The sequence below is a fragment of the Ochotona curzoniae genome, unplaced genomic scaffold, assembly GCF_017591425.1.
Source record: "Ochotona curzoniae isolate NIBS_2020 unplaced genomic scaffold, NIBS_Ocur_1.0 scaffold_4701, whole genome shotgun sequence".
Taxonomy (NCBI): Eukaryota; Metazoa; Chordata; class Mammalia; order Lagomorpha; family Ochotonidae; genus Ochotona; species Ochotona curzoniae.
Genome location: NW_024467122.1, coordinates 15,685,756 through 15,828,965, shown reverse-complemented (window position 1 = coordinate 15,828,965; position 143,210 = coordinate 15,685,756). Strand labels below are relative to the sequence as shown.

The 143,210-nt window shown below is 48.3% G+C and overlaps 1 protein-coding gene across 1 annotated transcript; it reads left to right on the top strand.

The window, feature by feature from the left end:
* Positions 1 to 31,406: 31,406 nt before the first annotated feature.
* Positions 31,407 to 132,509, top strand: PELI2 (pellino E3 ubiquitin protein ligase family member 2). Its single transcript, XM_040968488.1, has 6 exons — positions 31,407 to 31,787; positions 67,880 to 68,009; positions 117,128 to 117,229; positions 125,062 to 125,259; positions 125,746 to 125,934; positions 127,894 to 132,509. Exons 1-6 carry the CDS (start codon positions 31,711 to 31,713, stop codon positions 128,461 to 128,463), a joined length of 1,266 nt encoding a protein of 421 aa, XP_040824422.1. The 5' UTR covers positions 31,407 to 31,710; the 3' UTR covers positions 128,464 to 132,509.
* The last annotated feature ends 10,701 nt before the right edge of the window (positions 132,510 to 143,210 follow it).

Genomic DNA, 143,210 nt, shown 5'->3' with positions numbered 1-143,210 from the left:
ACTCTGAAATAAGATCCAGAGTCCAGGCCTTAGGCTAACACCCCTAGTTTAAACACCCCTAAAACTGGTTTTCAAGTTTTGGGTTTTTTTTGTTTGGATGATTGATTTTGCTTTTTTCATGCAACAATCCTGTATGGCTTGCAGTTGTCAATCATTTCTCGGCTAACAAAGTTCTGTGAGTTTGTTGCCTCAAGGGGGATTCGGCCAGCACATCCAGACACTCAGTAATCCAGGGATATGAGAGGTCTGCAGGGACTCTGCTGATGGGTCCACCTGTGAGTTTACGGAAGCAAAACGACTTTAGACTGGACTCTTCAGGCCACCAGGAATGCATGGATCATAGGAAGTTTCGAAAGAGAACCTGCAAATGCGTAATGGGAAGGGTGTGTGTCCCTGGCAGTGTGCAGCCCAAACTGATGTTGATCTATGGGGATGTTGTGGAATTCGGCAGGTTGAGTTCCTATTTCTGCACTTGGCCAGCCTAGACATGAAATCTACAGACAGATCTAGACCCGTGACACTTTCGACTCCTGAATGAATAAAGCAGTAACAGGATATGATTACACTGATATCCTACTGGCAGGCGATAAAAGGAAGTTTGAAAGAAGAAGGAAGTAGCCGAGGCATTGTTACGCTTCTGTTGAAGTAGTAACCAGTATTGAATGGGATATTGTGATCTTCTCCATCCTAAAAGCACAACTTGAGAGACCAAATCACTTGCCTGGCTTACTCAGCTATCACATACTGCCTGAGGGCTGACTGTCCTCCCCATTTTATGGGGAAAACACTTGGTCACCCCCCGTTTTACTGCCTTGCCATAGGTGCAGCTGTTCTTGTTGACAGGCGTATAGGACTGGCACGCAGGAGTCAGCCTGGCACCACCGCCCAGGCTTCTGTCTCCTTGGTGTCCTACATGATAGCTGCTTCTGCTCTTCTTGGCTCCACCACCAGGCCCCATGGCTCACACTGCCGTTCCAGATTCCTAGCGGCCACTTCCTCCTGCACAATTAGATGTCCTGTCAATATGATCCTCTCTTTCTTTTCCCAAAGGACATAGAAGCAAATGGTTACAGTCCCTACATCTGCTTTACAACCATTGCTGGGCTGCAGCAAGCTCCCAGTGAGTGTCTTTACATTGTCAGAGGGACACCTTCCCAGCCTGGGTAGATCACCTACAGATCAGGGAAGCCTGGGCCCATGAACCATGCGACTTTGCAGGCTAATATGCAAACGGTTAATACGAGGTGGCCTCTAAAAGTTCACAGAAAAATAGAACATGGAGAGAAAGTCAAGGCTGGGGCAAGGTGTAGCAACCTTAGCTACTGCCCACAGAGCCACATCCCATAGAGGCACTGATTCGAGTCCTGGAGACTCCACTTCCATAATCCAGGTTCCTGCTAGTAGCCTTGGAAGGCAATGGAGGATGGCTCAAGTCCTTTAGTCCTTGTCTTCATGTGGGAGGCCTGGAAAAAGGTCTTGCTTTGGATTAACCCTGCTTAAAAGCAATATAGCTATTTGGGGAGTGAACAAGCAATTCACTTGTCTCTCCATCTCTCTTTGTAATTCTGCCTTTCAAACAAAAATTTAAAAAAAAAGATATTTTAAAAGATGAACTTATTTTGGTGCAAAAAGCATAATATTTTCATAATACCCATTTCCATAAACTTTCTGAAAATCCCTCACGTGTGTAAGTCCTGCCTCATTGTGTTCATGTAAATCAATTTCCTCTTCAACTGCTCCAACATGACACTTGAATTCAACCACAGAAAAAATGTAGTCAAGTGTTTTCTCAAGTGCAGGCTGTTCTTGTTGTCAGAGGTGGAAGGGAAAACGCCATTGCATAGATTCATTGTTGAGATCTGAATTTTTCTGTGTTCTCTGGGTCTCTCTTTTTCTCTCTCCTTCCCATCCTGCTTGGTCTTCATTCCTCAAGGGCTTTATTCTCAGCAGCACTTAAAACAAGATTTCTTCAATTTTTATTTGAAATGCAAAGTTACACAGAAAATAGGAGAAAGAAACCTTTCATCCGCTGGTTCACTCCCCAAATGGCCACAATGGCTGGAGCTGAGCCAATTAGAAGCCAGGAGCTTCTTCTGGATCTCTCGTGTGGGCCCAAGACCTTAGGCCATCCTCTGCTGCTTTGCCATGTTGTAAACAGGGAAAGCGGATGGGAAGTGGCGCAGCCAGGATGCAAACTGGCTTCCGTATGAGATGCCAGTGCCACAGATGGACGCTTAGTCTACTACACCCACGGTACCGGCCCTTGTAGCACCACTTTTAACTTAAAGATGAGTTTCTCATCAACCAAAGCTCACAAGTAGCATGTGTCCTGGACTGCTTTTCAATTTCTCTTCAAGAAAAAACTGAGATGGCTTGGTTTAAAATGAAGTTTAAAACTGAGTTTCTGATTGTTTCCTCTCAAGACTCTATGCTATGTGGTTTTGGTTTGGTTTTGGTTTTTTTCTGAGTCTTAGTACACATTTTGGACTAACTTCACCTGGAATATACTCTGGGTTTCCCAGTCTCCAAGTGAATTCCACTCATGTGATACACTAACAGAACAGCAAAAGGGGTTGTTATCCTAAACACTAGAAAGACGTGCCTTGTCACTCCACTTCTGCAGTCCCTTCTCTTCCATCTTTTCCCTCATTCCATTAAGTTGCAGGGCAACAATAATTACCAGGACTAAGATTCTACTCTAAATGGAGCTTGTTCAAGTCCAGGGCCAACAAAAGGGAGCCGACAGGACCTCTTGAGTCTTCCTGCGATTGCTTTAGCGATTCAATGAACTCAAAGGGAGGGGTGGGTTTGCATTTCTCTCTCTTAGAAGATAGCATAAGTTCTGGTTGTCATTGCTATGTCATGGTTCATCTAAATTTGAAAATGTGAGACATAAGAATCCAGACTTAGGCTCTTTGGCTTATTTCTATAGCAACTGGAGTACAGTGCTATCTTCAGGGAAGCCGCTTGATAAATGCGCGCCAAATTTTGCACCTCTCAGCCTGACGAAGGAAGATTCCGCAACACTGGAGCATTTCCAGAGGAAAAGAATGACAAGTGCAAAAAAATAATAATAATAAAAGGAAGGATAGGTTGCAGCTGATATCCTAGCTCCCCGGGGCCTCCATCCATGAGGACGGTGTGGGCTGACGTCAGCTAGTGATTTCTAAGGAAAATCCAAGGGGGAGGATTATGATTCTGCCCCCAGAAAGAATGTGAAGCGTATTGATATGTATAACCAGAAACATGCTTGTTATTGAAAATCAGAGGCTGAGGAACTGTGACCCACATTTGGTAATATCATTTAATCAAACAGCTGCCTAAGCTGGCCAGGATGCAATGAGCAGCTGAAGGGTTTGTTCACAGAGGAGAGAAGGGCTAGGCCTGCCATGGATTGAGCCCAAGCCAGGGAGCATGAAGACAAAAGCAGCAAGACTGCAGAATGGGATGAGCACCAATCTGATAAGACCCTGTGCAGCTTTTCGCCTTTGCTCTTTTTTGCTGAAGTCAGCAATGATGTACAAGCCTGGACCACATGCTTCCAGGCTTTGCCGACCCTTGGGCAGCATGAGGGAAAGGAAAGGGAAGCGGGAAATGCTTGTTCCAGCTTAGAAAGCACTTGGGACTATATGATTCTCTTGAAAAAGAAAAATCAATGGTAATTCCCAAAGGAAGCAGGTGGATCAATAGGGAAGCGAACTGACTCTTTGAGTCTTAGCTCTGTGGTGGGGGCAAATCACTACACTTTTCTGAACCTGAGGGTCTTCCACGGTCAAGGTGAGGTCAGGTGTTCACCCCTTAGATAGATCCACTGAACTAATGCACGGAAAATCTGTGCATGCGATTGTGGCGGTTGGAGCTGCTGGGCGAATTCATGTCCCAGGGATGTTATGACAAATGATCACAAATTGGGTGCCCAGAAGGAGCAGAAACTGATTCTCTCGCAGCACTGGGAAGTCCAGAATCAAGGTTCTGGCAAGCCCTTACTCCCTTGGCAAGCTCCTGGGGAGAATTCGTTCTTGCCTCTGGCGAGTGCCTTCGCTTGTGGCAGCATCACTCCAATCGCCACCTATGTTTACATGTTCATCTCTCCTCCAAGCTCCTGTCTTCTCTCCTTAGGAGGACATTTGTCAGGTGCTAATCTCAAAGTCCTTCTCTTAACTGTATCTACAAGACTCTTCCAAGAAGATCACATGCAAAGGTAATGGAGTTAAGACCTTGGCATATATATATACATATATATATATATATATATATATTTTTTTTTTTTAATTGGAAAGGCAGATATACAGAAAGGAGAGACAGAGAGGAAGATCTTCCGTCTGATGATTCACTCCCCAAGTGAGCGCAATGGTCGATGCTATGCCGATCCGAAGCAAGGAGCCTCTTCCGAGTCTCCCACGCAGGTGCAGGGTCCCAAAGTTTTCCTGGGCCACAGGCAGAGAGCTGGATGGGAAGCAGGGCTGCAGGGATTATAACCGGCACCCATATGGGATCCCGGGCATGCAAGGTGAGGACCTTAACCACTGCGCCATCGCGCCGGGCCCTTTGCATATATTTTGAACTAGTCTAACCTGATAGTAAATTTGTGTAAAGAGTGATTATAGTGATATCCTGCTGAGAACCGAAGGAGAGCTTAAGATACACTTGAGGGGATGAACTGGCTGGATTGGCTAATCCTCCCCCCTTCAAGTGCTGGGATCCCATACAGATGCTGGTTCATGTCCCAGCTGTTGCACTTCCCATCCAGCTCCCTGCTTGTGACCTGGGAAAGCAGAGGAGGATGGCCCAAAGCCTTGGGACCCTGCAGTTGCATGGGAGACCTAGAAGAAGCTTTCAGCTCCTGGCTTTGGATCAGCTTGGCTCCAGCTGTTGAAGCCACCTGGAGAGCAAACCAGCAGATGAAAGATCTTTCTCTTTGTCTCTCGTTTCTGTGGATCAGTCTTTCCAATAGGAAATACATAAATCTTAAAAAAAAAATTAAAAATTCACACTGGAGGAGGCAGAGTGGAGAGAGGACCACTGATGAGAGCCTTAGCAACAAGGATGCTTATAGAAGATGGGACACTGTCCTAGCATTAGAGGCAAAGGTGAAAGTGGAGAAAAGAAGTTCAAAACACACTTTCTTCCTAAGCTGCTTTCCCAGGGCCCTAAAGGTTACAGCTGTTAGAGCACAGACAACCAAGTGAGTGGCGAATGTATCTTGCGTTTGACCTGCTACATAAAGATGAAATGAGACTCACTGGTCTCCCCTGAAGAACACATGCATGTCTGAATTGGGTAGCTTGCCCCTGTGGTGGGTAGAAATGCATCTTTACAGATTTTACATCCTGCCAGGGCAGTGCTTCCCTAACATAAAAAGAAAGTCAGGGCGTACCTGGATTCTTGAGCCTGTAGGATGCTCTACCTCAGTGCACCTGCTCTCACACTCCAGTATTGCTGCTAGATACTATCAGCACAGTCTGGCTTGCTTTAACCAATAACTCATGACCCTCATTAAGGACATGACCTCTGCAAACAGAGCCTTAGGTGACCTCTGGGAATAACTTTTCCAGCGTTACCACCCCATACCTATTCCTGCAACAACTTTGCAATGTAAAGGGCATTTTAGGGAAAGGATCCAAACCCTGAAGCTTGGGCCAACCCTGGTCTCTCTGCCATGCAGTCATTTATACTGAGTATCAGCAAATACACAGTACATGCATGATTTGTGTGTGCACTACCCTGGGTATTAATGATGTGTTCTTTCTTTCATAGGATGTATCTGCCGCCACATTGAAGGTTAAGAAATTGATGATCAGAGAATTTCAGTTGCTTGCCTAAAGTCCCGCTGCTCATTGGTCAAGGGTGCAGGGTTCCAAACTAGGTATTGCTGGCTGGAAGACACAGCTCTGTGAGTGAGTGATGCAAGCTGTTTGCATAGGAGCATGGTGCGGGGGTGGGGCGGCGAGGCTTCTTCCAAAGGAGCAGAGACCCAGAGAGGTAAGCGACGAGAACCAGGAAGTCACAGCAAGCATCAGTGATTGCTCAGTCCCCTAGCTCCTGCGACAATGTCCACCTGCTCGGTCCCTCTCAAATGCTGCTCCAGCACAATGGGTCTGTCCACCTGGAGAGGGTGGTGGAAGCTGCCATCTGTGAACTATTTCAGGTCAGCTTTACTAGGACCTCTGATTTAAAACCAGGTAACCTGGAAACACACAGACACCCCACATGGTTCTTCCCAGGGAAATCTTGGAGAAGCACCAGTCTGTGTCCTTATGTGACACTGAGAAAAGAAAAAGAAAAAGAAAGAAAGAAAGGAAGGAAGGAAGGAAGGAAGGAAGGAAGGAGGAAAGAAAGAAAAAGAAAGAAAGAAAGAAAGGAAGAAAGAAAGAAAGAAAGAAAGAAAGAAAGAAAGAAAGAAAGAAAGGAAGGAAGGAAGGAAGGAAGGAAAGAAAGAAGGAAGAAAGAAAGAAAAGAAAAGAAAAGAAAAGAAAAAGAGAAAAGAAAAGAAAAGAAAAGAAAAGAAAAAGAGGAAAGAAAGAAACAGAAAGACAGACTTTCTTCGGGTATGTTGCCCACCTAGTCATAAGTCTTCCCATTTTCAAAGCCTAGGCCTGACCTCTCCCCTGTGGCCCAGTTTGCCAGCAGTGACCAGTTATCAGGAGAGACCTCCCCACACCCACTCCACACACACACTGCCACGTTGGGAAATTGCTGGGGACACTGTGACTCTGAGCTCCCAGGCTGTTGCCAAGCCTCAGCACTAATTGAATACAGCTGGGAAGCTTTTCTAAAGGATGTCTCTTTCAGAGCTAGCAAACACCAGAGAGACTTTGGTTGCTCCAGTTACCAAAGAGGCATTTTTTTCTTGGGAAACTCTATTTCTAGAAAATTAACTATACATGTATCAGAGGAGAGAAAACACGTACAAGCAGGCTTGACATGCAACGAATAAACACCCCTTTCCAGGCTCTGCTTTCCACTCGTGTGAGATAAGTATAATTTAAAACATCAAATGTTCAAGTGAGTCCTATGAATAATTAGGAAGTGGGCCATATTTCCTGTTTATCAAAAAGATAATATTTTTCATATGTGCAGTCCACTGACATTAAAAAAAAAAAAAAAGAATGAGCCTCTTTCCTGGAAAGATTCCAATTACTATTGCTGCAAAACAAACTAGTTCAGACTCTATCAGTTTAAGTAATCAGTTGACTATCTCCCCAGTTCCCTGTGGGTGGAGAATTAAGATAGGGCACAGCAAGGATTGTATTGGATCTGCTCCTGGAAGTCTGTGACATCTGGAACCCCCTGGAGGCTGCCCCACCCTCCTGCCTGGCACCTGGGCTAAGGTGTCCTGCAGAGCAGAACCACTGACCAAGCACCTGCAGGTGGGTTCTCTCAGAGTCGGACTTCTTCCCAGGTCTAGTGACCCTGGGGATTCAAATGCAGGTGTTCCAGGAGACAGAGCAAAAAGTGTATTACCTGTCATGGCCTGCAGTGCCACTTCTACCATGCTGTCTGCATTGGTCATCACAGCCAAAAGCCCACCCAGACTGGAAGCAAAGGGGCTGCCACCTGCAGAGGGGAAGTGACAGGTCACCTAGTGGAGGGGCTCATGAGATGGGAGCTTGAGTGGCAGCCATCTTTAAGAAACTTCACTCTGCCATAAGAAGAGTAAGAATATAGAGAGCTGGAAGGATAAACAGTTAGTTGGAGGGAGCCCTGTGATGATGGAGACAACACACTTGGAGAAAAATAATGAACTCCCAGAGTGCTCACTTCATGCTGGAGCCTGACCAGGTGGCTTACCCAGGTAGACTTAGCAGCAGGGACGGACACAAAGAGCCCCGCGTTACCCTGTAGATCACAGGAAAACCAGACTGCCAATGCTGGCAGTTTGGCTCCATTTGCTGTGTGCTTCACTGCACTATGCAAGCCCTGCCTCTCTAGTCACATGGAAGAAACAGGCAAAGGCTAATACTGTGAAGTGACATTTCTAGGCCATGCTGGGGAAGAGGCATTGATCTTTGCTGAATGTCTTTCCATGCCAGGTACTCTGCTGCCCATGTGACCTCCCTTCACTCTCATTATGACCCCACAAGGTAGCTGAACGCTGCCATTTTACACCAGACAGGACTGTGGGTCTCAAGGGCCTAACTCCTTGCCCCAAGGCATAGAGCTGCCCAATATGGTCGTACAATTTGGAGCCAGACCCAACCAGCTTCGATTTAACTGTGTTTTCCATCTTGCTACTGCTCCAGGCTACCTGCTCTGGAAGGTTAGGGATGGTGGTTCCTTTGGATCCTGGCTGAAGGAATTTGCTATGCAGTCTTTGATTTTGATAGCATGGTGTTTTTGGAGATAACTGCTCAATGACTCTGAGTAGCTAAAACCCCTTAGTTTGATTATGGGACTTTGAGACTCATAAGGTTGCTTTTATGTTTGCCTTTGTCAATTCCTGCTGGATGTAAACTTTGACTTTCATCTGGTATTAAGCGTGAATTCTGGAAGGAATTTTTTCAATCCTCTTTCTAAGAATATGCCTTATTGAATACCTGACATTTCTAAGAATTTATCCTTTGCCCTATTGGGCCATTAAGTAAGCATTAACTGCTCTAGAAAGGTCTGTGTTGTCTTGGTCTTCAGCTATAATTTAACAGGCACTCAACCATAACATTATGATTATGAAGCACTTAGATAGAACTCTGCAAGATGCTTTCTAAATATATATGTATATATATTTTTGATCTTGTGCTTCTCCCTGTAAATCTCCTATCTGATTCTGAGAATATTCCTTGAACTGCCTTTACAGAAAGAGGCTGTCGGGTTTGGGAAAACAAAGATATTTGTATTTTCTCCATTGATGTTATGGACAGCTCCTGCTCTTACACCACAAAGTTATAGCAGAAGGAAGATAGGAAAGAAGGAAGGAAGGAACGAAGGAAGGTAAGAAGGAAGGAAGGAATGGAGGGAGAGAAGGAATGAAAGATAAATGTACTCACCTGATTGAGGAAAGGGGAATTTATTGCAAAGATCTGGAGACATTCGAGGAATCTAAAGATAGAACCAGCATCTCCTGGAATTCACAAATCTTTGGGTAGATGACTTCTCTTGGTATGGCCCAGAGTGTGGCCTCCTGTCAGAGAAGAAATGTGCATTCCCCTGGAGAAATAAGCATCTCCTTTGGATCTTTTCAAGTCTGCAACGTGAGCAGCATTCAACTCCAGGATGGTCTAAAGCCTTTTCTAAATTAGATGAAGCATCCCTTATCCAAAATGCTTGGGACCAGATTTTTTTTTTTTTTTTAGATTTTGAAATATCTGCATAAATATGAGATGGATTGATTTTTTTAAAAAGAAATTTATTTATTTTGAAAAGGCAGATTTTACAATGAGAAGGAGAGACAGAGAGAAAGATCTTCCATCTGCTGGTTCACTCCCCAAGTGGCTGCAACAGCCAAGGGTGAACTGATTCAAAGCCAGGAGCCAGGAGCGTCTTCTGGATCTCCCTCGTGGGTGCAGGGTCCTACGGCTTTGGGCCATCCTCTACTGCTTTCCCAGGCCATAAAAAGGGAGCTGGGTGGGAAGTGGAGCAGCAGGGACACTAACTGGTTTCCATATGATCTTGCAAATGGAGGATTAGCCAGTTGAGCTATTGTGCTGAGCCCTGGGATGGCTTGATTTTTAAACACAAAATTAACTTATGTTTCATATACACCTTACATACATAGCCTAGGGGTAATTCTAGACAACATTTTTAAGTACTTTTGTGCATGATGAGCCAAAGTTGGATGGTGCAGAATTTTCCACTTGTAGACTACTCCAGCATTCTGAAGGTTTCTGATTTTACAGCACTTTAGATTTGGGATTTTTAGATTAGAGGTGTTCAATTTGTACTAATTCTATTTAACTTTATGTCTCCTAAGCCTACGCTATTAACTAATTTGGTCCTTATTTAGACAATTTCTGGGAGAAGGAAGGATTTGAGAGGCCCAGCTGGTGTCACATGGCCACTCTTGGTTCAGTCACTAAGGGACTGAATCATCTCCCCTCAGGGTTCTTAGCAGCAAAAGTTCTCAAGAAGTGGGCATGCGCCAGAAGAAACAATGGACACTGGTAGCCGAAGGATCTTCACAAATCACCATGGAAATCTGCCTGTGGAAGAATGCAATACTTTGGACTGGAGTGCCATGAGGACATTTAAAATGGCAATGATAAAAATTAAATTTCAAGGCACTACTACTCCACTTTTCATTGCTAAAATGCACCTTTGTCCCAGAAAATACTCTTTCTCTGTGAGCAACTTCCTGGAAAGGAAAATTTTGTAACCTATGACCTTGCAAGCCCCATGTTAGAAATTAAAATAGGAAAGAATATTCTTTGAAATATGTCTTATTGCTTCTGATAATATCATTTGTAATGAATATTTGGCCTAAATATAAACAATATTGGAAGAAATAGAAATCAAATTCCAGGAAAAAAATTAAGTTGGGGACATTTTCAGAACTTACAAAAACGCAAGAAAAGATAAGCAGTATCTAAAATTTCTTTGAGAATTTATTCTCAAAGTTGGCATGGTAGACTAATGGCTAAGGTCTTCGTCTTGCATGCACCAGGATCCCATATGGGCACTTCCCATCTAGCTCCCTGCTGTGGATTGGGAAAGCTGTTGAGGATGGCCCAAAGTGGTGGGACCCTGTACCCACTTGGGAGACCCAGCAGAGGCTCCTGGCTCCGGGCTTCATGTTAGTTCAACTCTGGCCATTTGGGGAGTAAACTGGCTAATGAAAGATCTTTCTCTCTGCCTCTCCTTCTCACTGTAAATCTGAACTGTCTTTCCAACAAAAATTTTTGAAATCCTTTTTTAATGATGTGTAAATTTATTGAAAAAATTGACTCGGGAAAATATGAGTACTCATATCCTAATTAAATAAAGATTAGCTAAATATAACTATAAATTTGGTATTAAAGATCCCATTTTATTATTATTTTTATTTAATCTTGAAAGGTAGATAGAAACACAGAGATCTTTCACCTTCTGGTTCATTTCTCAAATGCCTACAGTAGTTAAGGTTGGGCCAAGTTGAAGCCAAAATTCAATCTGGGGTATCCCACATGGGTGACGTGGGTACTGGGCTATCCCCAAGTACTTGAGCCACAGCTACTGTTCCCAAGGGTATGCATCAGGAGGGAGCTGGAATTTGGAGCAGAGCTAGAATTTGAACCCAGGAACTCTGCTATGCCAACACTGGCATCCCAACTACACCCTAAGCATGGTGCTTAATGTCCAACTCCTCCACCAGTTTAATTACACAAAATTGATAATGTCAATATCCTGTTATCAAGATCTGGCTTCAATTGTGCTCCAAATACCACACCTAGATTGCATGGATTTATGGAGTGTTCCAATCCATAGTAGCATCTAGGGAGGTCATTGCTACTTGACACCAAGAGGACACCTATCTATCACATGACTCTTCCTCTCCACCACAGCTGATTGGGCAGGGAGGAACAGCCCAGAATGAGACTGGCCTATAACCTTTGTTCTTTATGTTTAAAAAAAAATTAGTGTAGAGCCAATCAGCTTCCTTCTCTCAGGAATGTGAACTAGGAAATGTCAAGAAAAGGAATTCAGACATGAGTACCTGGAACAGAAGTTGGATCCTTACAGAAAAACGTGTTTTCCAATATGTTCTGTAGAAGCCAGGCAGGAAAGCAACTACAAGTCAACAGAGAAAGCCCATCCATGGAGACAAAAAGAGAAAATTGACTATTTAAAAAGCAAACCTCTTCTGAGACCCAGCCGGCCTGTTGGTCCATAGGACTGCCCGGGGTTCCTTGCTCATCCAGTTAAAGATTGCTCTCAAAATCTACATCTTCTCTTTGAGCACCATGCCTGATGTTCTGCTTCTCAGAATTCAAAGATCTAAATTCAACATCCTCTTAACTAGGGTCCATGTGGAAGCTCAGGACTGGAAGCAGCATTTGCCGCAGTGGTCCAGCTCTCACTTCATACTCCTGCATCCTGTATCAGTGAGCCTGGGTGCAAGGCCTGGCTCCATGCCAGTCTCAGCTACGGCGTACCCTTGGAGGAACACGTGATTGCTCAAGCTGCTGGGTCCCTGTCACTCATGGCGGAGACTCAGATGAAGTTCTTAGCTTCTGGATTTAACTTGACATATCCCTGGCTATTGTGGCCGTTTGGGGAGTAACTCAGAAGATGGGAGGAGATACATTTTTCCTTCTGTCTCTCTCCCCACTCCCTTCATCCCTCCCTTCCTGCTTTGCTGTCTCTTTGCTTTTCACATAAATAATATAAGAAAGACTAAGGACTGCCAACTTACATTTTGGCCATGGAAACTTGATAATTCAATGTTCAGGATACTGACACTGACTTTTTTCAATAATGAAATTTGAGCAGATTTAGAGTTAGCAGAGATGCAAGGCATTTGCACGCTGGCTTACTTTCCGGTAGCCACAACTTCTAGTCTTTCCCTCACATATCTTGAGGAAGGCAAACTTAGCAGCTGGCTAGGGACTCCGTGGCCACACCCAGCAGTAGAAGAATGACAAACCTACACTGGAGGTAACTAGGCCATTCCAGTCGAGGTTGAGTGTAAACAGGTTGAATGTTGACTGAGATACCCCTTCAGTCTCTGAACAAGCAAGGGGGATGCTTAGCAAGACCATGAGCTCTTGTCCTCAGTGTAAGGAAGTGGAAGGGCGCTGGGGTTGAAGGAAGATTGTAGTCACCCTAGTGGAGCAGAACCACTGCGGTAGTTAAAGTGATCGGTGGAGAGGGCGGGATGGGGAGAGGAAGAGGAACTGGATGTGCTAGGGCTCTCTGACCTTGAAGAGACAGGTGCTTCTTGCACTCTGAGCAGAGGGTGTGCCTCCCTCCCTGGCTTCCGCCAGAGGAGAAACAGCTCTTGCACACTCAGCGACACTGCTATGTGCCTTGCCTGGCTGCAGAATCTTCATGTTTTTCCTGGAGGCCTCAATGCCCCTCCCAGCACCTTGTGACTCAACCTCTCTGGTTCCATGCTTATAGTCACTCTGGGGCAGGAAGGCCTATCCTGATAGATCGTCATCCATGCTCTAGTGATTGATGACAAAGACTGCTGACCACTTGGATGGCATTGCCACTAGGCATAAAGTAGAATTTTTAAAAAGTAGTCAAGAGGCACTATAGCATGTTGTTATATAGCATGGGCTCTAGAGCCAAACATTTTCAGTCTAAAGTCCAGTTCTATCTGTTACCTACTAGCTATAACATGTTAAATAGAGTCCTTAGGCTTTCTTCTCTCTCTCTCTCTCTCTCTCTCTCTCTCTCTCTATATATATATATATATATATATATATATATATATTGGAAAGACAGATCTATAGAGAGGAGAGAGAGAAAGATCTTCCATCTGCTGGTTCACTCCCCAAATGACCACAAAGGCCAGAGCTGAACCAATCCACAGCTAGAAATCAGGAGTTTCTTCCGGGTCTCCCACATTTCAGGGTCCCATGTTTTTGGGCCATCCTCAACTGCTTTCCCAGGCCACAAGTAGGGAGCTGGATGGGAAGTGGAGCAGCCAAGACACAAACTGGCACCTACATGGGATCCTGGTGATTGCAAGGGGAGCATTTAACCAATTGAGTCATCTTGCCAGGCCCAAGTCCTTAAGCTTTCTACGCCTCTATTTATTTTTTTTCCTATTTGTACAATTGGAATGACAATAATATCATCTACCCCATTCAGTTACTGTGAGGGTTCAATGTGGTGCTTTGGTAAAGTTTGTTCAATAGTGCCTGGATCAAAGCACACACCTTGTGTTATTGATGTTGTCACTGTTGTTACCTCTTCCTCTTTAAGAACAGCACAGAGAAGTAGAAGCTTGGTGCAGGCCAGATCGTGATCAGCACCAAACCAAGAGGATCACTTGTTCCTGCTCAATTCTGGCTGCTAGTTAACACTTTGCAATAAAAGCAAGTGGGAATCTAACATCACTCGCATTTTATCCTCCACTAGATGGGAAAAAACTAAGAATGAAAAGGAAAATTTGGGGCCAGTGTCTTGCGTGGTGGCTCAAATTTGTTTGAGATGCCCACATACCAGAGCATGGTGTATGAGTCAAGTCCTAGTTCCACTGCCGGGAGTCCAGCTTCCTGTCACTGGGGATTCTGGGAGGCAGCAGGTGATGGCTCTGGTCTTGGGTCCCCAATGTGCATGTGGGAGTCCCAGACTGTATTCCTGGCTCTTAGCTTCAGTTTGATCAAAGCCCAGCTATTGCAGGCATTTGGTGAGTGAAAAAGCAGTAAATTCAATCGACAGAAAATTCTAGAGTGGAATTTTGCGCTAAATGCGATGTCCTTCTCCAATTTGCCTCTTAAAGCAATTTGTGTGGGTCGTTGAGCAACTATTTGTCCTTCTCTCTGAATGGCACAGCAGCACAGTTCCCCAGGTGGCCCTGCAGCCAGCAGGTGCCTTTCAGATGCTCTGGAACACAGAATTAACATCATCGCAGGGCTCAGCTCAGGGCCTGGCACAAGGCAGGTGCTCATGGAGACTGGGTTGTCAGCGAATGTCAGTTTTGCTCTTGCCTTTTTGACCTCAGCTTCTTCTTGCCTCCTGTAGATGAGCATTTTCAGTGCCCAACCCTTCACTTCCACCCCACACAGCGGTACTAACTATAGCTCTATGACATTTTGTTTACACGCAAATTGCCCTACTCTCCTGCCATAGGAATTATACTTGGCAGGAGGACCGTTTGAAGATTTACACAGCCCACATCATGTCTTCTCTAAAATTTACTCCCCTGGGAGCTGGGATTGAACTTCCTGAGCCTGACCCACATCCCCGTTGATGGAACCTAGAAGAGTCACTTGGCTCAAAACAAACCAATTTGATCCTTGCAGAAGTTGGACTTAGGATTGCGATAAAAGGCTAAAGGTATCTAACCTGGAGAGATACCCAGCCGCCAGCCTGTAACAGGTGGGTAGGGAAACAGACAGATAGTTGCAGACAGAGAACAATGTGAGAGTGGCTGCAGGCAGTGGACACTCAGCAGAAAGGTTCATTTGCTGCTTATGATGCCCCTATCACACATCACACTGCCCGGGCTCAATGCTGGCTAAGATGTCATTTAAGGGGCTGGCATTTGGCACAGTGAATGTTGCTTAGGATGCCCACATTCCATATAAATCTGGGGTTTGAGCTTTGGCTGTGTCCTAGGAAGGCAGCCGGTGATAACTCAAGTGCTCAGGATCCTGCCACTAATGTGGCAGACCTGCAATAAGCATTGGGTTCCTGGCTTGAGGCCGGCCCAGCTCTGGCTGTTCCAGGCATTTGGGGAGTGAATCAACAGTTGAGAGATTTATTTTGCCTCTATCTCTCTACCTTTCAAAGAAAAGAAATAACTTTAAAATTTTATTTAAATTTCACTCACTTGGGGCCCGGCGGCGTGGCTCAGCAGCTAAAGTCCTCGCCTTGAGCGCCCCCGGATCCCATATGGGCATCGGTTCTATCCCAGCAGCCTCACTTCCCATCCAGCTCCCTGCCTGTGGCCCGAGAAAGCAGTCGAGGACGGCCCAAAGCTTTGGGGCCCTGCACCTGCGTGGGAGACCCGGAAGAGGTTCCTGGATCCTGCTTTGGATCGGCATAGCATCGACCATTGCGCTCACTTGGGGAGTGAATCATCAGACGGAAGATCTTCCTCTCTGTCTCTCCTCCTCTCTGTATATCTGACTTTCCAATAAATAAATAAATCTTTAAAAAAAAATTTCACTCACTTAAAGTAACACCTAGTAACAGTGACAACTATGTTAGACAGCTAAATAGCTGTATTAAAAGGTGGAGATTGACAAACCGATGTAAAAACAAGACATATACATATAAAAGAGAGACATTTTAGTATAAATAGACACAGGCTGATAGTGTATAAAAACCTAAACTGGGCAAAAGAGAACCATAAAAAGGCTGGAGTGAGTAATTTAACATCAGACAAGATGAACTTCAAAACGAAGAGTACAGCTTAGTTCTCCTATGGGACAACAGAAGAAGACATCGGAAAATGATTATGTGGACATATCCCCAGATATCATAGTCATCAGTAAAGAAAATTTTTGAAAAATAAACTAGAAATAAGTAATCCTACAATTATAATGTGTTTTGTTTTTTTAAATTTTTAAAATTTTTTAAAAAGATTTATTTTTATTATTTTTTCATTGGAAAGGCGGATATACAGAGAGGAGAGACAGAGAGGAAGATCTTCCGTCCGATGATTCACTCCCCAAGTGAGCACAACGGGCCGATACTATGCCCATCCTGAAGCAAGGAGCCTCTTCCGGGTCTCCCACATGGGTGCAGGGTCCCAAAGCTTTGGGCCGTCCTCGACTGCTTTCCCAGGCCACAGGCAGGGAGCTGGAAGGGAAGCGGGGCTGCTGGGATAGAACCGGCGTCCCTATGGGATCCCAGGCATGCAAGGCGAGGACCTTAACCACTGCGCCATCGCGCCGGGCCCTTATAATGTGTTTTCAACATCACTCTTGGGGGGGGGGGGAAGCTAGACCAACAAAAGCAGTCAACTCAAACTGACGTTTTTAGAACATTATACTCACTAATTTCAGAATGCAGATTCTTTACAAGTGCACAGGATACATTCTCCAAGATAGAACATACGCAGGCTACAAACAATCTCAAAATATTTAAAAAGAACCAAACAATACAAAGTATTTTCTCGATCTATGAATGAATTAGCTCTCTGTAAGAAAATCATCAAATATTGAAGAAAGTAAAAACAGTTTCTAAATAATAAGTCAAAAATAAAATCTCAAGGGAAATTAGACCAACTAAAGTCTAAAATACTGGATGTCAGAATTTCACTGACACAGTTATACCTGGGGAAGGAAACATTCTAAGTGTTTATATTAGAAGACATGATAGAAAATCAATGTCCTAAAGTTCTGCTCTAAACCATTAGAAAAAGCAGAGCAAACATCAAGTGAAAGGGAGATGTCACATAGATGAGAACATTAGTCAATGAATGAAAAGCCAATAGACAATAGGGAAAATGGGCAGAGCCAAAAGTAAATTCACTGCAAAGGTCAACAAAAATGGATGATTCCCTATCAAGACTGCTCAAGAAAAAAAAATAATAATAGCAGTCATCTGTATCAGAGATGGGAAGGGGTTGTTACTGCAACCATTATAGACATCAAAAAGATACAGGCGACTACAGCTAACAGCATGCCAGCAACTTGGATAATGTAGTGTTTAAAATATAGCTTACAGAGTCGGTGTGATGGCTCAGTTGACTAACCCACCTGCAAGCACTGGCATCCCTTGTGGGTACCAGTTCATGTCCCGGTTGCTTCACTTCCCATCCAGTTTCCTGCTTGTGGCCTGGGAAAGCAAAAAGGATGGTTCAATAAGCTGGGGATCTTGTACCCATGTGGGAGATGCAGAAGAAGATCCTGGTTCTTGGCTTCTGACTTCGGATAGACTCAGCTCTTAGCCACTTGGGAGTGAACCAATGGACAGACGATCTTTCTTCTTCTCTCTCCTTCTGTCTGTAAATGTGACTTTCCAATAAAAACAAATAAATATTTAAAATGCAGCTTACTATAAGTGACATTAAAAGAAAGAAAATCTGACTCTATCAAACAAAAAACAAAGAGTTTATCTAAACTTCTTCCAGCAAAGACAAGTTAGTACCCGGATGGTTTTACTAGTCAATCCCACCAGATATTTAAGGAAGAAATAGCGCCTATTTTTTTACATTATTGTTCTTGAAAAGTGGAAGTGAGATCACTGCCCAGTCTATTTCATGAAACTAGCAATATCTAATAAGCAGCCTGATAGAGATGGCCCCGAAATAAAATTATAGACCACCATATCTTATAAATATGATGGGGGAAAAAATCCCTAACAAAGGACTTACAAGTTACAGTGAATAATATATAAAGGCAACAACACATTATGACCAAATAGAATTTATCCCAAGCACACAAGGCTGATTTAACATTTGAAAAAAATCAACCAACATAAGTATATATTAATACATAAAGGAAAAAGACTCAATCATCTCAGTAGATACAGGAAGACGCAACTCATAATGTCATATCCATTAGTTACTTAAAACAATAAAAATAAAGCCAAGCAGGGATAGTAGGAACTTCATCAAACTGAGAAAGGGAGTCTACAAAGATCTTTAGCTGTAGGGGGAGCATTGTGCCAGTGAGGACTTCTGCTACCTCTGGGTACACCTGCCTGATTTGGGTCCTGGCTATTCTGCACTTCCGATCCAGCTTCCTGCCATTGCACCTGGAAGCAGGAGACAATGGCCAAAGTGCCTGAGTTCCTGCCACCTGTGAGGGGGACTCTGATAGTTTTGGCTCCCAGCTTTTGCCTGCTCTTTCTATCACTCTGCTTTCCAAATATACAAAAGAAAAAAAAACCTAAACACCTTCCCCTAATATCACAGTTCATGGTGAAAGACTCCATTGTTTCCCCTTGAATTTGGCACCTAGACAAGGAGGCCTTGTTTCCTCACTTCTATTTTACATTTTTCTGGAGGTTATCGTCATTCCCACATGGTAAAGTAAAAAAAACAAACAAACAAAAACAAACAACAAACTAAAAAGCCTAAATATCAGAAAAGGAAGAAGTATAATTGTTCCAGTGGCAGACAACGGAGTTGACACAGAGAATTTGTGAAAACAACCAGTAGAACTGATAAATCGGTGTAGCAAGTACACAGGCTACAATGTAATATGATAAACTTAGACCATAACAGAGGAAGGAAGGCCGAACCAGTTGGTCAGTTACCTCAGCCAAGTGTTAGCAGCAAATATCTGGGTGAATGGAGACTCTAAAGTGGACTATGTCAGCCAATGGACCTTGGAAGGACTTCTTCATCCTTGGATAGGCAAGCTAAACAACATTTCAGAACCATCAAACTATTGAAACCACTGGAGCAGAGCCATCAAAGCATGCTCCACACCAGAGATCCTAGGACAATGTCAGGTGGTGGTTCCCCATTCTGGGATACAGAGGCAGTGGGGAGGCTGGGTGCAGCTTCTCCCCTTATCTCTCTCCTCCCCCCAGATACAGGAAGAAGAAAATGTGGAAACAATGGTCTCCGGCGCCTTCTCCTCACCCTTGACCCTTTCCACCCTAATCAACTATGTAAACATTACATATAAAAAAATCAAACCTAGGGGCAGGTTTGGGAGCACAGTGTTTAAGTTGATTTGGCACATTGGTATCCCATAGCTGAGTGCCTGGCTAGAGTTCTGGCTACTTTGTTTCCTGCAAATGTGTACTCCTGGGGAATCAGCACATGATGGTTCAAATATTTGAGTCCCTGCCATCGGCGTGGGAGACCTGCTTGGAGCTTCAGGCTCCTGGCTTTGGCCTGTCCTAGCCTTGACCGCTACAGACATTTAGAGAACAAATCATTGTTTGGAAGATACCAGTCCTTCCCACTCTCTCATGGTCTTTCTGGTTTTCAAATAAAATGGGGAAGAGGGGAATCAATTCCGAGCTTATTTATTATCCCATGTTTAAAAAAGCTCAACAACAGTTGGGCCTAACAGGATTCAACCAATTCCTAGGAACACATTAAAAAAAAAAATTCAAGAAACTGAAAACTACCCAACACACCACTGACAGAAATAGAACTTAATAAATTGAAAAAATTATATCCCTAGAGTCAACAGCAAAATTTGTTTTCCAAAATTGAAGTGTAGATTCAATGCAATTACAATCAACATGTTGGTAAGATATTTTACAGAAGTTATCACACAGATTCTCAATGTTATACAGAAATAGAAAGGTTGTAATAAAAGAATTTTTAAAAAGGATACAAAAACTTGTAGGATTTATTCCATTTGTTTTTAAGACTAGCTAGGTTGGCATTACCAAATATGTAAGACATAAAAATCAATGAAAGTATGAAGAGTTTAAACTCGCACACATATGCAGTTGACTTGTTTGCATACATGTTAATTAGATGGGAAAAGTCTTCCCAATAAAAGATGCTGTATCAGCTGACTTTCTGAATGAGAGGAGTAAATATAAACTCTAACTTCAGATCATATTTAAAAATTAAATTAAAATGAATTATAGACACACATGCAAAACATAAATTTACAAAACTGGAGGAAGAAACCAAGAAACTACTTGTGACCTTTAGATGTACAATTATTGGACCAGGCACAATGGGTCAATTGGCTAAAGCCACCCCTTGAAAGCACCAGGATCCCATATGGGTGCTGGTTCGTGTCCTGGCTGCTCCACTTCCTACCCAGGTCCCTCCTTATGGTCTGGGAAAGGAGGATGGCCCAAAGCCTTGGGACCCTGCCCCATGCGGGAGACCCAGAAGAAGCTCCTGGCTCCTGGCTTCAGATAGATTCAGCTCCAGCTGTTCTTGCCACTTGGGGAGTAAACTAATGGATAGTAGATCCTTCTCTCTCTGTCTCTCCTTCCCTCAGTAAAATCTGCCTTTCCAATAAAAATAAGTAAAAAAGTAGATATACAATTATTTCTTATAATACAAAAAAAGCAATGGAACAAAGTATGGATAAATCACATTTCAACAAAATATAAAACACTTGCTTTTTGAGAAACCACTGTAAGAAAATGAAAATATAAGCCACAAACCAGGAGGAAATACTCACTAAGTATATATTCAATAGAGGACTTATATCCATCCAGACTATTTAAAGAATTCTTGGAACTCAAAAATGAAGACATAGAAATGGGCAAACAATTTGAGAGGATGGTTCTCCCAGAAATAGAATGAAAAGATGTTCCATGTCATTAGTCATCAAAAAAAAATGCTGATTAAAACTTGAAATTTATCTTCAAAAACCACCCACTCATCGGGATGGTCAGAATTTCTTAAAAATTCCTGATGCTATCGAGTGCTGCTGGCAGTAAGAAACAACTGGAAATTTTAACCACTGTAAGTAAAAATTTACTTCAATACTTCAATAAAATTCTTCAAAAACGTTGTGGTCTTCAGGTGCACCATATTCAGAGATCACTCCACGCTCCCAAAGACATATTTAATTCTTTGCCGGGATCGGTTCTCTTCTTTGAGGTAAGAGTGGCTGGAGTGGGGCTAGACCTTCAGTCTCTTACGTTCCTTCCTTCAAGCAGGGATCTCTCCCCAGGTGGCACCACGAATCTTTTGGAGTTCATACTCAAAGAGTCTCGCAGTCACGCTGTTAATCTGACCTTGATTTTGTAATTTCTTACTTCGAGAACTGTTTGCTAACTGGAGAGACTAAGGACAAGAAACAGCTTCATTTTCTAACCCAGTATATACAGTCATTTTCTTAAAACTTTGCTTAAAAATCAAAAAACCCTCTTTACCTTTCTTCCTGCAATTGATCATACATAGCTACACGAAGCCAAGTGACACATTCAATAAACCACCTAGAAATTTCCTTGGCTGGATCTGCACGTCCATTAGGAACGAAGTGAGCTTCATCAGCAGTTTTGCAAACTGCTGCTGCAACCACATCACTCTGTCTGTCCTTTCCCTCACCCTCCAAGAGCAGTGTCCCCACTGCTGTTCCGGCCTCCATGAACACCCTCCTCTGGCCTTCTGGCCTCTGCCTACTGCCCAGTCCCAAAGCAGAGGGCCTGAGTTTCACACTCTTCTCTAGGCAGCACCTTGTTTATTGGTACCCATGCATCAACGAACCCTTGAGCTTGCGGCTTCATGTCTCATTCTTAGAAAGTTCCTGCCTTAACATAAAGCTCTACCCGCTCCCTTGAGTTGAAACTTCACACAGAAAAAGAGAGACCATGTGGGGGAAGAGAAAAAGAGAAGTTCCAGCTAGTCCAGCTGAGGAACTGGATGTGTGAGGGCTTCATCTGGGACCACATAGCTTCCAGTTGACCACCTAATGGACTTCCAACACAGCATGAGTGAGCCAGCCAAGCCTTGTGAAGCAGAAGAACCGTGTAACAGAGCCTAGCTCTCAGTTGCCAACCCATAGCCTCACAAAAAATGCTTTTTAAGTTACTGATTTGGGGGGAAAAAGTAAACTTGGTTCTTTCTTCCCAGCAATGGATCTCTCCTTACATGTTAAGTCTTGGACAGTTTAGCCACTTTACCTCCCTGTTGTGTGTATGTGGCTTGCTTTTGGTCCACATCAGCTTTTCATGGTGTGCTGACTCCAGCCAATTGTAACCCAGAACTAAGCACAGTAAAAGGAGAGAGAGCTCGCCTCATGTAACGGATCAGTCACCAAGCAAAGAGAATGATTAATGAGAAGTTTAGTGGGCAGGTGAACAGTTTGTGAATTAACAGTTTTGATTGTGTGGGTCTTACTGTATTTAATCCTCTCATTGGATTGTTGTTGAACTATAACCTTGGCTTAAGTCCTTTCCAAAGGGATGAAACATGTTACTTTTGTTTTGGTATTTCTCTTAGAGGGGCAGTAGTGACTGCTGGTATCTGGTGCTTGCTCCTCTAACTGCTGACTGGGAGGGTCAGTTCCATCTGTGCAGAGCTGGTCAATGTGCCCTTGGATTTTTGTTGCGTGAAAGGGTACACAGTACTGGAGATCAGCTCATGCTGCTTCATGTGTTGTAAATGTCACAGCTAAAAGCACTGATCACTTGGCAGGTATGGTTTTAATGACTGAACTCAAAAGGTTATGAAAAGGCAAGGATACAATGAGTGCATCTGGGACATTCATTGACCCATTGGGTGGGGGGGTGAGGCATTGGGTTCAATTGAGATCAAGGCCTCTTGTAAGCTGATCTACTTTCTTATGATCATGAAGACCCTTCTCATCTGGCTTCATGGCTTGTTCTGATTCTGAGGTTCCTGCATTTGCCTTTCATAACTAATAGGAACTATGGAGCGTGCTCATGCCGCCAGCTGAGGCCCCACAACCACCCCACCCTCTGCCACCGAATAGATTTGAACTGTCCCCCGTCCTGGGGACAGGGTTGCAAATGTCCTCCAAAGTAGGAGTGCTTGAGAATCTGAATTCCTGCTGTCTTAACTGCAGCTGTACCACTTGCTCCATCTATCCCTGTGATTTCGACATTATAGACACTAATGTAAATATTTATCAAATTGGCTCATTATCACAGGGCTACACACAAGGCTACACACAGGGCTACAAGTTCAGGAAGCTTTCAGCACATACTTACTGATGAATTATCATCTAGTATTTCCACATCCTTTCCCCCACGGTCTTGTCCCCGGGATTTGGCTAACAAAGGATAATAATATACTTGTTTGAATACTTTTAGTGTACCATTTATCATCATGTGTGTTCTGATTTGTCCCAAAAACCTGGAGCAGAAAATTGTATCTATTTCACAGGTGGGGTAACTGAGGCAGGCATAATAAGATGAAGTGATGTAGGGGCTGGTGTGATGGCTCAACTTGCTAATTCTCTGCCTATAAATGCCAGCATCCCATGGGGGTGCTGTTTCATGTTTTAACTGCTCTGTTTTCTATCCAGTTCCCTCCTTATGACCTGGGAAAAGAGTGGAGGATGGCCCAAAGCCTTGGGACCCGGCATCTGTGTGGGAGACCAGGAAGAGGCTCCTGGCTTCAGACTGGCTCAGTTTTAATCACTGTGGCCATTTGGGAAGTGAATCAATGGATGAAAGATCTTTGCCGTTCTCTTTCCTTTTCTTTGTAAATCTGCTTTTCCAATTAGAAAAAAAAAAAATGAAGCAATGTAGATAGATTTGGCTCCTAAACTAGTCCATCTTCCACTCTGTTACGATGCCCTTCTCTTGTCTGTTTAGTACCCTTCCTTGGGGACCTGTCTCACTGGTAGATGGCGTAGGGAAGGTCCTTCCAGTACATTCTCGCTCTTACAGATTTGCTTTCTCGGTCTCAGTAATTCTGACCTTGCATTTGGGATATCAAAAGCAAATCTTCGGTTTAAAAAACCACTTATTACGTATTTTCTAAAGTGGATACCTTGATTTCATCAAAACCTTATATGGTATCTTGTACTATCTCTGCAGGCAAAATCGTTAGATGATTTCATTTTTTAAAATTGTTTTCACAATCATTTCCAACTCTTGGGTAGTTCCCCATAGGAGAGAGAAGCAAATCCAATTTCCATGCCATTATCCTAAAGGGTACATTGATCAGTGTTCTCACTATGGCTCCAACTTTATCCCATACCCCTTTCCTGCTCACTCAGGAAGCTCCAGCTACATGGATTTCTTCCTTTTTCCATCTATGCCAAGGTCATTCTGGCCTAGGGCATTGGCATCCGTCCTCTGTGTGAAATGCATCATGCCCTCAGATCTTGCACAGGTGACTCTGTCTTAGTCAACCACTAGCTTACATGAAGATGTTTTGTCTGGTGAAAAAAAATATATATGTATATATATAGTTACAGACTATTGTGTATAGTTTGTTGCTGTTCCAATGTATTTACAATTATCAATATAAACACACACACACACACACATATACATACATACACAAAGAGGACAGTGCTGTAAAAATACACAATTGTGAACAGCATTTTCCACCAGGGAGGAAAACTCCAGGATAAACATGAGACCAAGACTTATTTCACTCATGGATTATGTGTGTGGGTTACCAACTTAAATAAAGCTTTTAAAAAAAAATGAACAAAAAGAGAGAAAAAAAAGACCTAAACCAGATTCATTGGGTTGTCTGAAGCTAACACATTGGAAGTAGAATAGAAATAAATATTTAACATTTCCCTTGAATTCAATGATTCAATTGCATGGGTCCCAGCAATATGGATCCTGCTCAGAAGAACTTAAACATGAGCTCAGATGTAACCAACCACCTGGCCAAGCAAAGTGCATGTTCCCAGCAGTGGCAGACATTCCCAGGATCACCTGTCTGCCGGATTCCAGCTCCAGCTGAGTTCGGAACTCGAGAAGGGTGCGTGGATGAGGCGTAAAGAGGAAAGAAAGAGACGGACCACTAGGACTTCATGATCATAATGGACACGCACAAAAGCTGTCCGCTTTATTTATACAAAATCAGTCAAACTCTGGCTCAGACTTTTTACGTCATGGTCAAGTGGGTGTTTCTAAAGATAACTCTTGCCATAGTATTACCTAGAAGTTCCTGCTGCCAGTACCTAGAAGTTCCTGCTACAATTCTTATCCTACAATTCAATCTTGTATCACAAAGAAAAGGAGAACTTAAAGATCAAGGAAAGAATGAAAGCATAAATACAGGTCCCTTGATTAGCATAGGTTCAATGGGGACAGCCAAGACAGTAGGAAGGATAAAGGGCCCTTTTTGCAAGATATTGACCTCCAAGCTCAGGCTGAGCAAAAGGTTAACCTCGCAGTAGCAAATGCCAGGATGGATTAGAATTCTTCCGCATGGTGGTCTGGTGTCCATGCAAAAGAAGGTGGAGCTGCATTCAGGTGGTTGTAGAGACATCCGCGGGAAATTCCTTGCGGCCCTGCCTGCAATGGAACACTCACCCACTCATGTCCCCCACATATACTGCACGGACCCCAACACCTGTCAGGGGACAAAAAGTCCTAACTTTTTTTTTTTTAATGATGGATAAAACTAGAAAGCAGTAACAGATGGAAAATGGGAAAATTCACAAATAGATGGCAATTAAAAAAAAAACATCCTAAACAACTTATTGTTTGACAAGAAATCAAAAGGGAAATTGGCAAAATTCTTTTTCAAGAAAAGCAAAAAGGAAACACAAGATATGAAAAGTTACTGGATACAGTAAAAGTTGTACTCAGAGCAAAGTTCAGGCTGATAACCCCCCACATTACAACAGAAAGAACTGGGATAAACAATCCCACTTTATATGTCACGGAATTAGAAAAAGAGTAACAAACCAAGCCTGACATTCCTAAGAGAGAGGAAATAATGAAATTAAAATGGAAAAAAATAGAAATAGAAAGAAATCAGCAAAACAGATTTTTTTTTCCAGAAAAGATTGGCAGAACTGATTGACTTGGAATAACTTAGAAAAAGGGATGATTCAAATCGTGAAATGAAAGGGGAATCATTCTGATTAGCACCATAGAAATGAAAAGGGTGATAAAAAGAATTACTAGGGATGATTATATACCAACAAGTTGGAAAACTCAAAAAGAAACAAGGTCCTAGAAACCAAGATTGAATCATGAAAAAAAAATTAAATAAATAAAACAGAAAATACAAACATACCTGTAACTGACAAGGAGACTGAATCAGTAACTCCAAAGCCTCTCATTTTGAGAAAGGAGATCAAAGAAGATACAGAACATACTTGAAGCTACGCTAATCAAAACAGTGTGGTACATTCTTAAAGACAGATATGCCAAGCCATGGAGCAAAACAGAGCCTAGAAACAAACCTATGTACCTGTGGTAAACTAACCTTCAAAAAAGTGCTAAAACCCCACAACAGGAAAGGATAGTTTCTTCAACAAATGATGCTCAGAAAATTGTATGTCTGTATGTGGAAGAATAATACTGCTAGAACCTGTCGTACAATGTATACAAGAATTAGCTAAAAGGAAATTGAAGACTAGAAAGAATTAAAACTGTAAAACTCTGGAAAAGACATAGGACAGGCTTTCTGACACTGTCTTGGAATTGAAGTACAAGCAACAAAGGCAAGGGGGGCCACATCAAACTGAAAACCTCTGGGAGAAAATACTTGTAAACCAATAATCTGAGAAGGGGCTACTCTCCAAAACATTTAAGGAACTACTGCAGTTCATTAATTAAACAAGCAAAAACCAACCAAGTAGCCTGACTTTAAAAACTGGCAAAGGGCTCAAATGTAAATTTGTCCAGAGAGGATGAACAAACCACAGACACATCGATCAAAAGATGTTCCCCACTGCTAACCACCAGGGAAGTGCAAATCAATACATAGCGCCTACCACCTCACACCTGTCAGGGTGTCCACGAGAAAAAAAAAAATACAAACCCAAACAGAAAATAACCAATGTGACGTGAGCCTGTGGAGAAACGGGAAAAGCAAAGGAAGTCTCTATGGATGTTCCTGAAAGAATGACAGGACCAGTGTAGGTTCTAGCCGCCCCACTTCTAGATGTTTATCTCAACAAATTAAAATCAGGATATGTGTCCTCCTGTTTTTGGTGTGGCTTTACTTCTAATGCCAGCCTAAACGTCCTTAGTACATGGATGGAGACAGGAAAAGCAGTGCATACATATGATGGACTATTATGCAGGAAATCGTGCCACGTGCTATAGGAGGGATGGATCTTGGGCCTCCTGTGGCAAAGGCAAGGACTGCGTGACCCGATTCAGGGGGAGAGTGTCTGATCACATTCATCAGAGCCAGAAGTTGAATGGCCTGTGCTGAGGTCTGAGGGGAGGGAGAAGGGGTGCAGAGACACATTCAAGCAGGTCATCCCCTGCTTGAGGTTGCCCCTGGAACAGGTGAGGTACCCAGACATACCCACACTGTGCTGCACAAAGAGGGTGGAGCAACCATTCTGAGGTCCTACCAACCACGAGGAAGAGGGAATGCCAGCCCAGGAACAGAAGCGCACTGACAAACTTGTCTTCTGTCAAATTGGGAAGGGTTCATCCAGTCACGGCCACTGTGTAAGCTGGCAGGCACACCCGATTTTTTTTTTAAACACTTTGGAAATGACATCAAAGGGTCTTACACATGTTTATACTTTTTGATGTAATGATTTCGCTCATGGAAATCTAGTTCTGTGATATTATAGCAGCTAGATAATTGTTTATTACTTATAACAGTAAAAAAGGATTCTTCCAACTGTTGCATGAGGGCAGAGTGGCTAATAAATGCCAGATCTCTTGATGAAATGACAAAAGTGTTTGCCAAGTTTAACTGACAAGAGGAAATGGCTCATAAAAAGGCAAGGTAAGTGTTGAAAAGGGTAATTGTATCCAGTCTTTCAACTCTGTCAAAGTTAAAACTTAAAGAAAAAAATGAAAGAAACATGCAAAAACAATAAAAACATTACTTCTGGATAAGAAGAGAATGGGTGATTTAAACAAGATTTTGAAAAAGTCCCTTCCCTTTCATGTTTTCCAAACTTTTGATGAAATGTTCATATTACTCCCTGAATCAGAAAACAAAATGATACCATTTCCAAAATAAAATATGATCCCAGTTTCCATGAAACGACGTGCCTTGATCATCTTGTCCAAATACACATTTTCAAAGTTTTTATTCTTTGTAAACACAGATGCGTGAAATAAAAAAATGTTGTTACTGGACTGGTGCCGAGGGATAGTATGCCAAGCTTTTACCTGCAGCACTGGCATCTCATATGGGAGCAGGTCCAAGTCCTGGCCACCCTGCTTCCGGCCCAGCTCACCGTTTATGGGCTGGGAAAGCAGTGGAGAATGGCCCAAAGTTCTTGGGCCTCTCCACCCATGTGGGAGACCTGGAGGAAATTTCTGGCTCTTGTTTCTGATGGGCCTTTCAGCTATTTGAGGAGTGGTGAACTGGTGGATGAAAGATCTCTTTCTCTCCTTCTCTTCGTAAATTTGCCTTTCAACAAACAACAACAAAAAAATCTTTTTAACATTAAAAAAAGTTGAGTTACTAAAATGTAGATTCTTCATACAAAAATATGGCAAGTTCAGCCAATTTTATGGAAGTGTGATTAAGAAAAATGTTAAATTTCCCACTAAATCTTGTACTTCTCATACAAAAGAGCAGGACAGAATGAGGAGATAAATCAAAATAATGCCTCACCTTATTTACTTGTGAACCCATGCCTTCTGGCAGCCTAAGGAAGAGCCTCTCCCAGGGAGGATGTGCCCAGGGAGGGGGCAAACGTGTGATGCCAACAGGGGTGTCAGGGCCACCAGGACACCCAAACCCACCCTGGCCTTCAGTGAGGCTGGCAGATGGCATAGCCAGATTGTCCCACCGGCCTGGAGCTACAAACTAAAGCAATTACAACAAGGGGACAGATCCCTGCTACAGACAGATTCGGAGTATCACCTGGGGAGGGGGGTGTCGGATTCTAATTTTTGTTCAACTTGGGAGCTAGCTGATAGTTGATGAGGGAAAGGGTAGAGACCCCTGCAAAGACTTACATCACCAATTCTCCAAGTCCCCCAGTCCACCCCGCCGAGCCAAGCTCCCAGCCTTGCCATCTGATCCCGTCTGAGCACTCACTGTGTTTCCTTGAAACCTAACACAACCCAAGAGTGCGGATCGTGATGCCACCTCAAAATTAGCCTTGCGTTTGGGGATGTGGGGGGCATGCCGTGTTTAAAAGGGAAAGCAAAACATATACAAACAAGAAAGAAAACAGAAAGCTGACAGTGAATTGGTAACAAAGAACAGGGGAGTGTTTGCAAAATCACGGAGTTAAAAGCACACACCTAAATCATATGGTGACAGACGGAGAGGAGGGGCACGTGCTCCCTTGAGATGGCACTGGCCAGCAACCACGCCCATCCCCCTTTCCAGCTGCAAGCCGGCCTCTCCTATTCCTGCATCAGATCAATAGAATTTCCCTTCCCAGTGGGAAGCTTTCAGGGCACTGAGTGGTTCACAGAACTGATGGGCTTGTTAGCCCTGAGCCGCGCTGGATAAAAAGCCTCCGTTGATGCCACTGATAGAAACACTCCCTGTAAGCCGCACCTCCTGCAAGTCACTCTGGTAAACACTGCTCAACTGCGCGCAGAGACGCGGAGGGAGAGGAGAAAAGAGTTGTCCCTCTGAAAGTCAGGGGCTTCCCGGGGGTGGGGGGCTGTAGCGAGAACCCAGGGTCTTTCCACTCTGGGATGTCCCCTATGGGAAACTCTCAGCCTAGCATCTGGAACTGACTAGGAGGTTAATAAATATTTGTTTCCATCTCCCTAAGAGCAGATGCAGAGCACAGCGAGGAGGAAATGGAGCCAGAACTGTGTAATGCAATGCACAAAAGCACAGCATGCCGGGGAGGAGAGGGAGGAGGGGTTGGGGAAGGGACGTTGTGGTAGGAAGAGAGCCAGCCTGGAGAAGTCCCCCGACCCCAGAACTGTGCTCCTGCAGAGCGGTTCTGAGGGGGTCACACACCTGTGCGGCTGATCAGCACAGAGTCCGCTGGCATCCATTCATTAGGCAGAAATTCACACATTCACAGGGAGATCAGGAAAGAGAAAGAATTCAGGGCTTTAGCAAGGGATTGTTGGTTTAAACTACCGCAGATGTTAAAAACTCACAGAAAATGACAGAATATGCGAGGCATGCAACATGGCTATATTCGGGTTAAGTAAGGAATTTCTATGATTAGCTGATAATCAACTAACTGATCGAATCTACTCCTGACTTGCCAAGGATGTGGCTTTTGGGGGAGGAGGAGAATTTATTTCTAAAGCCATAATTAAAAACATCAGTTAGTAACCAAAGCAAAAAAAACTTGATGCGCCGTGACGCGTCGCGACAGCACAGTTGGCTCCTGGTGGGTAGCGTGTCACACAGAGTTCTCCAAAGTCCAACAGCAGGTTCCCACTGCAAGTATTATCATGAATTATCATCCTGTCTTATTCCTTAGGGTCATAGGCTGTTGGTTGTTTACACCTAGGGCAGCATGTATTTCTTTAAATACTTAACAGCCTTGAAAAGGAGAGACTGGCACAATAATAGGTAAGAGTTTCTACCCGGAGCTCAAAAGTTGAAACAATTTATGTTGTATGATGGAGAACAGCCGTCGGTAAACTCAGTTTTCAATAATTTAAAGCCACAGTAGTGACTACTTGAAAACATACTGCATTGATAACTCCTGGTGGTGCTAAAAGAACCCTTCCATTCACTGAAACATCCGGCCAGGTAGTTTCCTCTCAAATTCCTCAGGGGCCTCGAGCAGGGCACAGCTTAGATGGATCAGAGGTGAGTTGGAAAAAAAATTTTTTTTCCCTTTCCTTCCCCTCCAGCCCTGCAGCGCGCTGCTGAGGACACCCGGGGTGGCTCCGTCGTGCGCCTTGGCCGGGTGAGCCTAACACCTCCAGGGCGCTTCCAGGGACTTCGCACCCACGAACTAAACCCTGCGCTTTCCCAGAAACCGTGCAGCTGCGGGAAGAGGGGAATGCCCAGGTATGTAGGTGCGCGGACTCGGTGATAGCACGCAGGAACACACCCACCTCTTCCACCCTCACCCCGATTTCCAGTCGGGGAAGCCCGGCCGACGCGCTTCCGCGAGCTGCGCCCGAGAAAGAGCGGCTGGCCTCAGGACCCCACACTCCAAATTTAGGGAAGAGAGCGAGCAGAGGAAAAAAAAAAAAAAAAAAACAGAGCTGCTCCTTTAAGAACTTCCTTTTCCCTTTTACTCTATGTTTACATAACACGGGGGCCGGCGGCCGGGGGGCGGGGAGTGGGCGCGGGCGGACCCCGCGCCGGGGAGGGGCGCCCCGCGGGCCGAGGGGCGGGGCGGCTCCCACCTGCCCGCCCCGCGCGCGGCCCCCGCCCCTCCCGCGCTCGCTCTTCGGCTCGTTCTCTCGCTCGCTCCCTCCCGCGGGGCTTCGGCGACGGCGTCGGCGGCACGGGCAGGTCCGCCCGGGCCCCGGTCCCATTTGTTGCTCGGAGCGGCCGCTGCGTGCGGAAGCTCCGGAGAGCCCGGCGGGGCAGCCGCGCAGCCACGAAGCAGCAGCCGTGGGACCGGCAGCCCCGCGCCCCCTTTGGCACCGTGCCCTTCCCCGGGGCGCCCCCCTTTCTCGGGATGGGATTGTAGCGGCGGCACGGACTCGGCGGGGATCGCGGTGGAGACGGTGGCGGCGGCCGAGCGGGACTCCATGTTTTCCCCCGACCCGGAGGAACCGTGCGCCCCCAATAAGGAGGCGGTGAAATACGGGGAGCTGGTGGTCCTGGGGTGAGTTTGGAGGCAGTGGGGGGAACCTTGGCCCGGGGCCGCGGGTCGGGCGGCGCGACGGTTGGGAGAACTCGGGGGCGGGGGCACGGAGGACCGTTGGGGAGCTCTCGAGGGGAGGTGGAGGGAACCGGGCTCCGGGCGCGGGATGCCCTCCATCGGGCGCGCGGGGCGCTGCGGAGGGCGCCGGGATGTGCCGGGCGCGCGGAGGAAGTGAAAGCCGCGGCGGGAGCGGGCGTGGGGGGGGGTGGTGTTCGGCCGCTTGGCAAGGGCAGGAGGCCTGACTTCCCACGCGCTGCGTGCAGCAAGCAACCCCGGGTGCAGGCGCAGCCCACGCGGACACCTTGCGGGAGGGATCCCGTGTGTGTGTGTGTGTGTGTGTGTGTCGGGGGGTGCTCTGCAGACCCTGGGCCTCGGCTCCGCTCCCAGCCTCCCAACTCGGCGCGCGGTGTTCTGTGGGCTCGAGCCGCGAGGACCACGGGACTGCGGCCCGTGTGCGCATTGTTATGGTGATCGCCGCCACGGGCAGCCACGGGCAGCCCAGGGCAGTGTGAACTGCCTGTGACCCGGGCGGGCCCTGCGCTTTCCCCCACGCACCCAGAGGTGGAGCGGGGGAGTCCGCATCCCCCGCGGGGCTGCTCCCGCAGCGTCCGGTGCAGGGAGAGGGGGGGTCCCCGGGCTCGGTCTCTCCATGCCCCAGGCCGGCGGGAAGCGGCGCCAGCCTTGCCACCCGGGCTCAGGGGGGCTCCCGCTCCGCTGGTGAAAATCCACTTTTAAAAGATGGTAATTATCTACCAAGGCGAAGCGGCAGCAATTAGAGACTTCATCTACTTCCTGAGTTTTCCTTGTGACATGTCTATTGTTTACCCCGCGGTGAGCCAGGAGAGAGGCTTCCCGGGATTAAAGCTCTGGCAAAGTGGGCAGCGAACACGCCAAGCCGAGCCGGGGCGGGGGCGGGGTGCGCGCGTGAAAACTAGCAGACGGCGGCGACACGGGTTCAGTGCTGCAGAGATGGGGTTCCCTTCCAGTCTCCTCTCCCCCCTCCACCTCCCACTTTGGGCACGTGGCCCCTGGGGACCTGCGCTTTTTGTCCTCCTCTTTTTCAAGACCTGGGAGCCTCCTGGGCGCCCAGAGGTGCGTGCCACACAATGACCAGTTTCACGGAAAAAAAAAAACCAACCAAAAAAACAAAACAAAACAAAACAAAAAAAACTAGCTCAGGAAACTTCGATAAGCTATTCTGGACAACTAAGTACCCGTACCTGATATAAGTGTTGACTTAAAGAATCATTGTAAAGGGAGGAGGTTTTTAAGAAAAGTTTCTAGACTCAGTTTGCTTCCCGGGCTCGGTCACTCTGCTGTGCTGGTGGTGGTCAGTGGGCACGGAACCAGAAGTGTCACTACCTTGCTGACGACGCTATCTGCTCACCTGCCTCTTAATGGCACTTTGTTGCAAGGACCAATGTCAAGGTTGGGTGGCAGGAGGCATTTGGGTGGGTGTAGGGATGGGAAGAGACACCGATTTCCTCTGCCTTAAGGTGTAGCAACAGCGTTTGTTTTTTCTTTTTAATGTGAAGTGTGTGTGTGTGTGTGTGTGTGTGTGTGTGTGTGTGTGTGTGTGTGTCTGGCTCCAAGGTACCTTTTACTCTGGATCTTGACCCAGAGGCTTACCTTAGGCCAGGACGTGGATGCCCTGATTGGCTTAAGGTTGTGATGCTGCCACCACACACTGTGATGGGGAGAAGCAGTGAAGAGTGCGGGCTGGGAGAGGTTTTGTCTTCCAGGCTGGATGCACAAGGGGGCCAGGAGCCACAGAAGGGGTTTCTGGCCCATTCGGCCATCACTGCAGGCTTGCTTGGAAGTCTGTAGGTAGTATGCACACGCCCCGCACAGGCTTGGCAATGTGCTAGTGTCTTCCAGGAAACAAGTACAACACTGTGGGTCCCTGGGCAGTGCTTCAGACCCCGCCCATGGGGGTTCCTGGAGCACTTGCAGTACAGCAGTGCCCTTGAGGCCTTGGTGACCCAAGGGTGAACCTGGACAGCAGGCACAGAGCAGGGGATGTGGGTGAGCCGAAGAGCGAGAGACAAGGTGTGCTGTTGCCAGATTGGAACCACAAGGTCATTAACAGAGAGGGAACTGTCTTCAGGCATGCAGGAAGTCAGTGTACGCACAGCCCTCTTTTTCAACCATATTCGTGGGGAACCCGAGGCTCCCAGAAGGAAAGGGGTTTTGCTCAAGTTCATGGTTGTCGCAGGGTGTTGGAGATGAGTTCGTTTTGCTGCCTCTTGCTTGGCGACCAGGAAGGGTCTGCGACGAAGGATGCTGAGAGAGGATTATTTCTCTTGAGCGTGTGGAGCACCTGCATGAGAGTGGGTAAAGTGCTGAGCAAGCAGGTGGATTGTGAGAGGTCCTTGTTAGGTCACACCCTACCTCCAGGACTTGGGGCACCCGCTCCCCTCTTGCAGCGGCATACCCCTTCCGTTACAGGCTCAGGCTGAAATCTTTCCTGAAGTTGAAAGAATGGCCGATGTTGATAGAAGTTTTTGCTTGTCAAAAGGCCTTTATTAAACAAACAAACAAAAAGAGGTGAGTGACTGTTCTCTCTCTGTCTCTCTCTCTCTCTGCTTTGTTCTGTGGGCTGACCTCAGAGCTGTCTGTGTGAGGGCCACCAACGGCTTTCTGGAAGCACTGGTGGCGTGCAATTGTCTCCTGCCTCCAGCCTCTTGGTGTCATAGCGCAGTGGCCACCCTGTGGTGCATGTGGGCTAGCAGGGAATGCAGAAACGAACCAAATGTCTGTCTAACCCTCAAACCTTTTTTTTTTTCTTGCTCTAAGTTTAAAACTTGGCTGAAGGTTTTAATTTGGGGAAGTGGCTCAGGATTAGAGAGACAGAGAAAGGAGGGAGAGGACAGATTGCCCTATGGGATGGGAAAAGTCTGAATTGAAGTCCTGCCCTCTTGGCTTTGGCCTTGTCGTTCGCCTTGGTTCCTAGCTCCCTCCGTCTGTGTGATCAGCAGTAACAGAGTCGCACTGGACTAGGCCATCCTCAGGGACTCTTGCCCCGTGCACTCATTTTGTTGGTTGATTCTAATGTAGAAAATGTCCCTATGTTAGATACTGTGATGTTAGTGTGTGTGTGTCTGTGTGTATTCTTTTTTTAAAATTAATTAATTAATTTGGTTACATGCAGAGAGGAGTTACAGAAAGAAAGAGCTTCTGTGCGCTGCTACACTCCCCAAGGAGCTGCAACCTGTGTGTATTCTTGAAGTGATGGTGCAGATGAGAGCAGATCCTGAGCTTTAATAAGAGACAAGACCGCTGCTTGTGATTCTTGTGATGTGTCCCAGTCAGGCTTTGTAAGAAAGTTGGGCTCACTGGTGTTAGAGTACACGCAAGGGTGTTCCAACTTGGTCAAACTTGTGCTGTTTGCAGTTTAGAGAAGATGGTGATATTCTGAAACCAGGCTGAGTGGGCTGAACCAGCCTAATGATGTGTAGGCCCTCAGGCCATCCTGGCTGGGTCCCTGTGTCCAGGGCCCATGGTTCCTAGCCTGGCACAGGGCTCCGTTCCTCAGGCTGCCCTGGCTGGGTTCAGTGGGCAGCATGACACTCCGTGGTAACTGATGGCCTGTGGTATTGACTGGAGATACCTGGCTTGCTCTCGGTTCCCGGTTCCCATCACTCCACAGTTTGAGTAGGTGGCAGGTGTTCCGAGGCTTTGTGTTTTTAGGTGATGCTTCGCCATGAGTTTCTGCTGTGTGTCTCAGCCAAGGGCTGGTAACCCAGGATCCGCAGGAGGAATTCCAGCACCCCTTCGACCAGGACCAGTATGGGAGAAAAGTGCATTATTTATTCTTACAGCGCTCAAGCTGAGGACCCAGCATCCTGCACCCTGAGGCTAAGCAGCAAAAAGTCTTGCTGCGAGATGGGCCATCCAGTGTCTTAGTCCAGATGTGCACATATGGTCTTACTGGCATTGACAACTGCTGTGGTGGCTAAATGGATCCGATGTCATTGGCAGTAATCCTTTATATGTTGGCTTAAGTCATTTAAAAACATGGCTCTGAGAAGGGCCTGGTGGGCTTCGCCCGCCCGACTGCCAACAAGCCCTTGGCCCTGGAGGTGGTTTGGAGCTGAGTGTGGATAATGAGCTGTGGATGGGTCCTGGAGAGGGGGCGGGTCCTGGCTTTGTTGCTTTGGGAGATTGGGCATTCCCTCAGATAACAACGAAATGGTGCTTGTGGAGCTTGGGGACGTGAGTGTCCCCAGCTGGTGTGTGCTGTTGCCTGTCATTCCTTAGCACCCTAGGCCTCTGCCCAGCCCAGGGCCCACCCATCGGAGGTCCCCAGAAAGCCTTCAAATTCAGCCCCATTGCTTTTCTTTCTTTCACCCTTCACTCTGTTTTAGACCCAGACACTTCTAACACTAGTATGTTTTCAAGACTGAGAGCCCTTTGATATTTTTTTTCTCCCCTGTTAAATAAAACAAGATCTTAGCGTCACTCAGCTTGTGGGGTGATGTGCAGGGCTGGGCCCTGAGGGTGTGGGCTCAGGCTGCCACTGCAGGCTGCCAAGGCCAGGGATGTGGCTGGCTTTGGGTTGCTATATTTGCCTTTGCTAACTTTAGCCTTGTTTGGGGTGTGTGGCTGTCTGCGCTGCCCCGCGGTTTCTGGTCTGGCTTTTCCCAGTCTCGTTTGCCGTCCCTGCAATGCATGGGCCGAGACCGAAGCCCACACCAGCACTTTGCACTCCTGGGTGTATTTCCCCACATGCTGACAGTGTGGGTGCTGCTCTCCACCAGATAACCTAACACCAGCTTGACATGGCTCCCAGCAGTTTTTACCAGATGTGTCTTATTCAGAGGAGGACATGTGTGCGGGAAGGCCGCAGTAGCATCGCATGACAGGTGCTGCGGTCACAGGAGCCCAGCGCTGTCCCACAGGGACTAGTGGCTTTGCCTCTGCTGTGTGTGTGGCAGGTAGGAGTGTGACCTCGCTGAAGTTGGGGTTAGCTTTTGAGTGCCAACAGTGGACCTCATTGGTATGGGAGGGTAAGCCGTCCTCCTGTTTGATTTACAGAGGGTTTTTTTTTTTTTTTTGAATGTGTGGCAATCTGTTTTATCGAAAGGAAAGCGAGAGTTAGAAAGATTCAGGTCTTTGGCTCTTTCCAAGTTTATTGCCACCATCTTGGGGAAAGTACAGAGTCGAAAATGCTTCTTCTTAGCTTTGTCCAGGTCAGCCATTTCCAGCTGCCGTCTTAGCCGCTTATGTGTGTCCATCTGTCCTAAGTTGCATGGCCAGAAATTTGTGATACACAATGAACTGACTCGGGGATGCCCCTTGAATACTGTTTTCATCCTTACGCATCCCATAGAGGAGGATGAGGCCAGCAATTGATTCATTCGATGAGTAGCTATTTGGAGACCCAGCTCTAGGCTCTGGGATGAGGCAGGCATGTTCCGCACCCCCGATAAATCACTCTTCCAGTGCCTGTGACAGCTGCCTAGATGGGTACTTACTCCCCCCAAACGTTTGCATTTCTGTGAGATACTGTGCTGTGTTCTAAAGGACGCAGGTGGTGGTTCCTGCTGCCCGAGTGGAAGGCCGCGACAGGCAGGTATGTGAGCGGGGACCTCCAGCCCCGTGCCAGCGTGAGATGGAGACAGCTGGGATGCGTGTGAGAGGGGAAGAGTACAGAGTGTTCTTAGAGCTGGAGTGTGCTGGACTGTTGTCGGGAGTAGGGAAGGCTCCCTTGGATCCCAAGAGGAGGGTGGGAGGTGGTTGAGCAAAGTGACCTGAGAGATAGGGATGGGGCCGGTGGGTTCTTGGGAGGAGCCCCGCCTTTCTCTCAGGGCAGGGGAGAGGGGAGCAGGGTTTTCAGGAGCCAGAGGGGAGTGGAGAGGGCACTTACAGAGATGGAGGCCGAGAAGAAGGGCTGTGAGCCCCATGGCAGGTGGCTGGCTGCACCTTACTCGTTCCTGTTGTCTGGGAAACTGACATGTACACCTTGGGGCCCATCCCAGGTGACCCCAGCATTTCAGCCTGTGAGTTAGGAAGAACTGGCTGAAGATCAGCGCTACTCCGCTCCACGCCCCACCGCGACCTCCCTGACTGCCCCTGAGGTGCTTACCCTGAGAGGTGAGCAGGCCAACAGGTAAATGAAATGTGCCACCTGGAAGACTTGGCATATAAGCAGGAAATATGTGAGCAGATGAGCAGGCCAGGATGGGGAGGTGGGAGAACGCTGGGTGGGGGTACCAGGTGGTGGGGCCTTTAAGAGATTAATCAGGATTCACCAAGGGTCCCATGAACTTCCAGAGTCCCCAGCTTTCTCCCAGATTTCTGTAGACAGGGGGTTCTGTTCTTAGAGCCCGAAGTTGCTGAGGAGGCTGTCTGTGAACAGCTCCCCCAAGGATAGAAATGTGTGTGAAAATAGGAGGCTGAATAGTCAGGGTCCCTGGGCATACCTGCTTGGGTCCCCTGTGCCATGTGCTGAGTGGCATGGCCACCCTGTGGTTCTCCATCCAGGGTCGTGGGCACCCCAGAACCCTGCTCCTCCTGGAGGCCTGGCTGGGTTCTCCACCAGCCTGTTTGTTGCACTGTTGCGGCTTTGGAAGCCAGGTGAGCAGCCCTTGGGGCCCAAGCCAGTGGCTCTCCAAAAAGCCGAACTTGCACTTCCTCAGGTCAGCTCTTCTGTTTGCAAATCATCTCACTGTCACTTTGTCACCTGCGGGACAGCTCTGCCTGGAAGGGAAGCTGGCCATCCATTGTGATGCCTCTGGCTGCTCCGAGCCGTGCCACCACAGCACTGAGGGCCTATACTCAGGAATGCCTGGTGACCTGGGAGTGCCTGGAATGGCAAGTCTGGTCTGTCTGCGTGCAGGGCGGTCTGAGCTGGAGAGGGGAGCCCACTGTGGGCCCCAGAGGTAGTGGAGGCGCCACTCCACCTCCCCAACATCCACTGGCCCCACACGTCTCACTCTCCAACACTGTTGTTTTGCTCATGTAGAATGTATCACTGGGATTAGAAATCAGTATTTGAAGCTTTGTGCTTCTGTTTGAATTATCCCCAGCATCACTGGTCAGAGCGGCCCTGGGTGAAGAGGCTTTTGGCTGTCCCTAAGCTCTGCCTGCTGTCCCCTGCACCCAGAAACCCCTGATTGCAATGAGCAGCGGCCTCAGCTGATCGCTCTTCTGCCGCCGGGACCACAGGCACGGAGGAGGAGTGTGCTTGCCCGTCAGGGCCCGTTCTTGCTGTGGCACACGGCCCGCGGCGTGGCCCTGCTTGGCTGTCCTCCTGTCCACGCAGCATTGATCAGCAGCTCCAGCACCTTCAGGGAGGTTTGCACACCCTCAGCTCCCGGGTTTCTGTCCCTGCCTGCTGTCCAGGAGACCCGGCTTGGCGGCTGTGTTGCCGAGTGGGGGTGGGATCAGATGAGAAGCAAGTGGGTGTAGCCTTTCCTGGCGGGTTAGCAGGAGACTCCCTGCTGCCCTCTGCCCAGGTGTGGGATGATGTTGGGATCCACCGTGGCTGGGCCCTGTGGTGGAAGCGGGGCTTGCTGGCGCTGTGCCCTCACAGGCACTGGGTGGCTAAGGCAGCAGAAATATGTTTTCTTTCAGTGCCAGGGGTAGAAGTGCAGGGTGAAGGTGCTGGCAGGTTCTCTGTGCAGGCCTCTCTCCTGGCATGCAGGTGGCTTTCTCCTGGTGTCTTGTTTCTTGCTGTGTGCTCTTGGTATTTTCACCTCTGCTTGTAAGGAGACCAGGCAGCATGGGTCAGGGTCCACTGAGTGGCCTGCTTTCACCCCTGCTGCTTCAAAGAGTGCTGCTCCAGATGGCGCCTGGAACTCCTAAGGAGCTAGGGCCTCGAGCTGTGGATGCCGTGGGGCCTGTGGCTCCACTGCAACACCTCCTTCCGAGGCAGCTGACTGCCCGTACGAAGAAGGCTGAGCCCCGTGCCCAAGCCGGGGGCCCTCGAGGGCAAGTACGCAGACAGCCCTGCCGTCCCAGCTGCCTGGCTGAGGCAGGCCCAGGAAGTCAGCTTGGAACCTGCGGCCCCTGGCTGCCCCAGGCCACCAGCCAGTAGAGTGAGGTGAATCCTGTCTGGCAGGTGCAGCCCCTGAGTGGACACTGAGCACGTGGCCCGTGGTGCCGTGCTAAGCCAGGGTTCGGGGTGTTTAGCTGCACAGCACCATCTGCTCAGCTGTGGTCCACCTTGATTGTATGTCTTGACAAAGGAGGAAATTGAGTTTTTGCTTAGTTGCCTTTTTTTTTTTTTAATTTCTATTAAGTTACTGGTTATTCTGACAGGCACAGGTGTGTGGCCTTTTGAATGCGTGCTTCCAGACATTAAGTCCTGTGTGGTCTGAGGTCCTAGCTACTGAAGGCGTCCGGGCAATAGTGTCATCATCGCTGTGTCAGCCGCATGTCTGTCTGCATTCGTCCGTCTCCACGATCAGTGTTATTCTTTCCTGAAATTCATGGCGGGCCAGCTTACCAGGATCCTGTGGATTGGGATGTTAAGCGGCTTTCATCCATGACAGCTGATGTGCCACAAGATTGCTGGGCTCTTCAAGGTCAGCTGGTGTGAAATAAGAGAGCTGAGGTTCGAGTGACGAAAGTGATTCAACCCGGCATGCTGTGGGTCCTGGGTCATGTGGGGACCAGAGAGTTTTGTTTTCGAAAGGTTTGTTTATTGTACCTGAAAGCCAGAGTTACTGAGAAAGAACGGGGTGAGGAGACAGAGAGAGAACTTTCATCTGCAGATTCCCTTCCCAAATTATGGCTGTTGCCAGAACTGGGTGGATCTGAAGCCAGGAGCTAAGAGCAGCTTCTGTGTCTCCCACATGGTTACAGAGGTCCAGGGACTTGAGCCATACTCTGCTTCTTTCTCAGGCCATAATCAGGGAGCTGGATGGGGAGTAGAGCAGCCAGGGCATAAACAGGAGCCCACATGGGATGCCAGCACTGCAGGCCGAGGATTAAGGTACTATACCACCACGCTGTTATACTTGTCTGCAAGCATCGGCACCAAGAAGGAGTAGTTTCTGAAAGGCTTTCCATAAAGTCCAGTTCAGCTTGCAAGATAATCCTGTGTCTGGTGCAGAGCGAGTGATGGCAGAGCTGGCTCGTGCATGGTACATTCTGGGCTGGACCAGTGCTATCTCTATAGAAAGAGGTGGTGGTGACCATGGCACTGCTACTGACCACCTGCTTTGTCCCCAGGGTGGAGGGGCTCATCATAAAGTGCCATCCTAGAGAGAGGGGAAAAAGAGTCTCCTAATAACCAAAGTGTCCACATTTTCTATTTGGGGAATTTCAATGTTTTCCACCTTTTAATTGTATATTTTTAGAACTTTTGTGTTTTTATTAGAAAGAAAGATGCCTTACCTATTAGCTCACACAGCAAATACCACACTGGCTAGTGCTGGAAGCTCAGAGCTCAGTCTGAGTGTCCCACGTGGGTGACAGGACCCACCTGTTTGAGCTATTATCTGCTACCTGCCTGTCTCATGCCAAGTTGCACATCAGCGGGAGGCTGGCACTGGGAGCAGAGCAGGGCCTGGAGTCCAGACACTGTTGTCCAGCGTGGGGGTGTCCCAAGTGGTGTTATTGCTGTGCCAGTCACCCAGCCCTGAAGGGCTAGAAAGTATAAAGGGCATTTGCATTCGAAATGTATCCACTAAGGATAGAAGAAGCTTACATTTCCAAAGGAGGAGTTTGGTTTAGTGTGTAGCTTTTCTAATTTGGTAGTTTCTGAAACCTAAGGCCACAGTAAGACTGCTGGGATGCTTCCTGTATTTCTTTGTTACATGCATAAGAAATATTGTGTGTGACTGTCTTTAAAGATGGGATCCAGCATACATACTAGAAGTCAGCTATAATGAAGCATGGGTGCAGAGCCTCCGCCATGGGTGATGCTGTCACTGTGGCTGTTTGATGTTTACTGCCCAGGGGCGGAAATGCCCTCGGAGTGTGGACAGTGCAGAGGCCAGGCAGGAGACGCAGCAGTACAGTGTGCATGAGTATGGGGGTGTGCCAGGCAGAGTCCGCTGGATGCCTCATATTACTCATTCCCAGAATGTGATTTCGTTATTGGGGCCTTGAGATTCCTGCATGGTGACCTGTACAAACCCACACGTCTGGTGGGAGAATGCAGCCTGATTGGAGGTGGGAGGCATGCATACTGCCAGGAGATGAGGCTGGGTTTCTGGGGATGTGTCATCCCCCCAGAGCAGAGTTTGGAGGGGGACCTGGATTTTCCCAAGGCACAAGCCATGGAAGCCTTGGGGATTGGGAACTCGAAGGGATGTGTGTGCATCAGGTGACATGGTAGGCAGTTAGTGGGAGTGGGGAGCGTGCTGTCAGGGCTGGGACAGCCTGAGTAGCGCCTGAGTGGCTCCTGCCCTCGTGGAACATACAGGTTTCCAGGAAATCAGAACTTGAAACAGGTTAAACCTGGCCAGGGTGGATGACGAGGTGTCCAGGACTGAGTGGGGGTGTGTGTCATGGGGAGCAAGCTTCTGCTGAAGCTATGACACAAGGGGTAGGCCGTGTGCACGGAGGGCGGGGGTCCCTTTGAGGGCTGACTGAGCTGGTGTGGAAGGTGTGGGATTTGAGGGCTGTGTGATGAGTGCCAGCTAAAAGGAAGGACCTCATGTCTGTTTTCATGTGTTTGAAAAACAGATCTCTCTCTCTCTTTCTCTGTTACTCTCTTTCTCTCTCTCTCTCTCTCTCTCTCTCTCTCTCTCTCACACACACACACACACACACACACACACACACACACACTCACACAGCAGTTGTGGTGGGGAGATTACCATTCCACTGATTCCCTTCCCAAATGCACCAAGAGCCAGGGCTGGGCCTGAGCTCCATCACGGTCTCCCCTGTGGTGACAGAGGTAGAAGCACTTGGACCATTTGCTGCACAGGTGGGATGCAGTAGTGGGTAGCTGGGTAGGACATGGAGGAGCTGGGACTCAGCCTGGTGCTCTGGTAGGGGATGCCCACATTGTGCCACATGGTGACCTCCGAGAGGGGTTTAGGTGTTGACTGCCAGCAGCTCGATAGCCTGCAGTTGGAGGCTCCATGGGCTCTGTGTTCTCCAGGGCTGGCTGCTGGGCCAGCAGGGCCGGCTCTGCCCCTGACCCGGGGCCGTGTACCAGGGTGGGCTTGTCCATGTGCTCTGGAGCAGCGACCCTCCTGCTGAGCTGTGCTAGTGGCAGTAGCTTGGCACAGCTGGCACTGCTCTTTCCCTGATGGTATCACTGAGCAGACTTCTCTCATGAGGTTGGCAGAGGGCACACAGATCCCTGTCTACCTACAGGCCCCTATAGGGCCTGGCCCATTGCTTCCCTCCCCATCTCTGCTGTGTCTTCCAGGGCACTCCACACATCAGGATCTGAGTCCCGTTCTGCCCCACCACCCCTGCGGAGAGGAGGAAATCCCTGCCAGTGCCTCAGTGGTTTGCTGGGCAGGAGCCCTGGGGTTGGCTAAGGTGGCAGTGGCCATGTGGGGTGTTCTCTCTGAGCTGGGCCCTGCAGGCGTTGTGTTTGTGCCTGGCCTCGCTGCTGTGGCCCAGGGAGGGACTGTTACTCAGTTTTATGCAGGAGAGGACACGAAGTCATGGTGCTGGAGACCCTGGTCCAGGCGCCACACTGATGCATGACAGTGGATTTGAACCCTGGTGTGTCGGATGCCAGCGGAGCAGTTTTGTGCTGCTGTTATTGAATAGGTTTGGAAGCGGTTTTGCACCATGTTTGTTGTTTTTTAAGCCAAGCCCTTGCCATGCTGGGAGGTCTCCTTTAAGTACAGTGATGCAGAATGTTCCTTATTTAATGAATAAGTCAGTAGGATTAGATTTTTCTTGTTAGGTTCACAACTTGGATGAGCGTTTTTGGAAACCTTCCTGGGTTAGCTCTTGGGCCGTTAATTTAGGAAATGCGATGGAGTCCTCACCCACCTGCCTTCATGTCACCATTGACCTTGTACTTGAGGAATGGCCTCCTGGCACCATCCAGAACAATCCAGAGCTCAGGCCTTGGTATTCAATGCTGAGCTACTCTTGCTGCTTGCAGGGAAGTTTTGTCACCTGGTCAGTTGGGCAATCCTGGGCAAGCCTTGTGGCCTTGGCATCTATGGCTTCTTTGGTGCCTTCCTTGGCAACACTCTAGGTGCTCATGCATGCTTTGCTTGTTGCTCAGAAAAGGTGCTTTAAGTACTTTTTTTCCTTGGTTTTAATTTTATTTTTGATGATGTTTACATAGTTGATTGGGGGGGAAGGATCAAGGGTAAGGGAAAAGTGAGTGAGACCATTGTTTCCACATTTTTTTTCTTATTCTTGTAATTAGGGACAAGCGGGGAGGGGGGAGATAAAGGGAGAAGCTGCACCAGGCTTCCAACAGTACCCGGGGATGGGGAAGGGCCACCCCAGGATCCCTGGTGTGGAGCATGCTCTGATGGTTCTGCTCAAGTGGTTTCTATAGTTCAATGGTTCTGAAATGCTACTTTACCGCACCAATCCAAGGATGAAGAATTCCTTCCAAGATCCATCGGCTGACACAGTCTACCTTAGATTCTCCATCCGCCCGGATGTTTGCTGCCTGGTATCACAGCAGAGGAGAGAAGGCAGAACAACTTGGTCAGCACTTTTTCCTCTGGTGTCTTTGCTGGGATACTAATGCCCTGGCGCGTTCACGTTTTCTGCCCTGTCTCATGGTCTTCCTGTTAGCATTGAGGAAGAGGAGGACCTTGTGCATCTGTTTCCTCACTGGCAATACCCGGTGCCTGTCACAGCAGTGTAACCGCAGCTCCCTGGAAGAACGCAGGCCACCAGCAGCGGCACAGGGCACCGCTTCCTCACTTGGCGGAGTGTTCCCGGGGAGTGGATGCTACCTCTGAGGCTCGGGGTGGAGGCAGGAGCTTCCAGGGGCTGGTGCCCCACTTCGCTGCATAGGGGTGACCTTCTATGGGTGCAGACCTACGGCAAGGGTCATGGGGGCCCAGGTTTCTGAAGAGCATTTTTGACCTGCAGTTGTCCGAGGGCCAAGAGGCCAGCTTGTTGCGCGGTCTGAGATGGGTTCTGGGACAAGGGACAGCAAGCTGGCAGCATCGCAGGGAAGCAGAGCAGTCAGCAGATCGTGATCACTGCTCAATAAACAGCACACGGGGGAGACACGAGACATGAGTGGTCAGCCGGCGGCAGTGCAGCCTTCAGCGCGCCTGCCCTTCTGCATGCTGTTGCTGTAGACGTTAGATCCTACAGTCCCCTCCTCCCGCAGATGGCTGGGGGAACCAAGGCCAGGCTCCATTAGTGTGTGATTTGTATGCCACCCTGCTCCTCATTCTTACCCTCCCACCTCAGTGGTGCCTGTCACAGCTCACCTCTGAGCCACCTGGCAGGCGTTGTATCATGGAGGTCCTGGAGGTGATGTCACCTACACTGAACCAGGGAAACAGCTGTGATGCCCCGAGGTGAGGAACCCAGTCCATGCTTGAGGGTGGGACTTGAGCTGGAGCTCTGGGCTCTTGTTTTCTCAGAGCCTGTATAAGATGAGGGTATGGGCCCATAGTGGTAACCTCGTAGCTGAAGTCCTGACCTTGCACATTCCAGTATCCCATATGGACTACAGTTTGCATTCTGGCTGCTCCACTTCCCATCCAGCTCCCTGCCTGTGGTCTGGGAAATCAGCGGAGGATGGCCCAAAGCCTTGGGACCCTGCACCTGTCGGGGAGAACCAGAAGAAACTGCGGGCTTTGGATTGGCTCAGCTCTGACCATTGTGGCCACTTCGGGAGTGAACCAGTAGATGGAAGATCTTTGTCTCTGTCTCTCCTTCTCTGTAAATTTTAAAAAGAGACGAGGGTGCTTCAGAAAGTTGATGGAAAAGGGGCACTTACAGATAGGCTTATTTTGGCACACACAAAAACATCGAAATCTAAATTCATGGATTTATTTTCATTAAAAAAATACATGGGATTTACATATCAGAAAAAAAGATGCCTGAATTTTAGCTTGTTTGTTTTTGCACCAGAAGATAAACCATCTCGTCCATGTCCCAGGCAGGGCTTTGCTGTGCCCAGGCATATCGTCTCTGTGTGATACCTGATGAGGGGGATCGAGAGAGATCTGACACCACCTGCTGTGGTCCTCACAGTAGGCACGGGTCCCTGCAGGAGCTGCCGGGCCTGCTGCTGGTCCTCGGAGCTGCGGAAGGGTCAAGGGACACTGCCCCTGTTTTTCCTGTAGCTGTCTTTCAGGCCAGATCTGGATGATAGAGCTGCGCTGCCTCTGTAACCCTGCCGGCCCAGACTCGGCTCAGCTTTCTTCGGCCAAACTAGGCTCGTACACTGAATACGTTAATTGCCCTAACTTACCGACACCTCTGGTTTTGCCTGTTACAGGTCACGGCTTCCTTAACTCATGGATGTGGGCCCCAGTCATTAATACTTATTGTTTAACCTAGAGAATTTGGAGAATGGCCTGGCCCTTCTGTGGTGCCTGTTATTCAGGAATGTCCCTCCCTGCTGCTATGCCAGGACTGGTAACCTTTGAAGTAACCTTTGAAGTGGACAGATTCCTGTTACATGTTCGGCTATTGGACAAGGGCTTTTCCTGGGAGCCGAAAGTCAAGCTGGAGACCATGCCGTGGTAGGTCCCTCTCCAGGGCTGTTCACAGAGCAAGGGGTACCCTTTGCTTTATGTAAGGACCGAAAGAATATTTGACCATCGTGACCCACTGGCATTGGCCACTGTTAGGCTCGCTGATGTCGGCTGTTAGTGTAATTTGCTGAGTGCCAAGGTTTGAGTTGATGTTTGAGTGGGACTGCATGTGGCCTCACACTAAGCTGACTGTGTGTGTGTGTGTGTGTGTGTGTGTGTGTGTGTGTGTGTGTGTTCGTTCCTCCTCTTCCCATCCTGTCCCTGTTCCTATCTCCCTTCTACCTCCTCTTCCTCTCTTTTCCTCTCTCCCTCCTCCTCCCACCTTCCTCTCGCCACAGGAGGCTTCTGTGGGGGAAAACCCACTAACACAGAGTATCTTAGCTGTGTCCCAGCCAAATGCAAGTGGAACCCTGCTGCCCACACCTGAGACGGGTGCAGGGCAGAGCTGCGCGTCCCAGGAGTGCGCTCTGCCTTCCTGCAACCACCTGCAGCCTTTATGGAGAAGTCTGGGGCAGCACAGACCAGCCAGGCAGCACCCCAGCACACGCCGCCATGACTCACCTAGCATTCATTCAGGATGCCGTCAGTGGTAGCTCTGCATGAAGCCTGTTTGAATAGATTTTATGGTGGATGCAAAAGCATCTAAGTTTTCTTTTCTGTCTTTATGTTTATTGGAAAGACAGATTTACAGAGGAGGAGAGAAGACAAAGATTTTCCATCCACTGGTTCACTCCCCCATGTGACTGCAACGGCTTGAGCTGAGTGATCTGAAGCCCAGAGCTTCTTCCTGGTCTCCCACAGAGTGTAGCATCCTAAGACTTTGAGCCATCCTCTACCGCTTTCCCAGGCCACAAGCCAAGAGCTGGATGGGAAGTGGAGCAGCCAGGACATGAACTGGTATCCATGGTGGGATCCTGGTGCTTGTAGGGAGAGGGCTAGTCAATTGGACCACAGCACTGGGCCCTTACCTTCTGAAACATAGTAAAAACAATAGCAACGCAGACAAGAATGTATCTTTAAGTTAATTTGACTTCACAATGAGGTATAAAAAAGAAAAAGTCATGGAGCAGATCTTTGAAAAATGGTTCCTGCTTTAAAGAGAAGGTGCTCATGGGGGAGTTTCGGCTTTCACAGGTGGAGGGGTCGGGGGGATGGGTAGAGTGGGGCTGCAGGTGCATCACAGCCTTCGATGGGATGACTAGCGTCCAGAAGGGTCTTCGTTGGCCCCTGCGTATGGGCAGCCACAGGGAAGTGGAGTGTTGTGAGCCTCAAGTGAGCTTCATGTCCAGGACTCAAGAGCGTTTTCACTGTATGTTTCTGGTTCAGCCACAAGACACAGGAAGACCTGATGCTGCAGGAACCAGCGTGGATGGAGGTCATGGACAGGTAGCAGGGTGTGGTCTGATAGCCCAGGAGGAAGGGTCAAGAGGACAGTGGCCTCAAGCTGGCAGGTTTGCCGGCCACAGTGTGGAGTCGCTGACACAGCTGCTGACCCTCTCCTCTGGCATCTTGACTGCTGAGCTGTCCGGTCAGCTGGCGAGAGCATCGCTAGTGAAGGCAGTACAAGTGGCCATTGTGTCCAGCTTCACTGGAGCCCTGGGTTTGTGGCAGAGCTGGGCTCAGTGGTCAGAATGGCCGATGTGTGGCACTAAGCCATTTCCCAGTAAGTCTGGGTCTCCCTTTGGGTGAGAGAGAGTTGTAGCATGTTTAAATGGACATGAGACAAAGGGGCTGGCTTGACTCAGGGTGAAAATGTGTATTATTTTGCTTGCAATATTCTGTTTGCTTTGTCTGTGACTGAAGACAATGAAATGGAAGAGAAGGCATTGTCAGACCAGAATCAGGTGTGTGTGTGTGTTCACGTGTTTCTGGAGCTTCTGTTTTGGAGGCCTGGTCAGAGGATTGGCGAGGCTGGGCTGGCTGATGTGAGGGCACCCAGGTAGCGAGGTAGCCTGCTCCTCTTTGGTCCGTCAGGACTTTGCTGAGGTGGAATTTGCCTGGCAGGTCTAAGGACACGGCTTGTTTCATAGACTGACTGATCTGGGGACTTGGGTTACAGGGAGAATGCCCATGTGGTGTTGTGCAAAGGCATTGGCGAAAGTTGAGCAGATGCAAGGTGTGTGGCTGCCCAGTAGGCACCGGGAACCTTCGCGTGTGGAGTGAGCCCTACTTCCTGTGAGCTAACCTGATTCATTAAGTGATCTCCAGCTGCCTCTATTTTGTTGCAAAAGAGGATTTCATTCTTGTTCTATGGCTGAGTGGGGCAGCAGTGGGCCAAGCCGCCTGTGAATGCACCCCTGTCTGGTGGGTGCCTGGTCTTAACCTGCTGCCTACGCCATCTGCAGGTGGGGGCTGATCCCAGGAAGCTTCTCATTCGCTGGTCACTTTTAGCCACAATGTGAAGTTCAGCACCAAGATCATGATGTTTCTCCCTACAGTCCTGCCTCTTTCCCCTCCACTTCCTCTCTGGGCTGTTGGCCCCACAGTCCTGTGACCCTGACCACAGAGGTCAGCCCGGATGCTTCCTTCATCTCCTGCCTTGTAGGGAACTTGTGTTTCCTGTCCCAGCCAGAGATGTAGCCTCCTGACTCGTGTGTATGGTGGTGGCAGTTGGGGGAGACTGGGATGCAATGGTGGTGTCCCCTGATGGGCCAGGGCCTTCACAGCACTGGGCCTGCCTGCACATCCTCCCAGGTCCTCCTGTGGGATGCTCAGGGCATCTCACAGGTCCCTGACTCTTGCTTCCAGACTTGGGCAGGTGCTATGGTGGTCTCCTGGGAGGCGTGTCCTCGGCTGCTGTGTCTACTCTCACATGTGAGCTTGTCCTTCTGGACCTAGTGCAGGTGCCTCTACTACGCACACCTGTTTCCTGCCTGGCCCCTATCTTCATCTGCTTCCCTTAACACTCCCACAAACCTTGACCTTGTCTTTACAAACTGTAGCACAGACAGGGGGAAGTCATTTGGTTTATAATTGTTCAGCCTGTCCCTTACTGGCCAGGCTCACAATTTGGCTTTTGCTAGTCCTCACTAGGTAGGATGTAGAGTTGTTCAGTTATTTCTCACTTGCTAATTTTGGGGGATTTCTGAGGACACTGGATCTGCTTCGGTTGCAAAGGCAGCATGTTACAGGGACCAGCTGGTGCTGCCTTTGATCACAGTGTCAGGTGCACAGACACCTGCAACCAGGAGTCAGCCCTGCTGTCTCTGCCCTTTTGTAACTACAAACCAGGTCCAGCTCGGCATGAAGCACATGAATGCAAAGTCATTAAAATCCAAATTTACAGCATTGCTTTACGTGGCAGGTGATGCTCTTTTGTGCAAACAGGCGCAGTTGTGGTTATTCAGATCACTGTGTTGTCCCATCCAGGCCAACTTGTCTGGGTTTGGGTTTGTCTCCTGCCTGTGAAGATTGCCAGGGTCCTGGGTCTTGCCTCATGCTGTGTGGTTTCTTTCGGCCTGCTGCTGCCCCCTGCCTCCTCTCCTATGCATCCCGTGTGCAGCGGCCCTGCCTCCATTGGTTTCTTGGTAGATCCACACAGCAGGGATCCTCATGTGTGCCCCAGTCTAACTCTTGGTGGAGTACAGCTGCACTCCAAGAAAAGGGGATCAGCAGTGCTCCTGGACATATCATGGAGCCAAGAGTGTGTCCCAGATGCCCTTGGGAAAGCATAGCGTCAGTAAAGAGAGACACAGAGGTACCATTCCTGGGGAGCTCACTCCCTCACTGGTGCACTGGGGGCTCGAGCAGGTGCACTGTGATGCCAAGAGGAGTTCAGCAGTTAGCTTGAAACCCCAAAGAGGAGCAGAGATTGGCCAGAGGGTGTGTGTGTGTGTGTGTGTGTATGTGTGTGTGTATGTATGTGTTGGGGGGGGTATTTCAGAGCTGCACCTCGGAAGGCGATGACATTTGCACCTAGATACACCGAGGAAAACCTTGGCCTTTTCCCAGCTATGTGGAGGTGTGGCTGTCTGCTGTCTCATTGGACTGTTTCTGGGTGTAATCCAATGGGTTAGTAAGCTTATGTGACTTGGTCACCACGGGGCAGCCACGCACAGTGCTGCTCTCACCATGAGCCTGCTCCTGCTCACCACTGTGAACCATGTGCACATCTTGGTAACCCCTCTTCTGTTTCTGGATGTTCCCGGCTCACCATCCCTGGGGCCAGTGGACAGGCCCGTGGCTTGTGTCCACTGCTTGTCTCTCAGCAGGGTCACTCTTGAGGGACACCTGCCCACATGAGATGTTTAGTAGCAGGATCACCATATCTTAGGATCTGGCTAGGATTAGAAAAAGCTGCCAAGCCATGTTCTGAAGAAACTGTGCCGTCTCACTGGGTGCCGTCTCACTGGGTGTGGTGCCCAGGCTGTCATAGTTGGTTGCAGGGACAGTGGTGTCTGTGTCTGGGCAGAGGGAGGTTGCTGCAATAGAAAGAGGTGCCTTCATCTCTCTCCACATCTGTATTGCACCTCGGCACCATGCAGACAGCCCTGCGAAATTCTACTTCTTTTCTTCTTCCTAAGTTCTGGATTTTTTTCCCCCAAGATTTATTTATTTATCTGAGAAAGTTACACACAGAGAGACACACATAGAGCAAGAGCTCTTCCACTCTGTGGTTCATGCCACAAATGACCAACTGCAGTGGGCAGTGCTGGGCCACGCTTAAGGCAGGAGCTTCATTTGGGTCTCCCACGTGGTGGCAGGGACCCAAGCACTTGAGCCATCCTCTGCTGTTTTTTGTTTTTTGTTTTTTTTTTCCCTAGGCCATTAGCAAGGAGCTGGAATGAAGTGGAACCGCTGGGACTGGAACTGGTGCCCATATGGGATGCTGGTGTCCCCCCACTGCGATGCAGCACTGGTCCCACGAGCTCTGGTTTTATGTGAACTGTGTGTTAGGTCCTGGAGCCTGGGGGAAGCATGCCCACTGTGATCCCTTCCTGGGCTGCAGCAGAAACCCTGTAACCTACCAACTCTGCTTGGACCCTTGGCTTGAGCCGCTGGGACCTGACAGAAGAGCTGACCATGATTTGGCAGAACAGGCGACTTGAAGCGTGTGGTTTGGGTGTGTGCTGAGTGTCACTGGCCTGTTGGGGTTTTGAGCACATCGTTACTGTGACCGGTTGTCCGTGTGTGTGTGTGTGTGTGTGTGTGTGTGTGTGTGTGTGTGTGTGTGTGTGTAACGTGGGAGCAGGCAGCTTGGTTTGGTATTTTAATAGCATTCAGTGGGAAGTGTAGACTGCCTTGTGGCTTCTAGTCACAATGTCAAGTTCAGCACCAAGATCATGATGTTTCTCCAGTTCTGCCTCTTTTCCCCTTCACTTCCTCTCTGGGCTGTTGGCCCCACAGTCCTGTGACCCTGACCACAGAGGTCAGTCCAGATCCTTCTTTCATCTCCTGCCTTGTAGGGAACTTGTGTTTCCTGTCCCAGCCAGAGATGTAGCCTCCTGACTCGTGTGTATGGTGGTGGCAGTTGGGGGAGACTGGGATGCAATGGTGGTGTCCCCTGATGGGCCAGGGCCTTCACAGCACTGGGCCTGCCTGCACATCCTCCCAGGTCCTCCTGTGGGATGCTCAGGGCATCTCACAGGTCCCTGACTTTGTCTTTACAAACCTTGACCTTGTCTTTTTTTTTTTAAAGATTTATTTTTATTATTTTTTTATTGGAAAGGCAGATATACAGAGAGGAGAGACAGAGAGGAAGATCTTCTGTCCGATGATTCACTCCCCAAGTGAGCGCTACAGCCAATGCTATGCCGATCCGAAGCCAGGAGCCTCTTCTGGGTCTCCCACGTGGGTGCAGGGTCCCAAAGCTTTGGGCCGTCCTCGACTGCTTTCCCAGGCCATAGGCAGGGAGCTGGAAGGGAAGCGGGGCTGCTGGGATAGAACCGGTGCCCACATGGGATCCCGGGCGTGCAAGGCGAGGACCCCAACCACTTGCGCCACTGTGCCGGGGCTGACCTTGTCTTTTAAAAACTGCAGCAGACTCTTTGCTTCTGCTTGCTACCCCTCCCACCCCCCGCTTGGGACTGTGATCTCCTTTGTAATGATGGAGATTCAAGGTCCTGGTGGTGGTTCTTTAGAAGTCTCTGACACTGGCGCCTGGCCCCGTGCCCTGCCTCAGGGGTGCACTCCACAGAGAGAAGAGAAATCAGGGCTTTGGGCTGGGATGGCAGGTGCCTGTGCGAAGTGAGACATGAGCAGATATGCAGAGGCCTGCGGGCCATCCCCCGTGTTAACATGGGCACCAGCTTAGGCTGAGCCTCCCAAGCCCACTGAAGGAGCTTCACCGAAACTATTGCCTCCTGCAATTTGTATGTTGGTGATGAAAAGCTCTTGTGCTCCGACAGTGTGACTGCTGCGTCCTTTGCACAATCCCATGCTGCTGATGGAGCCTCCCAAGGAGGCAAACACAGTCCTGGAATGGTGACATAGCTGAAACAAGAGGTGTGATGTGAGATGCCCAAAGTGTAGGCCTTCGTGATGAGTCTTAAAACACCTACCTGTGGCCATTGGGAAGCGAGGCCTTCGCCTCCAGAGCACCAACCTGTTCCGACTCCCCCCGGCCCTGTGTGGGGTTCTGCCTTACTGCACTGGGGTCCTGGGCACTGTGTGCCGCTCTCCCCTCTGCTCTTTTTGCTTGTGCAACTTGGCAAGTTCAGGGACCCAGGGGACCGGGCGTTGCATGGGAAGAATGCCTGTCCGTGGCAGCAGGAAGGGAGGGAACTTGCAGGTCCCTCCCCTCACAGCCTGGTCTTCCAGTCTCCGCAGCATGTGTTGTCTTGCTTTTTTTAAATGCCATTCTGCTAGCCTAGTTTTCCCACTACTGTCAGGAGTCCTGTTTCTCTGTGTGCTTCCTGGTGGCCTTGCCTGGCTATGTGTGGGCGTTAAAACACTGAGATCTCTGTTGAAGAGACTGGCCACTCTGCAGTTTCATGCTTGGCCTGCAGCTCAGATGCTTTTCAGGGTGTAAGGTGAGCATCCTGTGTCTGTCTGCTGAGAGTTTTGAAGGCCACTTCTCCGCCTTGCCTGTGTGCACACAGCGTGTCTTTTCACTGCCTTCTCCCTCTTTGCGTGATGGTGGCAGCTGGCACACGCCCTGTCCCACGAGCCTGCGTGCTGGAACCAAGGACACGGTGGACGTGGTCAGGGCCTTGCTGGACCCAGTCTGCCACCTGGGGCTGTTGTTTTGACCTCCCAGCTTGTTGTTTTGCTTCTTCCCTCACCTCTTGCATGTGGTTGTTGTACCAAGGTAATGACATTCTCTGCGTATTGTCACAGTTACCTAATTGTTATAATGTTGATGCTTTTATTGGATATGTTTTTAAAAGATGGCTGGAAAACAAAGTTTCCACCCTGAAATTTCTTCCGATTGATGTCAGCGAGTGATGTGCTGGGCCCTGGGCTGTGCGCACATGTACTTGGCAGGTGTGTGCCTGTACTGCTGGTGGGGCAGTAGGTCATGTTCATGTGGGAAATACTACTGGAACACTCATATGACTCTTACTGTCATATATAAAAGCTATGGGAGTAAGCTTTCATTGGAGTAAGCAGGGGAAAGGCCCGTTTCATTTTGTGCAGTCCACAGACTCATGGAATTGAACTTGGTTGGCTCATCAATTTGTCTGCACTGAGCGCCCTGCTAGAATGTGGAAAAACAACTCTGTGTACCACATGTAAAGCAATGTGGGAAGCCCAGCTCCACCTCCAAGTGTGCTGTGTATGAATCTGCGGTGTGTCTGAGCTGCCCTCACGGTCAAGGGCAAATCCACATGCAGCCCCATGCACAGCCGGAGCACAGGAAGGCGCTCTCGGGCCAGAGCAGATCAAGTTTGTCCTCCCCTGACTGGTGGTGTTGAGAAGGCTCTTCTCTTTAGGATTGATCCAGAAACAAACTTCACAGATTGGAAGGTTTTAGAGTGTGTTGCTAGTCCCCCGGTCATCAAGTTTGCCCTACTTTGATGAATGACACGAGCTGAAATGTTGAATGAAATCGTACCAGAATGAAAACGTCCATGTCAGGAGTGTCTGTGGAAGAAGCAGAGGAAGCAGGGGTGTGCGGGAGTGGTGGGTGTGTAGCAAGCGTGTGTGTGGTGTCTGAGCCCTTCCTTCTGCCCTGTATCACATGGTGCCCAGCTCCACCTCGGGGAGCCCCCAGCTCAGCCATGTGCCACCCAGCAGCCGGGGCCTGTGCAGGGAGTGTGTGGTTAGGGGCTTAGCAGTTTGGACATTTTGTCACCTCTGCTGAATCCACCTGTGGATCCTCTCCTACTTAAAATCTGGAGTGGTAACTGTCGCTAGCAATGCTAGCGGTGAGGACAACTTCGTTAACAGAATTTGTACTTCAAACGTGTTAATACATTTAGAAGATACAGAAAATATAAAAACCAAGTCCCGTAACTTGAGTTCTACAACCTTTGAACATATTTTGGTGTACTTGTTAATTATTCTCAGTGATTTATGGTTGGAAGGTTTTGTATTCTTTGGTTCTCACAATCCTCTTTCATTGCTATAAACATGATCTCATCATGTAGGATTACATGATTTGTTTACGTGATCCATTATTATTGGTCTTTGATGTTATAGTTTCTTGCCATTATAATGACATAATTGACATCTTTGTGCTAGGAAATGAACTTCAGTTCAAAGTTACATGTTTAGGATTGATTCGAATTTGAATTGTTGGGGTAGAACTCAGGAATATTTCTCTGAGGGTGTTGATGCTTGTGGCTGCTAAGCCATTTGGTAATTATTGTGTCACGTTTCTCACCGATAGTGTGTTTCGTGTCACTCACTTGAATATCATTTGGTTACTTCATTGATAAGTATTGAAATCTTGCTTTAATTTTCAAATGAAAGCAATTTTTAATTTAAAACATTTTAAAACTGATGAGTGAATATTTTAGGTTTATTGATGAGGCTCATTAGATGTTTTATTTTCTGTGAATTGCCTATTCCTGTTCTCTGACCATCTTACTGAATTAGATATCTGTGGATATGTTTGTTTTTCTCTTTCTAAAAATATATTCCTATTAAAAATACTAAGCTTCTGGTGCATATAGCCATTATTTTTCTAGTTTATTAGATGTATAATTTTATGATTTTTTTTATTAGGTGGAAGTTTTGGATTTTTAATGCTTGAGTATATCATTTTTCTTGTTGCTTTCATGTTTAGGACACTAGAATTCCTAGTTCGGGGTAACAAGTGATCTTCTTAAAATTATGACTGTATGCATTTATTTTAAGCTTTGTTGTGGATTGTAAGAAGCCACTGCAAGCACTTCTTTCCCCCCTTTTCCAGTGGCTCCCATTTCCCAGTACAATGGATTGGACACTCCGGTTTCATCCTCATTTCCTGCTTGCGCCTTCCTAGTCCTCTGTTCCTGTGAAGTGATGGGTCTGTTTCCAAAGCCTCTGCTGCTCCCTGGGCTGGTGCTGTTTCCTCCTTGTGGGCAGCACTGCTTGTGTCCCAGCATTTAGCACCCTGTCTGTGTCAGTGTTGCTTTCTCTCTGATTGGTAACTGCTTCTCCTGCTTTAGGAAATGCTCTTATTCTTTGCCTGTTAAAAACCTGGATGTAGGATGCTCAAGACTTGGCGAGACGCCTTTCCCCCTCTGTCAGAGCTCTGAGTGTGGGAGTTGTTCATGTGGCGAGTTGTGCTTTCATAGTGGCCCTCTGCAGCTTCTGAAGGGCATTGCCGGGAAGATGGGTCAGCCCAGGGAGAGGAGCCCTGGCCTCAGAAGGCGCTGTGCCCAGGGAGATGGGTCAGCCCAGGGGTGAGTGGGCCCTTCCCTGAGAAGGCGCTGTGCCCGGGGAGATGGGTCAGCCCAGGGGTGAGTGGGCCCTTCCCTGAGAAGGCGCTGTGCCCGGGGAGATGGGTCAGCCCAGGGGTGAGTGGGCCCTTCCCTGAGAAGGCACTATGCCCAGGGAGATGGGTCAGCCCAGGGAGAGGAGCACTCCCCTGAGAAGGCGCTGTGCCCAGGGAGATGGGTCAGCCCAGGGGGAGTGGGCCCTTCCCTCACCCTGAGGAGCAGTGAGAGTAATGTCTACTTCAGGGAGAGACAGAGCACTCAAGTGTGTCTTCCTGCCCCGCCAGTAATTCCTAGGAGCTCTTCTAGACATTTTTGAGAACAAATTTTGTCAAGATCTGGAAACTTGAGGATAGAATTGAGGCAGGATTCAGGAGCCATCTACCAAGTGCCTGGGTGTGCATCTCTTGTGTGAAAGTCTGTGCCAGTAGCACCTCCCAGAACCTTCTGTGCTGAAGGGAGTGTCACCCACTTCAGCCCTCCAGTGCGGTAACCACTGGTCACATGTGGCTGTGGAGCACATGCAGTGTGGCCAGTGTGAAGAGATGTGTTTTAAGGTGTAGTTCATTTAGAGTTGAAGAGCAGTGCATGGACAGTCCAGGCCTGTTGAATGATGCTGATCTGTGCAGCGAATCAGTGTCATCTCCAAGGCATCGGCCATCTCAAGTCACAGCTCTCACATTGTGTTGGGGTATTTCCTAAGAATTTGGTGCTTCGAAATTTTGCAGTTGGAATATTTAGGGTGTCTTCTAACCCTTAAATCCTTCATCATGCCCTCCCTATGTTCAGTTAGGGGCATGGTTCTGATTGACCAGTGTGTCCATGTAATAGCATGTTACCTGTGATCCCTGGCCAGTTAATGTGTTGTCGTGGTGAGCATGATGGTTCCACTAGCACCTGGCGGGAGTGGGGGGCTGTGAGTGCTGCACACCAATGTGAACCTCGGGCATCATGCTTCTGTGCCATTGGACTTGGCTGTGGCACACATGATTTGCTGCCAAGAATCTCAGACACCTTTATGTAATGGACCTGATTCATCTAGCACTTTGGCATTTTAAAATGCAGCAGTGGAGCATCTTGCATTCCTCAGAGTAGCTGGGTTTTATATGCGCTTGCATTTCTGGTGCTTGCTGAGCTTATGGAGCTGGGATCTGACATCCACACGTTCTCCAATAGAAAAGTCCCGTAGAAGGAAGTGGGTCTGCCTGCGGTCCGTGTGCTCACGGGAAGCCACAAGTGGTCATGCGCTTTCAAGGTTGTTGAAGTGTTTATAACGTGAATTTGTTTTAAAGTCACTTGCTTTGAGAAGTTGAACAAACTAGGATATTTTTCATCAGATGTCTTAGTATTTTTGTTGCTTACATAGCGAAGAAGTGTCTTGTTCATAAGTAGTTGTTACAGCATTGCCCAGTCAAGTTTCAAGGTAGAGTTGCTTGTCTGGATTGTCTATTTTTAGGAATTTCTAAAAATTACAAATGAAAACTCCAAAATTTAAAAACCTACGTAAGTGTGATTATTTAGGAGTGGTAAAGAGGTAGGTATATCATGAGATTTATACAAACAGGAAGAGAGATTGGGAGTAATAGGAGCAGTTATGATACAATGTGTATTCCGTGTGTATTTCTTTAAACTGGCCCTTCAGCTCCGGACCCTGAGGCCCCATCGGATTTCTTTACTTGAAACACTGATGGCTTGACACATGTTAGACTGTTAGATGCTGCTGGGCCAGGGGTGGTTTCAGAAACTTCCCTTCCCAGGCAGCCTGTATCAGAGCCTTCTTCCTGTAGTAAAAGTTGCACAGAAAAAGATGTGAAAGAGGCTTTCCTTCACCTAATGATTCACAATTCTGTCCTAATGTCTAAATTTGATTATGCAGAAAATAGGACTCTTGCAATCAAACGTTATTTAGTTTATTTGAGGGATCACAGATTTTAACAGATATAATGCCTTACTAAGAAAGAAAATATGAGTGGTAGAATTTAGTATTACCATCTTCCCTTTATTAATAAGTATTCATTTTGTGAAAAAAAATTGTATCTTATAATCAACCTGAGAGAGATACCTGTGAGATGATCTCTACACTTCTCCCTTCTGAAAAGTAGTATTCTTAATACGGAAGACTAACAAAGGGTATATTTTTGATATTTGATGCATATTTAGCCCCAAGGCTATAGGTGTTATTTTGCCTTTGAAATGCAGAGTGTTGGTTAATTAGCAGCAGATGAGTCATTTGTTCTCTGGTCCGGTCCTGAGACCCTGCCTAGGCTGTGCTGGAGCAGCTTGGCTCCACGCTGCGTTTCTGTGGTGTGAGTCTGTCTGCTCCAGGCACCTCTCCTCTGTGACACGAAAGGCTAGCTGGACGTGCTCCCCTGTGGCAGTGGCAGCGATGCCGGAGGATCAGCCCGTGCCCAAGCACACTCCCCAGTCCTGGCTGGCCATTAAGTTTGTTGGTGTCCAATCCGTTGTCCACAGCAACTCACATGGCCTCAGCCAGAGCCCTGGCCAGGGGTTGAGAGGCAAAGGGTATCTCTGGAGGGGTGCACCTGCAGTTCATACTCCTGACCATGGTAGTTCTGGAGAGAAGAGGCTCAAGTAGGAAAAGGCCAGAGTGATGAAAGAGGAATAGGTAAGGTTTCATGGTTTCCAGCGTTGCTGCCTGTGAAATAGGTTAAGAAGTATGGAGAATAAATAGCACTTTCTCTAATAAGATGTAATGGTAAGTGTTTACATACTGGTCTTCAGTTGTGTAAATCCATGTACTATATCAAAATCACTTCTTATAACATTCAGATCTTTTTAAATATGATTTTATTTTGATAATCTTTACATAGTTGATAAGGCACAAAGGGTCAAGGGCTGCAAGAAAATGGGTAAGACTGTTGTTTCCACATTGTTTTTTATTTCTGTATCTGGGGTAAGGGAGGAGATAAAGGGAGAAGCCCCACCCAACCTCCCACTCCATCCCAGGGTCCTCCGTCCTCTGTTGTGGCACCAGGTGTCCTCTGCAGGTTCCGATGGACTGCCATATCCTTCATGTGCACCTGGATATGCTGTCCACTGTTCCATCTGAGTCTCTGAGGAAGCTCAGCTTTGACACTTGCACTCCATGGTTAGACCATGGAACCTGCACTTCTCTTCGTGGTTGGGGTTCTGAGATCAACAGTTCAGTTGGAGGGATCCCCAGAGAAACTTCATCTGAGGTGATCCTAGGCCTGATTCTTGTGTGTGCATGCCAGTACAACACCCAGCATAGTCCCTCGCCCTAGTCAGCTTATGCACATGCTGGTGGTTGTAATTGCTGAGTCAGTTCTGTTTTCAGCCCTCTTCATGTATGATATTTTCCAGTCCATTTGGGAGTAAAAAATTACTACAGAGCCATGCCTGAAACATTCTTCTTATGCATTGTGTACAAGCAGTTTATTTGCCACAAGGCCTGACGGTGTATGGCTGGTGCTCGCCTGGTGGTTGGAGCCAATGATGAGTAAAAGAAGCAGTGCTAGGGAGGCGGTGTTGGAGAGGAAGGCTGGTGCCTGCACCTGCCCACCTCAGGTGTTCACGGAGGTTGCTCTGTTCCTGGCCCTGCAGTGGCGTTCAACAAGCAAAGGTCAGTTCTGCAACAAAGAGCAAGCTTCTTGGATGATTCACTGGCAGTCCCTATTTGAAAATTAGAGAAGAAAGACTGAGTAAAGCAAAGAGCTTTGATATTAGATAACAAAGCAGTTGTTCTATTTTGTAGATAGGCTGGGTTTGCTTTGCCTGCTGTTTTGCATAGCCTATTTGGAGGGAGAAATTGGAGAGACTGACCTCCAAGACCTAACAGGGGTTGAATCAAAGCCTGGAAGAGCAGGGTACTAGTGGGGTTGAGGCCTGGGGTCGAGGCCCTTCAGGAACTGGCTAGCTGGTACCTTGTATCCTCATTTCACACAGCTGGATCCCTGTATCAGAATCCAAAACACAGGAAGGAAAGACTGGGAGTCCCTGGGGCCTGCGGACTTGGCAGAGTCACCTGGGGCATAGGGAGTACAGGCAAGACTTGGTCCTCTGCGGCCCTTCCTACTGGACTGCTGCCCCCTGGGAGGATGGGGATAAAGACGTGAAGAGGAGCAGGTGCAGATCTGCTGGGCGTGGTCCCACGTTCCTGAGGTCAAGCCTTCCTGACCTAGGCACCTTGGGGAAGCAGCAGAAAGTGGTGGCACTGAACAGCTGGAATACCTATAGGACAGCTTCCTGAAAGTCAAGCCGCCACATCTGAATGGTGAGAGGGCCAAGGCGACAATTGTACTGGGATGCTAGGGCATGGCTTGCATAAATGCTTCCTGGGTCTGTGTGGAATGGCAATGTCTAGGAGTTGGTGGCAAGGGAGGGTCTCTCTGTAAACCTGAGTGTGAAGCTTTGTGTTGCCATATTTATAGATGGCTGAAGTCCATGCCAGTCCATGCCAATCCGGGTATGTAGATTCAATCCATAGCACCAGCTAGGGAGAGGGCTGAATGGGGTTTCTGTCTCAGGAGCCGTAGGCCTTGCCTCATAATTTACTTGCTGATATGGTCATTGTTTTGTCAAATGGCTTCTTTGTTATACAGTATTACCAGGAGCCCCAGGAAGGTTCTCTGAGTGAGTGGGTGCTATTATGTGCATGGGGAACAGACTGGGTTGCTATCAAGAGTGAGGGAGTCGAGACCAGTTCTGTGAACCCATGGTCGGGCCCAGTGCAGTGACTGTGTGTTCGCCTGGGGAGTTGGGTGAGCCACTTCAAGCCCGAGGCCACTTGGTATCGATGTGCCAACCTCTGCCTCTGGTCCAGTCAGTGCCCTCTGGATGGGAGTGACAACAGCGCTGGCTCTCCAGGTGGGTGGACCTTCCCATGTGGGGTGGAAAGCCAGGCTTCCCTCTGTTGTGCAGCCATGTGGAGCCTGCAGCCCACGTCCATGCCCCTGGACGCTGCTGTAGGGCCTCGGACCATTGAGATCAAATGTGAGATCTGCAAAGCGCCACAAGACCAGAAGCCCCCGACTTGCCCCTGGTTTCTGTGTGGAATCCTAGTTGATGAGCGCGTTGGGAATGGCAAGCTACCCTCTGTTGTATGATGAGAGATGCTTGAAGTGAGAAGTTGTCTGTGTTGTGTCGGAGGCAGACGAGATGGGGGTGGCTTTGGGCTTGGCGCCACGCCACCTTCCCTGGCCGTGGCCGTGTATGCCTCTCAGCCCTTTGGGGCCTCCAGGAGTGAGAGCACCCCCTTCATCAGGATTCTTGGTGCGTCAGCAGAACACAGCTTGTACAGCCACTTTGCATTAACATGTGAGCTCAAAATTATAAATCGAGAAAAACAGCCCATCGCTTGAAAGACTTATGCACTGTGTATGTTAACTGATGCTTTGCTGCTTCAAGCTGTCTTTTTTGTTAAGGTCAACTACTTGTGTATGAAGAGTGAGATTTTTCACTGTGTGTTTACTAAAGAAGTGGATACACTCAAATCCCCAGAATTTAAGCTTTAAGTCAGGTGAAGCTTGAAGGCGTCAGTGAGCTGTTGTGTCTCTGCACACATGTGGTGTCAGAGCCCATTTGACTTTGCCCATTTACAACCTCCGAGCAGAGGTTCTGCTTTCACACAGAGGGGCCTCCCTCCCCAGCACCTGCTGCCCATCCCTGGTGCTGCGTTTCCTGTGCCAGAGGTTTGGGAAGCACCTCCAGCTGTTGAGAATTCTTCCCTGCTGGCGGAGGCAGGAGGTGGGGACCACGTGGTGGTATTTGCTAGGTGGTGGTGTGCGACCTGAAGCAGAGCAGTTGCCTACACAGGTAGAGAAGGAGAGAAAGACTGTACTGAAGGCTCTTGGACTTGTCATCCAGGAATCTGCTAGTGGGTACAAAGTGACCTCTAAATTTACCCTCCCCCCAACTACCACAAAGCTCTGGCAGTCTCAGAACATCACCTCCTGCGTATCCTGTTGGCAAGCAAATCACCAAGACCAGGCCACGCTTGGCAAGAGGAGAATGGGCCTCGGGCTGTCTGGAAGAAGTGAAGAGGCGGTTGTGACCCCCTTGGTCCTGCCTCCCATGCGGCAGGACCCTTTGAGTAGGGATTCTGAGGGAGGGACAGGTGAGGTTAGCTGTACAGCACAGTCGCACACACCTGTAGGTTTGGAACAAAGATGAAACGACCACAGCCCGTGAATCAGCATGTGCTAGCCGTGAGAAGTTGGCAGTGAGCCTTGCAGGAGTCCTGGGGCTGGCAGCATTTGGAGGTTGGGGTTCTGTGTGATGGTGGCTGAGGCCATCAGTGCCCTCCATTTTCCAACCATGACTGTCTCCACCAACTGCCACCACCGGCTGCCAGCTTTGCCTGCCTTGAGCAGCTCCCAGGCTCCAGATCTTGGTCCCTAACCTTACCCCAATCCCTTAGCTTGGCTTTCCTGCCTACCTGCCCTTTCCCTTCTTTCCCACTCTTTCCTGTCTTCTTCAAGTTGGAGTTCATCTCTGATGGTTTTAGTTCCCAGCTCTGGCCCAGCCCTCCTTGCTTCATTGTTCTGCCCCTTTTAAAGGGAGCAAGCCCATTGATTTTCATGATTTGGACAGCTGCCCCGTGGCTGGAGCTCCTGATGCCTCTCCAGCTGCCTCCTCCCTGGCCGTCCCTGGAGATCACAAACCCTGCCCTGCGGCTCTGTAATTCTGCCGTCAGTCCAGCCAGCCAAGCAGCCTGTATGGTTTCATTCGTCCCTCACCCTGTGTCCGAGCAGCCGCCAGGGGCCCTTGACCACTTGCCTGTAGAGCCAGGATGTCTGCTAGGGCTGTAGAAGTGCATGCCTGGAGCCCACCTCAGGCTGCCTGAATTAGGACTCCTTGGGGCTCCTGTGTCTGTATGGATGAAGTATTCTGGGCTGCGGTGATGGCATTGCGCATTAAGAATCAGCTGAAGTCTCTCTCTGTCCTCCTCCACCATGCTCCCGCAGCTGCTGCTCCTGGTTAGGCTCTTGAAGCGGCCTGTGGTGGCCACCGCATGTTCCCCCCAGCTCAGCCTTCTGCAACTTGTGGCTGTGGAGGCCACAGATCTGACAGCAAGGTGTTGACAGGGCCCTTCTGCCTGCACTTCCCCTGGCTGTCCCTTCTCTGTCCCTGTGGTGTCCTTCGAGGACACTTGCCATTGCATTTTGGGCTGCCAGGGATCCGGGAGGGCGTTGACTGGAGACAGCTTGCTGATCCCTTCTGCAGACTTGGAGGGCCACAAGTAGAAGTGGCCCTTTAAGGGGCTGCTGGTCCCCCCAGCTGCGGGCCCTTTCTGTCTCACAGTTCTGCCTGCCTTCTGGATCTGCCATCCGATCCACCCCATGTCACCGTGCTCCCCAAGTAGCTGTGTGTGTCCTGTCACGTTGCCCTTCTGTTTAACCTCACCAGCCTACCCCTCCACTATGGGTACAAGGCCTTGCCCCTTCCCTTGGAGTTTGGGGCTGCAGCAGGCAGCTCCCTGCCCACCCTTCCCCTCTGCTCTGGCCTTGATGAATGAACTTGAGGCATTCCCAGCCGAGCTCCCGTGACCCTCCCTGCCCTGGGCATGCAGTTGCCCTCAGGCTCCCGCTGAGTCATGCTGCTCAGTGTTCCAGACACATCAAGCAGCGTCTCCTCCAGGAAGCCTCTCCTCCTGCCACTTGTTATGTGCTTGTGTCCGTGCCTTTCTCTCCCCGCTGAGCGGGAGCTCTGCCAGGGCTGAGCAGCTCATGGCTGTGCCTGCAGTGCTGGCGCCTGGCGTTATCCATGTTAACCGCACGGCCGCGCAGCTTAGCCCAATCAGAAACGTGTCTCATCTCGATGCCCGCTTTCCCCGCCACACCACCTTCGTTATTTCCAGTAGGATTTTCACTGGACTTTGTCATCCAGGTGTTAGGAAAGCAGACAGCCTGTAGCTAGACCAGCTTCTGTGTGCTTACCTTGCAATATCTGTGCTCAACCTCACACCCTTCGTGTAAAGTACAGCTTTTGAGAGTGTAAGTACAGAAACCAACCTGAGTCCATTAAAACTAAGAATAACTTTGTGAGCCAGGGTCAAGTGCACCTGTCAGTAGGCCCACCGGAGCCTTGTTGCCCCTCCTCTGTGCAGCGAGTCTGCTCCATTCCTCACTGTGCCTGCCTCTTCTGCCCCATCAGGGACTGTGACATGAGCCCAGCACGCAGGCCTGCATGTCTCAGCTCCAGCCACCCTCGAGACAGCATGGTTGTCTCATCCTCATCTTCAGGGTGCGAGTGTCAAGAGCCAGCCTGGGTCAGATGTCCACCTCCAGCCGTTGTCCCAGCATGCAGGACAATGCTTGCAGGGCTGTTCTGTTTGGATGTGGAGCTGGGGCACCTTTGGGAGTCCCAGGGATGGACCAGAGGAGGGGAGTATGTGTGGTTGTGAGCAGATGGTCCGAGGAGCACTGGCCACACCTAGAGGGCTAGGTCCTGATGACCAGAAGTGCTGATTGTGGAGGGAGAGATGCTGCACGGGGCAGAGAACCCCTGGCCTGGAATGGCCCTCATCCTGTGTGGGCCACGGTGGTGAGAACCATCTCTGCTTTCAATGGTTCGCATCTGCTTGCCTTCATATAGAGCGTGCAACTTGAGGAAGAGGCATGAAATTGATGTCGGGTTTATCGTGGTTGGTTGCTCATGGGTGCTTTGTAGGAGTGATCAGAAATAACGTTTCAGAAAAATTGTGTGTTTCTTTTTGATCTTGCCTGAAGAAAAAGGAGAGGAAGGTGTGAATTCTCTTTGTTCCGTCTTGTATAACTGACACTCCATTGTCCTGGAATAGGAAACGGGAAGGGCCACAGTAGGGAGACCTTCCAGGGATGCTGGTCATGACTGCAGCACCCACCCTGTGTATAACACACACACACAGCTGCCCCCTCCCCGCACCTGCTGCCCCCTCCCCGCACCTGCTGCCCTCACCCTGCACCTGTTGCCCTCGCCTCGCACCTGCTGCCCCCGCCCCGCACCTGTTGCCCTCGCCTCGCACCTGCTGCCCTCACCCTGCACCTGTTGCCCTCGCCTCGCACCTGCTGCCCCCACCCTGCACCTGTTGCCCTCCCCCGCACCGCTGCCCCGCCCGCACCTGCTGCCCTCACCCTGCACCTGCTGCCCCCACCCCGCACCTGCTGCCCCCGCCCCGCACCTGCTGCCCCCACCCTGCACCTGCTGTCCTCACCCTGCACCTGCTGCCCCCACCCCGCACCTGCTACTCTTGCCCCGCACCAGCTGCCCCCGCCCCGCACCTGCTGCCCTCACCCTGCACCTGCTGCCCCCATCCCGCACCTGCTGCCCTTGCCCCGCACCTGCTGCCCTCGCCCCGCACCAGCTGCCCCCGCCCCGCACCTGCTGCCCTCACCCTGCACCTGCTGCCCCCATCCCGCACCTGCTGCCCTTGCCCTGCACCTGCTGTCCTCACCCTGCACCTGCTGCCCTCGCCCCGCACCTGCTGCCCCCACCCTGCACCTGCTGTCCTCCCCCTGCACCTGCTGCTCCCGTGTAGTTCTCACCCCTTCCCCCAGCCCCTGGCCTGCTGTGTTTCCCACACCTGATGCTCCTGTGTCCCTGTGCCCCACTCCAGGGAGTAAGGACCCTCAAGACAGGAACAAGTCCCTAGGCCAGCATTTCCCTGTCATGTCCTGGAAAGGGTGTGTTAATTTGTTCTTTTTTTGTTTGTTAAATTTTTATTTTGCATTTTTGAATTTTATTGCACAATTTCATACTCCCCAAACTCCTACCCACCTGCAGATTTTCCCCATGTTGCCACAACAGTATAGTCCTTCATAAGGAGTCATGATTCCATCAGTCTGTTACTTAAGTGTGCCCTGACATTGCTGGTACAGACAATGTCAGACAGTCCAGCATCCCATTGTCTACACATTTCCAGCAGTTTCACTGGGAGTCCATCTCTGATTTGGAAGCAGGGATGCATATTGCATTGTATCCCCGCATCTGGATACGATAGTTTCTATTACTCCATCTCTATACATTCCCTTAGTGTGTTAATTTGAAGTCTTCCTTTAGCTTCTTTTTCTTGAAAAGCACTTTTTTTTTGCCCAGGTGGAGGCAGTGAATAGCTGTACTAGTGTGCCAGGGTGGGCCAGGGGGCAAGACTCCCGGGGACTGCTAGTCTGGAGCTGGGAGCGCCGACAGCAGCTCTGCCTTTCCCTTAAAGCCCTGACCCTGCAGCCTGGCTGTCCTTATTTTATTTTTCTCTGACCATGTTGAGGACCTGCTGATGGGAATCCAGGAGAGAGAAGATGTTCATTGAGCTCACGGTTTCGGAGGTTGAAAGTCCAAACAGCTTGATGAGAGCCTTGTGGGGAGATGGTATGTGCCAGGGGAGAGACCCCGTGGTGATACAGGAAGGCGACAGGCTTACCAATTGACTCGGATCTGCCTTGCCAGAACTAACAGTCTCATGAGAAATGTGAGGGTTGTGCCCGTAGGGGTCCAGGCACCTTGCATGGGGCCCCACCACTCCCGAACACAGCCACCCTGAGGCCCAGGCATGTCCTGTAGGAGCTGGGGTGGCACACTCAGACCGGAGCCGACCGGAGCATGGACGTTAGATGTCCCATGTCATCTGGATGACTTTTTAGGCTTTTTGACAGGTGCTGGATTAAAACCTGAGTGTGTGTGTGTGTGTACATATACATTTCAAGCTACTTTTGGCTAACAGTATATACTTTCAAGTGAAATGGGATTGAATGTAGGAAATTTGGAACATGTAAGAAAGCAAGTAATTTAATTTGGTCTTCTTGCAAATAAAGATCCTGCAGACAACGTGAACACGACTTGCGAGTAAGGGATGAGGTTTAATTAGTGTGCCATTTTCTAACTAGTTCATTTAAAAATATTTCCCAAGTGTTTCTCGGGAGTCCGTTGGAAGGATGCTAGCAGAATTGAACAAGTGCTCATATAGGCTCTGCAGAATGCTCACTGTGCTGATTGAAACTCTTTGCAAAAAGATTCAGAGTCTGGTTTTGTGTAATAGGAAACCTGAAATTACTTGCACGTCACTCATACATTGAGTTTGTGGAAAGTGATTGGAATTACATTGCAGCTGAAGTGCAGGACGCATAGTAGGCAGTTTTTTAAACCTCTCCTTGCTTGCCCTTGTTTCCTTTTAGGCTTAGAGCTTTTTAAAAATAATTAATTAATTAATTTGTATTGGAAAGGCAGCATTACAGAGAGGAGAGACAGAAAGATCGTCCGTCTCCTGGTTGGTTCACTCCCCAAATGGCCACAGTGGCTGGAGCTAGCTAAGTGTAAGTGGGAGGAGATCAGAGTCTCTGTTCTGTTTACTAGATGTTATGTCAACATTTATGACGATTTTTGTGTGAGTTACATTCTTTGGTGTTTAATATGCCACTAGTTTCCTTTCCTAAAAAATAATTATGTTTACCTGAAGTGTTTCACTGGGGCCTTACTACAGGAGCCTGGAGCTTGTTCTGGGTCTCCCATTCGCAAGTCTGTGGGCCGCCCTCCTGGCTTCCCCAGGTCATGAGTAGCCAGGACATGAAGCAGTGCCCAGATAGGATGCTGGGGCTTGCAGGTGGAGGATTAGGCATACCCCAGGCTTAGAGCTTTTAAAATCCACAGGTGAATGAGCTCTGTCATCTCTCTCCAGGTACAATGGTGCTTTACCTAACGGAGACAGGGGGCGCCGGAAGAGCAGATTCGCCCTCTACAAGCGGCCCAAGGCGAATGGTGTCAAGCCCAGCACGGTGCACGTAATATCCACACCCCAGGCGTCCAAGGTAGGAGGCCCGCGCTGCGTGGCTCATGGCCGTTGCCTGTTGCCTGCCCTCTTCCCTTGAGTCTTGTTTTCTCATGAGACAGAGCTGCTCAGCCAGGTGTGCCCGGCTGACACTGTTGTACCCTCGGCTTCCCCCGGGGTGCCAGCCTGCTGACCCCCCTCTCCCCCCCGCCCGGCTCCCATGGCTGTTGACCACTAAAAATGTCTCTGGATGTTTCTGGATTGCACTCTTGGGAATCGTTGTTCTAGAACACAAAGCAGCCAGCGCTTGTTAATTTTGAATAGTTGGTGGTTGGAAGGTACCTGATGTTCTTGTACTTTTGTGTTTGATCTTGGTACCATGGATCTCATGAAGATTTGTTGGCCTTGCGTTGAGTGTAACAGGTGTTTCCGCTTAGTGCACCTGGATGTGGAATTGGAGTCACGTGGCAGTTGGAACTATGCAAAGGAAACAGCTGAGTGACATGAGTCAGCTGTGGTCAACCAACATGTTTCTTCTCATTAGTTTGAAATGAATAAGATGCTGAATTTTCTCTTTAACATTTACCTCATTGCTTTTCTAAAATAAAAGTGGGAGGAGACAGAGTGTCTGTTCTGGTTGATAGATTTGATGTCATCAAGTCACGACAGTTTTTCTTTCAGTTAAGTTCTTTGGTATGTAATGCCAGTAGTTTCCTTTTTTAAAAAATAATTATATTCATCTGGGACTTTACATGTTCATCATCATGGGTTTTGTACCACTTGGAATAAATAAAATTTCTGCTTCTCATTTTTGTTAAAAACTTGTGTTTTTAAAAAATTTTACCTTTTCTTTCTTTTTTTTTGGCTATGAGTTAATTGAGGCCAGAGTTGTGGCACAGTAGATAAAATTGCCACTTGCAGTGCTGACATCCTATAGTGGCTCCACTTATGATCCACCTCCCTGTTACTGGCTTGGGAAAAGCGGTAGAAGGTGACCCAAGTGCTTGGGTCCTTGTCATCCATGTGAGAGACAGATAAAGCTACTGGCTATTGGCCTGTATCATGGCCTGTCCCAGCCCTTGAACATTACTAGCTGTTGTAGCCATCTGGAGAGGGAACCAGCAGGTGGAAGCTCGCTCTCTGTCTCTCTCTCTCACTGCTTTGAGTCTTCCTGTTCCTCTATAACTCAGACTTTTGAAGTAAGTAAATAAAAAAATATAGAGGGGGAGAGAGAAAGACACAATTCTTTTACTCCCTGCATGGTTGCAATGGCCAGAGCTGGCCCAGACCCAGCCCGGGAGCCAAGAGCATCATCTGTTTCTCTCTCCTGGATGGCAGTGGCCCAAACGTTTGGGCTATTTCTGCTGCTTTTCCAGGCACATTAGCAGGGAGGTGGATCAGAAGTGGAGCAGCTGGGACACAAACAGGCAGCCTTACTAGATGCCCGTGTCAAAGGCCCTGAAAGCCAGGTTTCAAAGAGAAGCGGTGACTCAGCACACATGGTGTTTACACACTGTTAACTGTGCAGGTTACTTTGTGCATGCTTTTATTTTTAAGCAACTCGTTAAGGTTGGTTCTCAAGTGGCGCCATGGACAGGGCCACTTGAGATGCATGTGCTGGTGCAGACTGTCCTGTGTCGGTAGGGAAACAGGTGGGAAAGAAAATATCAAGCCCCAGGGGCAGGGGGAGAGGGAGATTGCAGTTGAGTGGACAAGTTTTTGGCTGGAGAAGGAGAAATAAACAAAATCTTAGGGAAGTAGAGACATTCTGTAAGAAAAGCAAAGCAGCTGCAGCTTGTGAGGAAAGAGTAAAATAAAACCGCGGTTCTGAAGGGCCGAGGAGGCAGGAGCGGCATTCCGGAAGCCTGGGGCACACGGGTGTTGGGGCGTGTGCTGCGCTCCATGGGGGTTCTGATCATGCGTGTGCAGGTTGTCTCCATGGTTTTGCCTGTCGCCAGAAGCAGCGTGTCTTGGGTTTCTTTCCCTCCGCCTTGGTCTTACCACAAGCGCTGATGTTTTCCTGAGTGCATGGAAAGGTTCCTGCGATGATGAAAGTTCTGTGTTGGGAAGGAAAAGAAATGGGACAGGGATAGAGCGACTGGGCCTCGCGGTGGGCACGTGGTGGGAGCCAGCGTGGCCCTTCCTGGACCTGCGCTGCTGCGCATCGGGGGCTGGAGTGCTGTGGGAAGCCCTCCGGAGCGGGGGTCCTCGCCTTCTCTGTGGTTCCTCCACCTTCCCGGCTCCTCGTGCCGCCTCCGCCTCCGCCTTCGATCCCAGTTGGTGGCCTCAGGAGCTGGCGCCTGGACACAAAGCTTCTCCTAGATCAGCTGGTCTTGCTTGTGGAACATCTCCTGGAACTGAAGACCCTGAGCCCGCAGACCCTGCAGAGCCTCCAGAGGACCTGTTGCCTCCAGGAGCAGGACGCTGAGGTTGGTCATCGCTGTTGTGAGCTCGAGGTGAAGTACAGGCACAACAGGGCATACTGGCAGGTGGAGTCATTGCTTCAGGAGGACCAGGCCATGGGCGTCTACCTGTACGGGGAGCTGATGGTGAGCTCACTCGCAGGTGCTTCCAGCTGGCCCAGGGACAGAAGGACAAGTTGTCAGCCAAGGTGGTGGCTGAGATGCTGTTCTGAAAAGGGAAGACAGCAGCCAGGCTCCCTTTGCTGCGGAGTCCACTGACCCCTGGATGGCACAGCCAAGGGGGATGTGGCAACAATAGCCAAGCCCCTGCCTACCTTGGGCCATACCTGCCTTACAGGGTGGCAGGTGGAGCAGAGGCCAGCAGCTGTGTTAGCGCACCTGTCGGCACCTGGAGACACCAGAGCCGCCTGCACGCGTATCCACAACCTTGCGTCCTGGGACCCATGGACTCCCTTTAATGTCATTGCAATGCGTTTTCATACAATTCTGCTGAACTATTTTGACCGATATGTCCAACGTTTGGATTTCAAGTTTTTAAAGTCTTTTAAATTATTTTTTAAAGGAACTAAACTGTATTACTAATAAAAGTGTAATAGATTTGAGGAAAGAAATGGGATACATGGTGCTCTTCCCTGCCCTCTAACTCCTTCTGTCTTACTCTTTGGCGCCTTAGCTTTCTGCCTAGATTTTTTACATCAACTTCTTTAGGTGAGAAATCTCCGGGAGTTGTCTCAGTCTGTGCTTGCAGTTATTACCCACGGGACCAGGCGTGAGGCAAACTGAGTGTGGGCCTTGACCCTGTTGTTTCACTTACTTATATATTTCTTTGACCTGGTTCACTCCCCAAATGCCTTGCAACAGCCAAGCCTGGGCCAGGTGGAAGCCGGGAACCCTGAACTCTACCCAGGTCTCCCCATGTGGGTTTCTAGGGCCCAAGCGCTGGAGCCATCCTTGCCTTCCTCTTCAGCAGGAAGCTGGATCAGAAGCTGGGGAGCTGAGACTTGATGCTTTCCACCATGGACTGCGAGCATCCCAAATGGCAGCTTTACTGGGCCGTAATGGCTGCCCCATCCCTCCTAGTGTAACCTGAGAGAGAAGTATGTTCTCTAGGCCTCACTTTAGGTTTTGATGTGCTGGGGTAAAGTGACTGCCAGCAGGAACGGTTTTCACTCTGATAAGATACTTTGGATGTCAGCAACAGAAACAAAAAGTGAGGCAGAAATGAAGATTATTATAGAGTAAGGTAAGAGTAGCTGAGTCAACAGGCTTAATGGAAAAGGAGGACTGGAGGTTAACACAGGTTGTTAACCTGAGTTAACACAGAATGTTAACCTGAGTTTTCATCCAGGGCTGTGAAAGTGATTCGACTCCAGCCACTGGCTCCCCTTCAGAAGAGAGGATCTGATGGCCTGGACCCCTCCTCCGTGACCGTGGAGACAGGTGACATGGAGAGCAGGGATGCTTAGCAGAAGCCAGGCAGTCACCCCAGGCTGCCATTGCCTTGTTTGTCTTCCTTATCTTGGCTGCTCGGCCTCTAGGACAGGAAGTGCTGGATCCTGGTTTATAGGTCCGGTGAGCTCTGGACACCTGCCTCTTGCCCTGTGTGATGCTGGGACCCTGGCTTGCTTCAGTGCCACTGTGGCTGGGGTGCTGCTGCTGGCCAGCGGGACTTGGGAACCTTGTTCCTGTGCGTGTCCAGCCCCATCCATTGTCCACCTGCCTTTTGGCTGCTGCTTTGCTGCACTGGGTCTTAAATGAATGGCTTGCTTGCTTGCTTTTTTTCTTTCTTTCTCTTTTTCTTTTTTTTCTCTCTTGCGTCCCTCCCAGGTCATACAACTAGAAATAATTTCATTCTCTTCCCACTAGAGTCTTTTCCACCTCTTCCATAGGTTCTCCTGGCCACCACACCTGCACAAATCTCAGGGCCTCGCCTGCCCCTTCCTTACCCCTGGAGCACCCAAGCTTCGTGATTAGGGTCAGAACTCTTTCTTCCATTCCATTTTTGCAAGGACGCAGTGACCACAGCCCCCACTCCATGCCTCTCTTGTGTATCAGGGAGCCAGCCCTTGAGCCAGTGTTTGTGGCCATGGCGGCTAGCCCCACTGGCTCTCTATGTCCTGACCCCCACCTGATCCCCACACTGTTTGCTCTGACACCCCTTCCTCCTGAGCCCCTGGTTTTTGACTTGTCCAGAGCATGCCAGCCTGACTTCCTCATTACTCACCCACACCCCTTCAGAATGCCGGTAGATGTGGTGGTGCCTGGCAAAACCCTGGGACCTGAGTTGACATTGTCCCTGAACTTGACAATTCTGCAGCCTTGGTATGGTGAGGCTCACCCGAGAGCCGGTGGACTGGCTGGGTGGTTGAGGTTGAGGCACTGTGCTGGTGGGCTGTGTCGCTTCTTCCCTTCGCCATCATTGCCCTGCTCTGGCCCAGCGTCTGGGAGCAGAGCAGGACTAGGCCTTTGCAGCTGGGAGGTGTGGGACCTGTCCTTGTCTCCCCCCACCCAGTCTGATGGGTGTGACAAGCTTGTGCTGCTGTTGTATAATCTGTATTTGCATAATCTTTATTTGGGTTCATGTTTGCTCTTGAAATAACCCAGGCATTTCTCTAATTGTTTAATATGTATGTGTGTGTGTGTGTGTGTGTGTGTGTGTATGTGTGTGTGTGTGTGGTTTTAATTTTTAGGCCCTGTTTTATTTTTGGATATTCTGTTACATAAGCATAGGGCCTTTTGTGATGTGTTTAGCCCTCTGTTTATTCAACAAATATTTATCCAGCACCTTCCAGACATCACTCCAGGCATTGATTTTTTTTTTTAAAGATTTTTTTTGTTGGAAAGTCAGATTCACAGAAAGAAGGAGAAACAGAGAGAAAGATCTTCATCTGCTGGTTCACTCCCCAAGTGGCTGCAACAGCTCCCTGGGGTGTGCGAGGTGAGAACCCCAGCCACTAGGCCATGCCCTCCAGGTATTTGCAATGAACAAAACACTTGCACCTGGAGCTAAGCATTTGGTGAGGAGGTGGGCAGTAAAGAGTGATGGGAATACATGTGGACCCACAGTGCGAGGAGCCAGGAGAAAGGGTGGTACTGAGTGCAGGTGGTGCTGGGATGGGAAGCATCTCATAAAGTGGTGCATGAGCCTCTTACCAGGGGAGACAGGTGCTGGCTAAGAAAGCAGAGGGATCTCCCTTTGGGGGCAGACCTTGCAGTAAAGGGCGTGGTGTGACGTGGCATCGTGAGAATTCAGTGTGTGTGTGTGTCTTCACTTTGCTGTGGTATCAGGCAGCTGTCCAGCTGTTAAAATGGTGTGGTGCTGATGTTGGAACCTGAGAAGGGACTGTTTTTAAAGGTACGTGGTTTACATTTAGCAACAAGGCTCTGGAAAAACTCTCCCTCATGGCTTCCCTGCCTGGACAATGCTTTTGTCAGAATCTAATTTTTTGGACATTTCTTACATTAAAAAAAAAAATCATCAACAATTGGAAATAACCTTGTGTTCAGTTGGCCTATCTCCGAGTGGAAAATCTGGGTGGTATTTGAGTGAAAGTATTTGAGTGGAAAATGTGGGTGGTATTGAGTGAAAGTTGGGAGAACAATGACTTACCTGCTTTATATCCCTCCAGCAAAATACCCCAGGCCATGTCCTCTCTAAAGAGGCCTGTTTGGCTCCGGAATCTGCTGAACTGGAGGCATGGGAGCTTGAAGGGCCTGTTCATCAGCTTTAATCCCCCTCTGCAGGGCTGGCTCCCCAGTGTGACCTAATTCCCCTCTCCCTCCCGGTCCTGGAGAACCCCCCTCCCAGCTCCGGGTGTGGGAGGGAGCCAGGATCAGTGGGAAGCAGTTTGCCTGGCCAGGCAGCTCCTGGTGGTGGTGGTGTAAAAGGTGGCTTTCTCTGCGGAGCTGGAACTTTCCTGACTTGGGAGAACCTTGAGTTTTTATTCCTCTGATGTTCCACCGACTGCCTCTGTCTTCAAATAGTTTTCATTTTGGTTTTCTCTGTGGTTATTGTGTTAGGAATCTTGGGTTGGCAGTAAGTAAATGAATGGTGATATTAGACATATTGATGTAAGTTGAAGAATCAGTTGAATGAAATAATTTTTTTGTTAATCTGTCAACATCTTATTATAAAAGAAGCAGCAAATATTGGATAATTCTATTTGTTTAGGTATCATAAAAAAATATTCGGGATCTGTGAGAGAAGAAAAAAATAAACAGTAATAATGAACTACAACCCAGAATATCTTTTGATACGACAAGGTCCAGAAAAAGAACAACTGGAAGTCCCAGACCCTATGAGATTATATCATAAAATTCAAAATTTAAAAAAAGAGAATAAAAAAGTTGTATTTTAGGCCAATAGTAAACAAAGCTGGATTTTAAAATAATAATAAAAGAGCAATTTGACTGTGTCAACAAAAAATGTAGGCGTGACTCACTCTGGTTTTGACTTGTACCCTTCCCAGCATGGACTTTGGGCGCTCTTGTGGAAATCCTAAAGTCAGCTGAGGGAACTGCTGATGTGCCGCTGCCCTGTCTGGGCCAGGCTGCGTGCGTCCCGTGTGCCAGCTGCCCTGTCTGGGCCAGGCTGCGTGCGTCCCGTGTGCCGGCTGCCCTGTCTGGGCCAGGCTGCGTGCGTCCCGTGTGCCGGCTGGTTGGAGGTGTGAAGTCGAATTCCTTGGTACCATTCCTAAAGACACATTTGTGTGAGAGTCTTGAAGATAAAACTTTGAGATATTTTACATGGTGCTCAGAATTGAAATTTGAGGTATGGCTTCCGGGCCCACCAGGAAGAGTGACGGGGAGCTGAGCAAGCGAGCCAGAAAGTCCGGCGTCCTTTGCTCTGGCATTTGGATGGTTTGACTTTAACGCTTCTTTTCTCTGATTTCCCGGCACACACGGCGTGTGTGTTTCCGACACCAACAGCTGACCTGTGTGCGCACTGGTGCTTAGCCCTGTGTTCAGTCTCTGCTTTGTTGTGGGCAGAATAATTATTCACCATCTTCTAGAGTGGGCTCTCAAATAGACCTGGATCTCTTCTCTGTGTTCATTATGTAATCACAGGCAAGAGCCCACCGTCTTAACCCACCCCCGTAACCTACCCCCGAAGGTGGCCACGCCTTGCTTGGGCAAAGATGCAGCAGCAGCAGCAGCAGCAGCTGTGTGCACACCACTCTATGCAATAGCAGATGTCAAGCACCTGCATGGACCTAACTGAGCAGTCCTGAACCACGTGCAGGAGGAAAGGAAAGGACCAGAGGGGGATTAGGAATGGAGGGGCAGGAGAGAGGATGTTGTCTTGTTTTTCAATTTTGGATCTGGAGCACTAGAGCAGGACAGCTTGCCACGGGCCCCCAGAAACTGAATGACCAGGGTCCTTGTCTGCACTGCTCGTCCCCAGGAAGCACGGCCTTGAGTTGGTGTATCTGTCATTGGGGAAACAGTCATCTCACTTGTATTATCCTTAGAGCACTGTTTTGTTGAACAGGTGCTTTTCACCTGTCAGTGTGGGAAAATGCTTGTATTTATAATTATGCTATAATTTATAATTATGCTTTTATTCAGCCTTATGTGAATTGTGACCCTGACTCGTGTACTTGCACCTGTCCTTTGCACATGGCACATTTAAGCGGAAGGAACTTGGTTCAGACTGCTTCCAAGGTCATTCAGTCAGGCACATGCTGCCCAGGGCTCAGGAGTGTTACCCCATAGCCACGGTTAGCAGGTAGCACACGCCCTGCAGGATGGGGCCAAAGCTGGCACCTGCTCTCAGGAGTAGCATAGCCTGGGATATGCAGTTGTTTGAATGGACGCCAGTTTCCACCCACAAGATTTTACTGGTTGGTAGCACTGTTGAGCTGAGCTGTTAGCTGAAATCTGACACTGTGTAGGAAGTGTTCTACACAGGGACTCTGGAGGAGGCTCTGTGGGTCTGGAGGCACGACCCAGGCTGTGCGGTTGGGTCAGGGGCTTCACTGGCTCTGGCAGGAGCAGCTGCTTGTTTTGCCCTGTCTGCCTTACACAGAACCGTTTCTTTGGCTTTTGTAAGGAAGTCTTTGCGCCTGTGCCTTCTCAAGTCCTGCCTTGACTGATGGGTGGACGGTGCCGAAGTGCAAGCCATTTTTATTCATCACACCATAATCTAGATTAGCATAGATGAGTGGCTTCCACCCTGGCTTGTTCAGGCAGCCCCTTGAAGGCAGGGCCGGGCTGTCCCTTGCTTCTGTACCCCCACCGTTAGTCCTTCTTGCAGCTAAGCTCTCTTCCAGATGGTTTGCCGCAAAAGCCAAAAGCACTAGACACAGCGGGGCATGTACGAGGTGTTTTATTCCAGCAGGGTAGGGATGGGAACAGAGGAAAAGAAAGGAAAGTGGACAGTCACCTGCCTTGGTGGCAAGAGAGGGCCTCAAGGGAAGGTAGGGTGGGGGGGAAGACGGAAGAGGATGGGGAAAGGGCCGGGTAGGGGAAGGGACAGCACACGAAGGGTAAACAGAGGCACACAGGCCAGAGTGTGCTATTTTTGTGGCTGGGATGGGACGTCACAGGTCCATGAGGGATTCGTGGATAGGACTGTCAGAGCTGGCTGGGTGTTCATCAAGTAGAAATTCTCCACGCATCTGCACCTGGTAGGGCTATAGACCTGCCTCCAGCTGCTGGCAGTCAGCTGATTGCCTGGCTAACAGTGTGCTTACAGAACCTAAACTGAAGACCCCGACCTCTACAAATGTTGATAGTCTTTATAATTGTTCTCCAAATACCTGTGGTTATTGACATTGAAGAAAACAGAAGCTGTTTCTGTTGGCTTTGCTTTGCAGTAGAAACAGAGGTCGCATACAGGGTGGCCAGCAGCAAGCGGGCCAAGACCTTTTCACAAATCCTCTCACTTTTCACAGCAGTTTCACGAGGTGGAGCTCACAGCATTTCCACTTTACAGCCACACATTCGGAGGTACAGCATGATTCCGTAACCCCGAGTCACACAGTGGAGACTCGCCGCTGGGCTCCGTGATGGCCCCGGCCCGCGTCCCTCACTGCTGCTGTCTCTTACTGCCTAGAACATGCTCGGGAGCGACAAGCAAGCACTCCGACGGACAGAAGGCTTACTTACACGTTGCTGGGGTAGTGGATAGGATCACTGTGCAAGCACAGATCCACACCCACGTGCTGGCCCAGTGGGTTTCCAACACCTGGATGCACGTGATCCCGAGGGAGCAGCCGCCTTTCCGCCTGCGGTGTCCCCTGCTGAACTGGTTCCCGGTAACGCTAACCGGCTCCAGCAAGTGCTGGCACTTTGATGGAGTGTCTTTCCTTTGCGTTTCAAGCACACCTCCTTGGTGTCTGGCTCATTGCTTCTGCCGGCGTAAAGACCATTAGTGATCATTATTCATTGAGACTGTCCAAAAAGACTTCATACCGTATGTTTGGATTTCTTACTTTCTTTTTAAACATTCAAAAGGCACACACAGTCATTTTTAATATTAAAATACATCTGACCTAGGCATAGAGCAACATAAAGCTTTGGTCTTGATACTTGACCTAGAGGCAGAGCGCTGGCCGATGGGTTTGGAGGCTGGGTCTGGCTCCCACTCCCAGAGCCTCTGTGAAGACACCCATAGGACCCAGGGTCAGGGCCATATTCTACCATAGGATGGCTCCAGATTGGCTGCTTGCTTTTTCCTCTGGGGCCGAGGAGAAACGGGAAGGTTGAGAAAAACCAGAACCCGTGGCTTGACTTTGTTTACCTTGCAATAGGCGCATGGGCTAACTTGCACCCTATGTGCGGTGGAGGCTGGGACAGGAACACGGCCCCTGGTGACAGGGCTCCAGGAAGTGTGTGGCAGCCATTTCAAAGGGCAGCAGGAGTATTGTACTCCTGAGTTTATGTTGTCCTCAGCTAAGGATCTTAAGGGCTTCCCGTAGGGGCGGTGATAGTGAAGAAAGACCCGTTGCTCCTCCCTGCCTAGCGTGGCTGAGCTGTGCGCAGAGCCTCTCATGCCCCCAGTGGGATGTGCGGCAGAGCGATGCATCTGAATCGCGGCTTGTCTTTCGTGCCGAGCTGCCTAGCAGCTTAGCCGCTCCGTGCTGTGGCTTGCTTAGATATGGCAAGCCATGTTTAACCATGCGTGTGGCTGGCTGACTCTCCAGGAACCCCACCCATGGGCACGTGGTCCTTATTCTTCGAAGGCTGAGTCCCCCTGGCTCTGGTCATTTCCAGGAAAAGGAGGCCAGTTTGCTGCAAGCTTACAGTCCTGTTGACTCACCATGGTTTCAGAAATGCATGAAGTCTCTGTGTGTGCTGGACAGTGTTCTGATACTTGGCACATCTGGCCTCTCGGTCTAGCAAGGTGAGCTCCGTGGGCCCAGTGTGAGAGGTGAGCTCCGTGGGCCCAGCGTGAGAGGTGAGCTCCGTGGGCCCAGCGTGTGAGGTGAGCTCCGTGGGCCCAGCGTGCGAGGTGAGGTGAGGAGACGGAGACACAATGATGAAGGATGTACTCTGCTAGTGGCGTATAACTGTGACTCACCCGGGTAGTCCCACTCTCCCACCCAACCTGGACACATCACCTGCGGCCATATGAGGTTTTCTCTTATTATTTTTTGAAAGAAATGCCCTTATTATTGTCAAATAGCAGTGAGGATGATTATATCATCATTGCGATAATGAAGGGGAAGAGTAGATAGGACATCATTCTTTTAGTTAAAAAAAGAAACTATTTAAACTATATATAGTTTAAATTCTTCCTTGAAAGGAGATATATATATATATATATTTGAGATTTATTTTTATTGGAAAGGCAGATTTACAGAAAAGCAGAGACAGAAAACTCTTGTACTGGTTCACTCCCCAAATCGCTGGAGCTGAGAAACAAGAAGCCAGGAGCTTCCTTTGGGTCTCCCACTTGGGTTCAGGATCCCAAGGCTTTGGGCCATCCTTTACTGGTGTCCCAGGTGGCAAGAATGGGTCTCTTACCTTGCAGTGGGCACAGTCTGCCTTGCAATGCTTTATTCTAATGTGAACAATACACTACTTCAAATTCTACTGCGTCACTTATCTCACGCGCACTGTTCACTCACATTCACATTCAGTATGAAGTCTCCGATCCCTCTACCCATAAACCTCTTAGTCCCAGAGTGGCAGGCACATCCCAAGGGCATGTCCTGAGGCTTGACACTTACTGAGTTACTTCAGGTCCCTGGGGGGAGAAGGAGAGGCGTTTGCCTCCCAGGCCAGGGTGGCATTAGAGCGGCGCCAGGCTCTCTCTTCAGCCGGGAGTGCTTGAGCCAGAGCCTCATTCGTCATCAAGCTAGTTGAGAGCAGTTTGCGTGTTCAGCTGGGCCCCTTTTTGTACCCATTGGATCTCCATCTCCGGCTTCTCTTGTATCTTCTTATTGACTGCTGGGTTGGGGGGTGAACGTTATCTTGTCTTACACACCCCATGAGCAAGGCGTAGTTTTGACATGCTTCTTAATATTGCTGCTTATTCTGAGTTACAGTGACTTTTCATTAACATGTTTCACACATTTTACATACAGGTTAAACATTATGCCAGTTAGTACCAGTTAATATGCCGGACATTTCACATTTTGAGGGGATGCCTGTCCACAAAGCTGTTTTTAAACAAGTTTTATTATTCTCATCATACCAGGCCACAAGCAAGGAGCTTGATGGGAAGTGGAATAGCTAGGACATGAACTGGCGCCCGGATGGGATCCTGGCACTCGTAAGGGGCAGACTGGCCAGTTGAACTTTGAAAGCTCTGTTTGTTGGGTGGCCATGCCTCTTCCAACTGTCCCTAGCTGACAAGGAACTGCCTCGCCAGGTGGCCTGGACTGCCCAGTCCTTTTCAGGGCCTCCTTCCCAGTTAACATCCCCGTCTGGATGGCACCCAGGGCTTGGAGAAGTGGCTGTCTGAGGCCAGCAACTGCCTGCTTTGAAAAGCCAGGCTGTGTGTGACATCTGTATTTGCAGGATTGCATCTCCGAGCCACTTTGTTTTTCTGAAGGTTGTGCATTCCTAGAAGACACACTAAGAGTGGTTTCCTGGCTGGCCACCCAGGTTGTAAAGCAGCTTAACAGCCCTGGACTTGATGCCCTGCCTGCAGTGTGGTCTTCATGGGTCCTCTTTGCCCCTAAGCAGCCCTTTTGTTCCCTCCACCCATGCTGTGTGTAGGAGGTGGTATTTATCCATATAATTCTGATTTCCCCTTCCATCTGCAGCACCCGGGCACTGCCTCTTAACCTTTGGGAGGGAACTCTGTTGAGAGGGCTTTCTGCACTCCAAGATAGCTGTTGCCCCTTTTAATAAACCTGTCCGTACTAGCCTCAGTGGGCCAGGCACTGGAGTAGTTCCTAAGGCTGTAATATCCACCAACCTGAAGCAGGAAAGTCACCTGAGTGTGTTAGGAACAGGCCATTTTCTAGAAGTCTTCTCTCGCGGCAGTAGATTGTGTTTGCATGAAAGTGCAGGCTCCCATGAGAAAGCGCATTGAACCTTACCGTTACGTGGTGCAGAGGAAAAGGAGATGAGGATTGCCAACCAAAGAGAGCTGGAAAAACAACAGGGTCCCCTCCCTCCAGCTAAGGGTTGGAAAGGCCGTGAGCTATCAAGACACCAGAGAACTTGCTTGGCAGGCCATGTCATGTGTGGGTAGGTCCAGGAGCACAGAGCAGCAGTATGTGCCAAAAGTGGACCCCCTGTACTTTGAATTGTCCATAACAGCCGGTCCTTTGACCCAGTGACTTGAGGCTGGAATGATAACGAAGGCCAGCTCCCAGCTCTGAGCCTTTCCAGATGCGGGACAACAGCCAGATGCTTCCTGTGTGTCAGACAGGGCATTAATGCATAGGTCCAGTCTGGAGGGCTCTGTTCTCAAGGGCACACCAGCCAGCCTCATACTCAGACCCTCAACTAGGCGTCTACGTGGTGAGCTAAGTGGTCAGCTTTGAGTGCCAGGCAGGATGGAGGCTGCAGCAGTGGGAAAGGGAGTGGCTCAGGAGCCCTGCTGGAGGTCACTCATCCTGGCAGAGTGTGCAGATGCCATGGGCTGTGCCAGGAAGGCACTTTGTCCAAGACATGAAGAAACGCACACACACATATATAGGGGTGGACGGGTGGGCTAGGACAAGAGGAGGAGTGACTGATGAGATGGCACAGTGGAGTGTACACCCTGAATGAGTATTATTTTTACTGGCAGGGGCGGGAGCTGGGAGCCACCTATTGCATTTGCCTTTCCCCCCTGCCATTTGCACTGATGATGCAGAAGCAATGGAGGGTGCAGCCACTGGCACTGGAATGGTCGCTCTGGCTGGCCTGGTACTTGCATTGACACAAAGCACACGCAGTCCTTAAAAGCTGCAGCTGTATTTGTTGAAATGTCCCTTTCTGTCAGACCTCTGCCTTGAACACATATGTCTCGGTTGTGATGAGACAGAAAGTGTGGTTGGAAGTGTGGGTCACCTCCCACAGGGTCATGGCTGCTGCAGAGAGAGTGTTTATGATGCAGGGTCTTTCAGCTGAGCTGGTACTTTCCTAAAGGAAAGGATTTTACCCAAAATGTGACATGTAACTAAGGTTATTCAGGGCTAGACATTTGAAAGAAAACTACAGAGAGCTTTTGTTTGACATCATTAAAAATGCAAGCTTGCAAGCAAAAACTAGGATTTTGGAAAACATAACATCTGCTACTAAGACTTGGCAATTGCTAATACTTAAGACTTTCCTAGTAAGCTTGGGGATGAATATTAGTAAATATGATTTTTCTGATTGGTTTAAGAAATGTGTCAATGCCTGGATGGTCTAATCAATCAGTGAGTGGAGATTTCCAGTGTGACTGATACATAATGTTACAAAGTCATGTGTTGTTAAAAGATGCACCCAGAGTATAAACCAGGCTGGTGGATGTTATTTTGATGGAGAAAGAGAAGCTCATTAATTCACGTTCAGATTCCACACTGCAGCTAACCCTACAGAACCCCCGAGCTGTCAACCTTCAAGGCACCGTCTCAGAAATGTCTGCAGTTCCCTGGAAAAGATACTAGGTGCCAACAACATGTCTGATGGTAAAGGGGAGAATTGGGTGTTGGTGCTTTTAGGGTACAGGGAGTAAAATGGAGATAGGGGGTGAGCTTGATGAGCCCCAGTGGTGTTAAGTGTACCTTGGAGGCACAGTGTTAACTTTGCTTTTTTTATCCAGCAGATCTTGTTAGAGGTCTGGTGATTTTTCTGATCAACAAATAAGTGTCTGGCCTGGCACAGTAGCCAAATGGCTAAAATCCTCACTTTGTGTGTGCCAAGATCCCATATAGACACTGGTTTGTATCTTGGCTGCTCTACTTCCCTTCTAGCTCCCTGCCCGTGGCCTGGGAAAGCAATAGAGGATTGCCCAAGGCCTTGGGATCCTGCACCTGTGTGGGAGAACCGGAAGCTTCTACCTCCTGGCTTTGGATTGGCCTACCAATAGCCATTGTGGCCACTTGGGGAGTGAACCAGCCAGCAGAAGGAAGATCTTTTTCTCTGTCTCTCCTCCCCAACATTAAAAAATTTTTTTTTTAATTTAGATAACTGAGGGGCTTCAATAATGTGGGCAGTCATTGGAGAGGAGGAGGCTTCCACATCTTGCTCAGGGATCATGCACTAGGGATTATGTGTGTGACGGTGCCAGTTGGAAATAGAGAAGATGGCATGGGAGAGCTGTGTACTCCAGTTGTATTCGAGGTGCAGTGACTATGGCCTCTGTAGACTTCAGTGTGTCCCACGTGAGGAACCCATGGAGCATGCTGGCATTTGCTGCTGCTGTGGCTAAACACAGTGCTGGACAGCCCTTTGAGGGAGCTAGTTGCTGCTCACCTTGAAGGTGGAGGTGCGTGGTTGTTCAGTTCACGTGACTGTGGGTTCCCCCAGGAGGCAGGTGGAACGAGATAGTACCATGATACTCCAACAGTGTGTTTAAGACAGTTCTGTTTCTGATCACTTCTCCCAGTCTTGCTCCATGAACTACTGGCATTTCATTTAAAAGCTATGTGCTGTGGTTGCTTGCTGCCTCTCGCAAGGCTGAGGTACCTGCCAGGTTGCTGACCCCCGTCACGCTTTGAGAACTTAATCATTTCCAAGCAGCCACTCCATCGTCCAGTCCCTGTCCAGTGACTGTGTGTATGGAATGCCTGAGTGTCCAAGTGGCTCACAGTGGCAGTCCTTCCATTTGTTTGCTGTGACAGTTCCACACGCGTCTCCTTTATGGGGGTCCCAGAAACAGCCCTGTGAGTAGCAACATCGATGCTCCCATCCACCTGCTCCTTTTTCATGCTGGAGGAAACTCAGGCCTTGAACGAGGGAGGAGCTTGCTCCCTTTCCAGGCTGTGTTGCAAGGATCTTCCTTCTCTAGCCCCTCTTGCTCCCTGGCAGACCTGAGGGGCTTTCTGCATCTCACCGGAGGCGGGGAGAGGTCAGTTCAGCAAGCGGTTAGAAAGCAGGGCAGGGTCAGAATGGCCACAGGTGTCTGCATTTCATGAGAGAGATGTCAGCCTGGCAAGCAGCTTTCAGGGGGCAGAGTCAGCATCCACAGGTGTCACAGGGCAGCACAGCCAGCCACGCTGCCCACTGCTGGTGAGTGCACAGCACCATGGGACCAGCCCCTTCCACATTCGCTGTTTCAGAACTCCCATCACTTAACTCTCTGAATTTCTGTGAACCTGAGCATGTTTTATAGGTTTCAGACCACAAAACTCTCTTGCTTTGTATAGCTTCATTTGCAAAAGCCTGAGCACAGTGGCTCCTCTCTCTTGCCCAGTGTCCTATCTTACTTGACTCTGTATACCTGTACACACACTCACACACACACTCACACACACACGCACACTCTAACGTCTCCAATTTCATCTCTTAAAAAAAAAAAACAAAGGAAAACATTCGGGACATGTGAGACTAAGCAGCAGGAGAGTAACGTCACAATTTTGCACGAAGCATGATCCAGCATGCTCTGTACTCGGCAGCCGCACACCAGGTCCCTGGAAGAATCCAGACCAGCCACACGCAGACAACAGTGCCACTCTCAACACCAGTTATCCCAGACCTGCCCAGCTACCTCCCTGTGGGAGGCCCAGAAAGGCACACATGAGCAGACACAAGAGTCAGCTCACATGTGTGCTTTCTAAATATTTGTTTTCATTTGAAAGGGAGATCTACAGGGAGAAGGAGAGACAGAAAGATCTTCCATCCACTGGTTCACTCCCCAAATGGTTCCAACAGCCAGAACTGAGCTGATCCAGAATCAGGAGCTTTTCTGGGTCTCCTACATGGGTGCAGGGTCCCAAGGCTTTGGGCCATCCTCAGCTGCTTCCCCAGGCCAAAAGTGGAGCAGTTCGGATACAAACTAGTGCCCATATGGGGTCCTGATGCTGGCAAAGTGGAGGATTAACCAGTTGAGCCTTTGCACTCGGCTCAGGGGTTTCTTCTTTGAAGATTTATATTTATTTTATTTTTATTGGAAAGTTAAATATATAGAGGAGGAGAGACAGAGAGGAAGATCTGTCCATGGATTCATTACCCAAGCAGCGGCAGTGGTTGGAGCTGAGCCAGTGAAAGCCAGGAGCCCAGAGCCTCTTCCGGGTCTCCCACACAGGTTTAGGGTCCCAAAGCCGTCCTTGACTGCACTCCCAAGCCACAAGCAGGGAGCTGGATGAGAAGTAGGGCCACCGGGATTAGAACTGGCACCCATATGGGATCTTGGTGTGTGCAAGGCAAGGACTCCAGCCATTAGGCTACCACACCAGGTCCCATGGGTTACTTTTTAATCTGTGTTTACTTGCCTGCAGTGAAGAACTCTTCTCAACTTGTGACCATCACAGCCTTTTTCACTCCTGGGGCCCTACCTCTGTCTCGTCCTCTCCCCTCCTTAGCACTGGGCTCTCCAAGCCACCTCTCGCCCTCTCGGCAGCTTGGAGGCAGCCCCAGCTGTCAGTATTAGCGAGTTGGTCAGGTGCAGATCCCTGAGCTTTCCCACAGCCTGGTGAGGCCACTTAAAGCCAGCTCCCAGACTTGATGATTTTGCTCTTGGATTCTTCACTGACCTAGACCTCCACTTCCATTTTTGTGTAGCCAATTTATAAGCACAAAATCAACACCGGTGAACCAAAAAATGGCTTGTGACACAAGTCTGCCTTATTCTGTCTGAACCCTGTGTCTGACAGTTCCACTGGCTGTCCTGTTTGTAGAGGACGTCCGGCTGCTGGCATCCTCATGGGAAGAGGCACTTGTCTTCGATGGACACGGACTCTGTAAAGTGATTCAGGACTGCAGAGTGAGCTGGTGGTCAGTGGTCGAAGCAGTACACCAACACTGCACATCAGGTGCCTGGGAACACAGTCATTGGTGGCCCTGGAAAACAGTTAGCAGCAGACATGGCGGATGGCCCTGTTGCACAGCCCCAGGCTTTAACTGCGGTCTGCAGGTGGTCAGCACTAGCGTGTGCCTTGCTCCCCTCTGCTCCTGAGGCTTGCGAGGAGAGACTTAGAGCAGTAGCCGATAGCTGATGGCAGACCCATCAATAGCACTGGAGGCTGCGCCGGCCACACCACAGGAATCACACTGTTGATTCCTGCTCTGCCATCAGATTCAGTTCACATGGGCAGAGGTGCAGCAGCAGGGTGCATTGCTATTGGGCACGCAGATGACAGTCTGGCTGGAACCTGGTATTTGGGGACGAAAAGAACTGAGCAGAAAATGATGGTTTTGAACAAACAGAGTTATATATACATCCAGGGTCTACATTTTCCTTCTGAAAAACATCCACATTTTCACCCTGGAAAAACACGCAGAAAACTAGGTGGCAGCACCCCTGTGTTTTGCCATTTCTCTAATAGTTTATATAAAAACACAGCACTGTTGAGAGCCAGTCCGCCACCGAGGGCTGAATTTGCTCAGACTGTCAGTGTGCTAGTTGGCACTTTTTTTTCCCAAAAGTATGACGACACATAGGACAAAGGAAGGGAGGGAGAAATCCAGCTTACCATGAAGAGGACAGGATGGGAGCATAGCTCGAACATGAGTCCTTGGCAGGACTGCTGTGGACAGAGCCAGCACTAAGGTGAGGAGCGGACAGAGGACCAGTACGTGAGCAGGGGAGGACTCACCGCATGGCACCGGAGCAAGCCGGCCACTTTCTTGCCCAAAATCCAGAATCCGATTTCCAGAAAATAGAAACAATTGCATAAAGTTACAAATGAGGGGACTTCAGAAAGTTCCCAGAGAAGTGGAATGGAGAGATATGTTTACTTTGGTGCAAAAAACAAATCGAAATCCATGCACGATTTTTCTATGATAACATGTTTTCCATGAATTTTATGAAGGCCCCAGGCATATAGCATCCATTGCATGTTTGCAGGGCCCTCCCGATGCTGTCCCTGTTGCATGACAGCAGTGAGACACACACACTCGGCATCACAGCCAGCCAGGCCCCTGGGAGACTCCATGACAGTGTGGAGCCATTACACACTGGAAACGAAGCCCGCACCTCTTCCCTCAGAGCTGGCCCTGCCTCCCAGGCAGCTGAACTTGGATGTCACAGGCTGCACCTGAACCTGGTGAGACCTGTTCTTGGGAGGAACAGGCACCATGCACACACCTGTTGCAGACACCTGAGAAAGGAGAGGAGCTTCCTTTTTGACAATCTTTACGTAGTTGATTAGGGCACAGAGGGTCAAGAGCCACAGGAAAGTGGGTAATAACATTGTTTCCACATTATTATTATTATTTTCTGTATCAGGGGAAAACGGGTGGGGGATGCGGGGATAAAGGGAGAAGCCCTACCTAGTCTCCCACCCATCCCAGGTTCCCGATGTGGGGCATGCTCCAAGGGTCCTGCTCAAGTGGTTTTGAAAATTTGACAGTTCTGAATTGCTGCCAATCTTGCATTTCCAAGCATGGTGAAATCTCTCCAGAATCCACTGACTGACATAGTCCACCTTAGAGTCTCCGTTTGCCCAGATTTTCACTGCCAACACATGCCTAGGGGAGTTGATTGACTTGTTCTGTTCTCCGTCCTCTGTTGTGGCACCAGGTGCCCTCTGCAGGTTTCAACAGACTGCCATATCCTCCATGTGCACCTGGGTATGCTGTCCACTGCTCCGTCTGAGCCTCTGAGGGGGCTCAGCTTTGACACTTGCATCCATGTTCAGATCACAGAGCCTGCACTTCTCTTCAGGTTCTGAGTCTAGATCCCAAAAGAAACTTTGTCTGAGGTGATGCCAGACCTGGTTCTTGTGTGTGCATGCCAGTACGCGGATCAGCACAGTCCGTTGCCCTAATCAGCTGGTGGTTGCAATTGCTGGGTCAGTTCTGTTTCTAGCCCCATCTTGCACACAAACTAATTGGGTTTGTGGTCCAGCCTAATTCTGCCCACCACACACTCGGCTGTCACGCAAACCAGTGGAAGCTGCAGCCTAGTTGGGGTGACTCCCAGTAACCCCCACCAGGCCCATCCCCTTGCCCTGGTTCCCATGCTTGCCGGTATGTATAGCAGATTGGTCCAGTCTGTCCCACATCCCACTCGGCTCTTCTACATGTCAATGGGCATTGAAGCCTAGTTCAACCCAACCAGGCCCAGTGTCCAAGCCCACGTGCATGCTGGTGGGTGCTGTTCTATACAGCCACATCTGCCCCAGTCCTGGTTTTCATGCTCTCCAGTGGTAGTGATAACCCAAGAGAGAGGTGCCCACTATTTCCCTCCTGGGCCCACTCCCAGATCATGCAATTTCCATATGGTTCTGCAGTTTAACCTAACAGAATTCGGCTCCAGTGCCAGCATCTGCCAGCTGATGCTGCGGCAAAGCCCAACCAACCCTCACCTACTCTGATTTATGCTTGCACCAATAGGGAGAGTCAACCAAGCCTGGCTTTTCCCTGGTCTAGCTTACATGAGGCCCATAGGTGTTACAGTCCTGTCTGGTCTGGCCTGCCCCCAACCCCGCTCATGCTCTCCAGTGGGGAAGTAGTGTTCCAGCAGGGAGACCCTCTACATTCTCCCTACCAGCTTTACCCCTCCCTCCCTGGTTCCTATGTGTGCTAGTTGGGTGCTGCAGCCCAGTCTGGCATGGCCTGCCTTTCCTCGGCATTTGCCTGTGGGTGCTATAGCCTGGCCCAGCCAGGGCCACCCCCAATTCCAGCTGACACTGGTGAGGGTTACAGTCTAGTCCCACTCAACATGCGCCCAATGTGCACCCATTCCCAGCTGTAATGTGTACTTGTATGTGTTGCAACCAAACCTGGCCTGACCCACACTGTTCTGGTGCTTGGGTTTACCAGCGAATGATGTGAACTGGTTCATTCTGGTCTACCCCCGACCTATGCCAAATTGCTCTCCATTGTGGTTCTTGCACTCACCTGCATGGATTGTGTCCTGACAGAGGAGTTGCCCAGGCTGCTCCATCAGAACCTCTCCCATTGCCAGATTTTGTACATACCAGTGAGTCCAGGAGCCAGTCCTACTTAGTCTTCCTCCTGTTCTGGCAGTAACAGTGGCGTTTCCTGACTGGCCTTCAACCTATTCTGGTTCTTACTGTTGGATGTTTCAGCCCAGCCAAGGCTCGTCCATACCCAGAATCAGTTTACACATGGCTCAGTAGGGGCAGAAACCTAACCTAGTCCATCCTATATGTACCCTGGTACTCCAGATGGTGCTGGAGTCTAGCCTGTCTTGGTGCACTCTGTCCCAGTCCATACTTGTACCAAGGGAGACTGCAGCCATACCCAGACCAGAACACAGCCCTCACTCCAGCGCCCATCAGTGGAAACCCCAACCCAGCTAGGGTGTCCTCTTAGCTCCCCAGCTGGGCCTGTTCCCAGCTATAGATCGTGCGCATGCCAGTGGTTGCTCTGGCCCAGCTTGCAAAGCCCCTCACTTGTGTTGGCCTTTGCCTTAGATGCTGTGTCCTAGCATTCCTGGCTCATGCTAGACCAATCGGTGTAAGAGCCTAGCTCAGCGTGACCTGAGGCACATGCCTTTCAACCCCCCAGTCCCTACCTACCCACAGTGCTCAGGAATAATGACTTGAAAAAAGAAAAAGTGCTGAAGACTTCTGCATGCCAGATCCCACACTAGGTGTGGGCACTTCTCTAAGATACCTTTGTTGATAGCTGAGATGGCAGGAATTTGTGCAACTGGAGGTGGAGGATGAGGCTAAAACAAACTCTTGGGTGCCGTAGGTGCTGGTTCTGGGAGTCCTTCCTCCTTCCTGTGTGGATGTGCCAGGAGCTTTTTAGAGTTGGACACCTTCAAGCGACTGTGTGGGGGGTGAACTGTGTTAACAGTTCATGGTTTTAGCATTCCAATTTGATTTTGGGGTGGTCACATCCTCTTTGGAGAAGAATTTTTCAACTCCTTTTGTGTAAAAGAGGTCCAGGCACCTTCAGTGAAAAGCATCCTGGTGAGCTTAATCCACCTGGTGCCAGCACTGCAGCCCTGGAAGGAGTTGAAATTGCAGAGGCAAAAGAAACCACTTGGGAAGGGTTTCCATCTGTTTCTTATTTAGATCATCACTTTCCGTTTGTTAAAATCCTGGAGGTTTAATTTGCAGTTTGAATGATTCAGTAACCACCCCACCCTCGTGGGAAGCAGTAAATGTAAAGGATGGCACGGATCAGTGCACGCTCCAGGTCGGGTCACCAGGGGCAGGTGATGTCATAGACTGCAGAATAATGGGCATGTAAATCGATCGCATGTGGACATGCAGATGAGCATAGCTTTCGACGTAGCAAAAGAAAGGGCCCTGGTGAGCGTGCCCGGGGACTCTTTAGAGTTTTAGTTTAGAATCAAGACAGGTTCAGAAGTGTCCGGAATATTCCTGGATGGCTTCACTATTCACTTGGAACCAGCAGATCTCATCCAGAAGGCTCGATCTTCAGTTACAGGGTTCTGTCCTTCACTACAATGCAGGGCTTCGTCATTTAGATGCAGGAAGCAGCAGGTGCCGAAATCTGTCTGTCGGCCCTGGGTCTCATCCTTTCTCCCTGGTGACTGAGACCTGGTGTGGTCTCTGCAGTGAATGAGCTAGAAGCTCCTAAGTTGGAAAGTCCACCAAGGTTTTTGCCCTCTGGCATTTTGTTTGTTTGCTTTGTTTTGTTTTAAAGTCTCCTTCATGGCTTCCTCTAGCTGGAGAATTGTTGCCCTTGAGAGAAGTCATCTGTTCAAAGATCATTGGGGTAGAATTCCTACGCGTAGGATAATGTGCACTCACTCACGCACCAGTTCTACCCAATGTAATTTGTCGGAAACTTTGTTTACATTATTAAATCACAAGAACAATTCAGAAAGTAAATAACATGCAGGCACAGTTCTTTTAGCAGCACAGGGCCAGAGGACCACCCAGCCAAGGCTGCCAGGGGAGGGTCCAGGGTTGATAAAGGGCTGCCCTCGGTCCAGTCACAGTCACAACAGCTGGCTTGACTGTTGATGGGGACCCCGGCTGCACCCGTCCACTCTGCTCATGCACTGTTGATGTGACCCCCTTGTCCTGTCCTGCCAGCACCCCGTGCCCTGGCGATAACAGAGCTGCTGGCTCCTGTGTGTGTGCCCCCTGCCTTTCAACCACGGCTGCCGCCATCCAACTCTTCTCTGCCCTCCCTGGGGTGAAAAATGCCCCGTCCTTCTGTGACAGGTGCATGATGTAAAGGCCAGTGCGTCCTTTCTCAGCCACCTGCAAGAGTTTCAGACCACATTTCCACATGAATGTCCAGGGGACAGGTGTGTTGATTGGCTTGTGTTTGCCCCTCAGGCCGCTGTGTGAGTTTTTGGTTTAATGCCATGATGCTGGCAGCTCCTGAATGTGCCCTGTAACTCACTGTTATGAAAAGGCAGTTAGGTTCCATAGCTGCTACGTTGCTCCACAGGGCAGTGTTTTCTCTGCTCAGCTACGAGATTTGGGAGTGCATGGCTGGCTTGTGGTAAACTCCACGTCAGCACCTTCTGAAATCCTGCTTGGTGAACATCCCATTCCGCAGATGGGATCCCCGGGGCCCCAGTGGCTCACTGCAGTGGGCGACTTTGTGCTTCCAGCAATCCGCTTTCCCACCCTGGCATTTCTTAGGCAGCGGAACCCGCCCCCCCCGCCATGGCTCTCTAATCCCTGAGGTCTGGCCCATGCCCAGGTGGATGTGGAAGGCATTGCTGGAGGACCCCAGAGCGGGGGAGTGATGTGCAGTGTATGTGGTGAGTGGGGCTGTACTCGGCGTTAGGCGTTAGGTGCAGAGGGCATTGAGGCGGGAGGTGTGAGAGGAGAGTGTTGGGGGCCAGGAGGGGGTTACAGGGGAGGCTGCAACCTGATGCTGGGCATGGTGAAAGCTGAGCTGAGGGAGTCATGTGTTCCTCTGGGACTGGGACTCCGGAGCCATGATGGACAATTGATGCCACGCAGGAGGACTGGCTGGAAGCAGATGTATCATCATGGTAACGGGTGTCACATTTCTCACTTCAGAGGCCAGAAATGCAGTGTGGAATGGGGAAGAAGGAAATGACCGCCTCCGAGGTCCTTGGCATCAGGGTGCTCAGTAGGAACTCATGAACGTGAGTGTGTGTGAAATAGAGACGAGACTTGGGGAATGTAGTTCAGGAGGAATGGAATCATCTCTCCCTCCAAGGTTAAGAGCAAATATTGCTTTAATCATCACTTCCTAAAGAAGGGTGATACTGAGCAAATGAGACTTTAGCCTTTCCAGAACAGATGATTATACAAAGACCCTAGGAAACAAATATTGGTAAAACCTGCATCGTTTGTACAGGGAGCTGAGGCCGCTGCTGGGCCCTCTCGTGTCCTGCCTTTTGCGTGGGTCTCTCTCTCCCTTTGTGGTGGTGCAGTGTGCCCCAGGCTGCTGTCTGAAGCCCTTACTTGGCCACCTAGTGTTTTTTCAAGGTCCTTTCTGGCACTGGATTCTCCTGTGTTGATGGGAGAGAGCGGTTTTTGGTTTTGTTTTCATCCACGTACTTGATGACTTCTCTGTCTGAGTGGGCTCTTAGTGAGTCCTTACCTGGTGTTTACTTTGATCCTCTCCTCCCTGGAAAAGAATATTCCGTGTGTTCCTGGCCTGCCCACTGCAGGCAGTGGTGTGATCTGAACTGTCCTTGATTACAAAGCTTCACCAAGTTCAAGGCAGTTCCTAATCTCTGAACTACATAGCAGGGTACAAGAAGGGTATTTTCATTCTTTTGCTGCATTTCTAATTTGTAGGCACCTGCCTTGCAGCAGAGCTGTCTGACTGGGTTTCTGCTTGGCTCATTCCACACATGCATAGGAACCATGGGACTGATGGTGGAGGAATTTGTATATACTCTCAAGTCGGGGAAAATCCCGTTTCTACATGGTAGGGTCAGGACTGCTGTTTTGTCCAGTTACTGGCTGGCTGGCTTATTTGCATGCCTTTTTTATTTAGTTTCATTAACTGCAGTTAACTATAAGGACTCAAATTCAGAAAACACTTTGACTCTTGGGTCCTTGTGTCTTGCTGGTTATTCAGTGGAGTATTGGAAGAGGTTGCTTTGGGAGCTCTAAGTGAAAAACCTCTTCACCTGAACACTTTGTAAAAATTTGAAGCTCTAGCTTAACTTTTCTTCCCATGTGCATTCCAGCAAGCAGATGTTCTTACAGGCTGGCATTGTTTTCAGCTCTCTGATTCGTCACTAGTAAGGTTGGGACAATTGGTATTGGGAGTGTTTGGACCACGCGAAACCATCATGGGGCAGCCATGACAGGGTCCCAAATTTGCTGCAGAACCACAGCATCTGTTGAGTTACTGGAACTGGTACAGTGAAAGTGATGCTGTCTGTGGGTGATATTACCTGGTTCCTGCTGTATGTGTGTATATTAGCACTCAAGCATAAGGAGATAAAGGGAGACTTTTTTTAAGATGTATGTTAAGTCAGATTTTACAGAAAGAAGTAGAGACAGAGAGAAAGATCTTCCAATCACTGGTTCATTCTCGCAAATGGCCGCAATGGCCAGAGCCAAGCCTATCTGAAACCGGGAACTTCTGGATCCGCACGCAGGTGCATGGGCCGTCCTCAACTGTTTTCCCAGGCCACAAGCAGGGAGCTAGATGGGAAGTGGAGCAGCTGGGATATGAACCAGAGCCCATATGGAATCCAGGCTCATTCAAGGTGAAGACTTTAGCCACTAGGCTACTGTTAAAGGATGGGGAACCACCAAAAAGCAGGAGCCAGCATTGTGGCACAGCACTTGAGATGCCAGCTTCTCAGAGCACAGATTCCAGTCACAGATGCTCCACTTCCTGTCCAGCTTCCTGCTAATGCCCCTGAGAGGGCAGAATGCAATGGCCCAGGTACTTGGGCCCCACCATGCATGTGGCAGATTCGAATGGGTTTCCTAAGTCCTGGCTTCAGCCCAACCCAGTCCTGGCTGTTACGGCCATTTGGGAAGCAAACTAGGAGATGGAAGATTTTCTCTCTTTCCTTGTCTCCCTCCCCTCTCTCTGTCTCACTGTGCTTTTTAAACAAATAACCAAATCTTCAAATAAATACAGATACTAGTTAATTAGTAACTTCTTCACTGTGCAGTGAAACGTCCCGATACTGAATTTCATTATGTTTTTCATTCAGTTAGTTGAAGATTCTCCAACTCGAGTCCCAACCAGGACTGTCAGTTTTCAGTGGTGCATGGGTCAGAGGTCCAGCTTAGAAATGATCCCTGGGAATAGAGGTCCTTGCTTCTGGTATTTGAATCCTTATCTCTCCAGCCTGGCTACTTCTCACCTTGGGCTGGAGCAACTGGAGCAGGAGCTAGGGCTGAATTGAGGCTGCGCTTGACTGGGGCTGTGCTGTGCTATGTTGTGCTGTGCTGGGCTGGGCTGTGCTGGGCTATGCTGTGCTGGACCGGGCTAGGCTGGGGCTGTGCTGTGCTGTGCTGTGCTGGGCTGGGCTGGGCTGGGCTGGGCTGGGCTGGGGATGGGGATGGGGATGGGGCTGTGTTGTGCCGGGCCAGGCTGGGCTGGGCTGTGCTGTGCTGTAGGCTTGGGGATGAGGCTGTTGGGCTGGGCTGGGCTGGACTGCGGCTGTGCTGTGCTGTGCTGTGTTAGACTGGACTGGGGCTGTGCTGGGCTGGGGATGGGTCAGGCTGTGTTGTGCTATGCTGTGCTGGACTGTGATGGGTCAGGCTGTGCTATGCTAGGGCTGGAGCAGATTCTAGGGCTGGGCCTGGAGCTGTGGCTGAGTCTAACGCTGGCCCTTTGCTGTAAACTGGAAGCATCTTAATATAGGCCCAGCACCCACCCACTGTGTTGACATGTCCTCTTTATCTTTACTTAAGCATCATTTCTTGAATAGAAGGTGATAGAGAATCTCAAAAGCTCCCAAGTTGTTTAAAAACCTATCACTTTGATTTTCCACATATTGTCCATCATTTCTGTCTATACAAGTTGTCTATTATAAACTATTATATAGTTTATTATAATGAGTAATAACCAAAGCTGCATCACTGTGCCTCTGACCATACACACGATCGTATTTTACAGAGGAGTTTCATTCTCCACCTCTAAGGGAAGAAGTTAAATTTCTGAAAATCTCATGCAGCATGTTATGTCAATTGCTGTTTCATGTTGACTGCATTCATTAGCTGTCCTGCTAATTGTGGTCTTGTACATATCTGCACCCCCCCCCCCCAAAAAAAAAACCCTTTCAGTTGTCATTTGGATTTTTGCCATCAGTGTTTTTAAAAGGCTGTCCTGCAGCAAAAATGCCAGTTGTAAGTGTTTACCGTTCTTAATTCCTCAACACAGTTAAACCCAGATCCATCTGTGCTTCCCAGTGACCGGCCTGCTGTGTCTCCTCCCTTTGGACTCTCCAGGTGCCAGGCTGTACAGGTGTGCCAGGTTATTTTCATTCACGTGGGTTGTGGTAAGAATCGCTCTAAATTGTGGACAGTGAATTTGATATCTAATTAATGCATTACCATGAGTATTAATGAAACTAATAGAGCAGGGACCTGGAGTGTGTGTGTCCAAGAGCCAGGGGAGGGCCGCGTTCCACTCCTGTGAACATAGGTGACAAAGACATCGAACCAGGAGGAGTCGTGAGTTGAAAATTATGAATTGCGAATTGAAAGGTATGTTAAAGTTCACATGAAAGGGTGTGTTCTGTTCGGTTTTTGTGAAACATCTTTTCTAGGGATAAAACAGAAGGGCCCAGAGCTTCCTAGATGTGATTAAACCAACTCAAGCAGTAAATTAAACATGTTTTATTGTTAATGGTGAAAAATGTTTCTTTCATTGATTTTGATTAGGACCATGAATTACTCCGTGTCCTATCCCATATTTTTCAGAGAGGGCTCTTTATGCTAATATTTGCCAGCGAGCTGAAGATAGTGCTTTTAGGCATGAATTCATCTTCATAAAAGGGCTAGCATAATGGAAGACAGGAGCTATTCCACCAGCAGTGGAGTCGATGGCCTGCCTTGCTTGGTGCATTTCCTGACAGCACTAGCTGGTCTAGAAAGCAGGAATGCCCTTGTATTCTTTCTTGGAAACACAGTAACGAAATTGTCCTCAAGAAAAGTGAGCCAGTGAGCCACCACTTTTTCAAATTCTCCATGCACCACTGCCTAGCCAGGTTCCGGTGCCCTGGCCTGGCTGTGGTGCAGGATGGGAGCTGACTGCCTAGAAAGCACATCTCGGGAGGCCCACTCCGGGTCCTGGCCTGGACGTCTTCCTAATCAGTACTGCTCAAGGAGCAATCTCCACCCAGTGCTTTCCTGCCTCACTCCCCATCGAACTTCCACAGCTGGCTCCTTCCACAAAACAGTCCCTGGACCCTCGATGACCCAGTGTTAGTCCCTGTCCCCTGCCCCAGCAAACAAGATCCCCTCAAAACATCCAGCTTTGGATAAAGACTGGAGTTCAGGAACTCAGACCTGACTGATGGGTTCCAGATGTGGGCAGGGACACCTAAGAGGAGACTGGGGGTGGCCTGGGTACCCCGTCACCTGCACGGGCTCAGCAGGAACAGGCCTGTCTAGCTCTTTATTCTTCCTGGAGTCACTGGGTGTGTACTCTCCCAGGCACTGTTAAATAGTCAGGGTTCAGAAGTAAGGGAAAAAAGACAAAGATCTTTCACCCTGTGGCTCACATCCTGCTGGAAAGATATAAGAACGTTGGGAAAATGACTCATGCCAAGGCAGTTCATTGTGAAATTTCAAAACATCAGGGATAAAGAGATTAGAATTTAAAAAAAAATTTTTTTTTGAGAAGAGGAGAAAATGGGTCCCGTTTAAGTGGTTGGGATTCAAAGAGTGTTGACCTTCTCAAGGATGAAGTTGTAGGCTGCTTTTTAGGGGAAACGCTTTCTAAGCCATAGTGCCATACCTGAACCGACACACTCAAGTGTGTGAGAGTAAAGCCAGCACCTGTAGATACTTAAGAGCCAGAAGGTTTAACTCCTGGGGACTCACTGCCCCAAACTAAGGGAGTGAAGCAAGAGGAAGTGGTGGGATACAGGAAACAGGAAGATAAAGGGAGACATGGAACCCACCCTGGTGGATAGAAGGACAGGGGTTCTGGAAGGAACAAGGGTTGTGCAGGGGTACGGAGCCCGGAAGGAACCTCGGCTGACCTACCTCTTGGGCTTCTGCACGGGGGAGTTTACAGCTGTATCAGAAGGGTTACAGATGGATTCATGATGAGAGAGAAAGCTTGAGTGACTGTGAGCAACACTGTGCGAGTTCCAGGGGGCGCGGGTGTGAAGATTGGCTTACAGAGTCACGGCACTGCAGCCTCAGCTGTGAATACAGTGAGTTCCAGCTGGAGAGAGCGTTCCTTTCTATCAGGAGGATGGGCTATGAGTCTGTGAGAGGACACTGAGGCCTCAGTAAAACATAACTGAAAAGTCGCGAGAGTCTGGCTTTGTCAGGGTGTGTTGTTTTTAGCTTCCTTACCCTTTGTACTTTTTCTCTCCCACTGTTGTGCTTTCTATACTAGTTAGAAAATTAACTAGTTAATTAATTAATTAAAAGCATAGCTCTGTAATTCTTGAGTAGTTCTTTGACATGTAAAGGCATGACAAAAATAAAAATGGAACCCACGGCTTAGAATGCCACCATAAACATGAACAGCAGACAGAAACCCAGCCTAATTACAGATGTGACTCGGTGTCCAGCAGTCAGTGAGTGTGCCCAGATGTGACTCGGTGTCCAGCAGTCAGTGAGTGTGCCCAGCTCACGCTCTCGGGTCATGGACAAGCACTTGCACACGCGGAGTACCGCAAGCTGGCCTTGCCTGGAGGTGATCCATCTGTCCTGCCCCCAACCCTCTCTGTGTTGGGGAAACTTGGCCACTGGGTGGCATAGCCCTTCCTCCACCCCTCCACCTCGCATGCTTGTGGGTCCGTTTCAGGCAAAATACGCTGGCTGCTGCGGTGAACCCTGGAGTCCTGGAGATCAAGGGCAGGGTGGCAATGCCCACAGTGGAGCTGAGGGATCATTGTCCCCAGGACTGAAACAGAGCAGACCCCGGAGCAGCGTCCGCTGTAGCAGAAGCAGGTGTGGGGGTATGGCCACAGCCACAGCCTCCACACCACCAGCACCTTTCTCCCAGAGGAGTTAGCTTGCTACAGAACCAAACCTACTGGCCTTTGCCCCACATCACACAGTGCCCGTGGCCACAGCACAGAAGGGCGAGTGTCACTCCCATTTACTGAATGTGGGATCCGCCCTTACAGGTGCCTGACAGCATGCGTGAGAAAGGGCAGTGTTGTTGGTTTCCTTGCTTGATTTGTGGGCCCTGATGGCCACGAGAAGGTTCTGGGCGAGACTGCCAGCCAGCACTTGGAGGCAGGAAGGTGCCCTCTGCCCGTACTGCTCTCCCGTTTACATCTTGAGTCCCACCCCTGGATACACCCTTTCCACTAGGCTGGGAGAAGAAAGGCTCTGCTGGAATTTCACTGGCTTGAGAGGCTTTTGAAACAAGGTGTGAAATCAAGTGATTTCCTCCACACTCCGGTGTCTGCGGTGCCCGTTGATTTAGTGCAGTGGCATATGGCGTACATCATTTTATCTTCTCTAGCTGAATTGCTTTTCCTGGTCAGTGGCAGAGATAAGACACTACAATTGTTAAAACTGGGTACTGATACAACTGACTGGATTGTTGGAGATACAACTGTGGGCTAGCCTGTGCTGATTTTCACCCAGAAAACATCAGTAGATGGGCCTCAGCAGAAACCAAGGTAAATGAACACAGTGAGTGGATGAAAAACCTCATCCCTTTCTCTGAGATGGAAATCTGTGCCTCCCGGCTCCTAGGAATAACTTAGGATGCCGAGATAAGCCTTTGATGCATGTTTAGGTTGGGGTGAAGGGTAAGGGGTTAGGGTTAGGTTTAGGGTTAAGGTGATGGTTAGGTACAGGGTTAGGGTTAAAATTTAGGATCAGGGTTAGGGTTAGGGTTAGAGCGCCTGAATCTTCCATGGAGCAGATTTTTGCAGTCCCTCCTAGAACTAAGCAAAGCAGGAGGTTCCCCTCCCCCCAATTCCCTTCCCCCAGTCTCTGCAATACAATGTGCAAGCTAAAAGAGGTCAGATGAGCCAGCTTAGATATGGACTCAAGCTGTTGTGCTGTTAAAAGTGTCATTGAAAAAGTGTTCTTACACTGAAGCTAAGACATGGTGAACACCTGTGAGCCTTCTGCGGGTGGTTTCTTTGTTCTAGATATTTGAAACATAGAAAATTATTGATTGCAGCAACTCCTCAGCATGTGTATCACAGGCTTATTGAATTCGTAGTTGGCCAAAGTGTGGGACACCTGTCTTAGAGGTGGGAGAGATGGGGCGTTATTCCTTGTCAAGTGTGGTAGGCAGGCAGCACGTTTTCTTTGAGGACCTGTTTGCTCATCTGTGAGGATGAGAGTAGGCAGGAAGTTTCATTCTTCAGCATCCCAGTCCTTTCACTAAACAACTAGGCATTTTCACCTGAAGCGCTCCCATGATTTCTGGTCGTCAAACAGATCTTCATGATGGAGCCATGAGGAAGGAACGTGTTTACTCTCAACAGGTGGAAATGGCCTCTCCGCCCCACACCTGCTGGCTGTATGACTCGGGGATCGAGTGCGACCTGGGGCCTGCTATACCTTGTCCTGTGGTTGACACCACGGCATCATTGTCAACACCTATAACCCTTCTACAGGTGGTTTCTTTGGACCCAAGTTGGATTTCTCTTCTTGTGAAACTGGTCCCCATCAGTACCCACAAACGAGCAGTGAGCAGTTTGGGACAGGACTCTGCAGCTGCCCCTGGGGGCTCCTGTGGGGTTGAACCCCATCTTCCAGTGGTTGCCAGGTACCCAGGTGTCAGTCTCCTGCAGTAGTGCTCTCCTGACTGTGTTCTTGTAGCACCATGTCAGGACAGACATTGTCACAGGCCTTCATGGAGTCTTGTAAAGAAACTAGCCATCTCGGGGGTTGTCTCCATTGCCCAGTCTGGTAGGACGGCACACCACTGTGTATTTGGGGAAATTTGCAGTATAAATGGCAGATGTCCATACTATGGGACATATCTGAAAACCATCTGAGAGTGCCTTCCGTTTCATGGCCAAGGAGGAAAGAACGGAGAAGTGTGAGCACTATTTTGATTCCATTAGGCTGGCTTCCATGTAACTGGCACCAACACTGACACTCTACTTGGCAGTTCCTTAGCAAGATTGCACTGAACGTAATGAATTAACATGTTTTTCAGAGTGTTGGGCTGATCTAAACAACCAAAAGTCGCTGCATGCATGTGAAATAGAGTACAAAAATGATGTTCAGTGTCTATTCTGCTAGCTTTTCTTTTGCAGTGAGCATGTCGTGTGAACCAACCAGATACCTAGCTTCCTCGAGCATAGTAAATAATGAGAATTTTGCATTTGGTGCACATTTATATTTATTCTTTGAGTTTTCAGATTAGAGCAACCACATCCATTACCTCACTTGAACTTTGTGAGAACTCTGAGTGCAGGTCTTCACCATAAGCCCGTGTTGCTGTTGCAGTGGGGAGAGCTGGAGCACAGGGAAATGTTCAGACCGCCCAGAAAGGAGAAGGGGTGATTGCGACCTTCGGGACAGTCCTGGAAAGCTGCCCACATGAGGTGGCCTCAGTGAGGGCCAAGCTTTTTGTTGAGGGCAGATGTGACAAGGGCTATCCAGGCAGAGCAGTGAGGCAAGGCTGAGAGACCCAAGGGGCAGGAGACAAGCACATAGCCATGCTGGGGGTTGAGACCAGTGTGGGGCACCAGGAGAGGTGAGTGCCAGGCATGGGAGTGTAGGCTTCCATCTGTACCATGGGCCCGAGAAAGGGGAATGACTCTAACCAAGTCCCAAACCCATGTTGTGGCACCTGCAGTGTTTGGGGAAGAGCCATGAAGTGTTTAAGTGAAGGGAGTGTTAGGTTAGAAACATTGGCCCAGTAATGGTGGGAAGCCCAAAGCCGTGTCAGGACAAGTTGCCCGAGCTCCACTCCCAAAGTCAGCGCCCGTGACAGTTTAATTCCCTAGTGTGCATCGGGTGCTGTTGTCTGGATCAGTGTGATATTCCGTGAATTTTTCTTAGACATAAAATGAAGAGTGATTGTGGAAAGATAGGGGCAGGCATTTGATGCTTGAATCACTTATTCGGGTGACACGCTTTCTGTAGCTGAAGGCCTGAGGTCGAGTCCCGCTGCCGTTTGTGACCCAGCTTCCTGACAGTGCATGTCCTGGGAGGCCATAGGGAGTGGCCCACATGTTTGAATCCTGCCATCACCTACGAGACCTGGATGGAATTCCCAGCTTCTGGCTTCAAGAGTATCAGCTTGGCCTAGCTCTAAAGTTCCAGGCATTTGGAGAGTAAAATAGAAGGTGCAAAGCACAATGGCTCAGTTGACTAATCCTCCCCTTGAAGCACCAGCGCTGCCTGCGTGGGGCGTGGGGCGTGGACCTCCAGAGAGACCAGAGGAACCCCTGGACAGCTGGAAGGCGATGGCCGGCTGGCTGTAGTCTTGCTGGGCCTGCAACACGGAAAGCCTCATGTTCCCCGGGTACAGAGGGCAGCCCTCAGAAGCATAGCTCCCAAGCCTCCAGGCTGAATTATCCCCAGATCAAAGTCAGCTTTGCACTTGCCTGGCAAGGCCGGAAAGCAAGCTCTGTGAGAGGAAACGGATCCAGGCCATGTTCACCATGTGCTGGAATAAGTTGAGGTCCCAGAATGCAATCCGGCAAAGTCAGCACCTTAGCTGTGCCTTGCATTACCCGAAAGTTAACCGTACACGTTGAAGGAGATTGGGGATGGAGATTGGATGGTGGCAACAAATCCAGAAATTGCAAGTGGAGTTAACAGGCAAGAGCTGCCACAAATCTATCCCCTGTGAGCCGGAGTGTGGAGGAAAACATGGATGTGTCCTGTTCCGGCTGGTTCTCATGCCGCTTAAACTCTCACAGAGGTGCTTTGGCCATTCAGCCTGGGCTCCATCCCGTAAGCAGCGAATCGTTCTTCTTCATTGAATTTTAATACGTTCTGTCTCAGAACAAGTATCCATTCCACAGCAATGTCAGGCGAACTCCGATGGCGAGTCAATCTTTTCACATGTCCTCCTCCAGCTAAGGGACAAGGTTCGGAACCCAGCACCGGCCCAGGTCACTTTGTAGCCACAGTTCCGAGAGTTTTGCTCCACGGGGTCGCCCTAGGGATAAGCAAACCCTGGCTCTGTGATAGACCCCTTCATCAATTCGAGCAATTGTGGATGATTCCGTGAGCTTCTGGAGTGATCAATGTCAATTCCTCTTTCCTGTGACTTGGCTATGTACAAATGGATTATCTAGGTTTTTTTCTGTGTGTCACAGTGTGTTTTTGTTTTTATTGTTTTGAGGTGGCCTTTATCTCATATTCTTGCCTTCAAGCTTTTCATTTTTCAAGAAGCGTAAATTAATGTTCATAATGTCTCAGATGGGGGTGTCGATGGATGATAAAAGAGAATTATTGGCCACTGGGAGAGTATATTCTTGTGATAGAAAATAACAGGTCGGCGAGCCTCACTGCGATCCTCCTTTTGCTGATCTGAGCATCCTGCCTGCAGGCTCACATCTGGTGGGGCCTGACACGTCCTGCCACTCCTGACCAGACACCTACCCCCTGGCGCTCATTGTGCCTTGCTGCTGCCCCCTGGCTCCCCTGTGGCTCACACCTTCCCCACAGGCAGCCAAGCCAGGAAGGTGTTACTGTAGACTGCGCAGGGAGCAGCTTGTTGGAGGGTAACGTTTGTTGCTGGTTGGTTTAGTGGCGGGTTTCACCGGGGAGCCGTCCCTAGGGCCTGCTTGGGCACTGACTGCTCTGAGTCCTTTGCTCAGGATCTCATGACCTCGTGGCTCCAGTGTCTCCACTGGAGCCAGCATTGTGGTGCAGTGGGTTGGGCTGCAGCACCAGCATCCTGTGTGAGCTCTACTCTTCCACCCAGCTCCCTGCTGAGGTCCCTGCAAAAGCAAAAGATGGCCCAGGTAGTTTTATTTTAGAGATTTATTTATTTGTTTGAAAGGCAGAGCTAGATCTGACAAAGATCTTCTATCCCCTGCTTCACTCTCAAGATGGCCACAGCTGGACCAAGCCAAAGCCAGGATCCAGGGGCTTCTTCAAGGCTTCCCCTGTGAGCCCAGTCTCAAGGGTTGTGTTCAGCTGCATTATCGCCATTAGCAGGGAGCTGGGTAGGGAATGGAACCGCTAGAACATGAACCAGGGGTGCCAAAGTTTCAGGAGGTGGTTTAACCGGCTATGCCACAATGCCAGGCTAAAAAATTGTTTCTTTTTGTTTGAAAGGCAGAACTACAGAAAGGGAGACAACAGAGAGGAATCTTCCAGACATCGATTCATTCCCCCAAATGGCCACAGTGGCCACAGGTGGGCCAGTCTGAAACCAGGAGTCTGGAATTTCCTCCTGATCTCTCATGTGGCTGTAGGACCCCCAAGGCCTTGGGCTATTCTCCCTGCTTTTCCAGGCCATAGCAGGGAGCTGAATGGGAAGTGGAACAGCCGGGAGGAGAGCCAACACCCGTATGGGGAGGGGAAGTGCCTGCCCTGCAGGCAGAGGATTAACGCACTCTGCCATTGCACCAGTATATTTTATCTATGCAGCCAATACAAAAATACTACTGAATATGCAAAATATGGACTCTTAACAATTGAGGAGATAGAATTGTTCTGAGCCCTTACCTGAAAACACATTTGAGACAAAAGAGGAGATGGAGAACCCTTGTCAAAGGGAGTGTCATTTAAGCCCTGAATTCCACTCTGTCTGTCAGAGTAGAACAAACAGAACATGATTGCTGCAGAGTAGAATGTGGATGTTGTAATTCTGTACTTCTGCCTGTGGAAAGAATAGAACTGGTAGCAGGTGGGCTGGGACAGAGTGGTAATGTAAGCACGCGCGTACCCTCAGATGTTATGGCTGGGAGACAGAAATGATCACTTAAAATAGAAATGCATAAATACACGAGGAGTCTTCAAAAAGTGGAAAATGGGCACTAGGAAAAAACTGTGCATGGGTTGCAAAAAAATTTTTTGCACCAAAATAAAGTTGTTTTTGAATGCTATTTTCCATCGACTTTTTCAAGTACCCTTATGTTTAAAATCTAAAAGCAAACAGTAAGAACAGGGTAAACAGAATGAACAGTGGGCACAGGAGGATGGCAGAGTGAGAATGAAAATCTTCTTACTTGTCTTTGTTCTTGTTAGAAAGTTGAGGTCTCTCACCACACTTTAAGGGTCAGATGCCTAACAGAAAGTACAAGAATAGAAACACTCTCTCCTCTAAGTGACCTAAGTGATCATAGAAAATGCCTAACGCAAGGCAAAGAAACTAAGCCATAGTGTAAAAGACAACAGTAGCTTAGAAATAGAATTTTCTTTTTTAAAAAATTCCATTTACCTAAATGACTTGCGAAGTGTGAAATGCGTTAGCGCCTCCTCATTCTCGGCTCCTTCCTTTACAAACTCAACATCCCCATTAAAATGTATTTGCATTCCCAAAATTAATACCCAGGGCCCGCTTCTGTGGACCCTTGCAGAATGAGCCACGAGACACTTAAGTAACTGGACCCCATGTGCTGCAGGGGCCCAGAGCCCTTACTATAAGCTGCCATTCTTTGTGTGGTTCTTTTAGTGCCAGCCTTTTCTCGTTTTTGTGTTTTTTCGCACCCTGCGATTTCTGATTGAAACGGCCTGCAAGTGGTGTTGAAGAGTCACCTGTTGTTCCCTGAAGCAGGTGCGTGGCTGTGTGACCACAGAGACAATGCATTGTTAAGTAAGCCTGGTTCAGTTGAAGCACTGTTGCCCAGAGTTCAATGTTAGTGAATTAACAAGACAGAGCACAGGAAAAGAGCAAGGGGAAATGCACAGAAAGTGACCAGCATCTATAGGGTGTGACGAGCTGTGGAAAAGGTGGAAAAGCAGCTGAATTAGTGGCCTTGTGAGATGCTTAATCTCATCTCAGAGTCAGGAAATCCTTTTTTGGTTATGAAATTACATACAAATCATAAAATGAGTTATAGATAAATATCTCTCCGTAAACATGTGAAGAATCTGTATGGGGAAGAGGAGAATCCATCCTAAGTTAAGGTGCAAGTAAGTGGGAGAATTTGCCATTCAGATCAGACAATGAGAGTAACCTCTTCAAATTTAAGGAATACCTACAAATCAGTAAGGCAGAGATAGCAATGTAAAAGAATAATGACCAAGGGTTAAAAACCGTCCATAGCAAAACAAAAAAAAAGATGGGAGGAGGTAATTCTTTAAAATAAACTGTTATTTGAAAAAGAGAGAGCTCTTTTACTTGCTGGTTAACTCCCTGTATGGCTTCAACAACCAGTACTGAGCTAGGCCAAGCCAGGGGCCAGGAGCTTCATCCAGGTCTTCCAGGGACCCAGACACTTGGACCATCCTCTGCTGCTTTCCCAAGCACATTAGCAGGAAATGAGATCAGAAATGGAGCAGCTGGGACTAGAACTGGCACTTACAAGAGATGGTAGCATCACAGACGATAGCTTAGCCCATTAAAAGTTGACATTTATTTATTTATTCATTGATTTTATTCCATGATACAGTTCCATAAGCTCCAGGATTTCCTTTACCCCCTCCCCAAACCCCTGCCCTACATCCCCACCAGTGACTCCCCCCATATCATTACAATAGGATAGTCCTTCACAGTCAGTCAAAAGTCCGTCATTCTGGTATTTGAGAATAGCCTGACATTGCAGGCATGGACAATGGCAGAGAGTCCAGGATCCTATTGTCAAGTTATATTCAGCAGTTTCATTGGGAGTCCATCTTTGATTTGGAAGTAGACATGCATACTGCATTGTATTTCCACATCCGTATGTGACAGTCTCTACTGCACAGTTACTATACATCCCCTTAAAGAAAAGCCACAAAACAAAATCCACAACAGAGATTTACAAAGAACTTCAGAAATTCACTGACAGCAAAACCAACAGCTCTATAAAGAAATGGGCAAAGGAAATGAACAGACATAATTCAAAATGGCTATCTGCCATATGACCCAAGTATCCCACTTTTGGGAACAGATCCAAAAGAAATTAAATCTGCATATGAGAAAGAGATCTGCAGTCCAATCTTTACAGCAGCACAATCTACAATAGCAAAGGCATGGAAATAACCCAGATGCCCGTCCAAAGAGGCGTGGATAAGGACACTCTGGCACATCTACTCCATGGAATACTACTCAGCCACCAAAACCAAATGGTCCCAACTAGAGAACATGTTCAGCGAAACAAGTCAATCCCCAAAGGACAAATGTCATTTGTTCTCTCTGATGTAAGACAGCCTTCGTGCAAATTACAAGAGCAATAGTCCTCTCAATACTATTTTTGCTACATCTCAGGAGTTTTGATATTTTTGTTTTTATTTTCATTCATTCAAAAAAAGGTTTTTGTTTTTTTAACTAATTTCCTCGCTGACTCAGAGGTCACGCAATTGCATTGTTTGCTTCAGTAAGGTTTTGATTTTCATTTCTTTAGTGACACATTGGTCATTCAGTAGTGTGTTATTTAACTTCATGTTATAAAAAAAAACTTAAAAATTTCTGGTTCTAGAAATGTGGAACTTTATTTTTAAATTTTAGAATTTAAAAATTACTCTGTAAAAATATCGTAAACATTTATATTTGTATTAATAAAAACACAGTACAGTATCATTTTCACGTTTTAGAAGGTAGACATCATGGCAGTCGTTTTCTGTGTTGGTAAAAGTGAGGGAAACATGGTCTCCTATTCTGGTAAGGATGTAGTATAACTTCCATGAGAAATAGACAATAGTTTTTAATATTAAAAATACATAAACAATAACCTATTTTGTCCACACATCTTATTTCTAGGAATTTTTCCTGCAGATCTGTCTTCCTATATGGAAAAACCAATACTTTAATATTTATTACAACATTAGTTGTAAGATCTTTTAATTTAACGTGTACCAAAAAGGGGTATTAAATAATTCAAGCCACATTTGATATTTAAGAAGAAAGATTGATGGCATTGACCATTCTGCAAGCTGTCATGCAATCAAGCACGCAGAGACCAGAAGACTGTGTGAAGTGCACTATTATTTCTTGTATATGTATAGAATGTGCTAGTGTCTGCACAGAACTTTCCCTGGAGGGATACACAAAAATCTAGCAATAGCAGCTCTGTGGTGAAGCCTGAAATCTGAAGGAATCGACTCTTCAGTGGTAATAGTTGATATAGAAATTACTTTATTAGTAATTTTGTTATGCTGTCTGCCCAACCATTTGATCCAGAACTGAGAGCACCCCATAAAATGAAGTGCTAGAATGTCTGAGATTGTGAAAGCTAAAGCAAGCACAGTGATAGGCTATTAAAGTGGGGGCTCACACTGTACTGTTGACAGCTGACATACGTCATGATCAGCTTTCCAGCGTTTCCTGGTCATTATAATATCCCCACAGATTATGAGGTGGGTTCAGAATGTGGCTTGGGGGCAGACACATAGCTGATATGGAACCTTGTCTAATGAGGTTGAGGAGTGGCATGCAGTACACCCGAGCTTTCACCAACAACGCTGATGAAAGGAACGGCAGCCGTTTTCTTACTCAAAATTTGGTGTATTAGGATCCTTGTTCATGGATTCCAGCCAACTCAACGTCTGGAAACACCTGCTGCCAAGGTGTGTGACATCCTCTGAGGATCTGTGCTGGGATGTGAACTTATTAACCTGGTGATATTCCAGAAAGGAAAGTGAGATCCTGCAGGAGAGGAACAAATTTGAAATGTTGCCTAAGTCTTAAAAAATAAAGCCTAAGTTGAGAGAGGGAAGGCTGAGCCCCACCTCCCCAGTGTCTTCTGCCTGAGGACTTTGTGCTTTCGTCACCGTAACTAAATGGCGCTCTGCATTTTGTTTTGTTTGGTACAAGTTTCAGTCTCTGGTTGCTCAGTAGTTAAGGGATTGTTTTGACAGCTGAGAAACTGGCCCCCATATTAAAATAATTATATGGAGGTCTCTGGGTATCTCCATATAAAATCTATTTATGTCAAGTTTAGTTTATAGCATCTGGAGGTTTGCCTGCCCACGCCAACACACTGGAACTTGCTGTTACCCCTGATCCCCTGGAACACACAGAATGCTGGAGATGCCTGTATCCTTGGGCCCCACTGCCCTTTTGAAGCAAGATATTTCTTGCTTCATCCAGTAAATGCGTTATTAGAACAATAAGCCAAGACAATTACTCATTTTCAACTGACTGATTTACAAGATTCTTTTTAAATTTGTAGCTCCTGTTTATTAGGGTTCACTCTTGCAATGAACTTGCCTTTCTGGAATCAGGAGCTCGTATATATGCCAGTATTTGGATATTAGAGAAGAAAATGGGGGTGCTCAAAAGCAGACACACTGGTATTTCAGAGAATGAGTTTGCTGGGGGCTAAGGGGTCACATCCTCCACCCTTTACTGCACGAGTGTGCCCCCCAGCCCCGTCCTTGTTGGTAGCTGGCGGTTCTGATGCCTGCCGTGCGTGTCCAGATGCATGCTGCCCGGAGCACTGCACTGCTCTGTGGGATGGGTCATTTGGGCCTTGCCTCTTCCTCATCTTCTCTTGCTGTGTTGGGAGCTTCCACAGAGTCTATGTGAGGAGATGTGTCTGTCTCCAGGGTCTGCATTAGAATGTGCCCTTTCTAAACTGAGACCAAAAGAACTTTGGAAGTCATGCTTAAAAATAGACAGGCCATCATTTATGGTAACCAGCACAGTGTGGCTGGCATTGTGAGCTTGTTTACATCTGTAGACACGGACCTGACTCACAGCATTCCTATGTGGGAAAACTGCACTTTCCCCTCTGTCTCCCCCAAGACATGAGACCAAAACCTTCCAACAGGAGATTGCACTCTAGGTTAGCTTAAAGGTTCCAAAACCTAACATTAATAACCCCCCAAAACTGGAAAGTACGTGTGTCACTTGTTTAGTATTGTGTGTCAAACTGGGTAGATGTAGAAGTTGCTGAAATATCCTGGTCAGCCTTGACCTTCCTAAGGACCCAAGCCCAACACTTGTGCATGTGACAGCACCAAGGCACAGCACCCTTATGTATGCTTCCCAGGGTCCCCGGGCAGCAGGCCCTGGAGTAGATCTTTTGTCTGTACCATCATGGTTAACTGCTCAAATGGAAGGTTGGCTTAAGACAGGTGGAATTGAAAAGGCTAGCATTCCTGGACAGAGCTCCATGACTCAAAGAACAGGGTCTTTTCCAGCCCTCCAGCTGCACCCTTGAACTATCCCACTTCAGGTTGTCCCACCTACCACCCAGATTCCAGCTTCCCTGTAAGCAGGAGTCACCCTCATTAGAAGTGGGGCTCTCAAATGTTCTCTCCATGTGTTTAATTTGCCTGCCGGTTTCATGGCCTTGACCCACCTGCCCTGTCTGGATGGTTCACATGGTATCTTCTCTGCCAAGAATTGCCAAGCCATTCCGGAAGCCAATCTAGGAGAGATACAGGAGTGGTCCGCTGCCAAGTTCAAAGCATGGCTTCTAAAGTAGGCATATCTTTTGGACTTGCTTGGAAATAGAAGTTCTATTGATTTGGGTGAAATCCGGGTTAGTTCTTTGTGGCTTGCTGGTCATAGCTGTAGTTCGGGCACTCATTTGAAATATAGGTCCTTGGAAAGGTACAGTGGATCCATGAGGCATAAATTGTGACTTCCTTTAGTCACCTCTTCTGTTTGGAAATAACACGCAGCCATATTTTAATTCACACATTGACAAGAATGCCAGGGACCTCATCTTCCCAGTAGCAATTTGAACCAGACTTATGGCGGATTTATTGCCTAATTATACTTGTCATCTTGACATAACCATTATTAGTTCTGGAAAAAAACGTATTTGTCCTACCAGGGCTATCACTACTGAATACAATCAATATCTGGTATATGTTTAAAGCCAAGCAGCATGGGCTGCAGACCCCCGGGAATGGGGCAAGCTTGCTATGTCTCACAGTGGTGCCCTCAGCATGGGGCTGCAGCAGAGGCAGGAGTGCCCTGGGCTGTGGAGTCCATGGCGCTGGTACTGATTCTCCTGGATGCTGAGGACCCCGAGCAGAGGTAGATGCAGACATGGTTGGGATTCAGCCCTGCCTGGTGTGCTGTGTGCTCATGTCTGAGTCTGCTGGCTGATTGGAGCCTGTGGCATCCCTCAGCATCCCTGTGGTTCTCCCACCCAGCATGCAGGTAGAACTTGAGCTGAGGCCACACAGGGAGCTGGCTGGGCATGGTTGTGTCCCCTCTACCTGAGCAGCCTGGGTGTACAGCGTGGCAGATGCCAAACCAGTGACCTCGAGGGACAGCTGTTGTGTGCCGCTGTGAGCTTGCCTCCCATTAGGACCACAGCACCCTGCAGCAGCCCGCAGTGTGCCCCATGCTCAGGCCTGTGGACATCCTCCCTGGGTCTTCCCAGGCTGTGCCAGTCCCAGCAAGCTCACTGGCTTGCCCACGAATGTGTCTGTTTCTGCCTTACACCTAAGTCTCAGCAGTTGGCTTTGAACTAAGAAATGTTTAATTCCTTGGTCCCACCCCAAACTACCCCCGAAGAGTTTCATTACTAGTGCTTTTAAACACATGAAAATGTTCCGCAGTCCCTGGCTCCAAGTCCTTGCATTCCATCACTGGAACCACTGTGACAGGTCACTGAGGTTGTTGTTTTTCTAATTTTACCACATCCTTTTGGCAACATTTTTTTATTTAAATTATTTGGTGAACTCTGAAAGATGACATTGCAGATTATAATTAATAATCTGAGTGCTTGGAAGTGAGTTTGCTGAAGCACGGGAGATTACGGGTATCCTACTGGACTTCCATGAAGAGTGCTGAGCTATGACTTATTTCCCAAGGCTGGTGGCCACTCAGACTTGGGTTTCTTCTCTGTGGAACCCAAGAGACTCGGGCTCAGTGGCTCCCAAGTAGAGCATTCAGCTCACCTCCTGGCACTGCCCACCTCGGATAAGCTAAGGAGACACGAAGACTCCTTCACAGGTCATGGGAGTGGAACAGAGTAGGGGGTGGGGAAGGAGAGGTAGGCTCAGCCCTGCCACATGTCAGCCTCATGAGCTCTTCTCCCAGGTGCCTTATTGGGACCCTGAGTTTGACTGCAGGGATAGCATCAGAGAACACTGCATTTCGGAGCAGGACACGGAGCTCCTGTGAACAGCCTGTGGGTGGGCTGGGCAGGTGCACATCCTGCTCTGGGCAGAGGTGGGAGCAGCAGCGTTTATACCTCCATGCAGAAAAAGCTGTGCCACATAGGGGCACTTTCCAAAACCACCATCTTCATCTGCTTCCCTCTGACTAGTGTGCAGCCCGGCCACCGAGACGGCCGCTCTGCCACAGTCAGCATCCAGCTGTCTAGACAAGAGGGATTATTAAACCCTTGAATCACTTGGTTCTAAGAAGAGACTCAGTAATAGAAAAATGAGGTGTAGTTTCAACATTAAAGAACTGCTGTGCATTGTGCGTGAACACAAAAAATACCCCATTACCCTAAATGGCTTGCGTTCTTGGGTGGTCAGGCCTCAGTGTACATAAGGTGCACACTTTGCCGAGGTCTGCTTCGGCTGCCAACGTAAGCAGTTGTTTTCTTCTCCTGCTATCCTGATCTCCCTCCTCTATTCTTGCTGCAAATGCATAAGGCTGGAAAACTGTCCATGACATGTACGGTGGCTTTTGCCTCCTCTCACAGTCCCATGGAAGCCTTATAGATTCCTAGCATGAATTCATCCCCAATTGTTCTTTTCAAATATTAATGGTACGTTTTCTTCATTTCCCAGTCTTCTAGCAGGTGAAGATCATCACAGTAAAAATATACTTTTGCTCTAAACTCAGAGATCTTCTGAACATGCTCTTAGATGCACAGTCCCTGCCCTGTGCATGCCCCGCCTGCCGTAGCAGGTACACATGGGTATAGATCAGGCACACACTCGATGACCAATACTGCTTGACTTGAGTCACATGAGGACCCTGGCACCATGCTTCAGTCCTTGCAACAGATTGTTAGACGCGTCTATTGTGTAGCAAACTACCCCACAGAGGTGGCTTTTGTAAAATCCATGATTTTGTGCCTCAGGCACCTTTGGGAAGGGCACTGTTGGGCAGCATGTTGGGGTTCACTGGGCAGATGCTGGAGCAACTGAAACTTGGGGTCTACTGCAGAGCTAGTAGCCTCTAAGCCATCTTCCCTTAAGTCTCCCTCACGCATGTGCCAGGGCTCTACACCTGGCCCAGGCTTGGTGTCTGAGAGTTGAGCTTCTGCCTGGCTGAGAACGATAGGAACAGCAAGGAGGGCTGGGCTGCAGGGTAAGCGGCAAAAACATGTGTGTCACTGTCAAGGGCAGCCCAGGGGCCACTCAGCTGCAAAGGGAGATCCAATTGCACCTCGTCATTCGCAGAGCAGAAGAAAGGACTGTTAGGGACCAAGCACTGTACTTAGCAGCTCTTGTCCTGTAGTTCAGAAGCAGGGAGATGGCACACGTGCTTTGCTGCCCTCCCTGATTTGCACCTTAATGCTTACAGTGAAACCAGCAACCTCCCCCAGACGCCCTGTGGGAGTGATGAGGGTAGTGATGTAAACTGGATACGGCCTTCCGTGGGCGGGCCTGGGCTGCGGCCATGCTGTCGGGCGACAAGGGAAACCCAGAGGCAGAACTGTGTTTAAACCAAGCAGCAAAGTGATAATGCTTTAGTCTTCAGGGCACAGGAGCCTCAAACCCTTCCTGCAACCCCGGGAGCCTGAGGCGGGTGGTCCGAGGGTTGGCTCAGCATCTGAGGCCTGGCAGGGCTCTTGGGGACTTCTCTGCGAGTCTCTGACCCTCTGTGGCACATTGCAAGGCAGCCACCCAACAGCAAGTTCTCTTTGTGACCACTGGGAGGGAGGGGCCAGCCCCAGCTGGCATCGGCGTGGTCAGCCCAGCCAGCTTGTGGAACGTGAATTAAATGGCTGAAATCCTAACAATAATAGAGCAGCTTCTGGGTGGCCCTTTCGCCATCACTGTGTGGTTGAATGTTAAGTCTTTCACTTCTACATAGTCTTGTTGAGATTTATTTTTGTATCTCAAAGGTGGAACTACAGAGAAAGAGGGTGAGACAGAGATCCCCTATCCATGGGTTCACTTCCCAAATGGCTGCAACAGCCAGAGCTGGGCCTGTCTGAACTTCTCCCAGGATGTGGCCTAGCACCCATATGGGAGGCCAACATTGCAAGCAGTGACTTTACCTGCTAAGACACAGCACCCTCTCCCATCCCCTTCTCCTGTAAGTTGTAAACGACAGTGTCTCACCTGTTGTAAGGATGTGTGTCTCCCATCATGTACCTTGCACTGCTGCCTTGCTGCCGCCATTAGAAGCAGACAACCCTGCAGTACTGTGTATGGTTTGTGAGAAGAGGAGGATTCTGCAGCCGTGTTGGCGAGACAGCCTGGAGACTCAGAGAAGCCCTGACGTTGCATCTCCTGCTGTAAATCAAAGTGAGATGACACCATCCTCCTTGAATGGCAGTGCCCGGCCAACACACCTGAGATCTAAGGGAATCGGACCCCCACAGCTCAGAAGCGCCCGGCCTGGGCACATCCGATAGCAAAGTGATACCTCACGTCTCAGGCAGTGTGCAGGTGGAGCCCTTCATTCCATGACTCTGTAATTGTCTGACTGTGTATTGTTAACCCCTCCAGAAATCCAGACCTATAATAAAGTGGCTTTCGTAGACTCGAAACATTTGAGCAGAGTCGTTGCATGCCATGGCTCCTCTGCTGGCGAAAGGTAAGGAAGTGAGGAGACTGGATCTCATCTCATCTCTAGTGGTCAGTGATTCACTCACCCACTCACTCATCCATTTTTACAGTCGTCAGGTTCCTGGGTGCAGGAGCCTCGTTAGACAAGACAGAAGCCAGCCTGGGAAGTCGGTGTGGCCTCCCAGCGCGTTCAGCACAGGCTTGGTTTCCAGAGTCCCATCCCAGCAGGCATGCTTGCACTGCTTGACCCCAGTGTGGCGAGAAGTCCCTGCCAGCTCTCTCCTGCCAGACAACTCAGTGCCTCATGGAGGTTTTATCATTGCTTCAGTGAGTCTGCAATGGACTTGGAAACTGCATTGCTGAAATTCATGTTTTAAATGTTTTTAAAAAAATGTTGTGGAAACATTAAAACATGTAACAGCAACAATGCTCCCTGATGTGTGTGTTTGCAGACTGCTCTGTGAGACATGGCCCAAAAATGTAAAAGTTGGACTCAAACTTAATGTCTGTCCTGTCCACCTGCCCTACCCTCCTAAATCTGATCCTCGCCTTGACCCTGAGAGCAGACAAGACCATGGAGCCCCAACTCGGGCAGCAGAAGGACGTCTGGGCCACCTTTTGCTGGGTTCCTGGCTGGAATCCCTCCCAGGCCAGCTCTCCATCATGCCTCTCCTCCCTGCCTGGATCACCTGCTTGGACCCAGTTGCCAGCACTCATCCCTGCCAGTCCTGGGGCTGCCTCCCAGGGGGACTGAATTTCCTCACCACCCTGTCCCCTTCACCCCGTCCCATCACACGGGCTGTGCCATGCCCTGGCGCCTCCAAGCCACTCCCAGCTCTTGAGGCACCCAACTCCCTGCCACATCTCTTCTGCCCTTTCCCCTTCTCAAATCCACGAGCTGCACCTGCTCGCCCTTGGCAAGGACTTCTGGAAGCAAAATGGCACAGAAAATGTGTTTTCCTCACTTCGCTTTTAACCCTGGCCCTTCTACCTGTGAAGTTGGAATGCCAACTTCTCTGTACCTGGTCTCAGCTGTCGCGGTGTTCCAGGTCTAACTTGCCTGGCTTTCACAAGGCCCAAGGTGTCGGCACTTCCTCCTCCAGTTTGGATCTCAGCAAAGCTCCCTTGTGGGCAATGCGTGGGAATGCAAGTGGTTGTCCTTACTCTATGCCCTTCTCATGCATCCCATAGGCTCCTGGTTGGGGTCATACTCGGATAAAATGAATACCATAGAAAAATCGGGTTTACTAACAACCCAGAGCCCCTTGCTTCCCAAGATGGTGGGCAGGTGACTGTAGGGGTGCCCTGCCCAGGACCCTGCTGGGCCCAGCTGAGTCTACCTAGGTCCTCATTCTCCGTTTGGGAGAAATTAGGAGTATGACAGCAGATCACGGATATAATAACTTGAAAGATCCTTTTTGTCCAGAAGTCTGCAAGAGGCGGTGACTCCCTTCCGGTCAGGCTGCAGCACGGTATGAAAGAAGCACCATTCTACATAGCGCCTCAGCTTTGAAACATCTTCTGTTCAGGAACTCTTTCTTGTGCAGATAAAAAGTTCTTATTTTCTTAAATATGTGAATGCCAAGAAAGTCTTACTTGCGTTCATTTGTAAATCGAATCCCTTTTTAAGTATAGTACTTTTAAGGAGCTATAAAATATTAGAAATTAGCATTCTCACTAGTTTTCTAAGTTTGAGGTTAGTCAATTTTCTTCAGAGATTTTTTTTTTTTCCTTCACTGACTATAAAGAAATATTGACTTTGGAAGATTTCATTTTCTCCCCAGCTGTGTTGGAGACAGAGTTGACACATAAAAATTGTGATTGATGGTTTGTCCATGAAGGCCTTGTGGAATGCTGAGCGCCGTCCAGTGGCTGAGCACCTGCAGTACGCGCACTTCTGGAAACCGCTCTTTATCAATGCATCCTGCAACAGGACGCCACAGTCAGCAGTGCCAGGACGCCTGGCTGAGGCCAGTAATGTTAGCGTTTGTATTTGTTAGCTACGCTGAATCACAGAAGAAGTGCTTTTAGGCTCCTGACCCTACTGAAGATGTGTAATATTTCTAATACTCGTATCATCTTAATGAAGCGCGTAAAACAAAATAGCAGCTCAACTGTGAAGTTGCTCAGGATAGATTAGTGAATAGCCACAAGAGTAACCCGGCCGACTGGAGAGCCCGTTTGGAACGTGGGACTATTTATTACACTAAGCAATTATATTAATCAGATAGAAATGTTCCGAGTACATTTTCATTAACATGCTGTGTGTGTCCAACTACTTTTAAATGCTTTCATGGCGTTCCTACGGTGTCATCACTCAATAAATGTTTAATAAAAAGGCTTATTAAAGTTTTATTTGTTGTACTTAATGTAAGAGTGGAAATGAAGATAAATTAGGTTACAGTAATGGATAAAATGTAATTGAACTAATTTGGAGACCAGCTTAAATCAATTTTCTTATTAATTTAGAAAGGTTAAACACATGTGACCTCTACTTAAGATGTTCTCCAATATGTCGTTACGGAAAAAATAAGAACAATGCTTTGCCTTTTTACTCCTTCATTATTTGAAAAAGAATATTAGCTTTTTTAGATAAAAAAAAAAGGTTAATAACTTATGAATTAGATAAATATCTGCATTAAGCAATGGCTTATACAAGATTAAAATGAGGGGTTGGCTCCATGGCATTGTGGATTAAGCTTCAGGCAGCAACACCAGCATCCCATATAGCAACCAGTTCGAGTCCCTCCTGCTCCATTTTCAGCACAGCTTCTCCCTTATGCCTTGGGAAAACAGTGAAGGATGCCTGAGTCCTTGAGCCCCTGGATCCTTGTGGGAGACCCAGAGGAAATTCCTGGCTCCTGACTTTGGATCAACTCAGCTCCAACCAGTGTTGGCAGATGGAAGATCTCTCTCTCTCTCTCTCTGTAATTCTACTTTCAAATAAAAATACAATCTTTTGAAGAAAAGATTCAGATGAGATGTAAAAGCATGCAGGCGTGATGACAGTTGACTAGGATGGCATATTCACGTACCAGAACAGTCACCAACAGGATTTTAAATGACTTTTTTTCCACCATGCTTGTAACCTATCACCTGAGAAAATTTAGCAAGGTGTTAGTTAACTTATCTGCTGAATAAAACAGATTCTAAAATTTTGACCAATTCACTGTGTTAGTCGAAAAATTCTGTCACTGAGTTTTGGCAATATGGAGAGAGTATGTTTTCCTAGGACTGTGGCTGAGTCAAGTTTTGCAACATAGTGGACTGTGAGTTGATTTTGGTGCGCACAGCATCCGTGGAGCCTGAACCGCTGCTGTGGGTTCCTCGATCCAGGGGTGGAGCCCAGCATGGCCCCGCCCCAGCAGCCTTTGCTGGAGGCCTGACACTCCTCAACGACAGAGCGGTGAGAAGTCGTGATGAAGCGATTCCAATGAACTTTTCCTTTATTTCACTACCAGGCTATCAGCAGCAAAAGTCAGCACAGCATATCCTACACGCTGTCGAGGAATCAGACTGTGGTGGTGGAGTACACACATGACAAAGATATGGACATGTTTCAGGTAAGCCTGCTGCGATGCGCTTTCCCTCGGTTCTGTGTCCTGCTGTCGAGTCGCGACTCCAGCACCCCCCGTGTCTGCCGGTTGGGCCTGGGGGGCTGTCAACATTTTTCCTATTTAATTTTCCAAAGACTGAAAAAAAAGTAAGAAATGATGAATGCTACAGACTCAGATCTGAGTGCAGTAAAAAGAAATGTTAATAACAAGAATAAAAATTGTTAAAATCCAGCTACTTGTAAGAGCCAAACTGTTTGTAATACCTGCTAAATAGCCCTTGAATCAAACTCTAATGAGAGGCCCATTCAGAAATAAATGTGGGAATTAGTGCAACAAAACCCATGGAATGTGGCCAACATCTGATTCTCTTTTATAGAAAATGTAAAGTATTAAATATTTTTATGATTAAAATTTTGAAAAGGAAAGAGAAGCAGTGAAAGAATGAAATTCAAGAATCTGAATATATATTAAAAAAAATCAGCTCTTAAAAAAAATCACAGCAGTTAAGAGAGTACGCCCCACTGTTTGATACTTCAAGTCAGCAAGCCTTAAACTGAGGCTAATGAAGGACGAAGCAAATGCAGGCTGGGCGTGGGGAGGCTGAGTGTTTCCAGGTAATGTAGCGGCAGATGCTGGGAGAGCCTGGTGGCTAGCGACAGTCACCTGATGGCAGATCAGCTCAGGGGAAGCTGAATCTGCACGAGAAAGGGAAGCCACAAAAACTGGGAACAAAATTTAGGTGAAATTCATATTTTCGAGGTAGGAGAAATTGAAGAAGTAGGTTTTCTTTTATACAGTTCTTTCTTAACGTCAAGAAAGTTAGTAAGGGACAGTGTAGGTAGACAGAAGTCTGATAGCTGTAATATATGAATCTCTTATCCCACACTTTACCAAATGAACAAGGAACAAAGTATATGGGTCTCAAAAGAAGACCTATAAATGGTGAATACATAAGGAAAATAACTTTTTAAAAATACCAAGTAAATGAATGACAAAATGTTCTTTATTACTTATGAATGGAAAATGTTAAGTCATCTGGCATTGCCCAGCATCGTGTGGAATTTGCTCTCCCTGCGGAACCCTGGTAACAGCATAGCACTTCCTCCAGGGCCACAGTGCAGTTGGACCCTGAGTCCCCACAACTGGACCCACTGACCCAGCAAGTGGACCGTTTCTGTCCATACATAACTGAGCAACATCAGGGGCAAGCACCGGTTCCACTGGTGGACACGCCCCCGGGGAAGTCCATGAGCCATGTGGGGCTGCCTGGGACTAAGTCTCAGTTGTACTTTCCTGCTGGTGGCAGCTTCCTGCTAGTGCATACCTTGGCAGCAGGGCACATCTCACATACTTGGGTCCCTGCCATTCTCATGAGAAAAACTTGGATTGAGTTCTGGGCACCTGGTGTTGGCCTGGCCCAGCAGTTGGGGATTCTTCACACACACACACACACACACACACACACACACACACACACACACACACACACACTCACTACTGCAGTGTAAGACATTGCATTCCTGTAGGAAGAATCCTGTTTCTTAGTAACTTTTTCAAAATGTTCTGCAGGAGCTCCTGATGACATGCTATGCAGGTGTATTCTCCATTCTGTTGCAGCCGTTCACTTCCTCCCTTCTCTTCTCTGCAGAGTGAATGAAAGATTCAGTTGAGGTTTTTCAGCTTCCTGTGACTAACTTCCAGGCACTCTGCACATCACTGCCATTTTGTAGCACAGAATATTAAAAGGCTCAGCCATCTAATAAAGCTTGTTCTCCCGACAAGTACCCGGCAGTGACAAGCACAAGGACTATTAGCTCAGCCTGGGGCCACTGCCTTGCTTCATGCCTCAGCCACTTCTGCTAAGGTGGGCACCTGGCAGAGGGCATCCTGACGTCATCATGGAACCAGCGTTGCTGCCTGGACCCCTTGGCCAGGTCTCGGAGACATTTAGGGGCTTAGGCATTGTGCTCTGAGAAAGACCCATCTATACCAGCCTCTTAATGACGTAGCTGAGCTATCTGGGTCATTGGAAGGATAAGGAACATAAAGTGAGGGCAGAAAAGCACAAGTGGGAGAATGAAGATATGGTTTTCTTGAGTTCCTGACCTAACATCAGGTCTTTCATTGGAAGCATCATGAGCCAAACAAGAACGTGGTTTACCATTTTTATTAAAACATTCTAATTCCATTCACCGACTGATAGAACAGTTTTGAGGACTAATGTCAGGTCATGTTATGTTTTTGTTTTTAAAGACTTGTTTAATTGAAAGGCAGAATGATAGAAGGAACAGCGGCAGAGAGAGGTCTTCACTCACTGATTCACTCCTCAAATGCTTGCAATAGCCAGGACCAGGCCAGAGCCCAGAGTCAGGAATTCCACTCAAGTCTTTCACAGGAGGACCAGGGGCCCAAGGACATGGGCCATCGCTTGCCCACACCCATTAGCAGAAAACTGGATCAGAAAAGTGGAGGAACTGGGCCTCAAATCAGACACGCTGAGGTGGTATCAGTGCCCATGTGTTAGCCGTGGCTTTAGCCTACTGGGCTACAACACCAGTCACCGGCCGATGTCAGATGACTCTGAACAGAGTAGAGTTAACCACCTCTTGGCAGGCCTTGAACAGACAGGTTTATTTAAATTTGTCCCTCCTTTTAATAAGCACATGTGTCCAGAACCCAACATATACAACACACACACATCCGCAGCACACCGACACCTCCCCACCCCTGCCACAAGTCCTTGAGCAAAAAGCCGTGCCATGGCTGACAGGAGAGAGAAACTGGGCCAGGTGGGGAGATTGGGGTTTTAGTCCAAGGACTGTGGGAACCCGCCAGAGAATTTTAATCCAGCAAGAGGTGTCCTCTGGTTTGTGTTCCATAACATATTCACTGCCATGTGGAGAAGAATCTATGGGCCACTGTGGAAACAGGAGACCAGTTGAGACGCCAGATGTGTAGCTGGTGGTTTCTGCAGCTCAGCAGGTGCGGGGTTGGTTATAGTGGTGCTCTGCAGATGCACTCGGGAGGACGGCTGTCGGGGGTAATGGCAAGTCAAGGGTCACGGGTGGTCCTGAGGTTTTGATGTTCACCTCCAGCAACTTGCCTGACCAAGGTCAGCCCTGGCTGACCAGGATCTGAGTTCTGCTTGGCACATGCCAGGTATGAGATGTTCAGGAGAAATCTCAGCAATGTGCTGGTCGGAAGCTGGAAAGAGCAGGGCTTTGGGGCTAAGAAGTGGGTTGGTGAAATCATAAGAAAGCAAAGAGAAGGGAAGGTGCTGTTTCCTAACGAGCCCCGTGTTCCGCTGCTGTAGTTCCGGGTTATGGATTCTGCCAGCTTTGCTGGGTAAACTCTGGATGTAGCATGTATCGGCCTGGGAAGCTCAGCTTGAGTGTCTCACTAGAGCTGAGTAGAGGAACTCTGACAGAGTAGGCTGAGTCAAAGAGAGGGACTGGAGACAGGGTTGCTAAGGAGTGCTGTTACCGAGTGGCTTGGAGAAGCGGGACTCAGCTGAGTGTTCTTTGCAGGCAAAGCAAGGCAAAGTGGTGGTGTTGTCCTTCTAGACACAAGAGGCTGACGGAGGGCTCCATTCATTGGTTCCAGAATACCTGCAGAATCTGGAGTGGGGCAAGGAGCCAGGGACTCAATCTGGGTCTCCCACATGGGTGGCAGGAACCCAGTTAATGGAGCTGTCACCCTGGTCTCCCCGGGTTTCCATTAGCAAGAAGCTGGAGTCAGGGCCAGAACAGGGTGTGAAACCCAAGGATGCTCAGGAGACATGGGTGTCTTCAGCACTGGGCTCACTTCCAGCCTTAGGAAAGCATTTGGAAGATGGGAGACTGGGCCACAACAGGGCTGCTCTAACCGGACTCTGCATGTGAGGAAGCAAATGCGCACAGAAATCCAGCAGAGGAGTTTGGGAACTTTTGCAGTAGTTTGAAAGGGGCCAGTGAAAGGTTGATATTTAAAAAGAAACCAAATGTGGTCCTCCGACAGGAGTTTAAGACTCAGCAGAATGTGTTTGAGAGTTGATGGCATGATCCAGTGTAAAGGAACAAGTAGGTGAGAGGAGAGAGGGGGCACTATCAGAACCTTAGCTTGGGAGCGGGGAGACTGTTGGGTCCCAGGTGTCAGGAGAGGAGCTGGCCTTAGCTGGAGAGCAACAGACTGCCATCCTGGTCATAGAAGGCAGTCAGAATATGAAGTTCAGATGAAGGAGACCGATGGGGGTAACGGGGAAAAGGTGAGGGAGACCCTTGCAGGTGCTTCAGCACCTGAACTAGCGTCAACTGATGTCCAGGAAAGACCAGCTTCTCTTAGGTGCCTGTCACAGGGGAACTTCAGAAAGTTTATATGCAGGAGGCCTTCAAAGAGGTCATGGGCAATGTGAGTGATCAAGAAGCCATGCATGGATTGCAAATGTGGTTTTTTTTTGCACCAGAACAAACATATCTTAATTCCATTTTTCATGAGCCTTTAAAAAAAAAAGATTTTATTTATGTATCTGAAAGGCAGAGTAACAGAGAGAGAGGGGAGAGACAGAGACAAAGAAGGATTTTCCATCCATTGGTTCACTTTCCAAATAGCCACCACAGCTCGGGCTGGGCCAGGCCAAAGCCAGGCACCTGGAGCTGCATCCGGATCTCCGCTCCAGGTGTAGAGAGCCCAGCATCTCTGCCAGGCCAAAACCAGGCACCTGGAGCCGCACCTGGATCTCCGCTCCAGGTGTAGAGAGCCCAACATCTCTGCCAGGCCAAAGCCAGGCACCTGGAGCTGCATCTGGATCTCTGCTAAGGGTGCAGAGGGCTCTGCCATCCTCCACTGCCTTCCCAAGAGCTCGGCCGGGAGCTGGATCAAATGGGAACAGCTAGCACCTGAACTGGTGCCCCCAAGGAATGCTGTCACAGGCCAAGGCTTCACCCACTGTGCCAGGGCACCAGCCTGTCCCATGAATCTTTTAAGAACCCTGCTGTGTCTACTTGAAAGTGTAGAGTTTTCACATGAATGTCATGAGATTCAGCATCCTCCTGGCTGCCTTTGAAATAAGTGAGCTAATCTGATGCTGTGGACAAAGGGCAGGCTGTCAGTGTTCTGCATTGAGTTACTTCTCAGTAACTTAGGGCTTTTTTCTTTTTTTGTTTTTTTCTTGGCAAAAGCAGCATCATGCGTATGTCCTTACATCCACAATTTTGCTAACACTCTGGAGATTAGATTGAAATGGAAGTGAATTGGTAACGAAATCTTTCATAACCAGTCAGATGTGTTCCATGACTTAGAATAATTGATCCTAGCAGTACATCCATTTGGACTAAAATTTCGCATTTCCCAGTCAATCTCAGGTAATTCATTAAGACATTAATTTAATAAGTTTGGATAAGCTCAGACTGTTGCCCTTCCAAAGAAGAGTAATTTCTGTTGACAAGGAAGGGCAGTTGTGAGCACGTGCGAAAGGGATGGTTTAAGCATTGCGCTGGTAGGCTCTGCTCGGCTCTGTTAGACTTGCGGAGTTGCTGCCAACTTCCATGGAGTTTGACAGGAGTCAGAAGAGAGGCTGTGCCCCTGCGGGGGGTGCCCATGACTAGGCACTTGGCACTGCTATGCATCATTGGTACCAAGGTTCAGGATGGATTTGTTCCACCCTGTCCCCTTTACATTGTCCTGTATTTTGCAAAATGTATTTGTCATATCTTGAACTGTTTTGAAAAATATTTTTTAAAAGAATTACAGGCACCTTCATCAGGGGAGCTCCTAAGTACCACACGCGGCTTTTACATGAGGCCAGTGGAGGGAGCATGTTGCACCTGGGACAGATCAATTGTGTATGAGCTTATCCTCTCTTCAAGTTAGAGCATATTCTGCATCTTTATCAAGTTCCACGTTTCCTTACATCTGAAATGCATACATTTCAGGAAATATGCATCCATTCACATCGATGAGTTTCAGTGAAACCAGTAGCTTAGTTTATTCCAGACACATTTCACTAGGACCAGAAATTAAGGATTGCAGAGAGACAGAGAGAGAGAGGGAGAGAGAAAGCGAGAGAGAGAGAGAAGGGCCATGTGCTGTCTGTTGGCTTTGGAGATTGTCTGCATGACAGTGTACATGTGCAAAATAAACTTAATAACGTTGTTCCAGAAAGCAAGCAGAGAACCAAGTGAAGCAAGATTTGCATTTTCCTTTTCTGTATTCTGTATCCGAGAGGCAAAGACAGGGAGAGACAGAAAAGAGAGGAGCTTCCATCCACTGGCTCACTCCTCACATGCCCATGGGCCTGCTGAGGCCAGTTCAGATCACCCGAAGTGGACGTAGGGGACAGGAACCTGCTCACCTGAGCCGACATCTTCTCTGTCCCAGCATGTTGTTAGCAGGAAGCTGGAATCAGGAATCAAACACAAATTCTCCAAAGTGGTACCTGGGCATCCCAACGTGTGTCTTCACTACTCCGTGGTGGGGAACCTTTTTTTTCTGCCACGGGCCATTTGGATAGTTGCTAGGCCTTGTGTGCCTAATTCACAGGCGTTACGTGGCCCATGAGCCAGACAGTCCCATCCGCACACACAGTGCCCACCCCAGCAATCGGCGTTTGTGGCCATATGTGCATAATCTCTGGGCCCAACCTTTTGTCGTCCTCCCATGGTCATCATCAGTCAAAGTCACTGTTGTGAGGAAAGAACATTGTTGTCACAGTTAGTGACGTGTAACTGCATTTAGATGTGAATGATTTAAGAAATCTCTTTGTGGTGCTGGTATTGTTGGCTCTGTGGATAAAGACGCCATCTGCAATACCATAATCTTTTATAAGTCCCAGCTGCTCTGCTCTCAGTCGGCTGCCTACTAAAGCGCCTGGGAGGTGGTGGATGGCGGCCCAGGTTCCTGAGCACCTGCCATCTATCAGGGAGGTGGGGATTGACTTCCTGGCTTCTGGCTTCAGCCTGGCTCAGCTCTTGCCATTGTGGCCATTTGGGAAATGAACTGGCAGATGGAAGATCAGTCTCTCTCCCGCTCTCCCTCCCTCTGTATCTCTGCCTTTCAAATAAATATTTAAAATGAGAAGTCGGTCTGTACACCCTTGATCACCGACTTCCAGTTGGAAACAGCTAGCACATCACTACAGACAGGTTTTACTGTTCCACCTCCAGGATTCCCTTGTTTGTAGGCAAACACTCGGCTCTCCTGCTTCACAGGAGCCAGCAGCACCTGCCTCGTTTGAGTTAGATGACTAGGAACAGCTTTGCTGGATCTCCAAGATGTTCCCTCTGGCAGCATTTATACCTTCCCCGGAACAGCAAGCCAACACCATGTTATTTGCCACTCCCCGAAGGAGTTCCTGGGGACTCTTGACATGCAGGTGCACACACGAGCCTTTAAAGTCCAGCCCGTGTCCTCCTGTGCACTGAGCAGGGGCAGCCCCAACCCCAGCACCCTGGGTCACGGCTGGATCTACTTGGTGAGAAAAACACATTCTCTTAAGTTTAAACCTCAGGTTAAAACCTCGCTTTCTATTGCATTGCCAGAAATGGGATGGCAGAGTGAGGGGAAGAGCGATTTGCCGTGAGTAAGGCTTCTCTCTGGATCCCAGAGGGAAAACTTCACGTGCAGGGGAAGATGCAGCGTGTCCTTCCAGAGCAGGGGGTGGAAGTTTGAGTGTTCATGCTGTGATGCGGCAAGTTGGAGCTAAATGAGAGGAGCAGGCTGTGGAGACGGGCTGTGTCGTGTCGCAGCTTGAGTTGGCACTGCCACGTTGCGCACTCCATGCTTGCTAAGTGGTGCCTCTCGGAGTGGGCTGGGGGATGCTGGAGGTCTCTGGTTGAGTCACACCTGTTGTCTGGTCGGGCCAGGTGGGCAGATCCACGGAGAGCCCCATCGACTTCGTGGTCACCGACACCATCTCGGGCGGACAGGGCAACGAGGAGGCCCAGATCACCCAGAGCACCATCTCCAGGTTCGCCTGCAGGATCGTGTGCAACAGGAATGAGCCGTACACAGCACGCATCTTCGCAGCCGGCTTCGACTCCTCCAGAAACATCTTCCTTGGAGTAAGTACTGTGACCAGGTGCCTGCTTACAAGGAGACAGCTCTAAGCTAGGCACAGCTGGGCGTGCCATTAAACAGCAACATGTGCTTGGCGGATTCCCCAAGCTCTGAGATGGTAGTTTTTCAGATGGCCAGTTTGCCATCTGGAAATTTGAAGATGAAGGGGCCACTGCCTGTTGTCTGTTATCTTTACTGTATTAATCACGTGGTTTACAGTGTACTCAGGATAAGGTTTTAAGCCACAAGATTTGGGGTCACTTAACTGACACTTAACTGACAAATGACCAGGCACTATGCTAGGTATAAGAGATAGACATTGAAGAACAAGCTAGGTTTTATGTTTGTGGATGATGTAGAGGTTTCATTCCAACAATGAATCACTGAAGCTGCATCATCAGAGCAGGGCTGAAAGCAGGGTGTTGGTGTCACCGTGATGTCCCTGCATGGCGGCCAAGCTAACATCTCTGTCCCGTGGTCCGCTCCCCCAGGAAAAGGCCGCCAAGTGGAAGAACCCCGACGGGCACATGGATGGGCTCACCACCAACGGTGTGCTAGTGATGCACCCACGAGGGGGCTTCACGGAGGAGTCGCAGCCCGGTGCCTGGCGTGAGATCTCCGTGTGCGGGGATGTGTACACCCTGAGGGAAACCAGGTCTGCGCAGCAGCGGGGGAAGCTGGTGAGTGGGCCTGCCTGAGAAGAGCACCCCCATTGCCTATCCCTGGGGGTGGGGAAGGGCCCCAGGCGCTGCCCACAGGACTGTGCCCCATGGCCCTTGGGGAACACTGGGCCCTGCCTGCAGAGCTGTGCCAGGAGCCTCACAGCAGCCAGACTCGGAGGGGAAGGGCTCATTCCCCCTCAGCTGAGTTCTTGCCATAAGTGGATGCAAATCACCTTTCACTGCCCACCATCATCATGAGAATGGAGTCTTTTATTATATCCATTGTCACAGAATTCCACTTACATTCACTCTTAGAGGGAAACTAGAAAAACGAAACCTATATTTAGTATAACGTTGTACTGATTTGGAAGAATCCTGAGCGATGTAAGACTAATCAGAGAAAATTCTGAATGAAAGAATGATTCTCTAGACTTTCTGGGACTAAGAAAGAAGGAAGTTGGCTGTTCCCCACAGTCACAGTGACAACTTTCAGTTGTAGTGACTCGTAAACTCCATTGACCTAGCACCTGGGAACTTCCCTGCAAACAGCACCACACGTGGCACTGAGTCCTACGGCTGTTGGTTTGTTAGCCACCTTCTGCGGAGAATAATTCTGGAACCTTCCATGGGAAGCTTTGGATTTCTGGTCTTGCCAGAGGCATGTACTACAGTGACCAGAAAACAAACAAACTTCCATACCAAACTCTCTGGTCCCTCACTTTTCATGACTTTTGAGGTTAAAGCTAGAAAAATGGGCCTTCCTGGTGACATGTAAAGATGTAGGGAAGACAGGAAGTATGTTTTCAGAGAGAAAAACAAAAACTGAAAAAGAGCTGGAGGGGTGTGGCAGCCTGGCGCACTAGCGTGCCCCGGATACGTGTTCTTAGAGAACTGTGGTTTTATTGCTTTTCCGTTGCCTTCCTGTGCTGCAGGCACAGCTCCTGTGTTTCTCAGTAACAGGCCAGTCTTCAAGTGTCAGGGTTGAACAAACCTGAGAAGGCATTTTCCAAAGAAAGGCCAAACAAATACAGTAATATTGTTGAAAATATTTTGGGGGGAAGTTATGAACAAGAAAAGGTATGTAAGGGCAGTTTTGGTATTTTTTTTTCCAAGTAACTTTTTTCATTCCTGATCATCTTATGGTTGAGCACAAGCCTGACTTAGCCTGGCTAGCCTGGCGCTTATTCATGCAGAACAAGCCAAATTCGACAAGTGAAGCTGCAGGTGCCAAACACCTTCCCAACTTGAGCCCTTTAGCCCGGCACCTCAGCCCTCGGAGGGACAGGGAATCCTCCCAGTGTGGTGGTGAGGAGGATGTGGGGGGCAGGGGTGAGGTGCTCAGTGCCGTGTGACGTCATGCAGCGAGCTGATGGCAGCAGCAGATGGGCCCCCTCCATGGCTCTCGCTCAGAAGCCGGCCGTGGGACCCGAGCCCAGCTCCCACCACTGGAATCTGCAGGCACAGATGTGAGCAGGACAGCACCACGTGACTCTGGTCTGCCCTGGTTCTTGGGTAGCGGCCCTGCCTGGGCTGCTGTGCTCTCAGAGAACTTCACCAGAAAGAGCCAGTGCCCCAGAAGTCACGGTTACAACACGCAGACCGATGTTGAGTAGAGGTCATTTAAGTGACACTTCGGTCTGCGTGAAGTTGTGCTCTCCTGTGACTCTGGCTGTTGAGTGGTGTGGGGAGTGAACCAGCAGGTGGAAGATGGCTCCACCTCTCTGTCACATTTGTAATAAATATTAGCAGTAAGCACCCAGGGAGATTTGTGAAGCTGATGGAAACAGCCACAGGTGAAGCTGGGTCAGCCTCGCTCAGGGTTCTGTGCGGGATGAGGTTCCTACCCCGCATCGGGCTCCACACCCGTTTGCAGTGGAGTAAATTGCCTCCCCATTTCTCCTCCCAGCCCGGATAATTTCTTAGAGGCCAAGGAGTTTGCCTTCACCAAACCCACTTGTCCCCGTTGGTTGGTCGCAGGTGGAGAACGAAACCAACGTGCTGCAGGACGGCTCGCTCATCGACCTGTGCGGAGCCACGCTGCTCTGGCGCACCGCCGACGGCCTCTTCCACACGCCCACGCAGAAGCACATCGAGGCGCTGCGGCAGGAGATCAACGCGGCGCGGCCGCAGTGCCCCGTGGGCCTCAACACCCTGGCCTTCCCCAGCATCAGCCGGAAGGAGGTGGTGGAGGAGAAGCAGCCCTGGGCCTACCTCAGCTGCGGCCACGTGCACGGCTACCACAACTGGGGCCACCGCAGCAACGACGCCGAGGCCAACAAGAGGGAGTGTCCCATGTGCCGAACTGTGGGCCCCTATGTCCCGCTGTGGCTCGGCTGCGAGGCGGGGTTTTACGTGGACGCGGGGCCTCCCACGCACGCGTTCACGCCCTGCGGACATGTGTGCTCCGAAAAGTCGGCGAAGTACTGGTCCCAGATCCCCCTGCCCCACGGGACGCACGCATTTCACGCTGCCTGCCCCTTTTGCGCCACACAGCTGGTGGGGGAGCAGAACTGCATCAAGTTGATTTTCCAAGGTCCCGTGGACTAACCCCACCCCCCCCGGGGCCCCCCCAAGGCCGGCCACAACTTGATTAACAAGTTACTGTGAAGATTTTGCCATTAACTCCAGATCTAACTTTTTTTTTTTTAATGCTGTTTATGGAGAGGAGGGGTGGGGACAGGGCACAGGGGTTGGGACTCACGGGGCATCAGCAATGGGACAAGGGTGCAGCACCTCTGGGCAGCGTGTTGCATGCTCACAGCATCAGGTCTGCCCCTGACATCTGCTTGATCCAGCCCTAGCCTCTGTGTACGAATTGGATTTGAGATGCCATGATTTGATTTTTGACATTGGGTGGTTGTTATTTTTCCTTTTTGAACTTGGACAGGCCTTTGCACCGTGTTCCATATGTGTAGGAGTGTCCTCCCAGGTTGTTGGCACTCAGTGTGCACCCCACCATGCTCCCTGGTACAGGCATTGCCCCAAGGCCCAGGGGGCAGCGCCTAAGGTGTGAGCATGGAATGGGGGCCCTGAGGCATGGCGGGGTGTTCTGCAACTGGGGGCTGCTTTTCTGACCTATATTTTTCTCTTTTTGCAGGGGGGACTATTCACATGTTATATATATATATTTTTCAACTCCAGTGGAATTTATACATTCATTCTGATACTTGGCACTGCAAACAAAGAATTTTCTTTTGTTTGAGGGTCTGCTTTTTTCGTTGTTGTCAGTTTCTATCTCATGTAGTTTGTCTCTGTAGTCATCTTGCATGGCCAACAACCATTTCATGAATGAACATACCACAGTTCCTGAAGCTTGGTTAGTAGAGTGTGTCCCCCACTGGGGGCACCACCTCAAATGCTGCACTGTCAGACTCATTTGCTCACTCAGCTGTGTCATTTGCGAGACAAGTAAGCTTCTGCTTTGGAAACCACTTGTTGGGGGTCTCATAAGATTTTCTTTTCTTCTCCCTTAAGAACGCCAGGAATTCCCAGAGCCTCAAAGCAACAAGTCACCAGGATAATCATTTCTGTTCACTCACTTGGCACCATCTGTCACCTTCCACTGCAGCTTAAGGAGCTCTGGAAGTTCTGAAAATGTTTACAAATCAAACTCGATTTGAATGCGATCATTTGACATACACAGCCCCAGGTGGTGCATCTGCAGAGATCATCCAAAATTTCTGATTTTGAGAGAGCAAATGAGTGTTTACTGGGGAGTAATTCAATCAGACTTTCATACGAGCCCTCCATCCCTTCCTGGTAGCTCTGCTCCTTTTGATGAATAATTTTTGATGCTCATTTCTCTCTGTGCTGGGGACCAGTAGCATCACTGCTCCCAGAGTAGAGACCCTTTAAGACACGGGCTGCTCGGGAATGGCCAAGGTAAAATAGGTCCCTGGCACGCAGGGCAAGTGTTTATTTAAGCTGACAGCCTCTTGACATTGACCACCGCAGATTCAAGCTACCTTTTTCATTTTTTGTGTATATACATACATAATTTATATGATTCTAACATACTCTTACATCCATACTTGAATTGGTACTTCGGCATGTTGCCTACGTTCAGTAGTTCTGATCTATTGGAATGCCCTTTTCCTTAACAGTGAGAAGATACATTACTCTCAATTGTTGCTGCTTAATTTGACTTAATACCTGCAGTATCCAGCTTCTCCCTGTGGAAGCATTGCCCGTAGCGATCAGTGTTAAGGATGAGGCATTTTGACTTTGGTTTTATATATAATTTGCTTGAATATTGCAAAAATCCAACAATAGTCCTACAGATAGCACCTTCCATTCTGTTTTGTGCAGCTTCCACTAGACACACAGAAAACGAGAAGGGGGAACAACCCGGAGTCATACACTGGATGCCTTCCAATGTAGTGATCAGCTGCCCCCAAGAGAGTGTCTGTTAAGCCTGTGATTTTTTTTTTATCAAGCCCAAGGGGCGATAAAAGCAGGCAGCACCTTCCACTTGCTGGCTAGGTGGCAAGAAGACAATTGTAAGATAAATGGTCTTGCATCCAGAAAAACCAGATTTGACTGTCAAAAAAGAATAGAAAGCTGTGCTCTGATGTCATGATTGCCCCTTGAAAGGACTGCATGTGGTATTTCTGCAGAGACATGTACCCCCAAATAAAATTATGTCCCAGCCAGAACAGTTCCTGACTTTTGGGAAGCTGAAATTCAAGCTCTGGAAGTGATGCCAGCCGACCCCACCTTCTGTGGGAACTGTATCTTTGGTTCTGGGCTCCAAGTGAGGCCGCCTTCCACCTGCCCAAGGAGCCGCAAAAAAAGGCCACAAGGGGAACCAGCAGGAGCTGAGCTTAGCCTGGCTGCCTTTAATCAGTCCCTGAAAGATTTTGCTGAATGAGATTTGTGTGTGTGTCAGAATTGAAAGCAATTTAGTATGTGAGAATGAGGAATTCTGGCTCACCAAAATAGAATAATACAATTGTTGAGAAAAAGTCACTTCTATCTGTCTGACTTGCTTCCCATCCCTTTGAAAGACAGAGCTCAGCGCCCTTGAGAATATGCAAGGAAACCACTGGCCAATTAGCCTGGCTAAGATGCCTTCGTGAGTAGATTTCCAGAAGCAAATCCCAGGTGATGTATTCCCATAGATGATATTTTTTTCCAGTTTATGTCAATTTACTGCAACAGGAAACACACACACACACACTCTCACACACTGATTCAGAGTGGCTAGGCTACAACTCTTGAGTATTTTTCTAGTCCAAAGTTTTTTATTATTAACACTTGGTGCTGTCAGGTCATGGATGCTGTAACTTTCAACATTTCCCTGTTTTGGTTAAACTGTTTGCAAAAAGGGCTACAGTTCACACTGCAGAATAAGTATTAAGCTTTCTGGGTTCCCCCACGCACACCCCCAACTGTGGCCCAAAAGAATTAAAATCTTTTAATATAAATAGAAAACATATTTATCATTCCTTGATAGTTAATTATAAAGTTTGGTACCTTTGAGCCTCAGGGAAGCCACGTGATGTAACTGGTTATAGAATTTCAGGGTTAGGATTTAAAGAAAGGAGAAAGCCATTGGAAAAATGATGGGCTCCATGAAGGAGACTAATGAATTTGGATGCAGAAATATGCCAGGAAGTGGCATAAACATGATTGTAGTAGGATTTATTTTCCAATACCAATAGGGAAATTATTTCTTAAGTTATTAAATAACTTAGACCACATTAGGACAGTTGAGAATGCCTTTTTTTTTTATCTTTTTTTTTTGCATGAATAGAAAAACCTCCATTCTCTGAGAGCTCAGTGTTGTTATTTGGGCATTTTTGAGATTTTTAGGAGCACATTCTTTTTTGTCTCAAGTGTAATCCAGGTTTAGAATTGTAACTTGCAATTGTATGATGTTGCTCAGCTCTTCTTTTTTTAAGCCACTCTTGCTTTGGATGTGTGCGAAGGGGCAGGTGGCCACACAGTCCTCCAACAGAGCTGGGTGAAAAGAGGACATCCCTATACAGTCCTGCCTCCTGGAGGTGGCATCCCTGAGAGACACGCCATGGTCCGTCCCGTGGCGCAGCCCTGCTGGGCCAAAGCACCCAGCTCTTCCTCCAGTGCTGGAAGTCAGCTCAGCTGTGTGATCCAAAACCCTGTGCAACAACTCCAGGGCCTTCTGCAAAGAATGTAAACCAGACTGAAGCAAAGAAACGAAACAGGTTCATTATACTCTTTTTCGTAAGACTCACATCCTTACAAGTTAAGTGTTTGCCCTCATGAGGAGTCTCCAGAGAAAGACGGGGGGGAGGGGATAAAAAACAACTATTTTTCCAGTTCTACTTTACTGTTTCTAAACATGTTTCTAAGCAAAAGTGAACTCAGTGAAAGGGAAATTCCTGCTTTTTAGCTGAAATGACAGATTGCTTCTCTTCTAGTCTGCACGTTCAGTGGGGTCATAGTCACCATGTATAGTGTTACGGAGAGTTGAATTTTATGGATATATTTGTAAAATTGTTCTTTTATATTCCATGTCAAATTGAAAAGTTTATTTCTTCACTATTGTACCTGTGGAAATACAAGCCATTTTACAGGGGGAAAAAAATCTTGGAAAACTATTAAATGGATCTCAGTACATCTGTGTGAGTTGTCTTCCGGCTCCGTGGTTGCCGCTGGGTTCCTGGGGTCTTCAATTGAAGGCTGACTCAAAAGGAGACTTGGGGTCTGCATTTCTAGAACTTTCAAGTTCATCCCAAACATCTGAGAGATTTATTCATTATTCTATGTTCTTTATGACACATATTTATATCTGGATTCTGAATTTTCTCTGTTTTTCCAACTTTCGCTGCACTGAAGGACCTCCACGGGTACTGATAAAACTGTCTCTGCAACATCACAGTCATTTGTAACTTCCAGCAGAAGTTAAAGTTATAAGTTAGAAAGTTAAAGTTATAAGCCTGGCTTATAGAATCAGTGGATTGACTTCCTGATTGTTAGGGTCAAAACTGGCACTCTTGTGGCAGTCTTCATTTTGGTAACCAAGATTGTATATAAGGATTCAAGCCTTAAAAAAGTACATCTATCATAAGAAAATATGTGTAATTATGATGTTTTTTCTCATTACATTGCCACTCACAGCATTTGAAGTGTTTCAATTCTGATAAAAAAGAAAAAGCATATTCATACAGGTTCTTATTTAAGAGGATAAATGTTCCATACTTCATCAAATGTAACATGCCACAGATTGTCAGATGTGTTTTTTTTTTTAAGAACCACAGCCAGTTGTGGTCTCAAGATATATTCCACTTACCAAAGACAACAGGCCTGCTGGGGAAGGACACAGCAGGGACAACTGGACATCCACTTGTGCTTTGGACCTACAGACTAGATGATGGCACAGAGGTGCATGGTGCATGCTGGGAGGAACTGGTAGGCTACATGGTGAGGACCAACTATGCCTCTGGGGTATCCATCACTAAATCTTCATTGTGCTTGCTGGTTCTGAGACCCAGCACGAGCTCCTGGAACCTGGAAGTGTTGGGGACAGGATTCCTTCCAAATCCAGGCCACCCCTGCTCTGTGATGCTAACAGCCATTTTCTCTTAGGTGAATCGACATGCCTCTTCATTTGTCTCTTTTCTAAATTTATACTGCCTGTCTTTTTTCATTAATTTCTTCAGTTCCTGCCTTAACCACTTCCATACTGCAGGAAAACCCTCCAGAAACTTTAAAAACTAGCTTCAAGGAATCTCTTGTGTGTGATTCTGGAAGCTCACTGCATCCTCAAAAGTGTCGTGATGGGCACTTGTGGGTCAGCCACAAGCTATGGATTCCTATTGTCTAATGACGAATGTAGAATAAACTTGGACGGGAGATTTTTTTAAATTTCCGAGCCCAATTTCTATAAATATACATCCTGGAGATGTTTTTTGCCGTTTAGATTCATCGGATTAGATGGATGGGCCAGTGTTTCCTCATAAAACGGGCAACCACAGTGCTCCTCTTTCTTACCATAACACATGCTCCACTGTATCTGGCTGGTGCTCAGTAAAAGAGAATTGCTTAAGTTATTCTCTTGCAAAACATAACCCAAATGTCTTCTTCAGAAAAACAAGGCCATATCATCTTACAACATTGGGAAAGAATTTAATGCATTCTAAGTTTATTTAACCACACACTATAAATATATAATTTATTTGGTCACACACACTATATATATATATACAATATCTAAGTTCTTAGGGAATGCTGAATTTGGTAGGTTGGAACTATGACCCACACAGTCTCATTTATTTTAAATAAAAGAGTATGAGCTTAGCGTTGGATGTTTCTTTCATGTAGTTCTGTTTCTATTATTTTAAAGATTTATTTATTTGAAAGGCAGAGTGACAGTAAGGAAAAGATCTTTGATCTGTTGGTTCACTCCCCAAATGGCACAACAGCCAGGGGCCAAAAATTCCACCGAGCTCTCGCAGGTGGAGAGCAGGGGTGAGCCCGACTGACTTCACATTTCTCTACCTTCCCAGGTATGTTAACAGGAAGGTGGGGCCGAAGCAGAGGAGCTGAGACTCGTGAACAGCATCTCATTGTGGCAGCCAAGCCCTCTATGTCACCACATTGGCCCCATGGTCATGTGACTTTAAACCTTAAGCACTGCTACCATATTGTGCGCTACTCTGTCACGGTCTATGACAGACACAGTCCAAGGTGGTAGGGTGTAATTGTGTGAAAAGAAATCCCTCGCTCATATACTCGTGAGCTTTGCAGTTGAGGACATGAGATCACTCACAATTCCTGCAGCACTTTTTCAGTTACCAGGCCTTTCCCCATTTTAATTACTTTTTCTAATCTCAAAGCCCTATTGTGTGTATTAGAATTAGTTGATGTATTTGGAGGCCTGCATCTCCTGTGTTGAACAAGTGCCTGTCTCCACTGTCAGCCTAGGTTGCTGACGGAAAGCATTGTCCTCCCATTTGCCACACCCCTGTGATGGAACCCTGCACCATGACCACAGCTGAAGTCCCTCCAGCCCAGTATCCTCTCCTTTGGATGAGAACACCTTGTCTGGCTGAGCCAGTTTACAGAAAATTTCTTCCTGCTTTGATCCTTTTTGTGCTTTCATCTTTAGGATGTAAATATCCCCAAAACAGATTCCAGCAATGAGCTTAGTACAGATTGAGCTTAGTTGATGTATACATCAACATGACAGCAAATACAACAAACAGAAGCACCAAACCAGTGTGGTCAGTGAAAGATCATGCAGTTTTCTGTCAGTTTCTGGTGATTGTATGGCCTCCTATTGGTCATATGAGTTCATGCAAGCTACTTAGTGTCCCTTGGAAGATATGAGGTTACTAAGTGATTTTCAAACTGGATGTATTGTGTACAATATATTTGAAAAAACACCAAAATCCTTGGAACTGGTGTTGGGGTACATCAGGCTAAGCAGCCACCTGTAATGGCTGTATCCCATATGGGTGCCAGTTGTAGTCCCAGCTGCTTCACTTCCCATCCAGCTCCTGCCAGTGGCCCTGGAATGCAGTGGAGATGACCCAAGTGCTGGAACCCCCGTCACCCACTTGGGAGACCCAGTCAGAGCCCCTGACTTCAGCCTGGCGTATCCCTAGCATTGTAGTCATTTGAGGAGTGAACCAGTGGGTGGAAGAGCTCTCCATCCAACTTTCCTTCTCTCTCTTTCAAGCAAGTAAATCTTTTTTTAAAATCACATGTAAAACAAAAGCAGTACTTTAGTACCATACATTATATAAGCCTAAATGTAAAATTATCTAAAACCTAGTTGTAGGAATAATAATAATAGTATTTGTCTGCCTTACCCATTTGTCATGTATGTTTGTTGCAGAAAAAATGATTTGTGGTAGACCCAGCATGGTAGCTTTGTGGCTAGGGTCCTCACCTTGAATGCGCCAGGATCCCATATGGACATTTGAGAAGATGAAAAATTTATAATACCTAGTAATTATATCACACTTATTAGAATCAGACAAAAATCTGGTAATGGTTCAAGACATCTGTGTCATACCTTGGCATAGCCAGTAAGCGCAGGCAGACACCAAGTAAAAAGGCTTTAACTACACTCTTACAGGCTGGATTTTCAAAAAGAAATAAGATCCCTAGAGAACCAGTGTTAGGAGAGCCCTGTGTGCTCTGTACTCACAGCTCTCTTTCACCTGCAGCCCCCAAGTGGCCCAACATGCCACAAGCGACCCCTGCAATCTGTAAACCATTGCTTTGGAGCTTCTAATCATTCAGATAGGATCCCATCCTTTCTTCCTAAAGGGCTGAGTGGCCAGCATTGATTTTGGCTGGGAAAATGGGTCCTCTCCTCCTGCCTTGAGATGCTTGTCCTGGGAGCAGAGAGCCAGGGGCTGGTGGTTCCAGCACTGGAAGAGATGCCCACTGTCATTCAAGGAGCTTCAGTGGATGAGTCTGATGCTGGTGGATCCAGTGGGCCCAACAATGGGACTTGGAAGATTAAAGACAACCCAGCTGAGCCAAGGTTCTCAACCATTCTGTGTGAGCACCTAGCCACTAGCCTTCCTTTGAGGTCAGGGGGAAAATAGGGCAATGGCTGGACATACCTGGAGAACAGATCACTCCCGAAGAAAGCTTAAACGGGATGTGTTGAGGATGTCTGCTGGGCTTGCTCCTTGGTTTAAAGGCACTGGGCTCAGATATGAAAGTAGTCCCGGTGTATATTGTTAAAAGAGAACTGGGTATGGAGACAACACCCTCACCCTCTAGACCCTTCCTGCCCTGCCCCGCATGCCTGCCATGAGAGGAAGAGCCCCGGGGCTGTGATGAGGCGCCTTTAAGAGAAGTTCAAGTTATTCTCAGCTTAGGGTGCTCCTGGATCCCAGAAACAAATCTTTCACCCCACAGCAGAGCATCCAGACCTTGGAAAGCACACCACTATTTTTAGTAAAGTGTGTCCTTGTATTTCTGCCTGATGAGTCAGGACTCCTTTTAAAAATACTTGACATTCCTCAGAGGAAAGATCCCCACCCTTAATGTTCCCGGTTGCTACTATTCTGATCAGCCAGGCAGGAGTTGCTCCTTTTCTTAGCTGCTCCAGTCACCCCACCTCCCCCTCTTCTTGGTGCTCCTGCCCATTTCAGAAGCAACAACAGCCCAAGCAGGTGCACTCAGGGAGAGGCACCGCTCATACATTCTGGGAGCCAAAAGGGCAGCAGCTGGGGCAAAGTCGGGATTGCCACAGGTCATCATGTCACTGAGCACAAAAGCACGATTTGACCATTCTACAGATCCAGGACCGAGGTGGCAAGACCCTGTGAGCTCCAGGGAGAATCTTCATAGCTAGCAACAGAAGTGTAAACTGTGTGGCTTCTCCCAGCTGAATGTGGCAATTTTTCCCTCTTTCAACCCCAATCCCAGCCCAAGAAGGAATTCACTTTCTCATAACGCTTGGCTTTCTTCAATGTGTTTTCCCTGTGGTTCTCTGCAGTACACCCAAGTATATCAAGGTTCATTCATTGCTGTCATGATAACGTACCTCGATAAACTTGTGGAAAAATAGGCATTTTCTGGGAGGAGGAGTGTGCTGGCTGAAGCTGAGTTTGTGAATAGCCTTGCTTCTGCAATGGTCTTACCAAGTCAAAAGGACAGTGATTCTTAACTTCACTTTCAAGGGCAGCAGGTGCCCTTGGCTCACGTTGCGAGGCTTCGGGTATCACCTGGGGCCAGGCAGACATTTAAAGGAGACCCAACACAGGCCTTGTTCTCTTGTTATTAGACTTGACGGGGAAGAACTTTCACCCTAGCACAAACTTCACAACAATGGCTAAAAATAGACCCGGATCAGTCTGCCTAGGTTTGGTCCCAAGCTCTGCCAACAGCAGGCTGTGTAAATGTGAATGTGTTTTTCAGTTGTTTATTGTCCCAGTTTCTAATAGCACTTACTGATAATTTGCATCATAAATGATTTCATGAGAATTAAGTGATTGACATCATGGAAAGTACTTAGAGCAATGCCAAGTACCAAGTAGGTGATACGTAAATGCTATTATTGTGTATAACTCAAGCATCTCTTCAATGATAAGCACCTTTTCAATAGGTGGATGGCCATAACTCCAGACCTCCATGGAAAATAAATGTACTCCTTTTATATGTTTTAAGGATCTTCATTTTCAAAATGTTTTACATTATTTATCCACCTTTTATTTAAAAGGCAGAGATTTATTTCAATGATTTATCTACTTTACTTGAAAGACAGTTACAGAGAGGAAGACAGAGGAAAAAAAGAGGGACAGAGTGAGAGAGAAATCTTCCATCTGATGGTTCTCACCAAATAGTCTCAGTGATCAGAGTGGGTCACCCCAAAACCAGGAGCTTCATCTGGACCTTTCAGAATGGGTGGCACATGCACTTGGGCACAAGCACGTGAGCCATCTCTGCTGCTTTCTCGCGTGCACCAGCAGGGAGCTGGATCAGAAGTGGAATGGCCAGGATGCGATGCAGATGTTACAGGTGATGGGCACTTAAGATAGCAGCTTGACTTACTGTGTCTCGATGCCGGCCCATAAATATCTTTGTGTTTGCTTGAATTCTGCTGCTTCAAGGTCAAAATTCCATTTTTGAGCCGGTCCACAAGGGATGAGGAAAGGATTTCATTGGCTTTTATGCATGGCAGGTCCAGGGTATATCCAATTTCAGAAACAACTGGATGCAAGGCACCCGAGTCTCTGGTTCTCCATCTCTTGGCCATGCTCACCTAATCCAGCCTGCAGTTGTTCACCCAGCAGGAAAAGTGGGCTACCATCAGCCTAGACCCTCCAGGCCCAGCAGACCTGGTGCCACTAGTGCTCCAGCGGAGAAATCTCCAGAAGAAAGGAGGCATGGAGGTGGGGAAGAGAGGCTGAGATGGACAGCATAGCTCCAAACCAACCACCCCACACCAAGCGTAGTCAGCAAGTCCATGGAATCAAGTCCCCATTGGACAGAGTCCTATCAGGAGGTGATGGCATGTAGCCTAAAGCAGTAAGTGCCTCTGTGATGCTAACTGGAAAATGATTGGGTTAATTAGCAAAAGAATGCACTGCACATTTCATAAAACAGTAATCTATTGTAAACATGAGAATGTCAAATCACATCTCTTTTATCAAATAAACGATAAAATTCCTTTTTATCAAATAAACAATGCTTTATTGGTTATCTTAACGTCCATAGTTCTCTCAAAATTCACTGAAATCATGAATAAAGATAGGACCTTCATTCTTCTGTGTAACTGTATTACATGTTTCTTCTATCATTTCACTCTAGAAAGCCAGGTGTGAGTTCCTAGAACTATGCCTTGGGGGAGTCTAAAGCTGTATCCTGTACACCTGTCATGGGCATGGTTTGTGGAGCCTTGAGCCAGGGTCCCATTTGCCAGGTGTTAAATGCCTGTATAATGCCAGCCTAAGGACCCTCACACACAAGCTGAGGCCATTTCAACTACAGCCAAGAGTCAGAACTGAGCTTCCAAACAATGCTACAACTCATTCAAGGTGGCCCACTGATGGCCAAGGAAAGGAGCTCCACCCCACCAGGCAATGCTGATTGGCCTCTTTCAAAGCCCTTGCAGTCAGCCACTCAGAACCGGGCCTTGGAATACTTCATATGAAAAATCAAGTGATGAAAGGCAAGAAAGTAACAAAGATGTTTACATGTCATACAGTCAATACATCAGTAAGACCTATGGAAAATATAGATTAAAGGTAAATTTATTTTAGTACCAACCAGATCTCAAAATTCATGTGCGGTTTTTAAAAAAGATTTATTTATTTTTATTGGAAAGTCAGATATACAGAGAGGAGGAGAGACAGATAGGAAGTTCTTCCATCTGTTGAATAACTCCCCAAGCAGCCACAACGGCCAGAGCTGAGTCAATCCAAAACCAGGAACCAGAAGCCTCTTCTGGGTCTCCCATGCTGGTGCAGAGTCCCAAGACTTTGGGCTGTCTTCAGCTGCTTTCCCAGGCCACAAGCAGGGAGCTGGATGGGAAACGGGGCCACCGGGATTAGAATTGGAGCCATATGGGATTCTGGTGCGTGCAAGGCAAGAACTTCAGCTGCTAGGCTACTGCATTGGGCCCAAAATTTATGTGTAGTTTTACCATAACATTCATTTCCATGAACCTTCTGATCACTTGTGTATATGAATCCCCCCGCCCTTTTTTTTGCACCAAAATAAACTAACTTTGAAGTCTATTTTCCACAAACTCTTGGTGGCATGAAATGTAGCCATTTCATTACTGGCTAGACTTGGGGGGCAGGGCACTCTTCAGCGGACCCTGTTTTTGTGATTACTTTAACAACCTTTCTTCCTTAGAAAGTATGTCTGTTATCGTGAAATAAAAAGTCAGATGCGGAGCCAAACTTAGATTTAAAGGTTTACTTGGAAGATTCTAGAAAAGCTTTCTTTATCCATCAGGCTATTGTTTAATGATACCTTCCCATCTTGGAGGCCTCGTGGATCTAGGGAGGGGTTGCTCCTGCCAAGGTTGCCATCTCTTTGTCAAGATGCCCCTCCTACACAAAGCAGAGAGACTGAAACCCTCCACCCCGACCACCTCCTCAGCTGGACCTGTGCACACCCAGCCGATATCTCCTCTGCCCTAAATCATGCCAAGGCACCCAGAGGCCAACCCTCAAGGCCAGAGCGCACTGGAACGGCTCACAGGACCCAGTCCTAAGACTTCTCACGCACACCTCCTGCTCAGCACCCAAACTTTCCCATAGAAATCAAAGCCAACGTCTGGGTCACACTGCTCTGCCTTCCGTCTGCTTCCTCCCAGCCCCGGGTGCCCCAGGAGGCCCTCGGTGACATGCCTCAGCCTCTGGGGAATGCTAAGTCAGAAGCTCTCCTTCAAACTAACTCTGACTCCAGCAAATCCCCAGAACATCGCCGGACATTCCCACGAGCATAAACAAGAGGCTTGAAGAACACTGTGGAAAGAAGAAAGAAAGAAAGAAAGAAAGAAAGAAAGAAAGAAAGAAAGAAAGAAAGAAAGAAAGAAAGAAAGAAAGAAAGAAAGAAAGAAAGAAAGAAAGAAAGAAAGAAAGAAAGAAAGAAAGAAAGAAAGAAGAAAGAAAGAAAGAAGAAAGAAGAAGAAAGAAGAAAGAAAGAAAGAAAGAGAGAGAAGAGAGAGAAGAGAGAAGAAGAGAGAGAGAAGAGAAAGAAAGAAAGAAAGAAAGAAAGAAAGAAAGAAAAGAAAGAAAGAAAGAAAGAAAGAAAGAAAGAAAGAAAGAAAGAAAGAAAGGAAGGGAGAGAGAGAGAGAGAGAAAGAAAGAAAGAAAGAAAGGAAGGGAGAGAGAGAGAGAGAGAGAGAGAGAAAGAAAGAAAGAAAGAAAGAAAGAAAGAAAGAAAGAAAGGAAGGAAGGAAGAAGGAAAGGAAGGAAGAAGGAAAGGAAGGGATCTAAAAGTTGAATTGGAAGTAAACAGATGGGACAAGAAAATCCTTTGGATGCAATAATTTGATATAATTTCTTTAATTACGTTTGGAAAAGAAACTAAATCCAATTGCATACAAAGACACTTCAAAAATTTAGCAGAAATGAAATTTAAAGAAGAATTTATTTTGATGTCGAAGTTGTTTGAGAGCCTTGAATATAAAGGGTCATCAGAATTTTCATGGAAATGCACATTATGAATAAAATGCCCAGACTTCAAAAAACTCACAAACTTTTTTAAAATAAAGATTTATTTTTATTGGAAAGGCAGATATAGATAGAAAAGGAGAGACAGAGAAGATCTTTCATCCACAGATTCACTCCCGCAATGGCCAAAACAGCTAGAGCGGAACTGATCCAAAGCCAGGAGCCAGGAGCTTCTTCTGGATCTGCCACGCGGGTGCAGGGTCCCAAGGCTTTGGGCCATCGTTGACTTTTTTTCCCAGGCCACAAGCAGGGAACTGGATGGGAAATGGGGCCACCAGGACACAAACCAGAGCCCATATGGGCTCCCGGTGCATGCACGGTGACAACTTTAGCTACTAGGCTGTCATGCCGGGCCTCAAACTCACAAACGTTTTGCATGCATGCCCCACCTATTGAAGCAATGGAATTTCTGCAGGAATAACTTGCCACATACTGTAGGGCTCTTGCCAGGGTTTTAGCAAAAATGATAAGCGGTATTAGCATCAGCAGACATGGTATCCACTTCATCAACAGCAAGACAGCTGCTAATTCAATCACACCGAACATGTTCAGTCTTGGAACCATTGTTTTTTTTGTTTTTGTTTTTAATTTTTAGCTTTGCTTTTTTTTTTTTTTTTTTTTTTTTAGTGTTCAAGAAGTGTGTAGGGAATTTTTTTATTCTTATTATTTTATTGCCAACTTTTAAAACCTCCAGCTCTTGGGCTAGATGCAATATGCTCCTGTACAAAATTAAACATCAAAAGAAGAGCCAGATTTTAACGGCTCCTTGGCATGAGAGGAACACTGTAGAGCCGGGAGTAATTACAAGGCACACGCGAGGGGCAGTATGCGCAGTGGCCATTACAGCCACAACATGCACAGAATGCTGGGGAAGAAGAAACGGGAGGAGTGATGTCTAGACGGAGAGGGCCTCAATGACATTATCTGCTTTTGGAGAAATCTTTTGTGTTGAGACAATGAACACAGGCTAGAGGAACCACTGGGGAGGCAAACATTTAGGCAGTATATGGCTGTCTTGCATTTCTATGCCACCTTTCCTCTAAGCCTTGCACAATAAGGGAATCCTCCATCTGTGCCGTGTGGGGCAGGCAGCTCCCCGCTCCAAAGTGCTGAAGTCGCTCACCCAAGGGCATACGTGGGCAAACTGGCAACTGCTTCTCCAGTACACTGGTTCTCCCAACACTCACAAGGCGTTTTTCCCAATCGACAGGTGAGTGTCCTACAGGCTTGCCTGCTCCTGGGAGGTTTTGGTGCTGCCCGCACCCTGCTTTCCCAAGATGTGCTTCCTGAGCTGTCTGTGCTTCAGGCACCACTGGAAAAGAGTGAAGTCTTGGATCTGAGCCTTAACTCTTTCAGTCTGGTTTGCCTAGAAATTAAATTGCTTGCCAACGCTGGGATCTTCTTCTGGGACGATGGCAGCCTTGGCTAGAGGAAGGTGTGCGCGTTACTTAGCCTGATTACGCAGAGGATTTCAAACACCAACCTGTCGGCAGGCTTTAATGTCATTATTTTAATTTCTGAAAAATCCATAAGATTTTCATGGAAAAACAGTATGATGTCTACAAAAGAACATGCCAATTCAATAACAGAATGGCGCTGGTTGTTATTATTGTTAGTAGTAGCAACATTTTTTTCCTTTGGTCAAAAAACATCACT

What these genes read in the sequence shown, in the direction of transcription:
- PELI2 (XM_040968488.1), top strand. Translation starts at nt 31,711, where the DNA reads ATGTTTTCCCCCGACCCGGAGGAACCGTGCGCCCCCAATAAGGAGGCG. An exon ending in GGGGAGCTGGTGGTCCTGGG is followed by an intron (nt 31,788 to 67,879) that starts GTGAGTTTGGAG and finishes ATCTCTCTCCAG; the next exon opens with GTACAATGGTGCTTTACCTA. An exon ending in CGCAGCAGCGGGGGAAGCTG is followed by an intron (nt 125,935 to 127,893) that starts GTGAGTGGGCCT and finishes GGTTGGTCGCAG; the next exon opens with GTGGAGAACGAAACCAACGT.